This window comes from Marmota flaviventris, chromosome 8, assembly GCF_047511675.1.
Source record: "Marmota flaviventris isolate mMarFla1 chromosome 8, mMarFla1.hap1, whole genome shotgun sequence".
Lineage (NCBI taxonomy): Eukaryota > Metazoa > Chordata > Mammalia > Rodentia > Sciuridae > Marmota > Marmota flaviventris.
Genome location: NC_092505.1, coordinates 38,129,767 through 38,273,945, shown reverse-complemented (window position 1 = coordinate 38,273,945; position 144,179 = coordinate 38,129,767). Strand labels below are relative to the sequence as shown.

General features: G+C 34.1%; 3 protein-coding genes, 1 long non-coding RNA gene and 1 other non-coding gene across 7 annotated transcripts; 3 read left to right on the top strand and 2 right to left on the bottom strand.

Moving 5' to 3' along the window:
• Positions 1 to 27,292: 27,292 nt before the first annotated feature.
• On the bottom strand, positions 27,293 to 40,352 carry C8H3orf38 (chromosome 8 C3orf38 homolog). The gene is made up of 3 exons (XM_027929073.2): positions 40,135 to 40,352; positions 37,699 to 37,940; positions 27,293 to 35,731 (listed from the first exon to the last, which is right to left on the bottom strand). The coding sequence occupies exons 1-3, from the start codon at positions 40,259 to 40,261 to the stop codon at positions 35,066 to 35,068; spliced, it is 1,035 nt and encodes a 344-aa protein (XP_027784874.2). The 5' UTR covers positions 40,262 to 40,352; the 3' UTR covers positions 27,293 to 35,065.
• Positions 40,353 to 40,546: 194 nt separating this feature from the next.
• Positions 40,547 to 56,862, top strand: LOC139706701 (uncharacterized). 2 transcript variants are annotated; one of them, XR_011708311.1, is made up of 3 exons: positions 40,547 to 40,625; positions 43,753 to 43,873; positions 56,631 to 56,862. It is a non-coding gene; the product is annotated as an uncharacterized lncRNA (long non-coding RNA). The 2 variants fall into 2 exon arrangements; XR_011708310.1 differs by lacking the exon at positions 40,547 to 40,625 and adding an exon at positions 40,693 to 40,767.
• On the bottom strand, positions 52,946 to 131,617 carry Znf654 (zinc finger protein 654). Its single transcript, XM_027929072.2, has 9 exons — positions 131,348 to 131,617; positions 106,507 to 106,652; positions 84,565 to 84,646; positions 72,621 to 72,756; positions 69,830 to 70,032; positions 69,125 to 69,264; positions 62,555 to 62,696; positions 56,661 to 59,007; positions 52,946 to 56,070 (listed from the first exon to the last, which is right to left on the bottom strand). The coding sequence occupies exons 1-9, from the start codon at positions 131,537 to 131,539 to the stop codon at positions 56,063 to 56,065; spliced, it is 3,396 nt and encodes a 1,131-aa protein (XP_027784873.2). The 5' UTR covers positions 131,540 to 131,617; the 3' UTR covers positions 52,946 to 56,062.
• On the top strand, positions 63,457 to 63,590 carry LOC114087850 (small nucleolar RNA SNORA70). Its single transcript, XR_003581908.1, has one exon. It is a non-coding gene; the product is annotated as a small nucleolar RNA SNORA70 (small nucleolar RNA).
• Positions 131,618 to 131,950: 333 nt separating the features above from the next.
• Cggbp1 (CGG triplet repeat binding protein 1) lies at positions 131,951 to 139,007 on the top strand. 2 transcript variants are annotated; one of them, XM_027929131.2, is made up of 3 exons: positions 131,951 to 132,040; positions 132,640 to 132,844; positions 135,092 to 139,007. In XM_027929131.2, exon 3 carries the CDS (start codon positions 135,110 to 135,112, stop codon positions 135,611 to 135,613), a length of 504 nt encoding a protein of 167 aa, XP_027784932.1. In that variant the 5' UTR covers positions 131,951 to 132,040; positions 132,640 to 132,844; positions 135,092 to 135,109; the 3' UTR covers positions 135,614 to 139,007. The 2 variants fall into 2 exon arrangements, with proteins under 2 accessions (XP_027784932.1, XP_027784933.1); XM_027929132.2 differs by lacking the exon at positions 131,951 to 132,040 and adding an exon at positions 132,172 to 132,457.
• Positions 139,008 to 144,179: the final 5,172 nt, after the last annotated feature.

Genomic DNA, 144,179 nt, shown 5'->3' with positions numbered 1-144,179 from the left:
CAATGTTAAGGGTCTGGGGATACAGCTCAGTTGGTAGAGTGCTTGCCTCACATGCACAAGGCCCTGGGTTCAATCCCCAGCACCACCAAAAAAAAAAAAAAAAAAAAAGATTCAAGGTTAACAAATTCCAAGCAAAATGGAAAGAAAGAAAGCTGGGAGGTGGGGGTAGGGAACTAAACGGGGAGTATTATAATTAAATTGCTGAAATGATTAAGAAAATCTTCAAACCAGTTAGAGTTCAGGGAAAGACATTATGCACAGAAGGCAAAGAAAAGAATAACTCCAAATATCTCTTTGTCAGAAATAACAGAATGGAGCCACATCTTTAAAATGCTAGGAAAAAATAATAATCAAACTAGAATTGTGGACCTAGAGAAAACACATTTAGAACTGAGTGAAATAAAGAACTTAAAAAAAAAAAACTGATGCAATTCATAGTCAGTGGACCTGGACTAGGGGGAAAAAAATGCTAAAAGAAGTTCTTGTAAAAGCAGAAGAAAAATGGTCCAGATGAAAACTACAATCTACACTAAGGAAAAAAGAGCATCAAAAACAGCAAGTATTGAGTATATACAAAACATCCTTATCTCAAATTTAATCTCTTCAAAATATAATTCCAAAAAATATTAAGCAAATGAATCTTCCAAACCTGTTTAATTTTTAAACAAATTTTCTATGCACCTGTTTCTGTTAACTGTTCACTTTCTCCCCTGAGGGTAGACTGAAAACAGAGTTTGAGAGAACACCATATCTTCATTTCATCTGTCATTAACATCTACTCTGCATCTTTCCCCTTTTTCCTTTATGTTGCAGCTTTAGAATCGATGAATATAGATGATATTTAATTCATTAGAAATCACACAATTTTGATGCACCCCCAGTCACTTCAGAATATATCAGCCACTCTCCTGGACACGCCATTCAGTAAGGAAGGTGCTGGAATTCTCAGAGCGAGCAAAAAATGCACAGAGAGAAATGGCAAGTTCCGTTGACAGAACAGGACCAAGGCTTTCTCAGTGAAATACTGTTCAGCCTTATGGACCTACATTCTCTCCAATTATGCACTGAGCACAATATTTGAGATTTTTTTCTCCTTAAAAATAAAGATAATAAACATTAGTGAAATATAATTTGAGTTCAATAGTACAATTTTTTTCAAGTAACAGTTAATTCCTCTCAACTATCATTACACAAATCCATTTCTGAATGGAGAATTACCTTGTGATACAAAAGTAAAATATAATCACCATAATCAAACATATTTTCAAAGAAAATATTTTTTGGTGTCTTGTTATTGTTGTTACTGTTGCTATAGTTATTGTTTGTTTATTTTGTTTCTTGTGTTTACCCCCAAAGCTCAATATCTTAAATTTCACAAATCTCACATCCAAGTTTTTTTCTGGGAGAGGAAATACAAAACCAAAGGGGCGGCAGGGGGACCTATTTTTAAATCCTTAAAGTTTTTAATGTTTAGGATTAAAATTTATATAGCTAGCAGAAAGGAATATCTTCTTGCTCTCCCTCTCACAAACCCCCCAACAGCTTTTCACAGAGCTTGGAAAACTTCAGGAAAGGAGAGTTGGGAAATGTACAGCAACCAATAATAGGTTATGGTTACAGGTAGATAGGAATAGGAAGTTCTGTGTGCAGATGCACAGTAGTGGGACTATAGGTAACAATAATGACCTGTACACTTTAAAAAATTAGGGCAAAGAATATTTAAAGTTCTCACCATAAAACAGGACAAATGTTTGAGGAGACTGATGAAGCCAATCTAAACATTACACAATGTATATACATATTGAAACATCATGTTACCCCAGTAATGTGTACAACTTTTTTGTTTTTATCCATCAGTTAAAAATAAATTAAATTTTTCTCTCCACATATCCAGGAAGAGTAGGCATATTCATACTTGGGAAATGAATGAACAGCTAGATTTGCAGGTAACTCATGAATGCTATTTACAAGGAGTGTCATTTGATTCTTGAATGAAAGCCATGAGCTGTAGTGGTATTTGCTATTATTTTATATGCTCTAGTGGCTCTTTCAAGAGCACTACATTTTGAAATTGGTTTATTTAGCATCATATGGACTCTTAGTTGTTGTATGGAGAATGAGACAGTTAAAAGCATCATGTTACATGTGGACATAGAGGGGTTCCAGATGCATAAACATTCTAAAGTTCCCTATCAAAAGAAAGTGTGCCACACACATGTATGAACTTATACCAGGAAAGAAAACACTAGTTTATGATAAGATATTATAGAATTGTAAGGAAAATCAGTGCAGGCAGAGGAAATCCATGTTCCAATATGAGAACTCTGCATTCTTTGCTCACGGCAAGGTGAATTTATGTTGCAACATCTCCACACTGTGGCCAGACCAAGAATCGTTTACTACTCTGGGTGAATTCATGCTTTTCAGGTCATAAGGGTAATGCTCCTGAGCATTGATTCAATTCAAAATGAAACTGATTTTAAGAGTCTCTTGAAAATTAAAATTAGTCCAAAAATTTTAGTGCCCCTTAATCATCCTTGCTTAGTACAATGTTAGCAAAGTTTACTGTGGCTTCTTTGTCATGGTCTATAACGGTCTTTCATCCCACATACATCCAAAAACTATTTTTAAAAATTCAAATACAAAAAAAAATTCAAATACATTATTAAGGAAAAAAAAATTTAAAGAACTATGATAAATCTCTCTGCCTCAATTCTAGCAGTACTTCCTTTATTAACCATTATGTGTTAATGATTAATAATGTTAACCAAAATGTGTCTATCTGATCTTCAATAACCTGAGATGCAAACCTGATTTATGCTTAAATTATATGATAATTTTCAAAACTTCTGCCATTAATTTAGATAATCTAAGACCTACTGTTTTCATGTCTTCAAAATGCCTTTGTGCATAACACTTTTTCTGGTATTGAATGAAGAGTAGCTTAATGAAGGACAAAGAGAAAAAAATCCAGCTGTATTTCCCAATCCTCCTATGTCAAGCCTTTTTGACAACCTGACTATTTTGTTTGAAGTGAACTCACAAAGCATCTGACACTTGATAACAGGTTTGATTGCTTTGGTTAAAAACCTAATTCTACTTGTGTCTGGTGCTGGAAATTGAACCCAGGGCTTTGCATATTTTGGGCAAGTGTTCTACTACTAAATTACATCCTTAGCCCCTAAAAAAATATTAATCTTTAAAATCCCTTGATTAGTGTATCTGTTACTAATTTTACCACATAATAGAGAAAAGGCATCATTAACTAAAGTCATTCATTCTTCTTTCATCCAACATTGACAACTTTTTATATTAGTCTCTACAGATAGTCCAGCAATGATTATTCCCTAAATATGCACCACTTGGAGGGCAAGAACAAAGTCAATGTCTGCAGATGTTTCCTCATCAGTTCCTAATATAGTTTGGTGTCCGTAATGAAAGTCCAATAATATTTAGAATGACTGAAATAAGCAAGTAATTTTTAAACATTATATTTTGTATGTTTTCATTGTTTAACACTGCATCATAGGTAATGGGTTAACATGCACGTGATTTTACCTTGTCCCCTAATTTTTCTAGGATTCTCATTTCTCATACATCAGATGATTAAGAAGAAATGACTTTTAATGTCTCTTCCAGATTTGAGACTCTATGATGACTCTGCATGTAAAAACAATAATTGAACAAATATAATTTTTAAAACCCAATGTCAAACATTTAGAATTTACTATCATTTTTTAGAGAAATACCTCAAGTAGAAAGCAACTATGAATCCGTAAAGATATGAATTAGACCATATGATTGTTGCAGAGAAAGAACTTGAATATGTGGACTATCAAAACGATGCCATTGTATCTAAGGGAGAGGCTTTGTCATGTGCTTGACAGATTGATAACTTTAGTTAGAAATAAAATCATAAATTAATTCCATTATTTCAAAAGATGTAGCTAAAATAGGTAAACATTATCACTAAAATCATTGGAGCAAGTCATTTTTAAAACCTTGGGGGATTGGAAGTAAAAGTTAATTCCTTTCAAATAAATAGGGGAAAAAATGAAGCTAGACTGTTTGACTGCACTTCGTTAGTCTTGTAAATATTTCTGGAAACTATTGTTTGGTAAATGCCCAGGAGGTGAGAAAGTCTCTAGAAGAATGATGAATAGGAAGGGAAGTAAGACAATCAACTAATTGGAACCAAATGTCACAATTAAGTAAAATAGCATTAGAAATGTTATATGTTTAAAAACTAAGTTACAACTAGAACTTCATTACAGACTTTAACAATGCATTGCATTTTTTAGACACTCTATTAAAACCAGTCTTTCAATAGGTACTGGCGATCTATGAATTATTAAATTCTGTTCTACTTCATCCATATGACTTCAGCATGATTTTGTGACCACCTACTTGGTCCCTTTCTTAGAACTGTTTATGTGACTCTGGTTCTCTTCCAGCATCCTAATAATTGTCATTCCAGAAGATTCTCTTCCACAAATATTTTCTTCACTTGTTCTCTTTGCATGGAATCACAACTACATGGTGTCTAGTATCACCAATGAGAAGACACATGGGTCTCAGGAGCCTTCTCAACATCTCCCTAGGGAATATACCAAATTCAAAGTGTAAAACGGAACTCATTATCTTTGTTTTCAAAACCACTGTATATTGATATTGGTTTCTATGAATTCTATAAGTGTTTTGCCATCTAGCTTCAAAAATTGGAATTATCTATGAAACTTACATGGCTTCCCTGCCCCTGTGCTCAATCAGACGCTGATCCTTCTCATTCTCACCTCAGTAATGCTTCCATCCGTTTTCTTTCCCTCTTTCAGTGCTACCATCTTAGCCACAGATGCAGCTCCCTCATCTATTACTGGAAATATTGAATATAGTTCCCTGAGGACATCTCACATACAATTCATCATTTTTACATGCTAAGGCTTGACTTATTTTGTACCATTTTGATATTTCTAAATTCCAGACCAAATCTGTTAATTTTCTACAAAAAAATCCTAAATATGTTTCCATTTCATATAAAACAAAATAGAAAACACTGATGGTCAAAGCTTTTCCTAGAGCATCCTAAATTCTCATGTTCTCTGCCTGTCTCCATGTTCCAGTGAACCACTCCCATGTTCTCTCAGTTTGCTCCTGGTTTTAGTGAAGAAGCTCATGCATCTTCTGATCGGGCATGATGCTCTCTTCACTCTCATCTGTGCTTTCACTTCTTTTGCACCCTTGCCAGCTAAATCAATATCTTCCTCCAGCCAAAGTTGATCTTGTCTCTCACCTCAAATCTTATTATGTTGGAATATTTCTCATTGCAATATTACTCACAATGGGCAGAATATGTGAACAAAAGGAGTGTCCGTTGATGAGTCAATGGGTAAGGAAAATGTGGCATACAGCTTCTCCTTGACTTACAATGGGGCTGCGTCCTAATAAACCCATAGTAAGTCAAAAACAATGTATGTTTAAAATGCATTTAATGCACCTAACCTACTGAGCACCGTAGCTTAATACCACCTATACTGTAGAGCATCCATTGTTTATCCATAGTATCTCATGAATGAATGGGAGCTGCAGCTCTCTGTTGCTGCCAAGAGGCAAAAGGGTACTGAACCTCATGTTGCTAGCCCAGGAATAAATTAATCAAAATTCACAGTACAGTTTCTACTGAAAAATATAAGTTATACCATGGTTAGTTGTGGACATCTGTATGAGAACAATAGAAGATTACTCAGCATTCAAAACAAAGGAGGTCCTACCATTTGCAATAACAGGAATGGACCTAGAGAATGTTATGCTAAGGAAAACAGGCTAAACACAGAAAATAATGCATGATTTCACATTTATTAAGAAACTTACATGGCTTCCCTGCCCCTGTGCTCAATCTGATGTAGAATCTAGGTTACACGTGGAATCTGAAGAAAAACCAAAGTTGATACACAAAGATAGACTTGCCAGGGAGGCAGAAGAGATTAGGGGTAAGGAGATGGAGATCAAGGGATACAAGGTAACAAAAGTAGGGTGAACAAGTTTTGAGATCTACATTATAATGTGTGCACTATATTTTAAAATCCTGTGTTTAGTATCTTTTGCTAAAAGTGTAGATATTTCTCTCTCTCTCTCTCTCTCTCTCTCTCTCTCTCTCTCTCACACACACACACACACACACACACACAAGTATTATGATTTAGACATGAACCCCAAAAGCTCATGTGTTAAGACTAATGCAAGAATGTTCAGAGGTGAAATGATTAGATTATGAGAGGTGCAATCTAATAGATGGATTTATCCACTGATATGGATTAACTGGGTAATAACTGTAGGCAAATAGGGTATGACTGGAGGAAGTAGGTCACTGGGAGTATGCCTTTGGGATTTATATTTGGTCCCTGGTGACCAGAGCTCACTCTGATTTTTTGCTGCCATGTCCTGAGCTGCTTTCCTCTCCCAAGCTCTTCTGCCCTGATGTTCTGCCTTACTTCAGACCCAGAGCTATGGAGTCTGCCGACCATGGACTGACCCTTTAAAACCCTGAATCAAAATTAGTTGTTCTTGTCAGGTCTATGGTCACAGCGACAAATAAACTAAAGCAATAAGTAATTTTGAAATGACAAATACGTTAAATTGTTTCTTTAAAGTAACCATTTTACTGTTTATGTATATTTCAAAACATCATGTTGCACTCCTTTCTTATATACATTTATAATAAATAAGTAAATGTAAATAAACATCTTTCAAACTTACAAAAAGAAATATATGGAAATATGTAAGAGGATAATGAGGAGTCTATAAGTAACAGAATTTAAAACATAAAGAACTCAGTGTATCCTTCCCCAAAAGAATTCCCTCTCTCTCACACACACACAGAACAAACCATAACCATAATCTTGGCATATTCCAAAGTGCATGCTTTATAACTTTGCCATATATAGTTTTTTTTTTCATTTTTAAATATATTGATTTTATGTTGTATACCTTTTTTCCCAGTATTGAATAGAATACAAAGGTGCTTCACCACTAAACTACATCCCCAGTCCTTTTCTTAACATTTATTTTTTTATTGGTGCATCATAATTATACATAATATTGGGATTTTGCCATATTCATACATGCACATAATTTGATCAATCTCTTTCCACTTCTCTTTCCCCCTTATCTGCTTGCTCTCCTCTACTGATGTCCTTTCTCTTTTAATTATATATAAAAGCAGGATTCATTGTGATATATTCTTTCACAGACACAGCATAATTTGGTAGATTTCATTCCCCAGTGCTGTCCTATGCTCTCCCCTTCTCCCTCCTCTCCATCTCCTTTAGAAAACATTCAACCCTGGACTTTCTGAGTTTGGCTTATTTCACTTAGCATAATGTTATCCAGCTCCATCCATTTATCAGCAAATTACATAATTTTATGCCATCTCCTTTAAGCTACCCAGGTGTAATTATCTACTAATTCTAATTTCCCCCTGTATGATCCATTTTCACCTTTCCTAATTTATTTGTATTAGCAAACACAAAAGGATGACTTTTCAATCCTCATAATAAAGGGAAGCTCATTTTTTCTCCAGCTCCAGCTATTACTCATTTTGTTTACTTATTACCCGTTTATGAAAGTTGTTGTACTCAAAATCATTCTCATTGGTGTATTGTAATTATACATAATGTAGGGATCATTATGCCATGTTCATGCACATAATTTGTTCAATCTCATTCCCCAATTTCTTCTCTTTCCCTCCCTCTCATCAGATTGCTCTACTCTACTCTCTACTGATTTCCATTATTTATACGTGTGTACTTCCCAATGCCCTTTTCTCCTCCCTCCCTATCTCCTTCTACTCTATTTGACTTCTACCTATTTTTGTAAATCTCTCTTTCTTTATTCCTTTTTCCTCCCTCTCTCTTTCTCTAGCTTCCACATATGAGAGAAAATATTCAACCCTTGAATTTCTGAGCCTGACATTTCATTTAGCATGATGATCTCCAGTTTCATCCATTTATCAGTAAATGACATAATTTAAGTCTTATTCATGGCTAAGTAAAACTCCATTATGTGTACATGTCACATATTCTTTATCTATGTGTCTGTTGATGGGCATCTGAGCTGATTCTATAACTTGGCTATTGTGAGTTGTGCTGCTATAAACACTGATGTGACAATATCACTATTATATGCTGATTTTAGTTCTTTTGGATAAATAGCTGAGTCAATAAGGTGGCTCCTTTCCTAGTCATTTAGAAATCACCATCCTGCTTTCCAAAGTAATTTTGTTCTAATTTGCAGTCCCAAGAACAATATAAAAGTGTACATTTTTCCATGCATCCATTAGCAATTGTTATTCGTTTTCTTAATGATTACCATCCTAACTGAAATGAGATGAAATCTCAGTGTAGTTTTGATTTGCATTTTTCTGATTTCTAAGGATATTTAACATTTTTTCTTTTTTTTTTTTTTTTTTTTTTTTTGTGGTGCTGGGGATTGAACTAAGGGCCTTGTGTATGGTAGACAAGCATTCTACCTCTGAGTCACATCCCCAGTCCTTGAATTTCTTCTTTGGAGAAATATCTGTTTAGATCACTTGCCCACTTTGATTGTGTTAATTTTTTTTTTGGGGGGGGGGGTGTTAAGCATTTAAATTTTTAAATATTCTGGATACTAATCCTCTGTCAGCTGGCAAAGATTTTCTCCCATTCTGTATGTTTTCTCTTCACTCTCTTAATAGTTTCCTTTGAACTGCAGATGATTTTTAATATGATGCCATCCCATTTATTGATTCTTGGTTTTATTTTTTGAGCTTTAGGAGTTGATGCCTGCACCAATATGTCAGAGTGTTAGCAGTTGCAGTGTTTCTGGTCTAATTCCTAGTCTTTGATCTTCTTTGAGTTGGATTTTTGTACAAGGCAAGAGAGAAGAATCTGGTTTCATTTTTCCACATTTAAATATCCCAATTTTCTCAGCACTGTTTGTTTTAAAAAAAACTTCTCCACTGTATGTTTTTGGCACCTTTGTCAAGGATCAGATGACTATATCTATGTGGATTTTTCTGTCTTCTAATCTATTCTACTGGTCTTTGGGTCTGTATTTATGCCAATACTATATTGCTTTTAGCTCTGTAGTATAATTTGAAATCCAGTACTATGATGCTTTCAGCATCACTTTTATTGCCATCCCCAACTCTTTTTATATTTTGTTTAGGGATAGGGTCTCACCATGTTGCAGAGGCTGGCCTCAAACTTGAGATCCTCTCAGTTCAGCCTCCTGAGTATAACAGGCACGCACCCCTAAGTGCACCTTACCCTATAATTTAGGAGGATTCAGTGCAGCCGATGGGGCAGGAACATGATTAGGTAAACATTCAGCCTTGCTGACATATATAATCCCAATTCATTTATTTTTACTAGTATATTCAGCTGCAATCATGTACAATTTATTCATTGTCAATGATGAAAACATTTAAATTTCTTTTACATCTTTTATTAAGAACAATGTTGCTAAAATCACTTCCTTGTGCATGTATTCCAGGGGTTTTATTCCTCCATTTATATACATAGATATTAAATTACTGAGTTGCAGGATTTCTTCCGAAGTCAATGCCGTAGATGACCTAAGGACCTCCCACCAGGCACCACTTCTCATAGGTCCACACCATCACCGAAATGAGATGAAATCTCACCGAGGGAAGCAAGCTTTCAACACGTGGACCTTTAGGTGACACCCAAACCATATTTAAGTCATAGCACCCAAATTCTAAAATTTATCAACATATCTACATTTCTCCTGAAAAAAATTAAAGGATCTTAAATATCCAATTGGTCCTATTTCCAGAAAAGAATTCTAAATAGTATGTTTTCTTATAGCATGTAACTTAAACTTCCTAATAGTAAGGTTATTTGCATATTATTCAAGGTATTATTAATTTCTTTTTTTTAATTTATTTTTTTTATTGGTTGTTCAAAACATTATAAAGCTCTTGACATATCATATTTCATACATTAGATTCAAGTTGGTTATGAACTCCCAATTTTACCCCAAATACAGATTGCAGAATCACATCGGTTACACATCCACATTTTTACATAATGCCCTATTAGTAACTGTTGTATTCTGCTACCTTTCCTATCCTCTACTATCCCCGCTCCCTCCCCTCCCATCTTCTCTCTCTACCCCATCCACTGTAATTCATTTCTCTCCTTGTTTATTTTCCCATTCCCCTCACAACCTCTTATATGTAATTTTGTATAACAATGAGGGTCTCCCTCCATTACCATGCAATTTCCCTTTTCTCTCCCTTTCCATCCCACCTCATGTATCTGTTTAATGTTAATCTTTTCTTCCTGCTCTGTTCTTAGTTGCTCTCATTATATCAAAGAAGACATTTGGTATTTGTTTTTTAGGGATTGGCTAGCTTCACTAAGCATAATCTGCTCTAGTGCCATCCATTTCAGGTATTATTAATTTCATCTAGGGTACACATACTTCCTCCTCATTTTCTCTCCCATAGAAGGTTTTTAAAGAATACTTGCATAAAGAAAAGATACAAAATATATTTGCAGTTTTAAACTCAAGACTGGCTGTCCTAATTTCTATTGAAGAATGGCAAATCTTTAATATGCCAGTCTTTAAAAGTGATAAAAAATAAAACATATTAAGCAGATTAGACTATTGTCATTACTTACCAGAGTTACCTTAGAGTCAAAGAAGTAGATTATGGTAAGATTGTAAAACTTAGTTTTATTGTGTTACTGATACTTCTCCTGTATGAAGCTTCTGTTTGCTCCTCAGATTGGCCAAACCTGACTTTTGTTGGGAAAATAAGTTCATATCTTTTCCACTTATTTAAAAATATAATACACTGTACCTCAATAAAGTTAATTCTAAAATTATAAAAAAAGGAAGTAGGGTGTCATGAACTTCAGAGGAACGAAAAGTTTTGAGGAAATTTACCAACCCTACCAAGTCACCAAAAATATGTAGGAAGATAAAATTTTTCTAACTTTATTTTTTTGTAGTTAAATTAATCATTGATGACCTTGTTGAGAGGTGTATCAGTGGAATCATTCAAAGTGAAGCTAGATTGCCCTAGGTTGAAAAGTAAATGGGAAGTAATAAAAATAAAAAATACTAGTACATATACAGAAGTGTATATCAAAAGAACAAAAAGAAATAAGAAGGCAGAACTGAGAATGTCTGATAGCTTTGTTTTCACATATTTATAAATTTTGAGTTCAGTAACCAGAACCTTTTTTTTATTTTTCTAATTAGTTATACATGACAACAGAATGCATTTTAACTCATTGTACACAAATGGAGCACACTTCTCATATTTTTGGCCTTACAGGAGGCAGAGTCTCACCGTTAGCACAATCATACATGTACATAGACTAATAATGTCTGTCTCATTCTGCCTTCCTTCTCACCGTCACAGCTCCTCTCCTCACTCCCTCTGCTGAATCCAAAATTCCTCCACTTTTCTCTAGCCTCCTCCCCGCTGCCCTCACTTTATGAATCAGCATCTGCAGATCAGAGAAGACATTTGGACTTTGGTGGGTTTTTTTGTGATTGCTTTATTGCTTTATTTCACTTAGTATGATATTCTCCAACTCCATTCATTTACCTGCAAATACCGTAATTTCAGTCTTCTTTAAGGCTGAGTAATATTCCTAATATATATCACATTTTCTTTATCCATTCATCTGCTGAAGGGCATCCTGGTTGTTTCTATAGTTTAGCTATTGTAAATTGAGCTGCTATAAACACTGATGTTACTGTGTCACTTTAGTATGCTGATTTTAAGTCCTTTGAGTATAAACCAAGGAATGGGATAGCTGGGTCAAATAAATGAAGAGAAAGCCTACAGAATGGGAGAAAATCTTTACCACATGCACATCAGATAGAGCATTAGTCTCCAGGATATATTAAAAACTCAAAAAAAAAAAAACTCCACCAAATAAACAAATAATCCAGTCAATAAATGGGTTAAGAAACTGAACAGAAGAAGATATATAATTGATCAACAAATATGTGAAAAAATGTTCAACATCTCTAGCAATGAGAGAAATGCCAATCAAAACTACTCTAAGATTTCATCTCACTCCAGTCAGAATGGCAGCTATTAAGAATATAAGCAACAATAAATGTTGGCAAGGATGTGGAGGAAAAGGTACACTCAAACATTTCTGGTAGGACTGCAAATTGGTGCAAACACTCTGGAAAGCAGTATGGAGATTCCTTAGAAAACTTGGAATGGAACCAGCAATGTGGAGCTCTTTGAGCATGGAAGATAATTTGAAGTTATTTATGCACACATTAAATCTTGTTTTCTAGTATCATGAAAACAAGATTTGTATTTCTTTATCTTTGCACACTCCATACACCTGACACAGTATCTTATATGTAAACAATGCTCATACAGATTTGATGAGGATATCAAAGTATCCTCAAAATATTCTTATTTGGGGGCTGGGATTGTGGCTCAGCGGTAGAGCGCTCACCTAGCACAGGTGGGACTCAGGTTCGATCCTCGGCACCACATAAAAATAAAGTCATTGTGTTGTGTCCATCTACACCTAAAAAAATAAATATATTTTTTTAAAATATTCTTATTTGGAATGATTACAAAGCTGGGTTGCCAATTATCAGTAAAGGCAGTTCTTTCAGTCTTCTGATCTGCAGCTACTATACAAGGAAAGAAAACCTTTGTGTAATAGGAAAGTGAAAATTTCACATATAATTTCTAATTTGTATTTTCATTCATACTTTTCAGGACAGGAAATGAGTTTCTAGAACCAAAAGCATATTGCACATATTACAGGCACTGCAGTGATACCTGTACTTAAAGAAATGCCAGTCTTATCAATCCAGGAGGATTTTACTACCCCAACACAATTACTTATCTATCCCACCTAAATCAAGATCAAAATCGTTGGATTTTTCTATGCCAATAATACTATTTTCAGCTTTCATTTAACACAGCAAGAATCTCATCCTCACATATGGAAGATATACTTACTTCTGAGTTTGTGTATTAAGCTTTCTTCTCAAAGCTTGATTCATGTGTACAGGTTGTATGTGAAAATCCTGTAGATCTATATATGGAAATGCAGACGGATGCATGAGAACATGAAATAGAAGCTGACTTACTACCCATTTCTTATTTACCCGCCTTGTGCCCTAATATTTCCTACCCCTTGTGGTCCTCAGTAATTATATCTTTGGGTACTGAGTCATGGTCTTGGCTCAAACAGAACTTACATGGGCCAGTGATTTTCAAAGTGAGTCCCCAGACAGCAGCATCAGCACCATCATGGAAATGAGAATTGCAAATTTCTTGGAGGGGAGCAGTAGTAGGAATCTCTATTACAGCAAGACTTTCAGGTGATCTTTATGCACGTTAAAATTCTACTAGATGTAAGATTGTTTTGTATGTTCTTCTGGCTATCTCTAGAAATACTTTTATAAAACATTTATCAGAAAAATTTTCAAGCATTCAAAAGCAGATAGTGTAATGTTTCACATCACCACTGACCTGGCTAAACAATCATAATTTTAAAAAATCATTTCATCTTTTCCCACTTTTTAATGTTGTTTAGTTGTCACATGGTATAATTGTTTTGCTAGCAAATCTGTCAAAAAAAACTTGCTAAAATATTTAAGGGTGAAATAACATGATATCTGGGATTTGCATTATAAAGAAACATATTCTATTAATTATAGTTGCCCCCAAATTATGGGAATAGTGGCTTCTCTCTTACCCAGTGTGCTATAAATTTTGGTGACTGTGATGGTTAATTTAATGTGTCAACTTGAGCGTACCATAGGGTGTTCAGATCATTGTTTCTGGGTCTGGTCTATCTGTGTTTCTGAATGAGATTAGTGTTTCAATCAATAGACTTGATGTAGTAAATGGCCCTCCCTAATGTGGGTGGGCAACCTTCAATCTTTTGAAGGCCTGAATAGAACATAGGCCAGAAAGAGGAAAAATTCTCTCCTTTTTTCCTGCTTTACTGTTTGGGACATCTTATCTCATTTTCTCATCTTACTCTGCCATTAGACAGTATTTTTCAACTTGTTTTTGAAGTTCCAACTTGTAGGTGGTAGATCATGGGACTTCTCAGCCTCCAGAATCATCTGAGCCAATTCCTCATAATGATTCTCCTCTTAGTTCTGTTTCTCTGGAGAACGTGGACGCCACTAAATATGGTGACCACTGCAAGAAATGCTATGCGAGGAATTATGCATTACTTTTGGGGAGGAACAGATAATCTTTATGATCTCCACTAACTCTAAACCATATAATTACATGATGAAATGCATTATTTGTATTAAATGGTATTTTTAATTAAAAATATTTAAATTACTAAGATAAGTTCCTCTCTGAAATCATAAGAATAATCAAATATATATTCATATGTAAATTTTAGACATAAATAATGTCACTGACATAAAAAGTCTGTTTATATGTTGTAATTATGATATTAGAAATACAGGTTTCAAATCACTGAAATAAAACTTATACATAATCACTATAATCATCATGGAGGATTTGCTGTATATTAATCATCTCCCCAAACCAGAGAAGCATTAAATAAATATATCTACACTAAAAAGTACTGAAAGATATAGTCCACATTCATGGAATAAATAAAATCCATAGCTGGAATATAAAATAAATGTTATTAAATAACTGACCATATTTTAAAAAATGGCAATTTGTAGTCCAAGAATATGGCCTCCTTTGAAGAACATAACAAGGGGATTATATTTCTCTGAAGCACAGAAGACATCTAGACCTGAGATGATGGTTGGATTTGCCCTCTTTCTAATGCCAACTAATTAGGAATAGTGCCTAGATAAAAGTATTCAAGAATGTGTGGTCCCCTTTGAGCTCAGTGGGAAAGAATGATAAGATTGATTATCCCTGCCTGCAAAGAGTTTGGGGTGAAGGAGGGAGGAGGAGTTTTAGAGTCAAGTATTTACCAACTCTACAGTTGATCAGTAAACATTTACATTCTACTATGTCCACCCCATCACCTCTACCACCTTGTCTAGTTATAAATCATTCATATTTAAATTGTTAGCAGTTCCTCCAAAATACCTCCTCTTGCAGCAAAATAATGGTTATTTTTAGTGGGCAAATCACTTTTTTTTTTTCAAATTTGCAAAAGACCAAGTAGAATTCCAGAACTTCGTTACAGCAGACAGTCTTCATCCATCATCATATTATAATAATAATGAAGAGGGATGGTTAGGCCAACCCAGAGAACATCAATTTGGAAAAGAGAAACTAGAATGGTGTGGATCACAAGAGTGTTAAAAAAAATAAAAAGGCTCCTTCAGTGTCCCTTCCCCTATTTGGACCTACTGGCACCCCTTGACTCCTCCTGAGTGGTGATTAAAATTCCCCTTGCTGCAGCCATCAGCACAGCTGTTAACTCTCACTGCTGGCATCTGCCCCAGTACTTCTCTGGTTCTCACATAGCCAGACTGCCCTGGCTTAGAAGATTCATCACAATCATAGTTGTTGCTTGTGGTGGACCTGTCATTCAACAAAGAACATGAGGAAATGTAACTAAGAAAGACACAGTACTTCCTGGGAAAATTTGCCATGGTATGTCTTTAAATAATGGGATACTCTATTATACTTAAGTACATTTTATTTTATTTACTAAAATTATAATTATATGCAATTCCCAGGAACTCACATGCTGATAAAAGAGAAATGTGCCAATTCTTTAAAACATCCTGAAAGCAAGGCCAAGACTGTCCAAGTGAAAGTTAAACAAATCTTCAAAGCCAGTAAAGCTTTGTATCCTTGGGTTAATAGAGAATATTTCTTTGTAAATGCCTCTTTTGTGTATGTTTTCTGTTAACCTTCTTGCTTAGGATGCAACTTGAGGATTGAGCTCCTCTGCAGCCTCTTCAAGTACAAGTTATTTTCTTTCCCATGCTACTACGTCTTTATGAAGATGACCATTCCTTCCTAAAATTTCTCAGCTCAGAATCCACCATTCATCTATGTCAAACACCCTCCTCTTGTTATCATTTACAGTTACTTGGTCACTTTCCATCTTTAAGACTTTTATTTATTATCTATAATAAATGTGATTTTGATGAAATTCCAATAAGCAATAACTGTGCAATTCCTCCTGATCCTTTTCTATTCCTTTTCTCCAATTCTCTCCTCCTTCCCACTTGCCATTGACTGAAATCATATTCTTGAAACATTTATATGTTCAAGCCCTAACTTTCAGTGTGCTGATATTTGGAGATGTAATAAGATGTAGGGAATGCTGATAGGAGTAGATAATATTGAACCAAAAATATGAACCCAAAAAGATGAACAGGGAAGAAGTAACTTTTAAACATCTAACTTTGAAATTTCTGTTCAACACCCCCAGTGGGTACAAAATGTTGCTAAGAAACTCTACTGCATTTTCCTAATTCGGGGACATTTCCACTCTCCTAAGCAACTATGTTATATCTCTTCCCCTTTTCCAAAATAAATAGATAGTACAGATAGATCTTATTATATCTTACTACATTTGGCCTTTAGGAGATAATTGGGTTAGATGAGGTCACAAGTGTGGGGCTCCTTATAAGAAAGGATAATGGAGAGCTTCCATCTCCTCTTCCATTCCTCTCCTCACCAGCAAGCACCAAAGAAAGGCTATGTGAGGAGGACACAGCAAGAAGGCAGTCACTTGAAGCCCAAGAATGGAGCTCTTACTAGCCACTGATCCTGAAGATTTCTTGATCTTGAACTTCCAGTATCCAGAAATATGAGTAATAAATTCCTGTTATTTAAGCTACCCATTCTATGGTATTTTATTATGGCATCCATGATGACTAAAACACTATCTACTCTATCAGCATACCCTATATCTTTTTTTTTTTTATTGGTTGTTCAAAACATTACAAAGCTCTTGACATATCATCTTTCATACATTTGATTCAAGTGTGTTATGAACTCCCATTTTTATTTATTACATGCAACTGCAGCCTCTTCCATTTTACTTATTTATTTGTTCATTTGTTCATTAGAGACAAGGTCTTGCTGTTTTTTTCCAGGCTGAATTTGTGATCTAAAATGACCATCCCATTTCAGCCTCCCAAGAAGCTAGGACTACAGGTGTAGACCATCATACTTGGCTATAGCTCCTTTTAAAATCAATTTCAGGTATACTGTTTTCTATTCACTACCTCTTAAATTTCTTAGTGACTTTTATTTTTAAGAGAGAGGAGAGAAGAGAGATGGGGTGGGGGAGAGAGAGAGAATTTTTTTAATATTTATTTTTCAGTGGACACGACATCTTTATTTTATTTTTATGTGCTGAGGATCGAACCCAGCGCCCCATGCCAGGCGAGTGTGTTACCGCTTGAGCCACATCCCCAGCCCTTAGTGACTCTTTTTAATGCCATGATTCCAAAAATTTGTAGACCTATAGTCCACTACTCATAATATTTTCAATGTCCCATATGGCTTTTGATCCTTCAGTCCCTTTTTTGCACTATCCAGGCACCACTGTCTATCATCATCTCTCATGCATAGACCTTCAAATTTTTTTTTCTTTCATTGCACTCATCTAGAAAAACCCCAAACTCTCATTAAATTCAACTCCATACTTACTCCTTGATGCACCCAAAAAGATGAACATGGAAGAAGTGAGTTTCAAACATTTAACTGAAATTTCTGTTTACCACCCCAATGGGTACAAAATGTTGCTAAGAAACTCTACTGCTTTCCTAATTCAGGCACATTTCCACTCTCCTAAGCAACTATGTTATATCTCTTCCCCTTTTCCAAAATAAATAAATAAATAAATAAATAGACCCTCACTCCTCTCCTTATTCCTTAATAATGCCCTTACTCCCAATTTTAGTAATAAGTAAAAACACTCAGAAAAAAAATCCCCTCATTCTGTCTCCATCGCTCTTCTGCACCTGTGCTGTGCTCTTCTATTGCCGTTGACACTTACTGCTAATGGTCATTCATGCAGCTGTTTAGGGCATGCAAATGCCTGAAGCTGCAGGATGCTCAGTAGGTTTAAGGGGCATCAAGGAGCTTTTTACTAGAAATGGTTCTAAGCATTTTAAGTCGTAAGTGACACATATCAACCCAATGAAACAGGAACTGCTTTTCATCCTCACTTGAAAAATGAGAGATCAGAGGCACAGAAGTAAATTAATGTGTTCCCTGGTCACACAGTTAGTGAATTGACAAACTTGTTCCCTTAACTTCTTCCTGTGTCGTCTTCTGCTATGTTGCATTTATATGAATGAACTCTGCTATCTCACACCATTCCCACCCATTGTGCCCTAAATCCCATTGCCACTTGATTATCATTCCAGTAATTCTATCCCCTTACAGTGTCTTTGGTTTGTGTCTGCAGAATCATTCCCATTAGGGTACACATTTTTTCTCATCTTTAAAACCCTCCCATATCTTCCATGTCCCTGAAATTGCTACTTCATCTCTGTTTTCCTTTAGAAAAAAACCCTTATAACGAGTGCTAATTACTCCAATACCTTTCCCTCTATTCCCTCTCATAAACTTCTGACATCCTCCCTCTGTCACTGCACAAAGTCACTCTTGCCAAGGTCACCAGTGACTGATCAAGTAAAACAGTTGCTCATTCTCTTCTTGAAAACATTTTCTTCAGGAGATCTCTGTGTGACTGCCCTCTTGTGGTTTTCTTATTATCTATCTGGGCACTGTTTTCTATTTCCCTTATGGACAACCTTTCATTTCCCTGACTTTCTCATTTCTCCTTCCAGAAATGAGAAATGAATCCAGAACTCAGTCCTCAGACCATCATCTAAATTCATACCTTGACGGTCTCAGCTATTCTCACTGTGTTCAGTTACATCTTTGTGCTAATGATTTCCAAATTTATACCTTTGGTTGGAATCAATTTTCCAATACATGCTTTGGGTCTTCTTAGCAGTGTTTGAATGCTACTTAAGAAAATTGACAAAGGTGTAATTATTTTGTCATCAATCACAAACTTGACACCTCTACTTACATAGCTATAAAATTAACATGTTCAAAAACAAATACATCACTCCTACCCAATTCTGCTCCTCCTGCAATTTCTTCATCCTAGTACATTACAACTCCATCTTTCCAGGTTTTCAGGCCAGAGCTTTGGAGTCACTGTTGCCTCTTCCCTCTCTGCCCCATTGTTTCAGTTCTCCTTTAAACTTATATTTTAAATGTGAATAGTTCTCACAACCTCCACTGCAAACACCCTGATCTGATCTAAGATCATGTCTTACCTAGTTTACTGCAAACATCTTCCTAAAGGGTCCTACTGTTTCCACCTATCTTTGGTCATACTTGTTCTCATCACCAGAATCCTTTTGAAATACCAGAGGATATCACTTTTCTGCTTTAAATGCTTCAGTGGCTTCTCTGTGTTTGTGGAAGAAGCCCACGTTCTCCTGCTGACCTGTTAAGGCCCTGGCATTGTGTCCCTGCTACTTCTCATTTCCCAGTGTTCTTCCCTTTGTTCTTATCCATGGTGGCCACACTGGTCTCCCTGATGCTCCTCAAGCCTGCTCAGCACCCTCCCACTCCAGGCTTTTGTACTCACTGACCTCTCTGCCTGAACAGCTACATGATCATTCCTTTACCACTTTCAGCTTTGCTTGAATATTGCTGTCTTAGGGAAGTTCACCTTCACCACTGTATGTGACAAATAACCCCTCTTCAAAATTTTTCTCTGCTTTCTTTTTTTCCTAATAGCATTTATCACCCTAGCTTTGTATGACATGTTTATTGTCTTTCTTCCCCTACTAGAATGTAAACTCCATGAGAACTGAAGGCATTTTTGTGTCTTTTGCACCCTTTCTTTCATTTACCACCAAGAAGGTGTTTAGAACATAGTAGGCACAGAATAAATTCTTAAAACCAAATAAATGCTTTTATAATTGACTAAGTTGGCCAATTGGTTGGTTTAAAATTTAGAGCGGCATCTTATTTTCATGTTTCTATAGAAGAAATTTGAATCAAATCATGTTTAGTAACTTCAGATATAATCTACCTTAAGGTCTTTAAAATGATGTTGCTATTTATTGTTAACAAAAATATTGTTAATACTTTTATGTCTCCTTTATTTATTTATATTCCCCACTGAGCACCATGCTCCAGATACATGTAGCTTCAGATGTATACCATTGCCATAATCTGCTAACTTGCTTCTCCACCCTAGCTGTTAATATGGTATTCTATTCTATTTTACATGCTGCCACCAAATTACTCTTTATAGAGAGCAATATGGAAATCACTCCTTGGTTCAGAAAACTGTTGTGAAATCTCAATGCCTAAATGTAAAGTTCCAACTCTCTCTGGCCCTAGTTCACCTCTTGACATTTTGTCTACTACTTACCTTCCTCACTGTACTCCTGCCACCTGCCTGTCACCTCTCCTGCTGCAAAGTTTCTCCTCTACAAAAGAAAGAAGCAAATCTTTTCATTAAAGATCAGATCATAAATATTTGAGGCTTTATAGGGCATGAAGTCTATCACAATTACTCAAGCCTGACCTATTCAGAGAGAAACAATTATTCCAAGAAATAAATGAATGAACATAGATGTGTTAGAATAAAATCTGAATTTCCCACATTTTTCATATGGTACCAAATATTATTAATTTTAATCATTCAAACATATTAAAAACCATTCTTAGCATAAAATTTCATAAAGAAAAAAAATTTTAAAAGTGTTGTAACGGCTTTGGTCCATGGGCCATAGTTTGCCAACCTCCTTTCTATATATTATTTTACCTAAGTCCTGCTCTTCTTTCATAGTTCAATCTATTCTGTGAATGTCACCAAATTTGTTAGTACCAAGGGTTCTATCTTCTCCTTATTAAATTTCATTCTGTTTATATAAAAATTTTACCATATTGTATACCTCTGTCCATTACTATATAAAGCCAATCCTACGATATAGACATAGAACACTCTGAGAAAAATCTTGGCCACAAGATGTCACTAAATTTCCATGTTCTTGTTTTAAGATATTATTATAAGTATCTTTCCTTCAAAGTAATCATCAGCAGCATTTAAGTTCTGAACAAAAGGAGGATAAAGTGCTTTGATTCTTTCTTAATTTCTTAATTTTAAAAGAAAAAAAATGACTAGGAAAGAAGGCATGAGAGAAAGACAAAATCATTTTGCTGTATCATCTTAGTTGTTATGAGCCTTTACAAATTTATAAAATTTAATAGTAAAATGTAATACAACAAACATTTAAATGGAACTAAAATTTAATAATTTTAAATTGTATGGTAAAATGCAAAATCTATTGCAAAAATTAATTTATCAAAATCTTCAGAAAATCAGTAACTTTTGTTTATATGAACAAATCTACACATTAGAGCAAATTTACCTTAGCAAATCAAATGTTTATTCAACAGAGCTCTATGTAGCCCTAAGACTTTTTTATTACTCAAGTAAACTTAGTCTTGAAAAAATTACCTTTGCTAAGTCATTCAATATTTATAGTATTCACTACACTGTATGTATCTTGAAGAGTTGTTTATTGTAATGATGCATCTTTTATGGGTAAAAGTTAAATTTATACAGATTAATAATAGTTAAAAGAACTGAAATTTCTCAACATTCTGGATATTCAAGATATGCAGTCTAACTCAAATTGGACATCAAGTTATGAATATTAACTATTTCTTCAATTTTCATAGCATTTTTTAATGAAATGTTTTAAACCACATTATTATGTATTCTAAGAACATTTTAAGTAATCATTCTAACTCTGGCATAAGTAGACACAAATTAAGGTCAAACTAAAAAAAAATCTGGCAATTCCTGATGGTAAAATATCATTTTACCTGAAACTTAAACTAAACAAAAATTTTTGTTTCTATTATTCTAATGTTTTACTAAAAAAAAAAATTTCAAACATAATGGAAAGTTGAAAGAATTATAAATGAGTCCCTGTATATTAATAAGATTTTACTATGCACATTTCAGTGTACTGACTTCATCATGTCTATCCATTTTATCCGTCCTTGAACCCATTAATTCATCTTATTTGTATAAACATGTCAGAGTAAATTGCAGATATCAGCATATCAGCATACTTCCTGATTCATGTACCCTAAATACATCAACATGCAAATTATTAAAAGAATTAACTGGGAGGTTATTAGATGAAGGTGGTTCTGGTGCCCTAGATTCTTATGCAAACATACCAAAGTCCAAAACACATAAATGGTCCTATCCTACGAAAACAAAATTTGAGCTGAACCAATCAGAAACTTCCAACTAACATGTAACTAGATACACTGGTAATCAGAAACTGTCAATTAACCTCTGGCTAGAAAATTTACCAGTGAGAATCTCCCAACCAATCTTAACTAAGGCCTTTAAAGCTACTTTCACACTTTAAGCAATCAAATATTTTCTGTCTTGCTTCTATGAATACCTTGTTTACCCTTGACCCTGAGCCCCTTCAGTGGAGCCCAAAATACTTATAGTTTCATGTTGCCCGACTTATATCTGCTAAAATAAGCTTTTAAAAATTTTAACATCGCCTAATTTTAACAATATCATCAACTAGAGTTTAATACTTCTTTGTGTTTTTACATAAAATTTACATACACTACAATCCACAACTCAAATGTGTACTTGCTGAGTTTTCAAGAAATACATATACCTACACACAATAAAACCTTATCAAAATGTAGAACATGATGGTTATGATTTTGATTTGGAATGTCCTTCAAAGGTTCATATGTTGAAGAATTATCCCCAATGCAGAAGTGTTCAGAGGTGGGCTTCTGGAACATGATTGGATCATGAGAGGTCTAACCTCATCAAAGAATTAATTCATTGATAGGACTCATAATTGAATGAACTATTGGAAGGTGGTAGAAACTATTGGAGGTGGGACCCAGCTGAAGGGAGTTGTCATTGGGAGTGTTCTCTTGAGGACAATACTTCTCCCTGACTCCTTACCCCCATGCCTTTCTCTCTCTCTCCTTCCTAGCCACCATGAGGAGAGCCATTTTGCTTCACCACACTCTTCTGCCATGTTCTGTCTAAACTCAGGCCCAAAGCAATGTAACCAGATGACCATGGATTGAAGCCTCGTAAAATAAACTTTTCCTGGGGCTGGAGTTGTGGCTTGTGGCTCAGTGGTAGAGTGCTTGCCTAATGTGTGAGTCACTGGGTTTGATTCTCAGCACCACCACAATAAATAATCAAAAAAAAAAGTCCATTGACAACTAAAAAAATCTTAAAAAAAAAAATAAACTTTCCTCCCTTTGAGTTGTTTTTCTCAGTTATATCGTCACAGAAACAAAAAGCTAACACAACCACTATTGCCTAATGAAGTTTAAGTGATCACAATTTTTTACTCACACATTTAAATTTCACACTGCCATCAAATTTCTTTTTATTTACTGTTCTATTTGCTTTAGACCTTCTTCCTAAATAGTCTTGATTTTATTTTCAAACTGGTGCTTTGTGTTAACCTGCCATAAGGCCCACTGGCCTTGGAATCCTAATTTAGAGCAGTTTCATCTCTTGACTATTAGGGATATTGTTGTAAAAGATCCTTTTTTTTTTCCTATTTAAAATTTATGCCAATGAGAAAATTTCCCATTTTTGATGAGCAATTTTTTCTCTTAAACACAAAGGAATATGAGTGTGTGCAAGTACAAATACAAAAGGGAAAAAATATTCACCATTTTAATGGTTATGGGCTGTTACCTGCTAAATCATTCCTTCCTGCAATTTCATATATTTTACCAGTACCTCAGAATGTGATTGCATTTGGAGTAAGACTTTCAAGAGGTAAGTAAGATTAGAGGAGGTATTTAGGGTGGGGCTCTAATCCAATGTGATTGCTGTTCTTATAGAAAGAGTATAGGACACTCTCCCTAAACCCCTGAATCCCTTCCTCTATCTTAAACCAAGAGATTAGGCATTTCCAACTTCCTCATGGTATGCTATCTTTAGCTCTGTGTTTCATCCAACCAAAGAAACTCTTAGAGCCCTTTCCAACACTATAAGCACCAACATTAATGCAGAATCTCTGCTTTGTGGGCTTGTATCAGTAAATTACACAATTATATTTTCAGAATAACATCGTTTATCAGTGAATGATCTTTCCTCTAGAAGTATGTAGTGTAAGGACATATTTTTGCAAAATTTGTTTTGATCTGATTCAACTTTATGTTCCTTCCATCATAGCACATCTTTTAGAGTCATTCCCCATACACATTACTCAGATTTCTGTTCATATAAATTAGAAAACTTACATATGATAAATTTATACATTCACTAATTATAACAGTTAATAAAGCTTTATTTTGGTAAGGAAATAACAAAGAATATAAAAATTATCTGATGAAAATCTCCCCTATCCTCGAAAACAAATTTTGCAAAAATATGTCCTTACGCTACATACTTCTAGAAGAAAGATCATTCACTGATAAACAATGTCATTCTGAAAATATAATTGTGTAATTCATAGAATTTGAAGCGCTCTCTCTCTCTCTCTCTCTCTCTCTCTCTCACACACACACACACACACAGCAAGCAAGCTCTACCAATGAGTAACACCCCCAGCAGAAAATATGTTTTTAAGTTTTCTCACTTCTGTACTGAAAATATTTCAAACTGAGCCTTGATTGGATGGAAAGTAAAAGCAGAAAGTGAAGTGGAAACTAAATCGCCAAACACTAAGGTTATGAAAGGACAGAAAAAAGGGACCTTGAATGGCTGCTAAAATGCAATTGACAATTTCAGTTCAATTATTTATATAAAAAAAACAGATTACTGATTTTTAAAAAAATACATAGAGTCAGGTCAGCAGAGGCATATAACTTGTTGAAACTTGATAAGAATGATGTATATATTACTACTATATCCTTATAGCAATAGGAAGCTTGTCACTCTTCTGCAAACATGCTGAGAGGAGATGTGATTTAGAAAGTTTCTTTATTTTTGTGTGGTACTGGGAGTGAACCCAGAGCCTCATGCATCCTGGGCAAGTGCTCCACCCTGAGCCAAATCCTCTGCCTCAATTGTGTGTGTGTTCATTTCCATTTTGAGACAGGGTCTCAGTAATTTACCAACTCTGGCCTCAAATTTGCTATCTTCCTGCCTAAGCCTCCAGAGTAGCTGAAATTATAGGCATTTGCCACCTTGTCAGGCTGATTTACAAAGCTTACTATTTTTCTTACTAATTGACCTATGTAATTCTTTTTCAGCCGCATACTTTCTCTCACAATAATCCTTATGCCTACTATCACAAAAAGAAAAATCCACCTGTAGATAATGTTAAATGCATTCTCAATCTGTCCTTTGTATTTACCTCACAGAAGTATTCTTTCATGTTCCCTGCAGTATTTAGATGTGGTTTTGAATAAGCCTCAAAATGTATTGTTTCTGAAGCAAGTGGAAACATTGAAACGGTAGGGAGAAAAATGAACCTCTGCAGAACTGAGCCATTCCCATCTTAAATTAATCCTATCTCCTTGTCATTAAAATTCACATTATGAACCTGAAGGAATGGCTCTTCAAGACAATGGATTGGTTGAAATGTCACTTGAGCAAGGTACCTAATACCAAGGGAAAGGCCATTACTAATATATCAGAGAAATATTTTTTAATTTCATCCCTTATCTCAAAACCTCATGTGAGCACTTTTCCTCTAAGCAGTCACTATCAGAAGAGAAAAACAATGTTGTAACATCCTGCCCAGTTTTTCCCAAAGTATTATAAAAACAATGCAGATTTAAGCAATCAAAACTGATTATATTTCTACTCCCTCCAACAATGCATTACCATCTTGATGGTATTTTATTACACTTCTTTTAAGAAAGAGGGGTGTCATTGGTTTTTGTATAGTCCTTTTACCCAACAAATATCTTCAGGGCTGCCCAAGTAGCTGGTGCTCCATCATTAAAGTAATGATCTAATCAGTCTAGTCCCAAGGACTTAAGTTTTATGTCTCAGGATAGTCTATAATGGGTTAGGGTTCCAGGGATAAATGGAACAAAAAATTAAGAACTCCTCATATATTTAATACACATGTCAAATAATGACTTCACTTCACATCAGTGGTTTTGTCTGAAAAATGAAATATCTTTTCTAGTACACAACAGGAATTGCTCTTCCATGTTGTCACCAAATTATACTATATCCTTTTGATAGAACTCTTCTAAAATCTTGTTTTATTATATTTGTTTTTAATGTTGAGACAGTTTTTACAAGCTTCTCAGCAAGTGTCTTATGCTTGACTTTAAGGATATTCTGGATGATGTGTCTACAATTTTTGACTCATTTATCTTACATGACAAATTTGAAACCGGAATGTTATTATTTAACACTTGCTCAGGAAATAAATTGTCTTAATAAATTCACTTACCAGAGAAATCAATGTGTTTTCAAAATAATGTGAACACTGATTGATGACATATAAATATTTGACAGACAATATGATCAGCTGATCCATAGTGATTGGGTTGCAGACCAAAGACAATTTCATAATAGTCATCATAATCTTCCTTGTTTGTTTCAGCTATTATGAAACATCAGTCACACAAAATCTGCACAGCACATACTAGTTTTCATACTAGTTTTTTCTACTATCTACATTGTGGTATTGTTATGAATAGTTGTATTCACTGCAATTTTTATCATTTTTCAATAAGTGAATTTAGTGAATCAGAGATGTAACGGTGTCATCTATGAAATGCAAACTTACCAAGCATTCAAATTATAGGAAAGATCATTAATGATGGTGATGATGAACACCCTGCCAACTTCATGTTGGCTGACGTTAAACTGACCAACACAGTGATCTACAACCAACCAACCATGCACCTATATATTTTACTTTTAAATTTTATTTAAAAAAAAAAAAAAAAAATTTTTTTTTTTTCCTGGTACTAGGGATTGAACACAGTGCCTCACACAGGCTAGACAAACATTCTACCACTCAGCTACATCCCCATCTCTTAAAACACTGTTAAACTTAATGGAATTTTCATGAAAATAATCTTCCATTTAAAACTTTAAAAAATATATAACTTATTTACCCAAGATTTGTAAAATATATATGAATTATGTGGGAACCTACTTTTTGTGCTTTTGTCCCCCTCTCTGAAACTGCCAAACTATTAAATGTATACTGCCAAGGACAATTCTTTTAGCAGCACTGATCTAATCAAGAGGGTAGGATTGTACTATCTAAATAAACATAAAAAGATGACAATAGTAGAAAAGCATCAACAAAAGATTACAAAGAAGCATTTCATAATAAAATAAACTCTTTAATAAACAGTAAAAATTAAACAAAATGAGAATTGTATAGGAAACCAGAAGAAACAAACAATATACCAAATGCCTCCTGTTAAAAATACGTGGCACATATATAAAGTACTCAATAAATGTTTACCAACAAGAATGTTAATAGTAAGAATGCTTAAAGCATGAAAGCATTCTTCCCTACCCCTACTCTTTTCTTGGTATTGAGGATTGAACCCAGGGGCATTATAACAATGAGCTCCCCAGCTCTTTTTATCTTCTATTTTAAGACTCAGTCTCACTAAATTGCACAGGTATTGAATTTGTGATCCTTCTTCCTCAGCCTCCCACATAGCTGGGATTATGGGTGGGCACTGCCAAACCCAGCCATTGATGCATTCTTTAAAATCAACTTTCTCTATCCTAAACTCTTGCTCTAGCATAAGCTGCTCATAAAAGGCCTCTTGTATAATTTCTTCTAATTCCTAGGAGCTTAATGATGTCCAGTGATTTAATATTTACTCTACTGACAGTTCCAGCATTAAAATCCTTGGTATGTTTATATTCTGTTGTTTATTCTTGTTTCTGTACTCTGGGTTCTATCATAAATCTGACTATTCCATTTAGTGCACTAAGTGTTGCAAAACCTTCTGTTTTAATAAGCAAATGTTTTATTAAACTTCTTGAAATAACTTTAAATGATTTTATGAGCAGCACCATCCAAGGGCCATGCTTCCTACAGAAAAAGTAGGAAAAATCTGCCACTTGTGTCCAATGTCAATCTTAAATATTCACCAACTTCTATGTTAGTCTCTTAAAAGGAATTAACTATATTGGATCATTTTCTTAATATCTTTATTTTCCTCAAGTTATAGCAAAGGAGTTACATCTGGATAGACCCAGTATAAATTGAAAATATCTGAAGTCAGAAATGCATTTAATATACCTAATCGACTGAAAACAGCTTGACCTAGCCTACTCTAATCATCAGATGATTAGAACACTTACAATAGCCCCCAATAGGGCAAAATCATCTAACACCAGCCTATTTTATAATAAAGTGTTAAATATTGAATGCTGTGTGGAAAGTGAAAAACAGAATGAGTTATTCTATGTAAGCCTGGGAAAAGATCAAAATTCAAAATTTGAAGTATAGTAACAATTGAATGTGTATTGCTTTCACACAATCAAGTTGAAAGCTTAAGTCAAACCATCATAAGTTGGGGACCATCTGTACTGGCAGTCTTTAATTTGGCTTTCTGTCAAATCATTTTGCACTTTTCTTGACTAAAACATGGAAATATTGTCAACACATGCAATAAGGCAGAAAAGTTTTAACAAAACTAGTTTCAAACAGCTTTGAAATTTCTAGTGATGAGAAAATTTTAAAAAATTTAAATGTCATACCTTTTCATTTTCTATATATGATATAGAATATCTTTTATTTCATTTTGTTTCTTCCTTCCTATGGTCAAAATATACATATTACCCACATATATACATAAAATGTATTCATGTATATTTAAGGAACACAAAAGTTTTTTAATGAGCATTACTGATGAGGAAGCCAGATAATAATTAATTTCTTCAACAATAGTCTACATATTCTTTTAAAGTAACATTCAATTTCCGAGGTGGTATACAATCACAAACCATGTCACTTTAAAATCATACCAGACCTCAGAAGTCATTTAATTTAGATGGATCATTTTTACATATGATGAAATCGAGGATGAGTTTAAATTAGACTGGAAACAAAGTACAAGAAAGAACATTAGCTTTGCAGTTTAAAAATATGATGAATTAAAAAAAAAAAAAAGCCAAGATATACGATTCTCACAATAAAACTGTGTGAAGTTCAGTATGCTACTTAACATCAGTTTTTTCATCTTTTACAACAGCATATTAAGACCTTGATAATTCTATTACAGTGTTGGTCATGTTAGAGCTCACATGTCATCATTCAGGAAGATAATTCTGTCTTTATTCATTAAAGAAATATTCACTGAGCACCTAATACATACATATGCTAGGCATTGTCTTTGACAGGGAAAAGTCTAGAATTATACAGGGCTATGAATAGAAAGCAGCACTGTTTTTTTCAGTGTTGGGGATTAAACTCAGGACTTCATGCAAGGTAAACAAGGACTCTATCACTCACTGAACTACATTTCCAGCCATTTATTTCCTTAATCTGTCTTTTAATATCTTTTGAATACCTACTTTCCGTGCAAGTAATGAAAATATAACCATTACAGTCCCTGATCTCGTTTTAAAATCTAACAGAAAATATAATTTTGTAAATTGGCAAATAATATCTAAAGTGTTAACAATAAACTAAACAAGATGCTCTGGTAAACAGTAACTGAGGATTTACTTAAGAAAAAACATTTAAACAAAAAGTCCTTAAAGATGAAAATGAAGCAATCATGTAAAAAGTTTGGGAAACAATATTCTAGGTAGACATTATACTCAGAACTCCTACAGAGAAAACATGCCTGACTTATTGAAGAAATAGTATTTAGATAAACAATATAGGTCAAAGGCATTGTTGTTTTGGAAAGAAGACAACAAACCAGCAAAGGACTATCTTCATACTGAAGATAATGAGTAAAAAGGGTCCATCAAAACCTTATATATAATTTGAAGTCTGGGTATAAATCTAGGCTGTAACATTATCTATGACAGTTTAGAAGTCACTCAGTCTTGTTTTCCAATAAAAGACGGATAATAGTATCCACCGCCTACAGCTGTCTGCAGGATTGAATGAGTTAAGACACTCAATATACATAGACAAGTAACTGACATATAACTGGCATATAAAAAAATCACTTCAAATTTAGCTATTACTCATCCTATGCAAGACACTTGGGAAGAGAAGCTTGAAAATAACAATCACCAGTTCTTAATATCTACAACTTATGAAGACAAAAGTAACCTATATGTAACTATCTGAGAACAACTAAGCATAATACCAATATTTGCACAGTAAACGATGAGAGATGGAAAAGATTAATGTAAATTTATAGGCTAAATGCTTCAATGATAAGGATTTCCTCAGTAGTTATCTTTTCGAAAACACTGAATCAGAAAAGTAACACAGTTGGCAGTGGGTGATCTTTCTTTCACTTCTTAAGTATAATAATTCAAATGTAACTAATTTCATACTTGAGATTTAGAGTATCTACACAGTGCAGATGAAAATTACTAACCAACATTTCACTGAATGACTCATTAAAAATAGTAATGAGGAGATTTAGCAGTACTAAGAACAGACAATTCTAGTCCAACAATTTCATGACTAACACAAATGGTTCTAGAGTAAATATCACATATAATTTAACATTTTTCTGAAAGAATGTTGGGGAGGCTCATGCCAGAAAAAAATAAAGCTAAATGCATTTAGCACATTCTGCTACAGTATGAAAACTTTTTCCTTCCAACTCTTAAGTGATCTGTCAAAATACACTGTATTCTGTATTGACAATCTACATGTATTAGGGCAGGCAGGGTGGCACACTGTAATCTCAGTTACTGGGAAGACTGGGACAGGAGGTTGGCATATTTGAAGCCAGTTTGGGTGATAAATATTGAGACCTGTCTACAAATGAAAAGGGCTGGGGATGTATCTCAGTGGTAGAGGGCTCCTGGACTCAATCCCCAGAATTGGGAAGCGGAGGAAAGGTCTACATGGCTATTTGTAGCCATAGAGCTATTTGTATTTTCAGTTTTCTTCTTTCTGATCAAATAAAAGGAACTATCTGAAGCCTACAAAGAGACTAACGAACCTCTCACCATAAAAACCACCCAAACTCAGAGGTTGAGATTTGAATTCAACATAAATTTGAGCAAATGGCCTATTTAAGTATTATTTTGTCTTACATTGATTTAGTGACTTAGAAATAGCTATTTAATGAATATATATCAAATAAACTTGAAAGACCCCAGATTCAGAAAGCCTTATTTCCTAGCATTGCAACTACACTGTCTGTATCACTGTAGTTAAATGAGGAAGGTGAGAGATATATAGTAAGATCATATATATAAACTATGCATCAGCAATGTTCATATTTTAGAAATCCTTCATGAGAATTACCAATATGCATCGATCCTCAGCACCACATACAAACATCATCTTAGGATAGTTTTGATAAAGATCTTGAAAGTATTACATTTTTCACACTTTATCACTTTCTCCAAGGCATGTTCAATATTTGACACTAAATTATCTTGTCAAAATAAAATAAATCTGAATATTTTTATGCTCCACTCAACAGCATTTTGACAGGTTTTATCTTCATAACTAACATCTTTGGAAAAGCAAAAATCATGTGAGACTACTGTAAACTAACAGATTTCCTAAAGATTATCCTTTTATCCTGAATACAGTCCTCTAGCTTATGGACTTAAGACAATGCCAAAAATTTTTACTTCTGAACATGTTAAAGCAGTAATCTGAAGAAACATAACAGTGAAAATTTTTTTAACATGGAGAATAATGTCTATACTCAATGTACTTTAGAAAAGCCCATAAACTTACTGAAATATTCAAAAAATTTAATACTATGTGCTAACATATTTCTTCTGGGAAGAAACAATATATCTTTCATTTTATTTTTCATAGGACTTATTACCACCCCCTACAACCAACTTAAGAACCAAGGGCACAGTTGAGTGGTAGAGTGTGTGTTAAGCATGTACAAGGTCCTCAATTCAATCCTCAGCACCAAAGAACAGTGAAGAAAGTCATCTAAATATGTGAAAACAGAGATCCTGTTCAATCTTTTTTTTTTTTTAAAGAGAGAGAGAGAGAATTTTTTTTAATTTTTTTTTTTTTTTTTTTTTCAGTTTTCAGCAGACAGGACATCTTTGTTTGTATGTGTTGCTGTGGATCGAACCCCAGGCCGCATGCATGCCAGGCGAGCGTGCTACCGCTTGAGCCACATCCCCAGCCCCCCTGTTCAATCTTATCACCTATTAAACTAAAAAAAAAATTTGTGAAAAATGGTTTCTTAAAAAAAAAATTTAAAATTTTTTTTCTTTATACCAGTTCTTTACATTCTTTTCTGGTGCTTTTATAACTTCTCAATGGGACTAGGTAATTAGCTTTCTTTCAGAAAAAAAATGTCACCATTTGATAACAGTGGAGTATTTTCCTGACCTGCCAGTGTTTGCCATTTGCAAGTAGATGGCTTTTTCCTATAGTTTGGTATTTTAGCAAGACATATGAAATATGTATTTGGCATTTTAGGTGCTTGTATGACATCCTAATATAACCACTGCTTACAATTTAGTTTTAAAAGATTTTAAAACATTATCTAGTAAATTATTTTTAATTCTAACAAAAAAAGGTATTTAGCCATATATGCCCTGTTATTAGGCTATGGCAAACCAGCTTGAAGAAAATAAAAGTTCAAATAATCCCCAACTTTGACTCACCAATTATCAGGCATTATGTGTAGTGTTGCATTCTATACTATCTGACTGCAGACTTTCCAAATGCTATTTGGATATAACAAACCAACACAGACTTAAAACTAGTACCTCTGCCATCCCCAAACATAAACAGACTAATGTGGTGGCAGTAAAAGAAGATTTCAAAGGACACTTTTAGCCATTATTGAGGACTAAATCAAGCTCCATATTTCATGAACAGATTTTAATTCCTCCCAACATTTTCTTCCCAGTACTGCTTCTTCATATATTTCCCTTGTACCTTCTGTAGCATTAGTGCTCTTAAACATATCCCAATCACCTTGAGCTTTCAAGGTCAGTAGTTCTCCTCTCAAATCTGTTAGTTAGGGGCCCAGAAGTTTCTGTGTATCCACATATAAAATTCAAACAGATTATATGACCAAAAAAACAACACTGACAAGAACAAAACGTAAATTATTTTTTCCCCTAGTATGTAGGCTTTTTTTGGCTCACACATTTAACTATTCCCTTCAACATGAGGCTCTACTATGTTCTCAGATGTGGGGATTCACCTCCTGGAAAAAAAAACAAAAAAAATCCCAATCCACTTAAATCTAGATTTCAATTTTTAAGGCTGATTAAAAATGTGAAGAAACTGCAGCGTTCCTTGGACTTTCTACAAATTCAAATATGCAATCCTGAAGACAGCTAAAGGAAATCTCTGCCCACCTGAGCATCTATAGTAATATTTCTGCACTACCTGACATCAATAGCAAAAGAGATGAAGTGTTTTGAATTTTATCATTTATTTAGAATATTTATATTTTATAATGGTACTTCAAACCTAAGAAATAAGATAAAACTCATTTTTAAACCCAAGCAGTTATAGGATAGGTAAAGATGGACTTATGACCTGATTGTCTAGCTTATAAAAGTATGAGATAATTACTTTTCAGATGGCTGTTTTCATTATTACTAATTATATTATACCAGTAGTGTAACTAGCAGCAAATTTGTTTTATTTCAGCTCAATGTCTAAAATTTTATCTAAGAGCAAGACAAATGTAAAGTAAATCTAAACAATACACTATTCTTACACAGACAAAAGGGATTTTCCTCCTTTATTCTTATTTTTATGACATATCAATTTGTATTCCTCTAAGAAGCATATCATTAAAAAAAAAGTGTTTTCCTCCTGCTTCCAATATTCATCTGTCTCCCCTAGATAATCATGTGCAGAGTTAAATGTAAAAACTTAACACATATAAAACATCATTATATTATCCCATTAAATTTTTTCCTAAATGGTACTTTTATAAATCACAATTCCTAACTAAACCCAGTATCAGCAAATAGTTGTTGGGTGATGAGAAACTTAAACTTTAAAGCAACTATATAGTTGCTTTAAATCTGGCAACTCAAACTTATAAGTCAAATCTTGTAACACAAATTAGAGGTGAAAAACTAAGTTTAAATTATAGTGGGGATATATTATGCATTTGCATATATGCATGCCCATGTTCTAAGTTTTTGTTTTTTTTGGGGGGGGGTCACCTCTATCAAGATCAATCAGGAGGAAACAGTAATTCATTTTTTTAAGTTGGAACTAAGCACACCTTAAAAATTTCAACAGTTACTTTCTTTTATATGGTGCTACAATAAATGCTCTATAAAACTGTTGGCTGAAGCCTTGGTAAGAATAAAGTCTGTTTTGAGGATAGCATTTATCATTCCCCCCAAAAGTTCAGAAAACAGTGCATATTAAAAGAAACTTTTAGCTTGGATCAGAGCAGCCAACTTTGAGAAATGGTTCTATACTTATATTTTTCTCCCTCTGCTAAATTTTTGGTCTTTTGAATGTTATTTGAGTTTTCTAAAATGACAATACTGAGTTGACATTAACCATCTCTAAAATATCTAAGATTTTTTAAAACAATACTGTACTGAGATGCATTTGGAAAATATTCAATATCCAGACCTTGATCAAAGTAAATGAAAAACTTAAAGAGGATAGCGTAGAACACTACTAATCCTTTGCTGTATGGAAAATACAGATACCAATAATACTAAGTGAAAATTAAGATCTTATTACCTGGATTCTAAGGCACACAGTTATATACAACATCTAAAGTGGGATTTATTTGATAAACTGCAGCAAGCTCTCCAGAACATTTGATGAAACTCAGGTAGAAATAGGCCAAGTATTCACATAATGTGTCAGTCTGTAGTCCAGAAAGCATTTGAACTAAAATATGTCAATCCTTACATCTGAAATCACTTAGAAATTACTGATGCAGTATTTGAAAAGTTTCCACGTGGAAGACTTTTTAAGCTGATATAACAGTGCTCAATGCTCTAGAGGGTTAGGTAAACTCAATTCTCTTTTTTTCTAACAATGTCTCATTTCCACTACATAAAGCTTGGTCTCCAGTCCCACTATCCACAGTCTGCCTTACAGTAAGTTTTAGTTCGTTGTCACCACACAAAGTGATTACATTATAAAAGGCCTCTAGGTCACTCTGTTCAAATTTAACAGCTGGTTTCAATGTTGTTCCAGGAGCAAGGGAACTTTCTCCAACAATTCTCAGATTGATAAATTTGATTTTCCAAGTATTTTCCACAAAAGGGCAGCGGATAAGTCCAAAAATTTGTTCAAAAATGCCCATACAAGTGTTCCCTCGGTGAACAGTGCCCGCAACACCAACCATAACTAACCCATGTGCAGAAGAAGCACATTTTAGTCCACGGGAATCTAGGTTGGGGCTGAGAAAAAGAAATTCTTCTTTTACTAGTGACAATAAACGAAGGCTTACAATTTCTGCTCCATAGTAGTCTATCACATTTTGTTCTGAAGTATTGTAATAAAACCTAAGCTTGACATCATGCCAGAAGTGTTGTGGTCCCCATTCACCTTGAGGTGGGCCCAGAAAAGGATTCTGAGAATTAAGAAGTTCAAAGAACCAACGGCAGAATTCTTCTCCTAGGCGACGAAAATCAACTTTTTCAGCATTTTTTCCTTCTTTTGCCTGCTGATTGAAAAAAAATAAAAATAAAAATAAGATTTACCTCTTATAACAACTTTTCTATTTAGTTAATGTATTGATTACAAGAAAGGAAAATGAACTACATGTGAACTGCATAAAAAGTAATTTTCCAAAAAGGAGAAAAAAATTTTCAGAAATTTCCAGCTTAACCAGCTGAAAACTCAGTAAGTAAAGTTTAATGAAGGCTAGCTGGCCTCACTGGCATGCCCTTGTGGTTTCAGCCACTGGGGAGCTTGAGGTAAGAGGATCTCCTGAGCCCAAGAGTTGTTTGAGCCCAGTCTGGGCAACATCCTGTAGCCTGTTCTTTTTTTTTTTCCCCCTCCCATGGAAAGATATATTTAAAAAAAAAAAAGATATGACAGCGGAATGCATTACAATTCTTATTACACATATAGAGCACATTTTTTTTTCATATCTCTGGTTGTATACATAGTATATTAATGATGGTAGAATAAGTATACACACGTATGAATGATAAGGGAACACCATGTTCAATGCCCATGAATTTGAAGTTTTAGATGAAATGGACAAATCCCTTGAAAAATGTCATAAACTAACAGGGCCCTTCAACATCAGCATGAACAGTCAATAATAATGACTTATACAAGCTTTTTTTTTTTTTTTTCCCAGTTTCGGCAGTGCTTTCACAGGTGTAGATTTGTCAAAGCCTTCAAGCTGTATGTTTCAAATAGATGCACTTTGTCATGTATAAATCACATTCAATAAAGGTGATAATAAGCATTTTTATGTCTTTAAACAGATACTCTAAGCTGATTGAAATAAGTCATTGTTTTTCTATGACTGGAGCTAATTTTATATTATTATTTATTTACAAAGGAAATATTACTCCAAAATTATACTTGATATACCTGCTAGTCTTGATCTCGTTCTCCTATGTATTCCACACATCAAATTACCTCACTGAGATGGTAAAAAAGCCTATGCTTACTGAACGTCTGCTATCTAATATGCTAGATACAAAGCCTGGCACTTAAGTATTATTCCTCCCATCTTCACAATATGCCTTAACACAGATATTACTATAATTTTTTTTGTGTGTGCATGCTGGGAATTAAACACAGGTCCTTATACTTGCTAATTTTACACTATAAACACACCCAGAACTAACCCCATCCAGCCCTGTTATAACCATTTTATAGATGAAGAAAACAAGGCTCAGAAGGATCAAGTTATTTGCCTAAGCTCATGACCTATTACATGCCAGACCTTAATATTAAGTTACATGTGCATGATTTCAAAATCCATTCTCTTTTTAGTATGTTAAGTAAAAAAGTCTTTAGAAGATTCCTAATGTGAAAGCAAAGGAATCACCTACAATTCACTCAATAAGTATTTAAATACTCTCTATAAAATGCTCAGTGGATACACAAGAAATAGGAATAGCCAATGTCAGCTGAAGAAAATCACCACAGGACTTTTTCTAGTCAAAAACTCTAAATTTCTTTCATTTTGCATTGATATCAAACTCTTAAAAATGAAAAAGAATTTGCCAAGCCCAGTGATATATACCTGTAATCTAAGCAATATGGGAGGCTGAGGCAGGAGGATCACAAATTCAAAGCCAGCCTAGTAACTTAGTGAAGGCCTAAGAAACTCAGTGAGACCCTGCTTCAAAATAAAAAATAAAAAGGGCTGGAAATGTAGCTCAGTGGTAAAGAAACCCTGGTTTCAATTCCCAGTAACAAAAAAAAAAAAAAAGGATTTATAATGGGTTTCTTTAAAAAAAGAAAAATATTAAAGAACTAGAGTCAAAATTCAAATTAAATGAAACTTAGTTTATACTCTGAAAGTCTATTAGTCCTCATTGATAATAAATGAAGAAAACATTTTTTTTTCTCTAATAAGTCAATAGACTATTATACAAGGGATTATCTACATAGTTTCAAAAGAAAAAAAAAAGGTTCAGAATGTAACCACAATATCTGATTTACCTGCTGAAAAAGTCCGAGGTCCTCTGTCTTTGTAACTGGCTCCTGTGTTTCCTTCAGTTTCAGTTGCAATTGCTTTTCCCAGTAATCTTTTGTATGCTGAATTAGATTGTGTTTTTCAGTAGTTGGAGGTATAACCACCCCCTGTGTTGCCAAGTACTTAAATATGACTTCTCGGTGGACTTTTTTACGTTTAAGAAGCTCTTCTACACTTTGACTATACACTAATATTGCGCGAATAGCATCTAGAAGAAAATTGCAATGATTAACAGAAAATCATGAAGTACTTGTAAATGTGACTAATGTCAGCAGAAATTCTATCAAAAAAACATTTAAGCTCTTGTCATGTTATTTGCTTTTGCATGAGATAGCTATTGTTTTTAAAATATAGGAAGTGGATTGTCATTTTTGTTTTTTTAAATTAATTTATGCTTTAAACTTCCCTTACCCCTCAAAAAATATCATTGCTTACTATTGTTTCCCATACGTAAAATACTCAGATTATTTTAAAAATTCGTCTTTTAAGAAAAAATTGAGCCAGAAAAATTTTTTCAATAAAGCCAAGAGATATAAATTAATATCAACCTCGAAAAATCAGTAAAATTACAGTATTTTAGGTGTCAAATAATTTTAGTTCAATCTCCTTATTCCACAAACAAAACTGAAGACAGGAGGTATCAATAACCATATTTCTAAGATATGGCAGATTCAGGACTTCTTTTTTAATTTAAAAAAAACTGCATATAAAACAAACCAAAGAATATTTGTGATGTGTGAGGTATACAGAAAGGCAATATACCAAACTCCCAAATACATACCTTATAAAGCTCTTGAGACAGGATATTACAAGTATTTTTAAGGCCCTACCTCACCCCTCCCTGATGCTACTACTCTCTCTTCTCACCCATCTCAAAGTAGCTACTATCTTAGATATTTTCATTTCCTGCTGTTTTCTATATAATTGTATAGAATATGTATTCCTAAACAATATATTTACAATATTTTTAAATGTTATAAATTCAATCCATTAATAGATGTAGTTTTCTATAATCATCTTTTCACTTAATGCTTTTTAAAATTAATCTGTGGACACATGTAGCTCTACTTAATTCATTTTCACTGCTTTATTATAGCTAATTATGATTATACTACAAGGTTTCTATTCTTGTTTAGAGACTTTACTGTGCCTGTCCTATACAAACACTGCAACTTTGAACATTCTCATACATATCTCCCACTACAGAGAGGGATTAAGTAATCTCTGGGAGCTTGCTAGAAATGCAGAATTTAGAGCGTACTCCAAAATTACTGAATCAAAAACCTACATTTTAATAAAATCCCAGAGGAATGGTACATTTAAAAATTTGAGAAGCCCAGGTTTAGAGGATGTCTCTCATCTTTCATTTTAAGAGATAATGTCAAACTCGTTTTCCAAAGTCATATTCTAATTTACATTCCTCCATTACTTGTCAAAGAGTTGCTGCACCTGGCACCAACACTTGTGATTTGTATTGTTAATGTTTTGTCAACCTGGTACACAGAAAAGACACACTGTGTTTTCGACTTTTATTATTTTGTTTTTTTACAGAAGTTGAATGTTTTTCTTTCCTGGAATGTCTTCAAATCATGCAAACAATTTTGAACAGGGACATTTTTATTTTTTTACTTATTTGCTTTAGATCCACTACCAATTATATCTAGAATTTTAATCTATTACAATTTTAAAATTAAAACTCACCATGATTGTTAAGAAGGCGATTAACAGGCAAATATAAACGATGAAGAAGTATGTTAGTCTAAAACTATTTTCAGTCTAAATTCTTAGGTGTATTCCTTTAACGTTAAACCTCGAAATATCTACCAAAATGTGTACTACCTAGCTCTGAAAGTAATTCTTAGTATACAAAATATTCTCGAGAAAATTTTGGCTCCTGATAGACAGGCATTCAAACCATTTTCCTTTTCATTACAGTGACTTGTTTTACGTAAAAGAAGAATCCAAAGCGTTTATAATACCGGACCCACTCCCGGAAAGCTTGAAGGAAAAAAAGCCTGAGAAATGGCAGCTGCCTCCTCAGGAAATCGAAACTGAGAATAGAAAACAGTCTGGCTCCCCGGAAACGTGAAAAATGATTACTGCCATGCTCCGAATCCTCGAACCAACAAGCATTTGCTCACAACATCAAGGATGAAAACCTGCAAGCTGTACCATTGCCAGCGCCACCACATACCTCCAGGACCAGGCGGCCGGGGTCTGTGTGTGGTTCCAGAGCCGCTGAGGAGCGGCCGTGACCCGGATCCGCAGAATTCCGCCCAAGCATGACTAGAGGACCAATACCAGGCGGGCTAGGCTTCCAATCTCTTCCACTCCCACGCTCCCGCAAGCTTGGAGTCTGGGTGAGGTCTGGGCCTCCCTCGGGGAGAAGGGTCTGTCCTTACCTTGGCGGTCCTCAGGGTACACTAGGCGGTTGGTGACGGTGTCGCATAGGGCCATGATCTCGTCGTTGTCCAGTAAGCCGAGCAGGTGACGACAGCCCTCCATCTCTAAACGGCTAAGACCCGACATCTCGACCCCCGGGAAGGGGGGAGAGGACGACGCCAATACTGTTGTCTCTACCGCCCACCGGGCCCGCGCCTTAGCAACAGAAACCGGAAGTGCCTTGCCCGTCGTTCGCCGCCGAAGGGTCTCAGGTATTCCAGGCCCCTGGGCGGAAGTGATCGCTAAAGAGGTCAATTAGGAAACGCTGTGCTCCCGACTTGTTGTTCCGGGCTGTCTGGGAGTAAAGTTCCACCTATCCCGTTTAAGAGAAGCTCAGCGTTTCCACGAAGAACATCGACCTTCCATAAGAGAGCTGGGTGCAAAAAGAATCCCTGAATGCGTCAGGAATCCTTCCTCTGAAAGAGCGCCTAGGAGGGCTACGCAGGTGCAGGTGCGTGGAAAGCCGGAGGCTGCCAGGCGCAGGGCGAGCTCCCGTGATGCCGTGGGGCGGTCCAATGGAGGCGGCTCCTCCCCGCCCACGGGCCCGGCCCCCGGGAGCGCTTGAATGTCTTCTGTGGCCACTTCAGAGCTGGGTGAGCCGGTAGTTTAATATTCTTAAGTTACATAAATTAAAATAATCGTTAACATTATACTGTGAAAAGTTGAAAAAAAAATGAGTCACCTGTCGAATCCCACGTCTGACCACTTCCCAGATGACTCCCCTTTGCAGCTGGCTGGGATCTAATACTGCCTTCATTCCACTAGTCGCCGGCTCCATCCTAGGCAATTTAAGGTTAGGAGTTCTGGAAGGCTGGTTGCCAGGTTTTATTTCGCCGTTTACTTAATTGATTGTGAGCTAGCTCCTTAAACTTTGTGACCCCCAGTTTCCTGTCTCTAAATGAATCTAGTAGAGATACAGTGTCTGGCTCCCAATAGAAGCTTAGTATATGTATATTAGCTGTTAGTAGTAGTAGTATGACAACCCACATATACCCAGAGAGAAACAGCCATGCTCTGCTAGATTCAGGAATCACACTTAAACACACTCCTTGCTTCTGCCTTCTGGATTTTATCTATACTTTAGGTGAGTTAACGTTTAGCGTATTCTCATTTAGTAGATGAAATGTGCAGCTTCTAAATGCCAATATGTGAGGATCCAGGTGAGCAAATGTTAGCACTTTTAAACAATAGCTAAATGTCATAAAATACACCGTATGGTCTTTAAAACAAGGCACGGTTAAATTACCAATGGATGTTATTTGGTGTACCATTTACCCAGTATACACCAATTCGGCTTTTTATTAAGCATTGATGAATTTCTATTTTACTACTTACGTAAGATTGTGAAAAATCAATCTCTCTCTCTCTCTCTCTCTCTCTCTCTCTCTCTCTCTCTCTCTCTTTCTCTCTCTCAGAGCTTTCAGGAGTTTTTCTAGCAAAGACCTGTAGCCAGGCATCCTGTCACAGGACTGTAATCCCAGCAACCCAGGAGCTGAGGCAGGAGAATCAAAATTTTGAGGCCAGCCTGGGCACCTTAGAGAGTCCCTGGATTCAATTCCCAGTAAATAAGGGGGAAAAGAGAGATAAAATTAAGCGCTTATTTCTACTGGTGTGGGACCTCACGGAAGTCATGCATGATTGTCTTTTTATTCATTCATTACTTCATTTTAAAATAATATTTATTATGCAGCCAAATGTCAATTTGCCAGGTATTGTTCTTTGTACTGAGGATAAGCACAAGGCCTTTGGAGATTGCATTCCAGTGGAAGGAAACAGAATATAGACATGTAAGAGACTGTATACTCTGCTGGTAGAGGTTATGAAGAAAAATAAATCAAGAAGTTGTAAGGAAAGGCTTCTCAAAGTGACATTGAAAGAAATGTCAGAAGGAAGTGAGAACATGACCCACAGAGGAATGATCTAGGAAAAAGAAATAGTACAGATTTTGTAGATGAAGGGATGTTCTTGGCACAAAGGAAGGAGGTATACGAGGCTGGAGTAGCTCAATCCTTAAGGAAGACAGTGATTTTATATTTATTTTGATTTTTATCAATGGTTTGTAAATCCCTCCCCAGAGCAGGCCATGGAAACTAGAATTTTTCTTCCCCAACATGGATCATAAAACCTCTAATCTTCTGCCTCTCTGTCTTAGAACTGGTCATAAAGATAGTCTTTGACCTACCCTTGTCTGAAAGTTGGTGGTAAGACCTTCCTCATTCAAAAGGGGTCTTGTCCCATACCCTGGAGGAAGGAGTGCTGCACAGAGTGGCCAAGAAGAATGCTTAGCAGACAAACCAACCCCACTCCATCTGTTAGCATTAGATCACACCTATTTTGTTGAGTTACATTTTGATGTGGTTGTTTATGCTTCAGTCATGTTTGTGCAGTGAAGTCTCCAAAAAACAAGTCTCCATAAAGAGTACACATTCCATAGAGCTTGTGACTAGCTGAACAAATGAAACTTCCTGGAGGTTGGCACATCTGGAGAGGACATGGAAGCTCTGAGCCTCTTCTCCCAAAGTTAGACCTTTGCAATTGTTCATCTGTATCCTTTGTATATCCTTTGTAATATCCTTTGTAATCAACTAGTAAATTTAAGTGTTTCCCTGAGTTCTGCAAACTACTAGAGCAAATTAATCAAACACAGGAAGAGGTTATGAGAACCTGATTTATAGCTCATCAGTCTGAAGCAAAGATAAAACTGGGGCTTCAGACTGGTGTCTAAAGTGGATCAGGGAGCGTATAATCTTGGAACTGAGCTTCAACCTGTGGGACCTGATTCTATCTCTAGGTATAAGGTATTAGCATTGAATAGAGGACACCCAGCTGGTGTCTGCCACTACAAAATTAATTGATTGGTTGTCACAGGGGTCTGGGGAAGGATCTACTGTTGAAAGTAATCTGTATTGTGAATATATTAGGAGAAATAGTTTGAATTAGACTTTATTTTTCCTGAATATAGCACTATTGACATATCTTGGGAAGGATAATTTTTTGTCATAGGAATTGACTAGTGCATTGTAGGATGCTTTTGAGCATCCCTACCTTCTATCAACAAGGTGTTAGTAACCACCTCCTTTTAGTTGAGATAATCAAAAATACCTCTATTGTTGCCATATGTTCCCTTGGAGACAGCAAAATCACCCCCAGTTGAGAACCTCTGATATAAAATAACCTGTCAAAGTGCTATCTGAGATAAAGAAAATGTTCTGTGTATGTACTGCCAAATAATAGTAGTCATCAGCTACTGATAGCTGTTGAGATCTTATAATGTGGCTAGTACAACTGAAGAACAGAACTTAAAGTCTTATTTGAATTTCAGTTAAATCATGATAGCCACATGTGGCTAGTGGCTATTGTATTGGATGATACTTATACTGTATCGTTTGTTGACACCAGTAGAAGATGAGTTCTGTGAAGCAAGGATGTTTGTTTGTTTTGTTCCAAAGACCGATGTTTGTTTGTTTTGTTCCACATAGTAGGTATGCAATGAATATTTGTTAAATAAATGAGTGAGTTGTAAAGTCACTTTAGGGTTTTAAGCTGAGGCATGGAATAATCTGACTTATTTCAAACAGGATCACACTTTGGTGGCGTGAAGAATAGACTGAAGGAAGGCAAGAGTGGAAGAGCCAAGCCCAGTGGCCCATACTATTCCAGCTATTCAGGAAGCTGAGACAGGAAGATCATAAATTCAAGGTACACCTGGACAACTTAGTGAATTATAAAAAAAAAAATAAAACAAAAAGGTCTAGGGATGTAGCTCAGTTACTGAACAACTGGGTTCAATCTCTAATACCACAATTAAAAAAAAAGTAGAGGATAAGGGTCCTCCAACTAGGACACTACCATAGTAGTCCAGGTGAGAGAAGATGGTGGCTTGGGTGGAAGATGTCATAGGAATGATTACAAGATTTTAATTGGTTTGTACCACAAGCTCAAACCATTTACTGAGAGAAGGAACACTGGAGAAAGTATATTTTAATAGGAATACAGAGTAATCAAGGTCAGGCTTCTGGAGCAATGGTGATGCCTAAGAAAGATTGAATTAGTAAAGGTGGTGCAGGAGGAGGCTGAAGAATTACCTGCGAGGGAGAGCAGTAGTGAAAAATGCATAGAACAAAATGGCATGATGAGGACAGTTGCCGCTGTCAACATGACTGGAGCCAAAATTGGGACAGTAACCATAACAAGAGAAATTTAGCAAAATCATGACAAAAATCAGCACCATACCCCTAACAGACTTAATTCTTATAACCTTGCAATTCTTATATCTACTTTTATAGATAAGGAAGTCTGATTTCAGTGGACTATCCTTAATTCCTTAGGTTTATACTATCATAAAACTATCATGCTAGAATTTTAGTACAACAGATCTTCATGCCTGTTTGACTGTTTTCAGTAAACATTACACTGAATTCTTTCTTGAACAGAAATAAAAAATATTCTCCAAGTTTGAGCAGTTTGAGTTATTAGGTCTTACTAATTAAATATCTATTCACCCAACTGTAGTTATTTAAGTACCAACTAATGGGAAAATGTAAATGTCTTAGAAACAGTTCCTGAGAAGGATCTATTAATTTAAGAGGAAACTGATTACTTTCTGGTGAAATAAAATTAACTATATTACTCTAGATCTGTGGTTTTCAAACCTTAGCTTACACAGGAATTACCTGAAGACTTACTTGTTAAATGTCAGATTGGTTCCCAACCTGACCAATATTTAGCATTTCTTACAATTTCACCAGTGATGCTGATTCTGCTGCTCCAGGGTCCACACTTTTACGAATCACTGCTAGTAGAAGATAATGAAATATCAGTCAGGCAATGAAATATCTGTATCAGACTTTATCCTGTCTCTGAAATTACTGATCCTCAGGCCATGCTAGCCCTTTCTATTTGCATTTATTAGATTCACTCATATTCTGTATTTGTAGGGGAAACTCACATGGCAGAATGGAAATATGGTTTTAGGACACTTATGATTTTCATTCCCACCTCTCCATTTATTAACTGTGTGATTTTAGTTGGTCTTTGAGTCTTGGTGTCTGAAAAGCAGTGTTTATGTTTATGCTTGAGTTAACAAGCATAAATTATAGAGGTACTACATAGAAAGTAGCTGATACACAGTAATTTAGTAGAATAAAAGAATTTCTTCCCAATTTAGAGGACCTATCAAAAAAGAATGAACCTCTTTTTTTTTAAATTTTTATTCCATATAATATTGGATTGACTCCACTTAAAATTGATATATAGCCCCAACCTCTGCTGCTGTTATTCACTGAGTATTGAAATCAATAAAAATCTGATATTATGCTAGGTGCTTTGGTATTGATATGATTTGATTGTGTCCCCCAAATGCTCATACCAACACCAAAGCATCTAGCATAATATAAGATTTATATTGATTTCAAAATCAGTGGATAACAGCAATAGGGGGGAAAAAAGTTCCATCCTTGGTTTAATGATACCAAGGTAGTTGAACTCTTACGAAATGATCAGCTCATGGGTGTACCACTTTTGGAAGGAATCAATGTAATTCTCAAAGGAGTTGGTTGGCTTCTGAGATACATTTATTATAAGAGTGAGCCTGGGCCCCCTCCCCTCTCTTTTGCTTCCTTGCTGGCATATATGCCTCCTTTACACACTGGTTCCATTTCTGCCTCTCCACATGTTGTGATATATCCAGGTGTGGCACCATGCTGTTTAGTGCTTCCAACCACCAGAATTGTGAACCAAATAAACCTCTTTTAGACTTTATCCAGTGTCAGATATTCTATTAAAACAACACAAAATAGACTAAGACACAGTGAAAAGCAACTTAATTGGGTTATCGTTAAAGCATACTTAGTAACTAGAATTCTTCAATTATAGAAACTTGGAAGTTTCTGGAAACTTCAAGAAAGTTATATAAATTCCAATAATTTGCCTAAATATCTTAGTACATTCATTGTTCAAAAATAGTTCACATTTAGTCTAAGATTATATGAATGTAATTATGTCACATTTTATTTTATATGACACAATTTTTCTCCACATTTTTTATTGGTACATTACAGTTATATATACTGGTGGCTTGTTGTTACTTATTTGTACATTCACACAATACATAATATAATAATATAATTTGCCCAATATCACCAGCACTTTCCCCCTTCCTTACCACCTCCCACCTCTTGGTTCCTTCCCTCTTTTGATATCCCTTTGATTTTCATGAGAATTGCATCCATTTTTCTTTTTCTTTTTCCCTTCTAGCTTTCTCATGAGAGAAAACATACAGCTCTTAACCTTCTGAGTTTGACTTATTTCACTTAATAGTCCCTAGTTCCGGCCATTTGCCTGGAAATGACATAATTTCATTTTTATTTATGGCTGAATAAAACTCCATTGTGTATATATACCAGATTTTCTTTATCCATTCATCTGTTGATGGACACCTAGGTTGACTGTGCTGCAGTAAACATGGGTATGCATGTATCACTGTAGTATGATGATTTTAATTCTTCAGCATAAATACCAAGGAGTGGTATAGCTGAGTCATATGGTGGTTCCATACCTAGTGTTTTGAAGAACCTCCATATTAAATACCAAGGAGTGGCATAGCTGAGTCGTATGGTGGTTCCATGCCTAGTGTTTTGAAGAACCTCCATACTGATTTCCATAGTGGTTATTTTCATTTACAATCCCATCAACAATGAAAAAGTGTTCCTTTTTCTCCACATCCTTTCTAGCATTTATTATTATTTGTATTCTTGATGACCGCTATTCTGACTGGTGTGAGATGAAATCTCAGTGTAGTTTTGATTTGCACTTCCCTAATTGCTAAAGTTATTGAACATATTTATGGGGAAGCAACCAGCACCTTGCCAGGGGCTCCTTTATCCTTCCCAAGAAGATATAAGCCACCAGAGAAAATAAGTCAGAAATAATTAAAGTTTTCAAGTAGAGCACCTGATAGATCCAGCCTACACAGGAGCTGGAGCTGGACAAATAAAAAATGGCCCCTGTAGTTTATTTAACAGAGTACATCAAAGGCAGAGATAAGGTTTCAGGGGTGGAGTTGGAGTCTTGCTTCTTGATGTCTTGCAGTCAACAGGTCGATTGGCATCTTGGCAAGTCACATCCATCTCTGAGAGGCTATGTGGCTGCAGCAGGTCACCCCCATCTCCGTTGCTGTGTGGGACCTCAGAAAGAGGTTGGATAGGGCTCATAATATGTCTGAGTGGTCTTGGCCAGAGGAAATTTCCACTGGAAGTTCCCAGATGCCAGATTCTCCTATTCACTAGGTTGTGATGCTGAGATAGTTCTCTCTTCACATTCCTAATTATTTCCTTTGCTGTGCAGAAGCATATTAATTTGATGCCATCCCATGTATTAACACATGGCACTATTTCCTGAGCTTTAGGGGTCCTATTGAGAAGATGTTGCCTGTGCCTCTATGTTGGAATGTTGACCCTGTATTTTCTTCTAGGAGTTTCATAATTTCTGGTTTAATTCCTAGGTCTCTGATCCATTTTGACTTGATTTTGGTGCAAGGTGAGAGATAAAGGTGTAGTTTCATTCTTCTACATGTGCATAACCATTTTTTCCTGGCCCAATTTTTTAAAAGGCTGTCTTTTTACCAATATATGTTTTTGACATCTTTGTCACGGATCAGAGGACTATAGATGTGTGGGTTTGTCTCTCTATATATATTCTATTCTGTAACTTTGGTCTATACGTCTGTTGTTATGTCAGTAGCATGCAGTATTTGTTTTTGTAGCTCTGTAGTATAAATTGAAGTCAGGTATTGTGACTGTAGCTTTTTTCTTTTTTTTGGCTTAGAATTGCTTTGGGTATTCTGGGCCTTTTAAATTTGTCCAAATGAATTTTAGGAATTTTTTTCTAGTTCTGTGAAGAATGTCATTGATATTTTGATGGGGATTGCATCAAATCTGTATATTGCTTTTTGTAGTAAGGCCGTTATAACAATATTAATTCTGCCTATTTACAAACATGGGAGGTCTTTCCTTGTTCTCAGGTTTTCTTCAACTTCTTTCTTCCTTCAGTGTTCTATAGTTTTCATTGTAGAGGTCTTTCACTTTCTTGGCTAGATTTTATTTATTTATTTATTGGCTATTGTGAATGCAATTGTTTTTCTGATTTTTTTGCATAAATAGATTTATGTGATGAATTACATTTATTGGTTTGTATATATTAAACCATCCTTGTGTCTTTGTAATAAAACCAACTTGGTTTTTTTGTACAGTCTTCTTAATATTGAACATGACTTGCTAGTATTTTACAAAGTACTTTTGCATCTAAAGTTCATCAGGGATATTTGTCTATAATAGTTTTCTTGTATTGATGTGTCCTTATCTGGTTTTGGTATGAGTGTGATATTGGCTTTATAGAATGAATTTCGAGCCTGTAGGATGTGACTTTTACAAACAATTTACAGTTGGGTCTCATTTTTTAATCCATTCTGCCAGCCTATGGCTTCTCATTAGAGTTGAGACCACTTACATTACTACAGAGAGATGTTTATTAATTCCTGGCATTTTGGTTTACTTATAATGAGCTAGATTCTTATTTGTTTAGCTACTCTTCAAATGAAAGTTGTTCATCTGTGAACTCTTTTGAGTTTGTTTTTGATTTCTACTGTATGGAGTATTTCACTAAGTAAATTTTGTAGTGCTTGTTTAGTTGCTATGAATTCTTTTAATCTCTGTTTATCTTGGAAATTTTATATTTCTCTTCAATTTTGAAGGCTAACCTTGGCTGGATATAGCAGCCTTGGTTGAGTTATTTTCTTTTGGGACTTGGAATATATCATTACAAGCCCTACTGCCTTTGAGAGTTTGTACTCAGAAATCAGAAATGATTCTGATTGGCTTGCCTCTAAATGTGACCTGATCTTTTTGTCTTGAGGCTTTTAAAATTCTATTTTTGTTCTGTATATTAGGCATTTTAATTATAATGTGTCATGAAAAGGTTTTTATTTTGATCTTGGGGTTCTGAATGCCTTCTGTATCTGGAAGTCCATCTCATTCTGAAGGTTCAGAACATTTTCTGTTGTTATTTTCCTGAAGATATTAATTTATTCCATTGGCCAACATCTCAAAACCCTCCTCAATTTCAGTGATTCTTAAATTTGCTTTCTTAATGTTGCCCCAGAGTTCTTATATATTCTGATCATGGTCACTTTTTTCCTTTAATAATGACTGACTGTTCAAGGCTGCCACATTGTCCTCCAGCTCTGAGATTCAATCTTTAACATGGCCTACTATAGTAGAGAAACTTTCAACTGAACATTTTATTTGATTTATTGTGTCTTTCATTTCCAAGATTTCTGGGGGGTTTCCCCTAATATTTCTATCTCCTTACTGAATTTCTTATTCATATCCTGTACTTACTTCCTTAATTCATAAAGTTGTTATTCTGCGTTCTCTTGATCACTTTTTAAATGATTCTTTGAATTCTTTATCTGATATTTCATCCACATCACTATCTTTGGGTCAGTTACTGGTGAATTATGAACTCTAGGAAGTGTCATATAACATTGTGTGCTCATGTTTCTTGTATTTCTGTTTTGTGAATATGTTGGGAGGCATTTCTCTTCTGCTCTTATGTATGGGCCTTTTTAGGGCACAGTCTTCACTTGCCAAAATGTCCTAGAATAATCTAGATTGAGACTCCCCTTGTAAGTGTGGTATCCGTAGCCTTGGTATTAATTCTGTTTTTGTTGTCAGTGGATGCCTGTAGGTGGGACCTGGGGACCTACCCCTGTCTGTTTCTACTTGGGGTCTGGTCACTAGTTTGGGTTTTCATCTTTTGTATTCTTTGTATTAAAGGGTAGCTAAAGATTGAGTATCATTAATTTGAGTGTGCAGCAAGGTACACTACCAAAAGGTTAAGTTTAGTCCAACAGCAGAGTCTCTACCCTTTGAACTTACAGTATCCATGTAGGTTCCCAGAACCTCACAGAATAGGGCAAAACAAATAATAGAAACAACCAATGCAAACTATATATAGCATTAAAATAAATACCCAGTTCCTATTATGACATGTATGATATTATTGCCAACAAAAACAGGAATGTGAGGTCAGCAATTGTCAGTAGTAAAAACAATAGCCATGAACCAAATCTGGCTTTAAAGCATACTATATCATCTATATCAACTATATCATCCACAGCACTACTAATTTCATCATCAATAATGATAGGGGCAGGAGTTACATAAATCAATTTTAAAAGATAATCAAGATACAGTTAAGAGAAAATAAAAAATTGAACAAAGACTGCAGAAGAGATGTAGCATGTGATGGTAATAAAGAAGGAAGAGAACAAATACCAGAAACAAAGGAGAGAAAAAGAGAGAATAATAGAATTTGGCTGTTAATAGAAAAAATACAATGAAAACATACAAACCAAAGAATCCTCTCAAAAGATAAAGCAAGGAAAAATAACTACAGTAAAAATTAAAAATGCGAAAATTGAAGAAAAAAAGAAACAAATATATATGTATATGTCTCTGAACCAATCAAGCACACACACACACACACCCGGGTTGGGGGCGGGGAGACCTTAGTCTCCACGAATGGTGGTCAGAATAGTCACCAAAGATGTATGGGCATTGACTATGCCCACCTGTCTTTCCATGTCTTCTTGAGCTATGTCCTGAAAGCAAAAGCAAGGGTTGTTAAACCCTTACTCTTTATATTGCTCTCTGAGCTGCCAGTTGTAGTAGCTAAAGTCTGAATCTCATTCAGATAATTCTCAGCTTTCCTTCTCAGCAGTGTAAGGTAGAATGGAGTGGAATATACTGTCAGTTGGAATTTTGTCAACACAGACCAGATCAGTGCACTCCTAGGGTGCAGCTGCTTCAGAGTTAAGGGAGTGGACTTCTGAGGGGTGGGGCTTTGGTCTAATCAGGCCTCAGGAACTTTTTTGAGTGGTATCTGCTCTAGAGAAATTTGATCAACACACCCTTAGGGCCTGAAAGTTGCTCCTATCTTTTGGGGTTCTGGATCTAAGGAGCATCCCAAGAATGGGAGCCAGTTCTCCACACATGATGGTACCCAGAACATAGCCTTCCCAGAATTAATCCCTAAGTGTAATTCACACTCCCATTCATATTTCTGGTCTGCTTCTGCTGGTCACAGGAGCTTCCAGACTAAAAGAGAAGTGAGCTGGACTCCCCCTTCCTTTTTCAACATGAATCCTCCTAGTTACAATCTTCTCTATGCCTGTTTCACTCATGTTCTTCTAGGTACACCTTACGCCGCACAGTAAGTGCTTGCGGATAGAATTTGGCTGTTAACAGAAGAAAATAAATATAAACAAATACACTGAAAAATATACAAATCAAAGAATCCTAACTCTCAAAAGAGAAGGCAAGGAAAATAACTATATTAAAAATGCTAAAATTGATGATACCCTAGCTCTGCAACAACAGCCGCAGCATGACCACTTCAAGATGGCTCTGCCTCAGTTCTCTGAGGCCAGTTGGGAAACAGCCCTTTTCTTTTCAAACACTAGTGCTTACGGCAGCCTCGGGATCAGTTAAGTTCAGGGCTCTTTTCTGATCTCAGGTTTTTATGTACCAAATCTATTTCTGTATTCTCCCTTCCTCTGTGGTGAACCAGTGCCATTACAGCTGTCACTGTCATAACTGGCTTAGCTCCAAGGTACTCTGTCATCTTTGGTTAATATACCCAAATTTGATTATGACATTCTAATTGTCCAGTATTGAATTTTAGTGAAATCTCTTTCACCCATCTTACTGAGGAGCAGTACTGGCTGCTTGAATCCCATGCTGCAGAGCAGCTAAGAATATAGCCTTCCTCTAAACTGCTGTCTTGAATCCCCAATCAGAATTTTACACCTCAGAACTATACTGTTTCAACAACTTTCTCATTTGTGTAATATGTGCAAATCATGATAAATCATTATCTATTCTTTCACTTGCAGTTCTATCTCATTGCATTAAAAGTGGTTATTTTTCTACACAAAGCCTCATTTTTCCCATTTAAGTGTTATGGCCAACAACATCATTTTTGGTTACACATTAATTGACCTAAACATTTCCCCACTGAAATACTTTTGTAGGAATGTATTTCATTGTGATTTATATTTTAATATTTGTATGTGCTGGGGATTAAAACAAGAGCTTCACACATGCTAAGCATGTGCCCTACCACTGAGCTACACATCTAGATCTCCCTGTATAAGAGATTGAGTCTCCCCATTTCTCAGGCTTGCTCCAAACTCCTGTGCTCAAATGGTCCTTCTGCTGGGACTACAGGCCTGTGCCACCATGCCCAGGATATCCTAATATTTTAACATGACTTCAGTCTACTTTTTTTTTATTTTTTAGCTCACCCACAAGTTCATCTTTGTAGAATTACAAATACAGACATATCCATTCACTAGACAGTGAATGAATGGGTAAGCCTTTGGTGGAGAGTTCTGGTATTTCTTTACCCCCACTAAGCAGAGTTCTTTATCACACTGAAACCACTTACCTGAAGTGTCTTTAATGATAGAATTCTATCATCTGTTGTTCCTGCATATGGACATTTGTTAAAATAATGTTTAAAAATGTCTATTTTGTGTAAACTGTTAGATTTTTCTGTATTATAATGTTTATAAAAAAATCATACAATAATCTGTCGTAATGACAGTAACTGAAATACCCCATTCCTTTAATGATGAGACATAAAATATTTTACCTTAAATAAGCCTAATTCCTTTTGAAAGCATGTACTACATAAAACTGAACACTTGCATTATCAACAAGGACAATGTTTTATTGAACAAATCTATGTACAGTACAAAAAATTTCTTGAAATGAGACACTATTGTTGATTTATTGCAGTTCAATGGCTCAGTTTTAATTTGTACTCTTATAAAATGCAAAGTAAAATAATTTAATGTTCAACAAGGAAGCACAAATTTCCTTTCTTGCTGAATCGGTAATATCTTTCACATATTACAATTCCAAAATGCGTATGCAGCATTTACTCATTCCAAAAAGGTGTTTTACAGTACCAAATAAATTAAAAAATAAACACTATCATCCCTTTTAGGTTTTTTCACCCATACAATAGTATTAAACCAAACGTGAAAGGAATACGGCTGAACCTTCTGTGTGATTTGAAAAGAATCACAAGTTCAATAATATAAATTATGTATGCGTTATATAGTTGGTGGTTTTTTAAAAAAAGGAATATGGCTAAAGCCCAAAGTACCAGTGTCCTTGTCCACGGAGATTCCCCTTTTCAGTATAGTCTATGGTGAGCAGCAAAAATTCAGACTTGCTCTTTTCTTGACCTCGCTGACACAGCAGAAAGTTAATATTTAATTTTTTGAAGGAAATTTTTATTCAAAACAAAGATTTGAAACTTGATTCATGTAAGATGTCATATCCTCAAAAGAGAAGTAGAAAAGAAGAAAATGAAAATAATCTGAGGAGTAAAAAGACATTTTCCTTTTTTTCTGAATCCCAAATTAAAACTGTTAGAAATGGACTCCATAAAAGCAAAAAGATGTAGGTTTACATTTTAGAAGACAGAAGAAAATACATTCTTTCAATAGGCGTTATTTGAGAAGTGTATAAATAAAAAGAACAATGTAGTTAAGTAGAACTTCATGACATTTCTTGATTTTTATCAACCAATTTGATCTCTTGCAGAAAATTTTCTAACACAAAAGTAGGAGTAAAACTTTGGAGTAAAAACAGAATAATATCACGTGGAATACATTTGAAACATCTTAGCATGAACTTTAAAATCAGTGAAAATATTAACACTTTGTGGGCATATATTTGTGTCAATGATTACAACTTATAAAAAAATTAAAAGTAAAAAAAAATGTGGCAAAATTCTATTTTAAACTTCTGGAATGTACAAAGCAGAAATTTTATTTCAAAAAAACTTCATTGTCCAGATGAACCAGTTTCCAAACAAAATTTTTATTACAAGATGTATTTTTAGAATGAAATGAAATAAAACTCAATTATTACATTTTCAGTATTACGAAGTATGGAAAACATTGTCCTTTAAAGAAAGGATTTAAAAACTTGATTAGGAGTTGTTTTTATTTATTTGTTATCTACATGTAAATTCCACAGCCTAATGTAGGCTACATAACAAAACAAACTTAAATTTCATTGGAATGGACGTAACGACCATCATTGCATAGTAGTGAATGCCCATGATAAATAAACTAATATAACTGAGACGTAGTTTTTAGATTATCTGATCTAATATGACCTGGAAATCAAATTTAATAAAAGTTTGGATGCTACCCTGGAAGAAATGTCCCATTTTTTCCTAATAATCTTACTCAAGAAGTTCCAGTATTCCTAAAATTTGTAGTAGTAGGATCTGATGAGATTATCTGCCTTGAAAAAAAAAAATTTAACAGCTGAAATAATTGGAATAGTTGGCTGACATCTGTATATTATGGGTCAGTTTTTAAAGAATTTGCCTTTGCATTTTACCTTTTTACTCCTGTTTTACTTTAACATACTATTAGGTAAAAGATCTTTAAGCATCCTCCTTTCAACAATGGGACAAATGGAAAACATCTGAGAGGGTATTTTAAAAAATTTTAAAATGTATGTTTTAATAATTTATTAAGTTAAATCTTCCTTAGGAAAATTACTGGTCACCAAGGAAAATAATGCATTAATATATCTCTTACTATGTTCCTGCTGTGCAAATTTTTGTGTAAATACTTACTTTTATATATAAACATTACTATGCAGACCAAATTCATCACTAATGAATAAAAAACTTAAGTAGTATGGCTTATTTTGGAATTAATTCTAACTGAATAAAATGAATGAATTCTCAACCTGATTCTTAGCTGACATTTTTTAAGCCAGTTATTTTCATAGGACTGTACTTAGATAACTCACACTAATGTCTAAAGGACCTTACTATGAATCATCAAGCAATGTCCTAACATTATATACAAATAAAATATCCCAGTGTGCTTTTACCATTATTCACATTGAAGAATTTGCAATTCAGTGTTTTCCTTCAACTACGTAGCCTGTAATGGTCTTAGATTCCTCCCATAATACCCCCAAATTTCCGATGGTACTTTTCCATTTAATTGACACTGATGTGTTTTAAAATATAACCAATTTATATTACAAAAGCGGAAAGTGGAAGGTTCTATCAAGAGCTCATTAGCAAAGCATTGTTTTTTTATTGTTTTTTAATTTTAAATGCTGGTATCATCATTCATTGAGGTTTGGCCTGTCTAATCAATCTGGAAACAGTTACAATCTTTAATAGATAGCATGGTGATAAAGCAAGCTTTTTTCTATGTATCAGCTACTAAATTATATCACAAACCAAATAGCAGTGGTTCCTTAAAACGGTTGACCAGAAAGAAGGACATAATCTGATTATGTATGACAAAAAAACAAATTCCATTTGTAGAATGATTTACATTGTTTATTATTTCAAACCAGCTCTCCCTCCACCTCCTTTTTTTTACTGGGTTAACTTTTCCTTTTCTGTAAGGCCATAGCTGGGTTTTTTTTCCCCCTCCGATTTGTTGCCCAAACATGTTTTCACATAAGCAAAACTGAACATGCTGCTATTAATCATCATAAAGTTTTTGAAAATGTGGTTTTCTGGATAACTGGTACTTTGGGAGTTTTATAATAACCCTTTTGGAGTCTAAAACCAGCACATCTCCTCTGCAAGTTCATTCTAGAAAATGTGCTTTGTCTTTTATCTTTAGTAATCCGAGACCACTCTAAAATTAAGGCCATCAGGGAAATAGCAAACTGATGATGCGTTTTCTTGAAGTAGTGTTTTTTTTTTTTTTGTTTTGTTTTTTTTCACACTACTGCTTGATCGACAGATCTTTCTGAAACATTTTTATCAGGCACCTGTAAAACAGAACATGTCTATTAATTCAAATTTTATATATGTTCAAAAGGAATTCTAAGTCAGATTCCCATTTAACTCATACCCTTAGTCAAGGATATTGCATTAATAGAAAGGCAATCTCTTTTTTTACTCCTTTTTGTTTTCTTTCAACTATTTTCTTACTTCTATTTTTTATAATACTCAACTTTACTTGATTTATATTCTGGCATGCAGCTGAAAAAGCATTTCCATAAAAATTATTTTGTTTCTAAAACTTTTATTACATGAAATTTTAATGAAGAAAAGCCTGTGATATAGTGGAAAAAGTAGGATAAAATATACAAAACTTTTATTCAAGTCCTGGCTTCCCCAAATTACTTTCCTATGCCTATGCAAAACTTGTGAATTTCAGTTATGTGATCTATAAAACAGGAATAGAAATATCACCTAACAGTGCTTGTGAATTAAAGGAAGTAATGTGTGGGGTGGTGCTTTATTACATATGTTGTGCAAATGTTAATTATTTTAGCCCCATAAAGATGTATTATACCTATATTTATGGAACTTCATATTTCTACAGATACATCTAATGAGAACATAGAAGACTTACTTTCATCATCTGAATCAAATCCAAAGAGTGTCTGACATTTCTTTTGTGCAAGGTGAGCCTCAAGTGCTTCTGCATTACAGTAGGTGGTCAGGCATTTGCCACATCTTAATCTTTTCACTGATTTTTTATAAATGTTATCTTGATCAGAACAGGCATCTACTCTATCAGTCAGAAATTTTCTGCGTTTTGGCATACTAAGGTACCGTTCATCAAGGTAACTAGGAGGCAATGGTCTAACATATGGCTTTGTTAAAATTAAGCCATATGAAGTATGTTCACTTGCAAGATTTGGTTTGGATGGTGCCTGAGATACTGGCAGGGTATTATGTTCTTGTGGTACAACAGAGGGTAAAATAGAACCATTTTCTGTCCTGATTCTGTTTCCATCAGTTTTCAAAGCAGGATCTGATGAAACTAGAGGTGCTTGCTCTATTTCACTGTGTCCATTGACTAAATCACTAATACTACAACTATTTTCTGAATTTGGCTCTATGTCAGGCATCTTTTGGTCTATCAAGCTTATATTTGAAACAGTGTCATCAGAATGTTCATTTCCATTCTGGACTAAACTGTCTGATTTGTTTTCCATACTTTCTATACATGTCTTTGGTTCTGTAGAATCTCTCCTTGATTTGCTAGTAGGAACTGGCAGACTAACAGTTTGTTTCTCATTACTAGATGAGTCTTTCTCCTGATGAATAGAATTTGAATCTGTATGAACATCCAAAAGAACTGCTTCACTTGGTTGTACAGACGATTCTGGTGTTTTACTTAAATAATGCTGAGCCTCATGTTCATATAGCAGAGGAAGATCTTCAAAAAGCTCATGGCATTCTGGAAAACTACACTGAGCTTGAAATATCCTGTGACTTTTCGTATGCTGGGCAAGTTGGAATGGCAACTTAAACGACTCGTTGCAATTAAAATGCAAACAAAAGTACACATTTGGATAGCTGTGTCTATTAAGGTGATCTATAAAATGTTGAGAATCTTCAAACTGCCTTTGACAAAATTTGCACTTTCCTTTGCTCCACTTCATTACTGTTTGTCGCACATTTAAGTCAGTTGGATGTACAGTCCTTGCATGTGTGTTTAGAAATCCAATTCTCTTAAATATTCTGACACAGCCAAGAGCAGGACACTTAAAATTTCCTTCTTGATCTGTAGCATATATGTCTTTTGGATGGCACACAGTTCCATTGATTTTATGAAGTACTGAAGTTTCTTGATTCAGGTCATAATCATCATCTTCATAATCACCTTCTTCATCTTCTTCCTCCCCGTAGTCATCCTCACATTGAGGTAAAGGCTCTGAAACATTATTTAAAGAAGTATCAGGATTGCCATTTTCAATAATGTTTTCAATCACATCTTCTGGTACACTTAGGGGAATTTCAATGAATTCAGCCACATGCTCAGGAATGACTTCTTTGTTTCCATCACTGGAAGCAGTCAGAGTTCCTACTTCCAAATCCTTGTTATCAGAATTTCCATTTTCAAATGAAATGGAAGGACTGGAATAATTTATTTCTTCCAAAGCAGTGATTTCCTGATCATCTTGTTGAGCTGCAGCAATTTGCTGTCTCTGTATCTTCTTAACATGATTCTTTAAATGCTTCTGCATAAGTCCTCTGTTTCTAAATTTCCTACCACATATTACACATGAAAAACTGCCTTTCTTCTGATGAGCCTGGGCATGCCTTACAATATGACCACCAAGAAATTCCTTGTTGCATAGCATACACCGATGTCTAGGAACATTGTGATCCACTTTGGAAGTGTTAAGAGCTGTAAGGTTTTTCTTTGTATTAACATGACCTCTAGGTTGCACTCCAGATAGATCATCAGCATCAGTCTCTCCAGTGCTCTGATCTGTAGGAGAGTCAAGCCCTTCATCTAAACTTTGCTGTTCCACTGTCTTTTTTAGATTACCTGTAGAATTTTCCAGTGTACTTTCATTTAGAAATCTAACTGCTGATTTATCATTCAGTAATGCCACACAGTTCTTCTTAATCATTACAAAGTTCCAAAATTCAGGATCAAAAAACAATCCCTTTTTCAAAATTGGAAGTAATTCAAAACGAACACGATTTTGAACACTACTTGTGCCTTCATTATATTCTTCATCTGGACGTTTGTAAAGCTCTTCAACAGTATGATAAGCTTCTAAGGAGCGCTCTAGAAAAAATATTGAAAGCGCACAAATCCTGAGGATCTCCAAATCATTTGGCAAAAAATGTGCAATTGTTTTATAAATTAGACATTTAGTCTTAGGATCATCATGAAGGTCAAGTTGTAGAGCACAACCACAAATTTCAACACAAATTTGCAAGCCTTCTTCTTCAACCTGTAAAAAGAAAAATATTACTACTAAATAACTTTTTTTAAAAAGTGATTATAGCAACTTTTTTTAAAAAAATACAATTATGAAGGGGAACCTTTTAGCACACAGTATTTCAAGGTGCAATTTTCCTTAACTGGTAGCTTTAACTCCTGTTTATTATTATCTTTCTTTTTTTAAAACAAGAAATCTGAAATAGATAGGACATTAGTTTTCACTTTAATTTTCAAGTTTAACAAACTCAGTAACCACAACAAAATATTTCATAAGTTTCAGTTATTACAACGGCTTACAAATGCAAGATTGATCACTTTATTACTTTAAATACCACTCTTACATTCTTTGACAGAAGGGTTAACTTGGAAATAGTGTTAAGAAATAATTTTATGCCAGTCATGCCTGTAATTCCGGTGACTGGGGATACTGAGGCAGGAGGAACACAAGTTCCAGGCCATCCTCAGGAACTTAGCAAGCTTTGTCTCAAAATTTAAAAGTAAAAAGAAATGGTGAGTACTTTAGTGGTAAAGAACCCCTAGGTTCAATCTACAGTTCCAAAACCAAAAAACAAAACTATTATGGAAATTTTTATAATGGTATACTAAACATTATGTATTTTACTGTTAATATTATTTATTTTCAATGCTAGGAATCAAAGCTAGGGCTTCGTGCATGCTCAAGTCCTCTATTACTGAACTACCACCCCACCCCAAGAAATGTTTATCCAAATAAAGGGGAAATGCAGTGTACATGAACAGAGTAGTTATCATTTGGCAATCTAACAGAATATCAGAATACTAAGCCTACTGGAAAATATCTAAAAATAATTTAAACTTTAAAACTTTTATTAATTACTCAAAGACAAATGTAACAGCCTTTATTTAGGAATCTGTTGTTGATCCATCTTAAGTTATAAATAATTCCTCTAACAATTTGAAAGAATCTATAAATACTTAAAATCATACACACACACACACACACACACACACATATACAATGTACATACATATATGGTGCATATGTTACATAGTCATACTGCCTGCATATGATTATAGATGACAGGAAAGAGTACTATCTTGCCAGCCTCGTGCCCTCTTAATTCCTTACATGATGTCAAACCCTGCTTAACTAATTACAGTTCCAAAAACAGGCCTTAACTTCAGAGACTGTTCCCACTTTATCCGGGTGATAAATTCCTACTGATCTATTCATTATTTTAGTATCAATTCTACTCTGTAATCAGTTCTCTCCATCCATCTTGGCTCCTGCCCTAAGGTAATCACTATTCTTTCCACTAAGAAAGACTTAACAATTTATATCTAAGAGGCATTTACATATTGTTTTAGAATTATCTACATATATGCCTACCTTTGAATTCCTAAATCACAGGCACAGTATCTCATTTTTTGTATTTTCCTATGGTTAGCAGAGAAGTTTGGTACATAGTGACCACTGAATAAATGTTTGCACAATGAATGGGAATCAAATTTATTCTACTGTCTTTGGATTGCTCCTATAAATCCATCATCTCGGGCTTGAAATACTTTCTGAATTAAAAATTTTTAAGTCTATTACAATTAATTTTCCCACCTACATTTTCCAAGTATAACAAATTCAAGATCCACTAGTTTAAAACATAATTCCTTCTCTACCTTTCTCTTAAGTTCTGTATACATCCTCTGTCTTGACTTGTAAGATTATAAAGTATTCAAATGCACACGTTTTTTAAAATTTTAAGATCATCAGAAAAGTAAATAGGCTATTTCCTTACCTGAAATCCTTTAGTGGTTTCAGAATTATAAACTGAAGTTACAATGTTTAGTGAAGCATTCAAGTCCCTTTAGGAATAACCCCTAACCCCTAAAATCTCAATTCTCATCCACTTCACCATGTTTCTTGTTCCCGTATTAATGCCACCAGACAGTTGTGAAAAATAAATAATAAAATGAGGAAGAAGTGTTCTGTAAACTACAAAATTTTCTACAAATGTTAGTACTGTCCTCATCTGTTAAAACCCAAGCTAAAGCATCTTCCCTTCTTTATGAAGCCTTGGCAGATACACTATTTGTGATACCTTCTTCCGAATTCACTGTTAACTATGCCTTTTCTCATAGCACTGAAACACTTGAATGATCTCTATCAGATAAAAGCTTTTTTAGTAGGGCATAAACCATTAAGCATCATATTTTTGATGTTTATTTTATCTTTGAATTTTTCCTCAGTATTGTGTATTCTTAGGTTAACCAGACACACGAAAGTAAGAAAGCTCTATAAATAATCAGAAAAATCAACATAATATAAACTTTCTATAACACAGGCTCTCAACTTTTGGTACAAATGAGAACTATATGTAAACACAGAGATAAATAGATGCATATGGATACATCTTGATTTTTTAAAATGAAGTCTTATCAGTGGACTCAGATACACATCATATGTTAAGTGTTCTATACCATAGTTTGTTTCTATACAGGAGAGGTAACTCTGACAATACATTTGAATAATAGTTAACTATTCAGTAAGGACACTATAAATGCAATTTAAAAATTAGAAATAAAAAAGCAAAGCAAAAACCAAACAATGCTGCCAACTTTATATATCATGGGAACACAATTACTATATGGTCACACATCTAATGAGTGATGTGATAATGTGATAAATACATAAATAAGAAAAAAATCAAAATATATTATTGAACAGCTGTCTCCTTACATATTTAAGAGTAACTTACATAAATACTGAATTAAGTGGAGCTAGAAAATGGAGGATAGCTTTATCTTTCCTGACTTTGTATTGAAAGTCTTGTTAGTATTTCGAGTGAAAGTCATTAAAAAAAAACAACATCATATTATTTAATTGATGCCTCTTTATGTATTTAAAAGTAACCCACAAAAAGTCAATTAAATGGAGCTACAAAATAAAGGGTGGCCTTATCTTCCCTATCTTTGTATTCAAGATCTTGTTAATAAAATTTGAAGGGAAAAGTACAGAATTCACTTTCATGACTATGTAAAATTCATATATAGAATTAATCATTTGCAAGTGGCCCAAGAAAAACTTGATTCAGGACTATTTTTAAAACCAGGCAATGAGTTTTTATAATTACTTTAGATAAATACTTTAAATATTGTCCTTAAGTTTCAAAACATGCCAGAATTCATTGTTCCTTTTGATATAAACACCAGTGTTAAACTATAAACTAAGCTTTTCTGTGACAGTGAACGGGTGTTCCCTATAGACGTGTAAAGGTCATTTGCAAATTAATATTTTACAGTTGGAATTTAGAATAATGTCAAAAGTGACAACATATTTAGTCATAAGAGATAATAGCTTCTTATTGAAGCAACTGTTCCCAAATTTTTAGTAAACTGACTTTTTTTCCACATTGGGAGTTTGGAGTTAGGGGAGAGGAGGATGTAATATATGGAGAATGAAGTCTTAAAATCCTCCTTATTTTTAATTTTATAGTCAAATAAATTTTATAAGAGATTCGAGTTTCAGTGAATTGTCATTTAAATTTATTTTAAAATTCAAGGGATAAATATATCCTATTTACCTCATCTTTAATGATTTTCATGAAAGGAAATATGACTCTCACATTAGTTGCTGTTCTTAAAAGCTGGTAGCATTGATCTACAAAAACTTGTTTTGAAGGATTAGATTTAAGCTGTAGTTTACTCCATATGAAAATCAACTCCCTGTAAATGAGAAAAAAAAGAGAAATATCAAAAATACAGTTTATTCAAATACAGACATTAGCTATCTTTCCCTGATTCTACAATGCCAATGCCCTGGCAAAGATATGCACGAAGTGGGTGTAAATGTGTATGCTGACCCCCAAGCTACTTCTGCTATCTAAGACTAACAGAAGCTAAGACAAAAAGAGACCAAAAGGTACAGTTTTGTAATGAAGGAATGAATTCCAATCATATGTTGGCATATTAGAATTAGATCAAAAGAGAAATTGTAATCCCAATGTACCAATACTGATATAATTTCAAAAAGCCATAAACTTTGGTTTATCCTACTTATAAATTTAGAAACCAATGTTGTAGACTATCTTAATCTATTAAGGTACCAAAAGTAATATACATTAAAATTCTGAATAATCGTATTGATTCTGAAATTGTTTTCTATGTTTTAAATCATTCTTTTTTTAGGTTCTAATACTTTAAGCAGATAAGCTATGTACCATTTAAAGTATTTCAGAGGTAGATTCCTTTCTAAAATATAGCCAAGCTTACAGGATAAATAAGGCTAGAAACAGTGGGTTTTGAGGCAAAGGTAGAAGATATAATTGATATATTTGATTATCTAATTTTAACAAATTAGAAATTTTTAAAACTTGTCATAAAAGTTAGGCAAAGCATCATAATCTAACTGATAAAATTTTTTTGAGTGATTTAACTGAATATGTACTTTAAGCCGAGCACATATAGGTATTCAATCTGTGGAAATTTGCAGCCATTTAAGCTGACTGGGCATCTTTCTTCTTGGGGCCCCAGGGTGCAATACTTGCAAACAGCAGCATCCTCAGTGATAACTCAAGTGTTGCTTGTTTAGATTACCCTAAGGGTCCTTTGAAAACAGGATCCAATGGACCTTCCTGTCTCCTAGGCTGTTCATAATCGAGGGCTCCAGACAGGTATTTGAAATGCTTTTGGAAGTCCCCAGGGCACAGTGATCAGAGATTATACTGACCAAATCATCACGTCCATCTGCACCAAGTTGCAGAACAAGGAGCATGATGTGATTAAGGTCTTAGCCAGGGCTCAAGTTCAAATTCCCTGGTCACAGAAGATTCACATCTTAAAGAAGTAGGGCTTTACTAAGTTTAATGCAGATGAATTTGAAGACATGGTGGCTGAGAAGTGGTTCATCTTGAATGGCTATGGGTCTTATTCATACTTATTCATGGTCCCTGGACAAGTGGCGAGCCCTGCACTTGTGAGGGCTTCCCCTGTGCTTCCTGTCCCCTCTTTAGTCATGCCCACCAATAAATCCTACTTCCTACCCCTCTCCCCAAATCTAAGGACACTTTGATTACCATATAGTCTACTTAAGAGACAAAATACAGAAAACACAACACAGAAAATAATAGCAGGTAAAGAAGTAAAACCAAAATTCCATCTCTATTTCATACTAGCTGTGTGGATGCTCTTAAGTTTCAGTTCACCACAAATCCTCCTTTAGAACATTCACCAGGTTTCACACCTTCCTTCCAAATCTCTAGCTCTCAATTCTTTCCAAATTTTCATGCCTGTGTATTTCAACTTAGATTTCTACCACAATAACCCAGTTAGAATTAATCATATTCCTGGCAAGTTGTTGATCTTTTTCTAGATCATTGACACTAAATATTCCTCAACCCTGCAGGTCCTAACTTGTTTATTTTCTAGCACATTTACATTTCAATTATATTTTTGCTCTCAGCTCTATCCTTCTTTCTCAGTGCTATCTTAGGCCCTTTAAGTTTACAGATGTACTACTACAGTGGTTGCTAACCTGATTTGTTTCCAGCCTCCCTGATCATTATGCTTGGTGCTTATTCAATATGATACTCAGTGTTAACAGCAACAGAAACATGGGTGAGTGAAAAGGATCAATACTTGAGCCTTAGGTAGTCTTCTAGGGTGGTCTCCTCATTGTTGGTAAAACTGCTTCATTTATTTTCACTATTGTTTTGCTGTTTATCCTGATTGTACTCCTCATTTCAAAGATCAGCCATCTTTCAAAGTTTCTCTTCATGAATACCCCAAACTAAAGTGAAAACTATTTCAGAATAGATCTCATCCCTCTTACCTTTTATTCCCTTCATACCTTTCATATGCTTCCTTGTATATGTTTTATAGGTTGCATTTCCCCACTTTTAATACATTATAAATCACCTCAGTGACATGTTGTACAGTGGTAATAGTGGCAAGAACACGTAATTGGGGATGAAACCCCTAAATTTTAATATCACATTAAATACTAATTGGAGGTAACAGTGAGCCATAAGTTTCTGGGAATGGCTCTAATATTATAAGGGTGAAACTCCCATGGTCATGTCTCCTATGTGACCTCTCTTCCCACTTATTCAGGAGTGGGAAACTGACCCCAATCAAGCCAGAGTCCCTGGGGTATTAACTCTAAATTATGAAACTTGGGGACTCTTGGTGTTCTGCTATCAAGAGCAGGACACACTGAAGCAAAATGACAGAGAAAACAAATTTTTAAGTCCTTTCAGTGGCTGTGTCCTTAAGTGGATGAATGGATATAAAAAATGTGGCATTTATATACAATAGAATACTACTCAGCAATAAAAAAAAAAAAAACAAAATCATGGCATTTGCAGGTAAATGGATGGCATTAGAGAAGATTATGCTAAGTGAAGTTAGCCAATCCAAAAAAAAATAAATGCCAAATGCCGAATGTTTTCTCTGATATAAGGGGGGTGACTCAAAGTGGGGTAGGGAAGGAGAGCATGGGAGGATGATTATTTCTAGATAGGGAAGAGGGGTGGGAGGGAAAAGGAGGGGGAAGGGGATTAGCAAGGATGTAGGAATGTGATGGTCATCATTATACAAAATGTATGTTATGAAGATTTGAATTTGGTGTCAATATACCTTATATACAGAGATATGAAAAACTGGTATATATGTGTATTAAGAATTGTAATGCAAAAAAAAAAGAGTACACGTATAATGGCATAATTTTGGCGTGAACATACATTATATACAGAGTTACGAAAAACTGTGCTGTAAATGGATAATAATGAGTGTAAGGCATTCCACTATTGTCATGTATGTAAAAAATAAATAAATAAATAAATTGGAGGGGGGGAGAAAACAAATTTTTTAAGAACACTAGCAATCTCCCTGTCCCTGATAGCAGTTATCTTGAGGACTGACTGTATTTCTGCTCTTCTTGTGTCTCATGTCACATTCCAGTATGCTTTCAATAAATATTATCTTTCCTCTATGCTAGTGAAACACATCTCTTACTTCCAGACTAGTTAAATTGTGTAAATTACAACTCCATTTTTTATTAGCTTTGTTTCTTTTATCTCTTTCAGCTACAGCTTCCTTATACATAAAAACTGAGATTATTACTATTCAACATTTAAAAAATTTTTTTTAAATATTATTTTAGTGTTTGAAAAGAAAGACTGAAGATATATTAATTTCATTAAATGCTTTGGTTTCAGAAGTTATCAAAAGGGACATCAGATGTAGTAACTGAAATTTCAAAAATAAGATTAAAAACCCAATGCTCACGTAACTTTTATTCAGTATTTTTATTAAAAGAATTAAGGGAGATAAATGAAACACATAGATGAAATGTCTAGCATATATTGACATTTAATCGCTAATTTCTTATGTTCATTTCTTGTCTTTGTAATTTTATAGGGCCAAGCACTAAGATTTAGTCAACAAATATTTTTACGTTGATAATCTGGTAATCTGTGTATGTGTAAGGGGCGTGGGGGATTGGGAACTGAATCAGGGCCTCACACATGATAACATGAGGCAAGTACACTACCACTGAGCTATACCCCTAGCCTGATAATATGGCAACTATTATATTCCTAAATGCTGAAACCTCTTGAAGGACTGACTATAGTAAGAAAAACTACACATGGCATGAGATAAGAGATGATGGTGGACATTACAAATAAGAAGTGTTTTATGAAAAGACGGATATGAATGAAGGGAAACAGATCAACTATATTTAAAAAGACATACCATAGCTCTTTAACAAATTTTAAAACAAAATGACAGTTGAAAATCAAGGGAGAGATATTCTACTCAATATCATACAAATGAATGTTTGACATATTGGAAATGTATATTTTTTTACTTTACAGCTTGTTTAAGAAAATAATTTGAGGTCCTTACAGACAGTCTTAGGGCACAAAATGAAGGGAATTTTTTTTCTTTTTGTTTTATGACAAAAATCTTTATTTCCCTTTTATTTCATTAAGTCATAATTAAGTCATAAGAAAACTTGATAAACAAAATAAATATTCTAAGATCCTAATAAGTTTGCCAGAATGGGTTACCAGATGGATTTTAGTTGTGTAACAGGCAAAGCAGAAATCTTAGCATGAGGTTGTAAAACTCCATTTTGAATGAATTTATGAGATCTTATTTTTACTTGTATGTTGGATTTTGAGGGAAAACAAGAAAAAAACACCTTGAAAATCACCAATAGTCCTCATTTAGAAATCCATAAAGTCAAGTTAATAAAGCTCAGTTTTCCTTTAATCAGAGGGTACATTCAGTATACAAACACTTCCCAGGTAGCTTATAAAGAGCCCTATTAACTACTAATATAATCATCAAGTTACCTAATTTCTAAGAGAAAGCTATAACAGAGTCTACAGTCACCCTAACAACATGGGGTTTTTTCCTTAATTTGATGCTTATTTAGTAGGTAATGTTTAACAGCACAAGCTGTTGTGTGAAACTGCCTAGGTTTGAATCCTGGCTTTACTTCCAAACTGAATGGCTTGAACATAGTCTACTCCATAAGACTGTGGATTAAATGAGATAATGCATATATCAAATATAAAATATAAGAAGCACTCACTAAATGTTGGACATTTTTGTTATTGTTGTTATTATTAATGACAATGAAAAAGAAATGGGGGTAGTAGCTTGCCCTGTTAGCTTGAAATAGAATAAAACTAGATTGTGGACCAGACACAGCAGGGTACATCTGTAATCCCAGCCATTCAGGGGGCTGAAATGATGCAAGAGGATGGCAAGTTTGAGGCCAGCCTCAACAACTTACTAATGTTCTAAGCAACTTAGCAAGATCCTGTCTCGAAATTAAAAATAAAAAGGAATGGGAATATAGCTCAGTGGTAAAGCATTCTTGGGTTCAATCCTTGGTACCAAAAAAAAAAAAAAAAACTTTAGGTTTTTCAGAAAGAAGGGTCAAAAAGAAAGACTCTTTGCTGGTTAGAAAGCAGGAGTCACACACACACACTGCTTCTATTCTTTTTTTTTTTTTTTTTTAAAGAGAGAGAAGGAGAGAGAAGGAAAGAGAGAGAGAATTTTAATATTTATTAATAATAAATTTTTAATATTTATTTTTTAGTATTTGGTGGACACAACATCATTGTTTGTATGTGGTGCTGAGGATCGAACCCGGGCCACACACATGCCAGGCGAGCGTGCTACCGCTTGAGCCACATCCCCAGCCCCTGCTTCTATTCTTAAGAGGCTGTCTGTGGCCAGGAGTTGGAAGATAGGCATTATTCCATTTTAAGTTCCCTCTTTAAAGAATAAAAATTTAACAAAGAAAAGAACAAAATAAAGCAGATCTTTCTGTTTGTTTGTTTACACTTGATTCCATTCACTTCTGAATAAATTAAAAGACTAAAGATACCCTATTTAAATAGTTTGCTAGAGCTAAGGGCAGAGAACATTCTTATCCCCATCGGAAAAGATCTACTATTATCAGTCATGACTATATTCCATTTCAGAATACAAAACATGATAATACTTTTAAAACTACTTAGAAGTTCACGTGTCTCACCACCATCTCCTTATTCTCTTCCACTATTTGCAATTCCAGTTGACATGGTCAATTTTTCAAATAAAAATAAAAATTTAACTAAGAAAAGTATACTACTCGCCTAGAAGACAAGTGCACTTCTTCCTAGGTCCCCTTCTCTAAGCTATATGAAAATTTTAATCTATAAAACAAAAATGTTCAAATATGATTTGGAACTATATGCCTTCAAGATATTGTTTTAAAGAACTTAAAAATTGAAAGCACTTTTTAAAAATCCTACTTAAAACTTTTAAATAGTTTTCAAGTGTTTTTTTAAAAATTCATGCTCCAAAACTTAATTTCAAACGTTGTTTCACTATAACACATACCTTGAAAATTTACACTTGATCTTAGCCAAAAGGCTGAGAAGCGATTTCCTTGAAAATTTAAACAATGAGTTACATATGATTATTTTCTTTTTAAGATATTTAATTCTTATACTGTTGTTCTTTGCACAAAATTTTTAAAATAGTTTAATATTTTCACACAATATTAAAATAGCTATGAAGTCCAAACTGCTAATCATTTCTCCCTCTGGTACCCATCTTACCATTTTAATTTCTGTATTAGGAATACTTACCATATACAGTACATATCACCATTCTGGAGCTGTGGAATAAGAAAGGATTCACAAAGTTGCAAAGCTAACATAGTCTTGCCTTCTTTTTCAGTGTTACAGATGATATCAATTCCACTCTTACAGTCTGTTTTCAATAAATGCTGTGAGAAAGGAAAAATCAGTTCATCTCATTAAAAATGTCTAAAAAGCTAATTTCATTAAGTATTTAAACAGAAGAAACTACTGGCAATGATGAATTATAGAGAAATACTTTAATGTTTCTTATTTTTACTGCATAGCACCTTCATTTTATAATGAGTGCTTGTAATCTCATTAATGCCTAGAACCTGCAGGCAAGTAGGTTCCATATTAGGAAAAGATTCATTCTTTAATCTTGAAAAAATAAATAAATATGAGCATTTAGCATTTTACTACGTTAGGTAAAAGGCAAAATCACAGTGTTTTTTGCTTTTTATTTGACCCTTTCTGTTACACCAAAAGTTCAAGTAATGTTTATTAGAGAATATATTTTATTAATTTCATTATTTGTTAATATCAGATTCTAATTCAACATGCATTTAAAGAATGGTGCCAAAAGAGAACACATCTAGATAATGTGATCTTTAAATCATTGGTATAATGAAAAAAATAATTCAACAATAATGAGCTACCCCGCCCCTCTTTGGTAAGGTTAAAATGGTAACTGGCAAAAATCTCAAACAGTACCTCACGGAATAGCTGGTCTTCCACAGGTGACATAAACAGACATGTGAAGAATGCTTGATGGAAGTACAAGTCTTTACTGATTTCTGGGTGATTTATACAAGATTTAATAAGAGCCATTGCTTCAGGTATGCGTTCACAAGCAATTAGGTATCTGGCACGTAGTTCAAAGAACAGTGGATTTTCAGAACTTAAATATTTGTTCACTATATTAAAAAGAAACACTCTGTTACCCTCAAGAAAAGATTCTCTGAAACTTTGTTTGAAACTTTACCACTAAAATATGATATCTAATGAGATTAACAAGTTATTTAACTAACATTTTCTTTAGTAAACTTTATTTATGAAAAGAATTTTCAATTATATGGTTGGAATAATGAAAATAAGAGCAATACCAAAACAGCACTCAAGAAATATTTGCTGATTTCTTCTCAGTCTAAAAAGTAAAAAAAAAAAAACCTGAAATTTAAGAAAGGGAAAAAATTAAATTTTCCTCTTTAGTTTGATAATATGTTTCAAAGGGTACTGGCTATGATGCCTTTCTAGTCTCAGATTACATAGTTTCTCTTCCTACAGCCCATTATTTTAATTACTATAAGATTAAAAAGCTGAATCCTACGTTATCACATTAAACCACACTAAATCAGATTAATTAGAAAAGCAATATGTTAGTGAAAAAACAATAATGAGATATATTTTATTTTAAAATAAAATTTATCCAAAATAGTGCCAAATAGAACTGCTTATTAAAATGCTCATGTATTACATAAGGATAATTACTAATTTATACCTATATTCACAAAGTTTGAAATATATAAGCACTCTTAACTACACAAGTTTATTTAGACCTAACAACAACCTTATGACAGGTCTTATGATATTTGTGTTATAGGTGACATTTCTTGAGTCTCAGAGAGGTCAAATAACTTGCCCAAGGAAAAAGAATTTTTAAGTGGCAGGATCAAAACTGGAACCTTTATTTTATGACTTTGAATCCAAAACTGTTTGATTACTTACATATGTTTAATCAATGAAGGGCTTATAAGTAATGTTTTATTTTGGCTTAAACATTAGCCTTGTAATTCTGGTTATGATATTATGGGCAAACACTGATTTGTAGTTAATACATAAATAAACTTCACCCTAATCTTTACTGTAATGATCACTAACTAAAGAAAAGTTTTCCATATTAATGAGGCTCTAGAGCAGCTTTTCCCGAAGCTTGCTAGTGTAGTTATGAAAGGAATATTTATTATTCTAATGTGATATGCAGTCTAAAGGGTCATTATCCCTTAGAACAACCAACAATAGGTTTGCTTTAGCTTCTACTCAGAGGCTAAAAATTCCTGTAGAAGTCTAAACTTTCTTCTCCCTTTTCCTCCCTCCTAAGCTTTTGTCTATCTCCTATCTCCTCTGGCCACATTTCCCAGTAAACTTTGCCTTTCCTATATTAGACTCTTTATACTTTTCCTAAATAATCTAACTCTTTCTCCTCAGCTTCAACTGTCTCCCTCTCCTATTTTCTCTTTTAATCCCTTTCCAAGATCCACACACATCTCTTTTGTATCCACTGGGTTCTCTACCACTGTCATATATACCTTAGTCCTTTTCTTAAAGTCTTATATCAAATACCCCACTTTGTACTTATTCTCCTGGTTTTCTCTCTTCATCTTCTCTCACTCTCATAGTTCTACATTTGTATCTGCAGGTGGTTTATTCTTAAATATGAGAATCACAGCCTCCTCCCTCCTTCAGCTCCACTTACAACCTACCCCACACTTAACCTGGCGTAAATGGAAATATCCTAACCTGCTCAGCATAATCTAGGGTATAAAGTATCTTTCTCACCAGACAAGGACTAACTGGTTCCAGGGTTGTGAGCTCTTTTTTCTCTGGCTTTCCTATAACTTCGCTTTATAGGCTCCCTCCCCACTTTCAAATGTTTCCTACATCTTTGTGCTTATATTCACAGCTTCCAAACAAACATTCTATGTTTGGTGACACAAAATATTCTTAAGTTCAGAACAGTTTAATAATAGGAGACCCACACACACCAAAAAAAAAAAAAAAAAAAAAGGATTAAGTAGGTGACAGACCCTCCTGACTCAAAAAGAAATTTTGGCCCACAAGGGTCACAGGAGGATTACTATTTGACAGGAGGTGATGTCAAAGAAGGATATAGGTAGTAAGGGAATGAAATAAAACTGAACTTCTATTAGTAGATGAAGTTTAGAGAAATACTGCTCTATGGTATTTGGAATTAGTATTAAAATGTATTTATTCATTTAGTTAGTCATTCATTCATTGTGTGGTCATTCATTCATTCAACAAATACTTATATTAAATAGTTACTCTACACCAGGCACTGGACTAATTGTAGAATATACAGTGTTGGTGAGAATAAATTCAGAGTTCCAGCCTTTATGGAGTTTCCTGTAAGGGAGATCCCATGTGGTTTCATGAAGTTTTTGTTTTTACTTTTATAAATAAGGATATTCTTTCTTAAACAGATTTTAAAACTATAACTGAAGTGATAAACTCCCTATAAATAAGTAATATTCAGTAAATACATTCTCAATTCCCATTACTTGAAATAAATATACCTAATCTAATGTCAAAAATCAGTCTGGGCCAGATCAGAATAACAATTTAAACATTCTTCATTTGAAAATAAATTACTCCATTATTCAGTATTATAAAATAAAGAGAAATGACTACTGCTGCTCTAATAAGGAAACAAAATTGTGTTTGCTTCTCACAAATGTTGGTTTTGATTTTGAATCTCCTGAAGTACCTATCTCCTGAGATGCTGGCTGGGCTTTAAGAACAGCTTGCAACACTGGATCTTCCCATGGGCCACCATCTCTAATGATTCGCGTCACCAGTTCCAGATTCACATTTCCATATCTGCGGAGGTGATTCTGGCATTCCTAGGAAAGAAAAATCATTTTGGCTTTGTGAATTTAAAGGGATAAAAACTAAACTTGATTATCACTGCCAGTAAAAATCATTAATGGCCAAATGAGATAGCTATTAAATTATAAAAGAGAAAGGGGTACTACTGTAACATGTAGGGTGACAAAATCCCATTAGTACACAAACTGGCCTTAATGCCAAAAGTTACACAGAATGTACATAACTGGACTTGGAAAATCCCATTAAAACAAAGATGAAGTGTAACCCAAGGGAAAAACTTACAGAATGCATCATTTCTAGGAAAAGAACCAGATTGGAAAGAAACTGAAAATTAAATGTTTGGTTAAAATTGTATTAGTACTCAAAACTTCAAATGGCAGACAAGAGCCGAACAAGAAGATGTAGACTAAGCCCTGCTCAGTATGCACACTCTGGTTTGCAGGTAGACATAGGTCCCCTGACCTGCCCTGAATTTATGCCAGATAATCTAAGTTGTGGTAGAAAGCTGGAAGATGGAGAGTTCTATTCTGTCTTGTTCAGTAATTAGATATGTAGTTTTGGGATGAAGAAATGACAAGTTGAAGAAAATCCAACCTATAATGTGAAAAATTTGTATGAGGTTTAAGATATATGTTGGAAAAAAGATACATATTGAAAAAGTGAATAATAACGGATAATTTGTCTACATATCTGTTTTCTTAAGGATATGTAAAATGCTTTGGAGAATCATTATAATATGGAATTTGCAATAGAAGTTACATTTGTAAGCAACATTAATATTTAAGAGAACCTGGTTTACTGAACTTGATTCTAATAAATTTAATTAGATTGAAATTTACAAGATTTGTTTGGCTGATTGTGCTTTTAGAATCATTATACTGTACTGTTAACTATTGTTTTGTAAGATGTTTCAGGAAATTTAGTCTGATAATTTCAAGATTAATTGAAGTCCTAGTGAAAGTATTATTTTTTAAAATACTGAGCTTGACACCTTAAGAAAAAAAAAAAGACAACTGACAAGTTAAATTTTTAAATATTAACTGTGTATCAATTAAAATACAGGCAATTGCCTGAATTTTTTTCTATGCTCACAAATACCTCAGACATTAAAAACTTAGTAAGGTTATAAAGCAAAGATTCATTATCAGATGAACTATCAAGCTACATATTCAAAGTGACTATAAATATTTTACTTGTATTAAATTGTCAGATTCTATCATTTGAACATTCCATATTAGACTAAAAAGTGATTTCTGTATGCCACCTTAACTTCCTGGCTAAAAAAGGAGGTTTCATTTGTTTCAAAAGAAAACATGATAGAAGAAATCAAATTTTAAGCAAATGAAGTCAAAGGATCGTTAAGTCTAAACATCATGAAATAAATCTTAAGTGTTACTTAAGGATGTCCCCAAATTAAAATAAGCAGGCAAACAAAAAATCTTATAAACAGTGGGCAAGTTACTTAAGCTCTGTGTGCTCCATCATTAATCAACAGCACCTACTTCATATGATTGTTGTGGGGATTAAATAATATATGGTATTAAAAAAGTGTTTGAGACAGTGCTTCATTATTAAGCATTCAATGAATGTTAACTTTTAGTCTTTTAGTGTTTTTTAACATTTTGAAAAGGTATTTTATTTCACAACACCCAGTCACCTTAACATTAAAAAAAAAAGACTTCGCTATTTCCACATGTGAGAGAATACATAAAAAATAAGTATAAAGTTATTGATCAGCATAACAGTTGTGAAACATAATAATGATCTATGGCAGAAGTTTCATGGTTAAAAATAATCATGAATTTTAAGCCACACACACACACACACACACACACACACTATTGCCCTTAAACTATTAGGAAGCTGGCCTTTGGTCCAATCAAAGCAAGAAATAAGGTAAACTGGACACTACCCCCTAAGTCACTGGTTAGCCTAGTTCTGCTGCTGAACCCTCAGACAGTCCATTTTTCTAGCTATCTAATGGTAATTGAGGCACAAATTATACAACTATTAGTGCTGAACTTAGAACTGAACTTAGGCCCAAGTCAAGGTGTACTGCCTATTTCCTAAACTTGGCTAAAAAAAAGAAATGTTTGGAGGTTTTATTTAAAATATTCTGGATCCCAATTTAAACCACTGAATCAGAATGTGTAGGGGAAAGCCGTGACAATCTACTTATTTAATAATTCCCACTTAAAGGAAACTTTGGGATAGTTGGATTTTGGAGTCTTTTTAGAGATAGGATCTCACTGTGTTACAAAGGCTGGCCCCAAACTCTGGATCCAAGAAATCCTCCTGCTTCAGCCTCTTCGGTTACTGGGACTATGGACACATGAAACCATGACAGTTGCATTTGTTTTTGATGCCTACATTTAATGTACACTGCATAAATGTTGTTATAAATTATATACTATCAGTCCTTCTAATAAAAGTTAGTAAATTAGCTTGTATTCAAGTTTTCTAAAATAAAATAAATAAATTCTATATTGTAGCTTTGTTTTGTTTTTTGTGTACATACTTTTTCTTTCTTTCTTTCTTTTTTTTTTTTTTTTTTTTTTTTTGAGACCAGGTCTTGCTCAGTTACTGAGGCTAGCTTCGAACTTGCGAACCTCCTGCCTCAGCCCCTGCGTCACTGGGACAGTATGCATCACCATGCCCAACCTCATATAAGTACTTCTTACATCAATATACCATTATTTTGGAAACCACTCCTATGGAAATAGCTCTTAATAGGAAACAGGAATGAAATAAAGATTTCATTATGGTTTATTTAAATGGACACGATAAAAGAGAACAAGTAAATTTGAAAATGTTTTTTGATTCCTTCTTCCTTAAATAGTATGTTGGCTCTTTTTGTATGGTACTCAACACCTCCAAAGTGAATGAGAAAGAACTTAAGTCACTGTAGAATTCAGTTTATTCTCTCCTGGGATATATATGCAAATTAATGTTTACTTAAATAATGAATTGGGCATGTAATATTGACTTGATCTTTTTTAAGTCATCTATCATTGTTATTACCTGCTACACTATGCTAAATATAATCTCCTCAGATATTTCCAATCAACCTAGTGTCTTTACCAATGTAGAAAGAAAACACAACTCTTTACCTTACTCTTCTTTTAGAATCGACTGTGGGATGGGATTTCTATTTTATTCCAGAAGTAAGACTTTTCTTCCCTGAACTGGCTGCCATTGTAATATGGCAACATGCATCTGTAAAGCTGTAGATTGATGTTAGATCCTTCAGAATGTTGTCTTGAACCCTTATCACAGAATGAAATTCTTAATACTTTCAGCTCATATAAAAGACCTCCAAGTACCTACTCATTCACCTATTACACATCACAAATCCTTTTCTCCAACCTGGTATCTGCCCTGTATCCAGATTCAACTTGTATTTTCTTGCCTATGCCTTTTTCTTGTGTCATTCTCTCCTACAACATCTATAAACCTCTCTAAACCCTATCTTTCCATAGTCCCACTTCCCCTGAGAAGCCTACATTACTTCAGCTCATAATAAATTAATTGTTCTCCTGAAGCAAAGTGTGTACCAGTCCACTTTCTGGTACCTCTCTTATATGAGAGCCATGAATCATTATCCTAAGTGTTAACATCTTATTTTCTTAGGTTGTTAAAAAAAAATTTCAGTCAGGAAATGTGCCAAAGATACCTTCTTAATAAATTTTTCATGAAAAGAGTGTTTTGTGGAAATCTGTGTGAAATGGAAGCATTATGGAACACCTATGTTATTTTGAATTAAATACAGATTCCAAAGTTGCAGAATACCACATTTATCAAATTCATCAGTGAGTTACTGTAGCAAATAGAAGCAAAAATGTTAAAAGGTCTTCAATAGAGTTAATTTTATGAAAGGCAGACTTTAAATTAAAGCAAAATCTTGATAAAGCTTTGAAATGAAATGAGAATGATCATATCATCTTTCATTATTATACTTTCACTGGTTATTTTATGGCAAAGCACTTCAAAAAGTTGTAAAATTTGGACTGGGGATGTAGCTCAGTGGTAGAACACTTGCCTGTAATACCCAAAAGCTGCAACCCCCTCAAAAAAAAAAAGTTGTAAAACTTAAGGACGTTGTCATTTTTTCAAAGGAACAATTATTATTAATTTTCTGTTCTTTTCTATGATGAATTCCTGAGGAATATTTACCTGATTTTTTTTGGGGAAAAAAAAAAGTTCTGAGTTTGCCCACATAAAATAAAGGGAAGAATTAACAATGAAAAAGTTATTTGTTTTTCCAAAGAAAGCTGTTATGGAGAAAATTAGTTTAAAATTAATATTTGAAAGTATTTGTATCATTACATGATCACTGTTGCCAAAAACCATTATGTCACGTATAAAAACTTAAAATCTTTCATTTGGAACATTTTAATGAGTTTTTAATTCATTTTTAAAAATTGATAAGTATTAGATTGGAAGTATGTATAGCTCAATGGTAGACAGCTTGCCTAGCATGAGGCATTGGGTTCAATCCCCAGCATGTGAGAAAAAGTGAGAAAGTTAGTATTCAAACCACTTATTTCAGGAATAGATAGACATATCCTAGTCAAATTTCAATAAAACTTGTTGAATTACTGGCAAAAGGTATTTTAAACTGAGTATTATGATTTAGAGTAGAACATATCCTCATTCTCTTCACCTGTGAGAGCAGTTTAAAATCAACCATCAACCCAGAGGCTCGGGAAGCTGAGGAAGGAGGATTGCAAGTTCAAAGCCAGAGTCAGCAAAAGCAAGGCACTAAGCAACTCAGTGAGACCCTGTCTCTAAATAAAATACAAAATAGGGATGGGGATGTGGCTCCGTGGTTAAGCACCCCTGAGTTCAATCCCTGGTACCCACCCCTCCACACACCAAAAAAAAAAATCAACCACCAAAGTAAACTGAACCTAAAAATCACTATATGAAACAAAAAGACATAACACCTAGCAGAAAAAGCACTGGAGTCTACCTAGAGAACAGGTCTCATTGCTATCTATGCTAAAAATTAGGCAACTTACTTAATCTATAAATTTTATAAAATGTATGAATCTTTCTGGTCATTTGTTTCACTATTTAAAAATGAGACTGGACTTGGTACCTCCTGCATTCTTTACTGCTTAAATTTTCTATGGTATATTTGATCTGGATAAACAAAAACTGCTTCAAGCACTAATATGCTGAGAATTCTCCTTATTTGTGTTAGGACACTCTTACACAATCTGCTTTCGGTGAATACTGAATTCTTGATATGTTGTCAGAGCTAGTTTCAAAGTGTTAACCATATCACTGATTTTGAAGGCAATTTACATACCTACTCCTAACAACACTAGACTATAAGAAGCTAATAATATAAAATCTCCCTTTATGATTGGATATTATATGTGAATAACTATCACTGCACAGTGCTTAATATCCTTTTTTGAGATGACTGCTGTTTTCTGTGTCAGGGTATACTGGCCTTTCCTATAATAAATACAACCTACTAATGCTGGTAGGTTATATTTATTGTAGGAAATATATTTTGGGAGGCTTGCTCTTGGCTCCTTGAGCATACCTATCTCAAATTTATTTACTCTAAATTTCATCCCTGAAGTAATTCTGCCTCTTGTACCTCCTCAAATTATACCTGTTTAACAGTTGAAGATGTTTTTTTTTTTTTTTCAAATAGATTATTTTTTAAAATACACAAAGTGTAAAGATTTCTGAGGTGTGATATACAATTATTACAGAAGCAGGATTAACTATGCCAATGAAAAAATACCAAACTTTACCCATTCAAACAAAGTTTATCCAAAGAATAGAATCTTAAAATGATTTGAGAATTAAAACCTTTTTTTGGAATGGGTGGGGCAGTACTGGGAATCAGATCCAAGATCTCACACATGCTAGGCAAGTGCTTTGCCACTGAGCTACATACATCCCCAGCCACTTAAAATGTAAACAATTTTATCATCAGTCCTTTTCATTTCTAGTGCTAACTGTATGGTGCACTAATCAAATATGTTTCTTTCATAGACAGTGAAATCCTTTCCCTATACTTTTCTCATAATTAAGCATATTTCAATTTCCCTTTTTCTTACACATTGTCAAAGTAGATTCTAAGTAAATATTTGATATTTTTATCCAACAACCTTGATTGATCTGTCCCATTTTAGTGTACATGGTGGTAACCAATGGACTAAAATAGTTTCAAACAGTATACCTAATTGTTTTATGTTTACTTTTGCTCAGTAAGGATGATCTCTAAAAGGGGGTTAGTTTTTGTTTTTCTTTTTAAAGAAAGGAATGAGTAGACATCAGAAATAACTGTGAACATATTTATTGTTTGTTTTGGCAAACATTCGTATCAGGACTAAGGGATTAAGACTACTAAGTATTGGTATGAAAGGGATGAAAGTCAGTCTCTGCCTACCAGAGAGAGAATATAAGTGGATTAGTACTTTGGTAATGGTAGAAAAAAAAAAAAAAAGAAGGGGAAAAGTCATATGTAGTCAAGATGGATTTGAGCAGAGACAGATAAGAACTTCTATTTAAGAAAATATAAATTTCAAATATAAATATTTGAAACTGCTCTTTCCAAATGCCTTGCTATAAAGCTAATATGATTATATTCTTTTAATCAGCACTATAAGGTTTTGCTTTGAATACCAAGAATAGGCCTTTGCCAAATTAAATCTTCAAGAAACTTTTTCCACATACTCCAGAAAGGGGTCATAGTCTACTTTTTAGTGGCAAGTCTGTAGTTCTATGAGAGATAAGTACTAAACTCTTTTGCACAAACCTTTGATTATATTTTGCTCTTACAATGCTATTACAATAAGATAGCCTTGGGCCTACTCCTGCTTGGAAGATGGCATCTCACCTTTCACTCACCCAAAGGACACAAAGATAAAAATGCTATGAAGTTACAAGAAAGAAAAGAAAGCTTAACTAAGGCCTAATTCTAGTTTGGGGAAAAACAAAAACAAAAACAAACAAAAAAAAGATCTCTGACTTTGACTTATACAATAACCCCAAAGTAAGGGGGATAATGTTTTCTCAAAGATTAGGGCAGGCTCATTTGCAGAGCTGGATCAGTAAGACTTTTAGATTACTGTTTTGGTTAACATTTTAGTCACTATCTGAGTCTTTTAATTTTTAATTAATTTTAAAAATCCTAACATCTGTTTTTCTCTTGCTTAAAAAAAGTAATATATGTTCTTGGTTTTAAAAAAAATTAGGAAAATGCAAACAGAATCATGAGTTTAACCATTTATTTGTCATTAATACTTGGATGTTCCAGTGATATTTAATAAAGCAAGTCAGGAATGGGACTTATATCCTTCTATAGCCTATTTGTATCTGTATAATCACTGCCCACTTAGCAAAGGATACCACTTTACGCGGTTACTTCAGCTTAGCTTTCCCCAGAATATACCTGATCCTTCCCTATCTTTCTTATCCCCATTTAGTCAATACTATAATCTGAGACTTTAGTTTCAGATTATTGTGGGTTTTTTTTTAACAATTTATATTTTTTTTCCAGAATCAGTTGGCATTAATACAATCTTCACGATAGTCATAATAATAGTTTACAAACTCTTACTTATTTCCTCAGGTTAGTCCCATTTCTTTTATTGTGTAAGGATCCTAACTGTAAATTCTTTGTTTAATCATATAGGATGCTTCTTTGTTATCCTGATAGAAGTCCTGTAGACACTTTGTTTTCCAATTATTTAACTATATATTTTTGTTGACCTCTCTCATAAACTATAGGACTTGGCAGCTGTATTATTAAATGTTTTTTTTCCTTCGAAAATCTCCACAGATATTATTTATTTATTCTGGCATTTGTTACCATATGAGTTTATTGCCAGCTTATTTGTCCCCCTTTGTGGAAATCCTGTGGGAACTTTTCTTTATTTTGAAAACTGCAAACTATAAAAACATATGCCTGAATAAAAATTATAAATTTTTTAAAAAGTAATTTTCACAGATTATTTCACAGCACTTTCAATTTACTAGTTTTATCTCCATGCAATATTTCATGTTCATAAAACTTCATGGAAGATAATTTGAACTTAACCTCAGCAAGAACATAACAGATCCTTTTTAAAATTTTTACCATTTTATCTTACAATGTAACTGATGAAAGTGGTATTTATTCTCTTTAATCATCTCTGTGTGTATATATGTATGTACTACTGGAGTTTAACCCAGGGTTGCTCTCCCACTGAGTTTCTCCCCCTTCCCTTTTTTAAAAATGTTTTTTATTTTGAGAAGGGTCTTGCTATGTTGCCAAGTCTGGCCTTCAACTTGCAGATTCCCTGCATCAGTCTTCAAGTCACTGGGATTACAAGCCTACACCACCACACTCAACTCTTTGGTGATGTTTATCTAGAACTTTTAGAACAGAGAGGTGTTTTACTAGTGGACAAATAATGTCTGTATTAATTTCTTCAGATCCAAAAAAAGAGAAAAAAGCAAGGTTTGTATACACAACAGTAATTTTGTTAATTCAGTGGCATATAAGGGAGTAAGCAGAAAGCTTCAGTGGGAGTTCACCACATCTCCTCTCCATAAGACTATCTCTCAGTATTAGAACAGGCAGAGTTTCATTTGGGTCATACTCTCATTTTCTCAATGGTAAGAAGTCTTTTAGGCAGACCCATACATTCCGTTTTTAATGTGGGTATAACAGTTACACTAGGATTTCCTGCTTCTGGGTCTCTACTATATTCCTGATACACTTTTCAGAAACACTAACAAAGATGAGATTGGCCATATACCATATCCCCAGGATCTGCTATTTCATCCAGTCCCGGTTACATGCTAATTGTAGGGGATGGGATCACTGGATACCCCTGAAAGCTTTTTCTTTTTTTCTCTTTCTCATATACTTCCCTATTTTATCATATTCAGTCAACAAAATATTGTTTGAACCATCACTCAATATGATTTTCAAGTCTGAGTACTTTACAAAAGGCCTTTATCCTAGTTTCCAAAATTCACAATGATTTTTCCCCTCATTTTTGCAATGTAATTTTGCTGGGTATCTAGAAGATTTTTTTAATGATAATGATGCGTGAGGCAGGTTCACCATTTGAGAAGTGTGTCATCTTATGTTGAGATAAAGAAACTTATTAGAAATCAAAGCTAAAAAGAAACTTAGAAGTCAAGAAATGGAATATCTGGCTATAAGAATGAAAGTTCATCTTGCAATAGTGCAAACAAAAATTTCAAAGAGAAATTAAAAATTCTTAACTGTACAACTCAGATTTTAGGAGATCCGAAATTGATAAAATAATAGAATAAGTTTAAGAGTTAGGTTTTGGTTTTACTGTAAAATCTGAAATTAAGGCATTAAGACTTGAGAATCTACATCCTGCATCAGACAGACCTTCAGAACAGTGACATGGTCTTTTGCATGGAATGCTATCAAGCACTTTACTAACTATTCAATGACACTATGCATGAAGTACAATTATCATCACCAATTTACAAATAAGGAAAATATTACAGAAATTACGTAACTCACAAAACGACAGAGTAGTGAAGCTGGAATATTCACAATTGAAATACGGGAGGAAAAAACAAGAAAGTATATTCAAATCTTGTAAAGAATATTAATATACTGTAACTCCGTATGGTCCAGGAATGGCACCAGCAATATCACATGGGAGCTTGTTAGAATGCACACTATCAGGTCTTACCTCACATTATACCTTTCCTATTTGATTATAATCTGAATTTTAACAAAATCCTAAAGTGATCTAATATACATTAAAGTATCAACAACAGGTGTTTGCCCCATTTATGGAAGACAAAGAAGAACTCCATCTTAATCTGGTATAATTCTACAAACAATGGATAGGAATCACTTAGAAAAATAAGACTTACACAAGTACAGTACATAAAAATATTTCAGCCGGGCGCAGTGGCGCATGCCTTTTATCCCAGTGGCTCGGGAAGCTGAGACAGGAGGATCACAAGTTCAAAGCCATCCTCAGCACAAAACATCAAGGCGCTAAGCAACTCAGACCCTGTCTCTAAATAAAATACAAAATAGGACTGGGGATGTGGCTCAGTGTTTGAGTGCCCCTGAGTTCAATCCCTGGTATCAAAAAAAAAAGAATTTTTTTCAAAAGGTGACAGACATTAGGATTTGCATTGCCTTTTCAAAGATCAAACAAAAGACTGGATAATTTTCAAGCTTAGCAATACAAAGTTTTAGGGAGGTATACATGGATTACATGTTGACCTTTGCTAGATTTCCAGAGTTGGAGGCCTAGGAAGCAACAATGGCAGTAAACTCAATTTAGAAAATGAAGCATGATTCCCTAAGAAATGGGAAGAAAAGGTGAAACCTCTCCTAGGTGGTAGGAGTTAGAAAACTCAAAAGAAATTCACAGTAGGAAGAAGTCACAACCACAAAAGGGGCAGAGATTTTTTTTAAAGCAGTAGGTTAGGTTTTAGTCTTTAGAATTCAGCTGGGATTAGAGCAAGAAATAAAAAATGTGGAAAACCACAAATTCTCCCTTGAGGGATTATTTTAATAACAGAATGGAAACCCTGCTTCTAAGAGAATAAGGATGTTCCCTTTGTAAATGTTATGTTTTTGTACTTTTAAAATAGAAATACTGTCTCTCAATAACTCCAATACACTTAGGTGGTTCCCATTATCAGTGCTCAGTTGACACCTCCATGAGGTATTTCCTGATCACACCATTTAAAACATTTCATTTGTGTTTTCCCCAATATTGCCAGGTCAATGCTCTCTTAATTACCTTAATTGTTCTTTTCTAAAATACTCTTCATTTACAAAGATTTGTGTTACTGTCTTTCCCTATATTAGAATTAAACTCTATAATGGAGAGTCTTTCTATTTTGTTTACTACTGGTTTCCCCAGAGCTTAGTGTCTGGCACATTATGGTGAAACAATACATATCTGAGTAAAAGTTCAAGAATGGGTTGCCAAGAACACAAGTGTCAAAGGAAAAGTGGAATGGAAAATTACAAAGTGCCAGACACTAGAATATACACTCTAATTAGATCTTGAGTTCCATGAGAACAGATATATTGATCTTCTACTATGGTAAGAATGGATGAAGTAGAAATACCAAAATGATTTATATAATACAGCAATATTCCTGTATACCATAAGCTTTTATTTTAACACCACAGTAATATATACACAATATGTTGGAGACTGCCACTGATGAAGTTCAAAACATATTTTCCTTTATTCCAGCCAGGAGAAGTACTGTCAAGATAAAGGACACATGAGTGAGCCAGCGAACTAGTTTGTTGCTACCCAGGTAGATGATAAAAAAGATCAAATATTCTTTTCGTCTACAGGAGGGATCTTGAAATATTCTGTCATTTTTATCTGGATTTATTCTCTCCTACACCAGATGCATAAAAAAAAAAAGCGAAAAGCTTTGCTAGGAAGGTTATTTTGAGATGAGAAAATCAAGGTATAGCTAAAGGAAAAGGGCATATAACAATCAGTACTTTACTTCTATTCCAGCCAAAAATGCTTTTCACCATGGTTAAGTTCTATATATTGCAGCAATAAAAAGTGAGATATATGCCCAAATGTGCATCAGAATCTACAAGGACAGTAGCAGCTCTGATCTAGCAAATGTGGAACTGGAATCTTGGCTATGAACTGCTTTGGAAAACAGTTAAAAATTAATTTTAAGATCTTTCTTTATCTGTCAGTAGTCTTAAACACCATCAACTAAGTGATCATAAAAACTTGCAAGCAATAAATAACCAATAAACCATTTTTAGGCTAGAATAAATGTGTACTAAATGTAGACAAAATATGTTTTACCTGGAATGATCCAAGAATATCTTTTAGGGGCTCTTCATAAAACTCATCTCTTCCAAAGAACAGCAGCAACTCAAAGAAACTCCTAGAAAGAATAAATGAATGATAACTTTCATTGCTTGAGTTTTTGATCCAATTTAGATGAATATCAAGTGATAATAGTTGTCTAATGCTAAGCATTTTATTTTAAACCATCTGGTTTTAGAAAAAACTATCATTTATAATTCAAATTATGTTTTCAGTTATATTTTAAAAGAGGTAGCCTAAAAAAATATACAAAAAAAAAATACTAAAGCTGCTATAGAATGGAACAATTACAATATTACTTATGCCCACCAATATCCACAACTGCAATCAAATTTAATGGAATAGAGGGAGGTAAAAATGATGACCATGCATGGCAGGGCAATCCAAAATAGGCATAAAAGTTCAGCTCTACTCTAGTATAATGGGCCCTAAGAAAAAATTCAAAATTTTTCAGAAGGATACAAGGGATGGGTAAAACTGACACAACAGCATAAAGCAAGAGTCACCCTGAAGTTCTCAGCCAACATTTATATTAGAGAATATATATTACCAACTATATCAAGTAAATAGCACTTTTCCTCAGACTCTCGGCTTACCTGGATTATCCAGCTTATAGCAGAACTGCTCAAATACTGTTACTAAATACTTTATGTCTTTTTAAAAATTCATGATGTCATAAAGAAAAAAATATGCACTATTTAGGAATCATGAACATAGAAGATTATAAAATTACTTAATATTTTTGACAATCCTAAAGTAATGCATACAAATGATTGGCCTTTCCAAATCATAGATTCTAATTCATTTACCATATACTCAACTAGAAATATCTAAGATGTTATTATTATAAATGTTTGCCTTTAATAAAAATAAATCTTTAATAAAGACTGAAACTTTAAAGTGGAGCTGTAACTATGAGAATAGTTTTAAATTAAAAACAGTTAAAAGTAAAAATGATACAGAAAGAAATAATCTTTGCTGATTTTCCTAATAAAACGCTTCAATAAACCATTTTTTTTTTAAAGTCAGCACACTAGAAAATTGGGAGAGAAAATTATTTCACAGAAAATACAGGCAAGTAGACTTTTTTCCAAATATGTAAAAATGCTCTCTTATTCACAATTAAATGAAAAAAAAAACTAAAAAGACAAAAATCCATTTTTCCTATTCTGTTTATAAAAATAAAACTGTCAATGTCTTCTATGATGGCTCCAGTATACAGAAGCACACTGTGATACCTTGTGGAAGAGAAAGTAAATGGTACTACCGCTTTTAAAAGAAATGCATTAAAATCATCAGAATTTAAAACACAAACATACCATTTAATCTAGCAGTTTCACTTAGGAGTTTCATTCTCCGAATATACAACACATAAATTCAATGATATATTGTTGTGGTTTAAATCTGAAATATCCCCCAAAGTTTCATGTGTTGAAGGTTTAGTCCTCAATGCAACAAGTTCATAAGAAGGGTTTTGGGAAATGGATTGGATCTTGATGTTTCCAAAGTCATCAATGATTAATCTATTGAGGGATTCATAACTGGATAGCATTAATGGTAGGTAGTGGAAAGTAAAAGAAGAGGCCTACTTAGAAGAGGCAGGTCACTGGAGCAGCATCTTGGAAGGGCATTTCTGCTCCTAGGCTCCTTCCTAGATTGCTCTCTGCTTCCTGGCTGCCATGAGGTGAGCAGCTTTCCTATGCCATGTGTTTCTACCATGATGTTTCGTCTTACCTCAGGCCCAAAGCAAAGGAGACAGCTGACCATGGACTAAAATCTGGAACTGTGAGCCAAAACAAATCTTTCATCCTCTAAGTTACTTTTCTCAGGTACTTGTCCCAGCAACAGAAAACTGACTAACACACATACATACAAGGATATACATCAAATATGCCTTTTTGTAAAAAGAGACTAGAAATCTCTTCAATATCCACAATAGGGGCTTGAATAAATCAAATATAACCATATCTATACAATGAAATACAATCTAAATGGTAGTGAGAATACGTTACTTTTATATGAATAAAGAAAAATTCCTAAGATATATTGCTAAACAAAGATGCAGACATATATTCATTAAAATAGTACCTTTTATCACAATTTTGCTTTCTACGATCAACTATAGTCCAAAATATTAAATGGAAAATCCCAGAAACAAACCATTTAAGTTTTAAATTATGTACCACAATCTGTTATGGTTTGGATACACAGTGAACCCAAAAAACTCAGAATATTTAGAGGTGAAATGATTAGATTAAGAGATGGACTCAGCCACTTGAATGGATTAACAGGGCTGTAACAGTAGGCAGGCAGGTTGTGGTTGGAAAAATAGGTAACTGGGGGCATGCTTTTGAGGTTTATATTTTGTCCCAGGTGAGCAGAGCTCACTCTCTGCCTCTTGGTTGCCATGTTCTGAGCTGCTTTTTCCCTGCCACACCATTCCATCATAATATTCTGTCTCATCTTGAGTCCAGAGCTATGGAATCAGCCAACCATGGACTGAACCTCTGAAACCGTAAACCAAAATAAACATTTCCTTCTCTAAGTTGTTCTTTAAGTCACAGTGATGCAAAAGTCGACTAAAACAAGTAGCATGATGAAATCTTACACTGTCTCATTCTGTCCCAAATAGGACATGAATCATCCATCCTTTTATCCCCTATATCCATACTGTATATGCTATCTGCACCTTAGTCACTTAATAGTTGGTTATCAGATCATCTGTCAAGTTACTGCAATACTTGTGTTCAAGTAACCCTTATTTTACTTAATTGCCCCCAAAGCACAAAAGTACTGATGCAAAGAGGTACCTGGAGACAAAATAGAAAGACCAAATACCTCTGATATTATATGACAACACTGTAGGACATGCAGACATATTTTTTTTAAAAAAAAAAGTATGTATGAGGTTTGTTACTATCCAAGGTTTCAGGTGTATACTGGGTGTCTTGGATGTACCCCTCAGAGAAAGGGGTCAACTGTGCATTATTTTTGTGCAGGAACATTCACACTAACACATATAGATTAAACACTGTCAGATTACCTTCAGATGTACCCTACAACCTAGTAAAACCAGTTGCCTCTACATAGGGTGAACAAAGATTAGGGATAAGGGATGAAAACGAGAACTATTTTTCATTACTGATCAATTTGTATTTATTTTACTATTAGTATGTATGGGAGGAACCTTATCTATTCCCATTATAATAAAGTACTACTAATAATTCACATCTCTCTCATCTTTAAAGTTCTATTGTACCCGTCTCCACTCCAGCTATTCCACACTTGCCCAAAATCCATGTTCAACACAGCTACCATTGTTATCACCCTAAAACATGAAAATGATTCCACTACTTAAGAGATTACAAACTACTGTTTAAACTGTACCATCTAACGCATGGAGCTTCACAGGACACACTGGTTTTGTATGGATAATGCATTTGAAAAGCATTTTAACTGGTTGTCAATATTTTTAAATTGTGATATTTCTAATCAACCTAGATTTCTCTTGAGTTTTTGAAAAACAGAAACCTTAAAACACAAGACTTGTATTTTTCTAGGAGAGTAAGCTGAGAAGCAACGGCGAACAGGGCATGAACACGCCCCTTCAATTTGTCAGTCTCCATCCACCTCTCTTACTTCTTTAATACACTGTCTATTTAACTTCTTACTTACTTTCTCTTCCTGTTCTAGTTAGGATTTGAGATCACTGATCTACAAAAAATCCATATTTCTTATCACAATATCAGAACCTTTTTGTGCCAAATCTGTCCTTATACACTAAGTTTTTACCATAATGTTTATGATCTCCAACCATAAGAAACTTCTCTCCATTTCTTTAAAAAATACTTACGTACTTTCAGATCTTCCAATCTATAACTTCCTCGAGATCATGCTTACATGATTTCACCTAGGAACATGACAAACTCCCTCTCTTCAAACATACACCTATAGAAGATGTCTCTTCTGTACATCTATTCTCCTTGCATGTATCTCTATAATACCATGTCAAAATATGAGGAAGTTGTTTGTACTAAACAGAATACAGTGAGATTATATCATAATATTGAGTAAATCATATTAACTGATGAACCAATTTATTACAAAGGAGAAAGCTATATAAAGGTTATTAGTGGAAATGATATGTTTAGTGATAAGCAGTAAATTTAGAAATTAGTATGAAGATCAATATGACCTTATAAATAATCAAAATATGGAGGAGAATGTATCAGTCTTTTTGTTAATATAACAAAACACCCGAGGCAGGCTAATTTATAAGGAAAAGGGGTTTATTTTGGCTCATGATTCTTAGGTTGCAAGGTCTAAGGGCCACATGTGGTGAAGGTCACCAAGGGTATTTTGTTTTGGAGGAATGTCCCCAAAGTTTGATGTTGAAAGTATGGTCCCCAGGGCTTGGGTTGTGGCTCAGTGCTAGAGTGCTTGCCTAGCATGTGTGAGGCACCGGGTTCAATTCTCAGCACTGCATATAAATAAATAAAAGGTCCATTGACAATTAAAAAAAAAAAAAAAAGAAAGTATGATCCCCAATATTCAGAAGAGAGGCTTTGGGGATGTGTTTAGCTCATGAGGGCTCTGATCTCAACCCTGTGTTAACTCACTGAGTGATTCACAGCTGGATGGCTCTACTGGGAATTAGTAAAAACTACAGACCCTAGGGCATGGTTGGAGGAAGTAGGTCCCTGGTGGTGTTTCCTGAAGGATATTTCTTCTCTCATAAGAAATCTTCTTCTCCTCTGGCCCTCATCCTCCCTTTTATCCTTCCTCCCTCCCTCTTTCCCCCTCTCTCTCTGCTTGCCATCTGCTATAAGATGAAGAGCTTTGCCCTACCACACCTTTCCACATTATATATCAGTCCACCATGGACTGAAACTTCTGAAACTGTTGAGCCAAAATACAACTTTCAAAAGTTGATTTTTCTCAGGCATTTGTCTCACAACAGCAGAAAGCTGACTAAATCACAGGACATCATATGGCAAGACAGAGGGAGAATGCATGGTTGGTGTGTGTCTGTATTGTCTCTCTCCATTTTTATAAAGCTGTCTAGATTCAATTATAGAGACTCTACTTTAATGACCTTATCTAATCCAAATCACTTTCCAAAGGCCCCACCCCTAAGAATCATAGTTAATTAAATTTCCACCCTCTTAAGTCCTCATAATGGGAATTAAATTTCAATACACAAAGACTCGGGGGACACTCCAACTAAATCTGAACCATGGCAAAAATGTAGAATTATTGTTTGCATTATGTGAAGATGAATGTGGACCTGTGTATGCTCCACCACTAGCTACTTCAATAATAAACCCCAACTCAACTATAATATTTAAATGTGAAAAATACACATGGTAAATAAATAAGAGTAAATAAAGGCAAAACAAAATGGTCTAGCTATTTCTGCATGAGGGAAAGATTCAGGAAACTCATGAAGCATTTGGGGAAAAGGCCAAAATCATCAAAGGAAAACTCTAGATTATATGTAGAAGTAGAAATGTCATGTTTCAATGTCATTTACTAACTCACGCAAAGCATGAAATAAATGTTTAGGGATAAACTTATCTAGTCCTCATGGAAGAAAACTTCACAGGCACAGGTATTTTCAAAAGTCAGAAAAACATTTTATGACAAGTAAATATTACTTGAAATTCAGATAAATAAGGTATTAATGGGACATGGTCACATCCATTTGTTTACATACTGACTATGAGTGCTTTCACACTACAAAGGCAGAATTAAGTTGTGGCAATAGAGACATTATGGGTGAGAACCTAAAATATTTACTCTCTTTACACTTTCATGGTCTAGAGGGTGTAGAATCACATCATATGAATTTGAATCTTAGCTCCAACATTTATTTACTTGATGTGTAATCCTGGGAAAATTACTTAGTATTTCAATACCTCAGTTTTAGCTACAATATAAAAACAATAATAATAGCTGCCTCTTGAAAGAAAAGCACTTGAAACAATCCCTGGAATTTAGTCCTAAAGATGTTTGCTGACAATAGTACAGGCATAGATAGGAAATGATTAAATTCAAAATAAAACAAATCATAAAATAAAGCCAGTCACACAATATTTTGGTTTCCTCATACATATGAAAGTTATGTTTATACTATACTCAGTGTGGTGTGTGATAGCAGTATTCTAAAAATCAATGTACAGGGTTTGGTATATAGTTCAGTTGGTAGAGTGCTTGCCTCCCATGCACAAGGCCCTATGTTCAAATCCCAGCATTACAGAAACAAACAAACAAAAAATCAATGTACATACCTTAATGAAAAAATATTTCTTTTTTTTAAATATTTATTTTTTATGTGTAGATGGACACAACATAATGCCTTTATTTTTTTAATGTGGTGCTGAGGATCGAACCTGGGTCCCGCCCATGCTAGGCGAGCGCTCTACTGCTGAGCCACAATCCCAGCCCACGAAAAAATATTTCTATTGCTAAAAATTTTTAATGATAATCTTAGACTTCAGTGATTCATTCTTTTTGCTGATGTGAGGGTCATGACTCAATGTTGAAGGTTTTTGGACAGATCAGATCAGTAGTTGCAGAGGTAAGGTGGCTATGGCAATTTTTAAACATAAGACCATAATGAAGTTTGCCACATCAAGTGGCTCTCCTTTTCATTCAGAAAAGAGGTCATTGTAGCATGTAATGTTGCTTGATAGCATTTTACCTATCAAAATATATCACATGGTATAACACGAAGTAGAATTGTTGTCAATATTGGAATTAATTCCCTCAAACCTAGCTTTATCAACTACATTTACATAACATTTAAAATTCTTTGTTGTCATTTCAAATATGGCAGCAGCATTATAACAAGAATAGATTCCATCTCAAAAAATCACTCTTTGGGGGCTGGGGTTGTGGCTCAGTGGCAGAGTGCTTGCCTAGCATATGTGAGGCACTGTGTTTGATTCTCAGTACTGCATATAAATAAATAAAATAAAGGTCCATTGACAACTAAAAAAAATTTTTTTATTAAAAAAAAAACAAAAAAACAGCATTCTTTCCTTTCCTTTTATTTTCCCCCTCCTCCTTCAAGACAGGGTCTTCCTATGCTGCCCAGGATGACTTTGAAATTCTGGACTCAAGCAATCCTCCTACCTCAACTTCTACAACCTGACTAGAAACCACTTTATTTATTCATAAGAAGCAACTCTCCGTTCATTAAAATTTTACCATGAGATTGTACCAATGTAGTCATATCTTCAGGTTCCAAGTTTAATTCTAGTTCTCTTGTTCTTTCCACAACATCTGCAGTTACTTCCACTACTGAAGTACTGAACCTTTCAAATTCATTCATAAGTTAGATTCAGCCTGTTCAAAACTCCTATTAATGTTGCTATTTTGACCTCCTCCCATTTATTGCAAATGTTTTTAATGGCATCTAGAATGCTAAATCCTTTTTAGAAGGTTTTCAATTTACTTTGTTTGTCCAGATTCATCAGAGGAACCACTGCCTACAGCAGAAAGCCTTATAAAATATATTTCTTGAATGATAAGACTTTAAAGTTAAAATTACTCCTTGAATGATGGGCTACAGAATGGTTGTTATGTTAGCAAGCATGAAAACATTAATCTCATCATATGGTTCTCTACCAAAGCTCTTGGGTAAATGAGTACAATTAATGAGCAGTGATTTTAAAAGGAATATTTTTTACCAGGCAGTGGTTCTCAAGAGAGGGCTTAAAATATTCAGTAAACCTTGTTGTAAGTAGACATGCTGTCATCCATTGTTGTTACACTGATAAAGCAAGAAGAGTAGATTGAGTATAATTCTTAAGGGCCCTTGGACTTTCAAAATGGTAAATGATCTTCAACTGAAACTCACCAGCCAAATTAGCCCTAACAATATTAAATCTGTGCTTTGAAGCCTGGTTCTTCTCTTCCCTAAGAGTTCAAGATAGCATCTTCTTTCATTACAAAGTTGATTCATCTACATTGGAAATCTGTTCTTTGGTATAGCCAGTGTTGTAGTTTTTAACTTAAGTGTCCCACAAAGGCTTGTATGTTAAAGGTTTGGCCTCCAGCCTATAGCAATATTGGGAGGTGTTAGAACTTTTAAAAAGGAGGCTGATTCATAGTGGGGTAGGGAGGGGGAGCATGGGAGGAACAGATAAACTCTACATAGGGAAGAGGGGTGGGAAGGGAAGGGAGAGGGCAGGGGGTTAGCAAGGATGGTGGAATGTGATGGACATGAATTGGTGTGAATATACTTTATATACAACCAGATACGAAAAATTGTGCTATATATGTGTAATAAGAATTGTAATGCATTCCGTTGTCATTTTTTTAAAAAATCAATTAAAAATTAAAATAAAATAAATAAATGAATTAATAAAATAAAGGTTCAACAACAACTAGAGAAAAAAAAAAAAAGTGGCACCTAGTGGGAAGTCTTAGCCACTGAGGGTGTGTCCTTGAATGGGATTATGGAACACTATTCTCTTACTTTTCCTTTATTTCCTGGCCACCATGAAGTGAACAGCTTCTTCCTATGCCATGTACTCCTGCAATAATGTTACTGCCTTGTCACAGCCTCAAAGCAACAGGAACAACTGACCATGGACTGAAACCTCTAAAACTGTGAGTCAAAGTAAACCTTCCCTCTTTTAAATTTGATTATTTTAGGTATTCTGTTTCAGGAATAGAAAACTAACTAACACAATCACCTTCTAGATAACTTGCTATAGCTTCTATATCACCACTTACTGTTTCACCTTGCACTTCTGTTATTAGGACAGCTTCTTTCCTGAAACCTCGTCAACCAACCTCTATTAGCCTCAATCTTTCTTCTGAAGCTTCCTTACTCAATTTTGAATCTTAGTTCCAACATTAGTCCTAGTCTTCCTTACTTAAGCCTTTCAGAGAACTGAACTGATGAGAGTCTTCCTCCAGATTCGCCTTTGGTGTAAGGGAATGTTGTAGCTGTTTTGATTTTCTATCCAGACCACTAAAAATTTCTCCTCATGAGCGCCTGTGTGTTAACTGCAATAGCATTTTTAATTTCCTTCAAGAACTTTTCCTTTGCATTTACAACTTGGTAAACTAGAACAAGAATCCTAGCTTTGGGCCTATCTCAGCTTCCTTTACTACTATTAATTGACATTATTATCCAAGTTTCCTTCAAAAAACTATTTAAGTTACTCTGAGATTTGTTCTTCTCCACTATACATGTCAGTTTTGTTGAAATATTACATCAATTTTGCTTCTTAAATTATGAAGATTTTTTTTAAATATCTGGATACTTTTCAAAATTTCCAAAATACTATTATCACTAATATTTATATCAGCCTTTATTGTTATTTAATAATTTGTTCCTCTAACATGTTTAACATAATGTTTAATATGTTAGTAGTCTATACATTAATTAATTGTACTCTTGAGCAAAATCATAGCTTACCTAGAGTCATTTACTTTAATTAAGAATTATCCAAGATGAAATTACCTAAACAAAATGAACAAAAATGATTTGTAGTAGGACAAATACTTATAAATGGTGTGCTTTTTGAACTAAAAAATAGATATCCCATACATAACCATAGAACCATTTACAACTTAATTTCCTGTCATCAATCAGTATATTCTTATTAGCAATGCAAGCTTAACTATGTTACTGAAATCCTTATTGAAAATACTAACTATAATCTGTCTTTTGTATGCTCAGAATTTAGGCCATACTTTTCCATATCTTACAAATATGGTATCAGACTTCCTTAAATTTATAGACAAACACAAAGTATTTGGTAATTACAACCAGAACTACTCTTTCTTTCTGGATCTCTATAGTCCATCAGTAATTTCCACATAAAAGTACAAGAATGAGGATTTGCACATTTACCTACCATAGGAAATTCCATTAAATCATAATACATAATTATTCAAATATAAGATATCAATTTTCCAATTTAAGTCAAAGAAAATTAGGTCTAAATAAGTCAATAATAGAATAAAATTTCACTATCCATGCTTTATTACACTCAATACTTAAGAATCTCTTCTATATGTATTAACTCTAAACCATTGCTATCTTATAGATATTTCTACTCAGTGCTACTTAACATGAACAAAGAGCATTTAATTTGACATATTCAACCTTCCATCTTTAACATATTTTCACATGTTTACTGGGGAAGGAAAAGATTCTAGGTTCTATTAATGATTATACCCCTAAGAATAATTTAAAAACTAAATAAAATAGTGGCCTTTGGCTTGACTAAAAATTCAAATATATTCAATATACTCTTCTCACCGCATTTCTAGACTAGGGAAAATGGCCTGTCTGTTCTTGGAGTTTATGTGGTGTGAAAATTCTCAAGCCAGGAATTTAGTTAATACTGGTCCTGAGCTAGTAATATCCCCTCAGAACCCGGTTTAAAATAAAAAAGCAAACCCTTTCTGTAGAGCTCTTGTTCAATCCAGGCTTCAATTACTAACATATTCACTAAAAAAGTACACATTCACCTTGTCAATAAAAATAGCAACAACAAAACCCACAAAATATAAGGAAACACAGCACCGTTAGCAAGTGTCAATAGAGAAAAGTTAATTTACAAGGACTTAATTTATTAAAATCAGAGAATATAAAATTTGAGTATCACAAAGTTTAAGAAATAAAAGCCAGGCACAGTGGACAACAACTGTAATCCCACGTAATCAATCCCAGCAACTTGGTACACTTAGCCCAGAGGATGGCAAGTTCAAGGCTAGCCTCAGCAAATTAGGAAGGCCCTAGCAACTTAGTGAGACCCTGTCTCAAAATTAAAAACTAAAAGGACTGGGGATATAACTCAGTGGTGTGAAGCAGCCCTAGGTTCAATCCCCCATTACAAAAACAAAAAAGAAACAAAACAAAAAACCTGTGGTGAGATCAGAGGCAAACAAAGCCCATTTTCTGAGTGAAATTTAGATGCATAATCCTATACCATGGATTATAAATGGCATAATTTATACCAGTGGAATAAACACTGGGAATACTTAGCAAAATTACAACCTGCTCATCCTTTTGCCCAGATTCTTACCAATCTAATGACAGAAAAAGCAAAAGGATATATGCAAAAAGATATTAATCATAGCACTATTTACAGTAGGAGAAGGATGGAAAATACCCAAATACTTCAGTAAAGGACAAGCTGAATACAGTATGATACATCTACACAAAATGGTATGAACTACAAAAATGAATTTTGAATAGTCTGTGTCGTTATAATATCCAACATATAATAAGTGTAAAAGAGCAGGAGAAAGTATATACATGTGTTTATCCAAAAGGACACAGAAATAGTTTTATAATTTTTAAGTTGGATCTTATTTTTCCATCCAACTAATTTGTCTTTTTAATAGGAATTTATATCATTTATATTTTATGTAATTTGTGATATGTTTAAATTTCAAACTTAATGTTTTGTCTGTCTTATCTGTTCATATGAATCTACAGACACATTCATTTTGACTTTTTCTTTCACCTTCTTTTACACTTAGTAATTTTATTCCATTTTTTCCTCCTTTTTGGCTTAATATATCCACTAGTCCAGGTTAATGTAGCATAGGTTTTACAAATATGTATCTTTTAAAATCCCAGCCTGCCCACAAATAATACCATGCTATTTTAGGTACAATAATCCATGTGCTACTTTTATCATTTATTTAAGTATGCTATAAACTAACAATCCTTCACTACAATTTTGCTTCATTTCCAGCATTTATAAACATGTTCTAGGGCTAGAGTTGTGGCTCAGCGATAGAGCTCTTGCCTAGTATGTGTGAGACCATGGGTTTGATCCTTAGCACCACATGAAAATAAATAAATCAAATAAAAGGTGTCCAACTACAACTAAAAAATAAATATTAAAGAAAAAAGAAAACATATTCTGTAGGCTGACCTTAAGTTTTGTAAAATTTGCCAGGTGCATACCTGTGTAATCCCAGCCACTTGGAAAAGCTAAGGCAGGAGGATCACAAATTAAAGGCCAGTCTTAGCAACTTAGCAAGACTCTGTCTCAAAATAAAAAAGAGCTTGGGATGAAGTTCAGCAGTATAGTGCCCCTGGGTTCAATCCCTAGTACCCTCAAAAGAAGGAATTTTTATAAAACTTATACGGGAATATATACCCATTCATTTATATATTTTCTGTGAATACTTTTGTGCAAAACAGAGTTTAAAACAGAGATCTTATGGGTCATGAGTCTAATATTTGTTTTCCTAAAAGATTTTTTTCCTTCATCATTCCTCTTTGGAAAGTTGTTACTTCATTGTATTCTGACTTGTATAGTTTTTAAGGAAATATCTGCAATACTTCTTTAGTTTGAATATGATGCCTCTAGATGATTTAGTGCTAAGTCCTTAAGTGTATGATAGGGGGGAGGGTTTTTAAAATGATCCTGCATGGTGTTCTCTGAATTCCTGGATCTGTGAATTGATTTCCCTCCTTATTTTAGAAAATTCACAGATATTATTTTGTTAGTCTTGCTTCTGCCTCATTTTCTCTTTTCCTTATGGGATTCTTTAGTAGACATAGTTAACAGTTTTGTATTTTCCCAAAGTTCCTAGTAGCTATGTTCTGGTTTCTTTTCTCTTTGCCTTTTAGTTTGGATAATTAATCCACATTCAAGATTCATTTTTTCCTCCACTGTATCATATCTACTAATGAACCAGGAGATTCATCTATTGCTGGTTTGTTTGTTTTTTTTCCAGCATTTCCATTTAAATCTTTCCTATATGCTTAAATCCCCAATCTGTTCAAGCACACTGACCATCATTTCCACCAGAGTCCTTACAGCTGAATCTGGTTCTATTAATTGCTTTGTCTCTTGATAGTTGGATAAGATGGTAGAGAATGAGATACATACTATTTGTGCTGAGAAACAGGAGTATCTTTTCTTCTCCTGTGCCTTTTATTGTGAAACATTTGAGTTAAACTAGTCATGAGTTTAACTGGCTTCACATTGCTGTTTTATTGTTTTTAGAGTGGAGATTAGGTTGCCAGATAGTATTTTTTTAGGCTCATCCCACAGGCCACAGTTTGTCAACCCCTAAGGTAAAGATGAATGATATTAAGTAAAGAAAAGGAATGTATAAAATATCTCAAACTTTTATACATAAGAAATACAATGTCTAAGATACAAAGTATACTACAAGGGACTAACAGCAGATTAAAAACAGAAGATACTATTCATGAAAGCAAGACAGGGAAATAGAAACTTTTAAATAAAACACAAAAAAGAAAAATAAAACTAAAAAAAAAAAAAAAAGCCATCAATAAGCTATAGGAAAAGTGCTAGTTCCCGTCAAATGGTATTTCTGAAGAAAGTATAGTAGTAGTTTCTAAAAAGTGGATTTTGAAGAAATTTTGAAGTTGAAAAATACTATAACCTCACAGAACAAAGAAGCTTAAGATCAGGAAAAAATAAGGAAAAACTACATAAGACACTTTAGAGATTCCTTAAAATCAGCAATAAACTTCAAACACCAACAAGAACATGAAAATGCCTGCTGCATGATGGTAAAAATATTTATATTATCACAGACATGATAAAAAAAAATATAATAGAAGACAGCACATAAAAAGATGCTTAGCATGAATAGCACTGAGGTAATACAAACTGAAACCAAAAGAAAAAGATAAATAATAAATGTTAGTGTAGGTGTGGAGAAACTAGACCTTCCATAAGTATTCGGTTAGAATTTTAACCAGTACAGTCACTTTGAATAGAGTTTAGCAATTTTATAAATGTTAAACATAAACTTACACATCTAACAATTCCATTTCTAGCTATCTAAGAGAAATGATCTGTTGACACAAGACATATATATAAATGCTTATAACCAAAAATATCCAAATAGCCATCAATTGGTTAATGCATAAATAATAGATACCTATTCAAAAGAATATTACTTAGGACAAATAGGAATGAACTATTGATATATGTTACAACATGGGTAAGCCTCAAAGAACTTTCTGTGGCAGAAGATCTAGCTCAAGGATAGAACAATTGCCCAGGATGTGAAAGCCTTGGGTCCCATCCCAGCATCACACACGTTATTCTAAGTGAAAGCAGTCATATTAGACAGCTTTACAAAACTCTCCCAAATATTTTCACTTGTGCATAAAAGCACATTATATGAAAAGAAGAGAAACAGCAACTCTAGAGAAAGAAAGTAACTGTGATTTCCTTGAGCTGGATAGGCACTGGTGACTGCAGATGAACATGAGGGAGCTTTGGAGGTTCATAAAAATGTGGTAAAACTAGATTGTGTTGATGGCTGCACAACTCCATAGATTTACAACTATATCATAAAATTATATACTTACAATGGAAAAAATTAAGTATATGAAAATTACATTACTTAGTAAAATTAGGAATAAAGTGATAACTAGTAAGAGGTAAGGAGTAGGGAGGCGTAATCAAAACAAGATTGGAAGTATACTGCTAATTGCTGAAGCTGGGTGAGAGGAAAGGGTGGTTCTTTATATTGTTCCTTCTACTTTGGCGTATGTTTGAAAATAATCATAATAAAGTTTTGTTTTAAGACACTATATTGACAAAGGTGTGAGGAAATGGGTGATCTCTTAAATTGCTGGCAACAATATAAATTAGAAATTTACTCAACCTTTAAAGAGGAAACTTGGCAATATTTACAAAAATGACAAATCTCATCTCTGATCTCGCATTTCACTCCTAGGCTAGGCAAATGAATAATAATTCATTAAAGGATAATTAATTATAGCAAAAGATTGGAACAAAACTAAATATCCATTAGTTAGGGACTAGTTATAAGACAGACACTCTATAGCCAATTTAATGACTGATGAAGCTCTTTCTACACCTATAGGGAACAATATCCAAGTCTTAAAAACAGGTTCAAAATAAAATGCATAGTATATCAATATCTGCCTCTAATGATGAAAAGAATATTATGAACACTTTTCTTCTGTAAGCATACAGTATCTCTGGAAGGAAATGAAAATAATTACATCAGTTTACTACTATAATGGAAACTCACATAAATGTAAATGGCAAGGATTATCACTGCATATTAAGCACTCTTCTTGAATTATAAACAGATATTATCTACACAAAATTTAAATAAAAAGTAACAGAAATAATATGTCAAGCCTATCAAACTAAATTTGAGACTCTGATTTACTTCTAGAGTAGTCAATCTGATCTCTGATATTTCTCATGCTTTAGTTAATTTTAGCTTTTCACTTGTATGCCCCTGGTTGTACTATTTGAGATTAAAGAGCTACATGGAGAATAAAAGTGCAAGAGCAGAATCGTTAATGAAAGGGAAAAAAAAAAGCAATAGAAAATCTTTAAAGCAGCCACCTCAAAATACCACATATCGTGTACATGGAAACAGCCAAAAATGACAGCTGATAGTTCATCCAAAAAAAAAAAAAAATATGCAAACTAAAAAGACAGTAAATGGACATCTTTAAAGTCCTGGAAGAAAAACAAAACCAAAACAAAACTGTCAAACTAGAATGCAATAATCAGTGGAATGTCTTTTTGAAAAAAAAAGGTTTGAAATCAGTGTACTTTGATGATTGGTAAAGGAAGGTCATAGCAGAAAATTGGAAATCAGGAGGAAGGGAGAAATGAGAGTCTTTCTTGTTTTTTCCCTTATTCTCATTTCTCCCTTACCCCTATGTTTCAGGATTCCCTTATATCTCTTCATAGATTATATCTCTTCATAGATTCCCTTTCATACAAATTGGTGCTGCTTCTCCTCCTCAACCATCTCCTGGTCTCTAGGGTCTCCTAACTTCTCTTTGTCCTCCTATTCAAGAGCTAAAGCAATTTGAATAGTTGCTAATATCTAGGTTCATCACCCTCTGTCTCTAGATCTTCTAATACCTTTAAAACTGGTTCTAAGAATTTAATTCCCTCTACTGAATCACCTTGCACTGGCATATCTTACATTTTCCTAACTAGGAATTTACTGAAATCTTAATTTTAAAAAAATGAAACAGAAAACAAAAATGAACAAGGAGGAAGTAGTTTCTTTGCCCAATTGTATAACTAAAATGAAAACCTTTTTCAAGATATCAAGGCTTAAGAAAACTGTAGCCTATAGACTTCAACCAGCACTTAAACATTAAAAGCATACATAAATTTGATGACTTGATCAAGATGGAATGCCTTGAAACATTTCTGTATAAGCAATGATGAGCAAAATCTTATCATTTATTAATAATCACAAAAGCATTTCTTTTTTTCTTTTTTATTTGTCTTACTTCCTTCTACAGTGAAAGCTAATAGTATCTCATTCTAGTTCTAGAAACCAAAAAATATTAGTGGAAAAGAAGACTGTACTTTTTTAGTAATCTGAGTTAGCACAAGATTAAGGCATTCAAATATCAGAAAAATTCAGAAATAGATTCATACCCTTATAACTATATACATCATCCTCTAAAGAATAATTGTTCTTCCTAATAGCAATAGCTTTTAGCCTACTTTTTTGCTGTTATTATTTTGTATCTACACTGACCAACAGAATTGTCAAACTTTTCTTCCTTTAGTTATAGCAGAAAAAACAATAAATATCATTTTTCCAAAACTGTACATGTACATTCCTCTAGATTTTGACGTACATATATCCTGTTCCTATCCATATTTAGTATATTTCATCACATGATCATTTTCCATCCCTGCCAACACAAATTTACCACTAGATTATCCCCATCTCTGTGCCCATAAAAATGACTACAGTCTCAACTACTTAGAAAAGTTAACAGAAGAGGCAAATAAATAAATAAATACAGAAATAAAGATGTTTGTTACAACTAGTACTAATTGCAATTTTGAGCTTCTAAACATGACCAATACAAATAAATGTACATAGGTTTATCTAATATTAACTTAAGCTATAATACATCCTGAAAACAAAATATCAATGTAGTAGTAAAGAACAAAACAATAAGATTTTGTAAAAATAATAATAATAATAATAATTAAGGTCACCTAAATAAGTAGTCCTAAATAAAAGAAAAATATCTTTCTTCTCAAACAAAAACAGGCTACATAATCTGTATTTCTCTCAAAAAAAAAAAAAAAAAAACCACCTGCCACAAATAATCAGTAAAGATAATGGATGCAAATTAAAAAAGATGTTGAATAGAAGTTGGTCAATATAATTAAAAAGAGTCAAGAAGCATTAAGAATATTCTATGTTGTGAAGAAGGGATATAGTGATTAGTACCTACCTCACCCACCCAACTCCACACCCCACACTCAAACAAATATACCTATAAAACTAGTTCTTCTCCCTTTAATTTCTAGGCTATTTCCTAAATTGGTTGAAGCCTAGATCTAAGTTGTATATGCAAATAAAACTTCATTGCAGTATAGCAGAAACTAAAGTTATGCAAAAATGCTAGGTTCGAAATAAGTACAATTAAGCAGTATAATAAGAAAAGATTAATGATCTACCATTACATGCATGGAGTAGCCCAAAAATGCTAAGAGATTAAATATACCTCCTTACTTCCGTGAAAGAGAAAGGTCTTTGGTCTTCTAAGCACATGATACATCAGGACATGAACTTTTTTGTCTTTGCCACTGCACATACAAATGCTACTAGCTGAACTAGTTTCCTCATTCAGTGATGCTTGTAGACTAATGGCTTTCAGGCAAATATCTACTGTTCCATCACTCATCTCTGCCTGGAATGTTGAAATCTGTGAACATTTACTTTCCTTTGGGCAAAAGAAAGCTAGGAAAAGAGCATTAAAATTTGCTTTTATTTTATATAAAATGAGTAAGCTCTATGGTCTCTGCCTAAGGGTCCACAGGTTCAAAATGTTTGGCTTCCTTTTACCTGTGAAACTTACAGTACTCAATCAATCTAAAACAAAAAGAAAGAAAAAAAAAGAATTTAATTAACTCACTTTTGCAAAAGTAGCCCAATTTCTCAAACCTCCCTTTCTTGTCTATAAAGATGAATCTTTATTTCTTTAGAAAATACAGCTTACAAAGAACCAGAAAGTTAGACAATTACACTTAAAGAGAATTCTCTACATGACTATTCATTCCAAATTATTAGAAAAAAACCACTCTGATAATAAATAAAAATATAATCCACTTTCCTTCCCTGTAAAGAACACCTTAATAGAAACTTTGTTTTTAAAGTCTTGTAGCCTACAGAAGGAAGATCTTCATATAAATGTAATTACAAACTGGGCAAAGGATTTTATGAAAGTGGGGCAAAATACAATAACTTGCATATTTTACATACAACAGGTATTTATATGTATAAAATAATTACATAAGACAGAAACTTAAGATATTATGTAATAAGTTAATTCCTTGGCACACTTATATACTTCTACTATAAAGTATATAAAAATTTTGAATATAATGATGCAAATTATAAAAAAGAATTCTACAAACACATTCTAAATTTAATAAATTGTTAACATTTGACTTCCTGGTCCAGGTGCCTTGAATGCTGAATGTGATTCTTCAGCTCCTTCATCTAAGTTATTCCTATCATTCCTTCAGAGCTCAGCAAGTGTTCATTCACCCAGAAAATTTTCCCTGACATCCCAGACCAGATCAAGTTCTTTGTTTTGTTCTCTGATTACTGAAAGTATATCAAAATTGCAATTACATAACATAACTGCTGATTTACTATTCTGTAGCTCTTTAAAGTCTTTCAGGAAAAAGACCTGTCTATCTTATTTCCTATTTTATCACTTGAACCAAGCACAGAGTTTTAGAGAAAATAAATGAATGAGTAATTATGGAATAATTGTTAAATAAATCTTTGACCAGAAAATTCATCTATATAAAATCTGCCATTACAAACTTACTACTCTTTTAATACAACCAGCATTTAGCTAATTCTCCATCTTTCTTCTGACATAGAAAATATAGTTTACAATACAGAACATTTTCCTTTTAAGAAACATTACTACTGCTAGGTGTGGTGGCACATGCCTGTAATCCTAGTGGCTCTTGGGAGGCTGAGACAGGAGAATTATGAGTTCAAAACCAGCCTCAGCAATTTAGCAAGGCCCTAAGCAATTCAGTGAAACCCTGTCATGTGACTCAGAAGTTAAGCACCCCCTGGGTTCAATCCTCAGTACCAAATAAAATAAAATTACTACTTAGTAATCCAGATTACTAATTTCTTTCACCAAGCATTCTCCATCTTAAGTAAAATTTGATTCTGCTTAATATTACTTATTACATGAGCAGTAGTAAATAATCTAGCAATAAAACAGAAGTCAGTACATGATATTTTAAATAAAAGTGAACTTTTGAAAGGTCTAAAAGCATTTTTACATTACAACACTATAACAAAGATAAGGGGGGAATCCTAATGGGCACTGAAAAAACAGAATAATAATAATTGCTTAAAAATAATTTATTTCTTTTATACTTATTTTCCTCAAAAATCAGTAGAGAATAAATGGAACTATTTTAGTAGCCTATATAAGAACATATAAAAATGTTCTTTGAACATCTATTTTTGTCTACCTAGCCAACCTTCTTTTACACGGCCTCCCATACTTCTTGAGGAAACTGCTTATTTCTCTAACATCTCTGTGGTTGGGGGCTACCAATGTAGTATCCTTGTTTTCCCCAACCATGGGGTGGACTTGTCATTAGAACAAGCCAAAAATTTTACCGCTTCTTAACTGAGTGATTACTCCAAGTGGTGGACACATAATACAGGTTGGGCCAGGTATTGTCCCAAGATATTTGATTGGAAGTAGTGGGGTAAAGGAATTTCTTCTCCCTTGTTTAATAAACTAAGCTTAATCTTCTTTTGTTGTTGTTTGTTCATTATATCAGAGCACTTAAACCACTAAGCCATATCCTTACCACTTTTTGTTTATTTTGAGACAGGGTCTTGCTAAGTTGCTTAGGGCCTCTCTAAGTTACTAAGGCTGACTTCAAATTTGTGATCCTCCTGCCACAGCCTCCTATACCACTGGGGATTACAGACGTGTACCACCATGCCTAGCAAAGTTAAACCTAGAAGTGTCAGCAGCTCTGAAAAAATTAAGCCAAAAGAGCAAAGCTGAAAAAGGAAAAAAGAGTTCTAAATGATATTTTATTTCCTAAACTCATAAGATCCTGAAATGAGTTCTAGTTCTTACTTTTCCATGGTTTAGTAATCTAATAAATCATTTTTTTTTACTTGCTTAGTTAGTTTGAGTAAGGTTTTTCAGTTACAATCACAAAGTCCTAATATAGTCCCATATTCCTTTAGGCATCACAAAATGAATACAAAGAAAACAAATTTTAAGTGATTTTTTTTTAAATACTGTCTCAATTTTAAAAATGTAAGCAATGTTATACTCTAAATTCTTCCCTTTTACAATTTTAAATACATACAGGTCAATTAAACATGTACTGTTAAATTTTGTTTGTTTTATATTCTTGATTATGTATTATTTCTTTATATCTTTATTTCTTCCAACCTTAAATGTTAACCATATTTTCTTAATTTCAGTCTCATTTTTGCCATCTCATTATTCCTTTCACATAGCACAATGTTGTTTTAATGTTTTTATATATATACATATATATGTATCTTCTCAAATCTCTTAAAATGTTAATTATAGATTTTATATTTCATTTTAATATTTTAGTTTTTGAAGCATTAACACTATTCTTCCAAACTCTTTTTGGTTTGCCTTCATTGTATTTTTTTTCATGTTATTCTTCAAATGTCTGATGATTCCTGAATATCCATTAATATTTAAAAATAGGGCCATAAGCAAGTAATTAGAAGCCTTGTGAGCATGTCTAGGTTCCTTGACTAATAATTTTTTCCTTTGGGGTTTTAAGTAATTAGTTATTTCAATGAAGTATACTTAAATGCCAGAATGTACAGGTTTATGCTCCAGTATCATTTAATTTCTTTAGGAGAAAAGAAAAGTAATAAATACAGTTCCCTACCCTACCCTGGCCCTAAAGCCTAGTGACTGAGCTAAATGAAAAACCTGCAATTCCTTTATCTGCATACTCCTGAAATATCTCATTCTCCATAAAATTTTATACCCACCATGTTCCAATTCCACCCCTGTTGGTGGAAGGAGGAAAGACGGAAAGGCTTCCTACTTACAAAACAGGGAAATCTTATTTTAACTGATACACATAGTTTTAAAAAAAAAAATGTTTTACAAATAACCAATATCTACATACAAAAAAATAAATAAAAATTAATACTAATCCTATAAGACATTCCCTGATATTTTCTATTGCCTAAGTAATGGAGATAAATACTTTCACTATTATTGTGTGAGTAAAACTTAAAGCTAAATAAATATAAACAAATAAAAGTTGTAATTTGTTTCCGTGGTTTCAATTCTCTCTCCTCTATCTGCTTTCTGAACTTAAGAAAATTGTGGTTATCTTTCATTTGATAATGATCCTTATCTATTCTATTTACACTCTTTCTCTTTTACTTCTTTACGATAATTTCAACGGACACCTGGGAGGACAAAGAGGAGAAATTCAAGTGCCCAGTTTGTAATCTTCAATTCACTATTCCCACAGACATTTTTTAAAAAACATTTTCCTAACCTGTTTCTGGCATACCTTAGGTCCCTCTGCTAATTACCATGGCCTCAATTGCTGGGACTTACTATTTGATTGCAAAGGCAATCTGGGGAATTAAAAAGCAAATCCGAGTGCTTATAGTGATCAGAAGAATCTATGTGTCAAAATTCCATTTAACTCTAACACTAAAGTAAATTTTTGTTTAAATATTCAAAATTAAACCTAAATACTTCAGTGAAGAAATGAAAAAAAAATTTAGGGCGCACTTAAGGAAAATTTTCTTCAGAAGAAGAAATAATCAAAATCAATCTCTCAAATACATCAATAAAAATAATGTACTTATATGAAATAAAAGAGTACTTACACAGCAAGACTACTCAAAACATATTGTACGTGCTCACATTCATCTGGGAATGATGCACTGGCGGACGTAAAACAACAAAGTGCTGTCTGAAGAACCTGAAGTTGCGGCAATGGGACCTGCCATCTTCCAGCATAATCTTCAACCACCTGAAAGGGAAATAATCCAAAAAGTACGTTACTGTAGAAAATGTTCTCAACTTTTCAAGTTTAAAGATATGAAGAAAATTTACTGGATAAAGTAAAACTTTAGTTCAGTATGAACACAGATGACCTGAAGGATGGGGGAAAGTCCTGTACTACTTATTTTCATGGCATACATCTGAAAATAAAATCAATTACTAATTTTAAAAACGTGTAAACAAAACAGCATATGAATGACTACTATTCAACTGTAAAACTTTACCAAATTTCTAACAAATGCTCTTCATGTCCTATATCCAGCTATTTAATAACATCCAGCTATTTAATAATTGGTTAAACACTAATTATTAAACGTTAAAATAGCTACAATATAGTAATAAAGAAAATGAGGAGTGTGTGTTATTACCATCATTATTATTTATAAGGCTCTAAGCATTCTGTCAACAAATGAAGGTTATACATTGATTGTGAATATTTAACAGATATCCTATTATTAGGAAGAGTCCAGAATACAGTCATTTGTTTTTTTCTTTTGCATTTTAATTTTCCTTTATTATATTTATAATTTACTGTGGATGACTAATACTTATTAATATTCTTTCTGTTGCCATCAACACTGAAAGCTGCTTTGTGTCTGGGTCTTCCCAAACCATGAAATAATTCTTTAAGTTCAACTGAATTTGGAGATATTGAAATTCTGATTTATTTCCCATTTATCTTATACAGAAACCTGATCTGTATGAGGTATTAGGGAAATGAAAATTAATTTTTAGAATCACAATACATATAAATCATCTAACCAAGCTCTCCAGGCCAGATGGCTTTTATGTATTTATTCATTTATTCTAATTAGGTATATATGACAGAAGAATGCATTTTGATACAATGCACACAATTGCAGAACAACTTTTCATTTCTATGATTGTACAGAATGTAGCATCCACCATATGTGCAGTCATACATGTACCTAGGGTAATGATATCCATCTTACTCCACCATCTTTCCTGTCCCCAGGCTCCCTCCCCACTCCTCCCTTCCCTTTGCCAATCAAAGTTTCTCCATTTTTCCCATGCCCCTCCCCTGTTATGGATCAGCATCCACTTATCAGAGAGAACATTTGGCCTTTGTGTTTTGGGGAGATTGGCTTACTTTGCTTACCATGATATTCTCCAACTCCATCCATTTACCTGCAAATGCCATTATTTTATTTTCTTTTAATGTTGTGTAATATTCCATTCCTCTACTGAAGGGCTTCTAGGTTGGTTCCACAGTTTAGCTATTGTGAATTGAGCTGCTATAAATATTGATGTGGCTGCGTTACTATAGTATGCTGATTTTAAGTGTTTTGGGTATAGACCGAGGAGTGAGATAGTTGAATCAAATGGTGGTTCCATTCCAAGTTTTCTAAGGAATTTCCATACTGTTTTCCAGATTGGTTGCACCGATTTGCAATCCCATTTGCAATGTATGAGAGTGTGCCTTTTCCCCCACATCCATGCCAACATTTACTGTTGTTTGTATTCTTGATAACTGCCATTCTGACTAGAGTGAGATGAAATCTTAGAGTAGGGTGATTTGCATTTCTCTAATTACTAGGGAAGTTGAACATTTTTTCATATATTTATTGATCAATTGTATATCTTCTGAGAAGTGTCTGTTCAGCTCCTTAGCCCATTTATTGATTGGGTCGTTTTTTTGTTTTTTTTTTTGGTGTTAAGTTTTTTTGAGTTCTTCATATATCCTAGAGATTAGTGCTCTGACGTGCGTGTGGCAAAAATTTGCTCCCAAAATGTAGGCTCTCTTGTCACTTTATTGATTGTTTCTTTTGCTGAGAAGAAGCTTTTTAGTTTGAATTCATCCAATTTGTTGATTCCTGATTTTATTTCTTGTGCTTTAGGAGTCTTGTTAAGGAAGTTGGGGCCTAAGCTGAAGTGATAAAGATGTGGGCCCACTTTTTCCTCTATTAGGCGCAGCGTCTCTGTTCTAATTCCTAGGTCCTTGATCCACTTTGAGTTGAGTTTTGTGCATCGTGAGAGATAGGGGTTTAGTTTCATTTTGATGCATATGGTTTTCCAGTTTTCCCAGCACCATTTGTTGAAGAGGCTATCTTTTCTCCATGTTTTTGGCACCTTTGTCTATGAGATAACTATATTTTTGTGGGTTTATCTCTGTGTCTTCTCTTCTGTACCACTGGTCTATTTTGGTGCCAATACCATGCCACTTTTATTACTATAGCTTTATAGTATAGTTCAAGGTCTGGTATTGTGATGCCTCCAGTCTTGGCTCTGTCAATTAATTTCATGAAGTTCTTTTCAAAATTATTCATCTTTTCAAAGACACATGTAGGGAACAACCTTGAAAATAAGAGATGATGTTTCCCTCCAGAGCAGTAAGCCTCAACTGTCCAGAATAAAAAGTCAGACTGTTCTGCTGAGGCAAGGTCAGAAGACATGCTTACAGAACATTATATAAGATTAGGGTTCCTTAAGTTTGAGGTTCCTCAGATGAATGGAAACCTACTCAATTCATTATCCATCTAGGCCACTCACATCAACCACATGAGACTTAAAGGGCAAGAGCAACCATCATAAACATGAAGATCAAGCTGTTTGCTGGGCCATGATTAATAAGAGTCCTTTTTTTCTGAGCAAATGTTTTAAGTCTTCTGCCAGATTTCATGAAATTGTGGAAGGCTTACCTAGATAAAATCTCAGAATCTTTATAATTTTCAACAATTCTAAATGGTAATACCTGGTACCTTGAACATTTTCTACAATTATCTGGGAACATATTCGGATAAAAAGTAAAGCTAGAGGGGATTATTTCTGAAAATTTGTATCTCTTCTGGATCTTGTGATTCTCACTAGCTAAGAAAAAATAAAAAGTACTCCTAGCTATGCCTGCCCCAAGTAGGATCTTTCCAAACCATTAAAGTCCAGTAAAGAATGAATGTCAAATAAACAATATGACCTTGTTTCCAAATTTTCTCTTCACTAGGATCTCTGGCTAACTTTATTGTCTCTTTCAGGCCACCATACCACTTTGGTGCCACATTAAAAAAAAAAAAAAAAAAAGATTTTGACAACCTCACAACTTTCTATCTCCAATCTCAAATAGTTTCCCCTAATTTATGTCTACTTACACCTTATTCATTTCCAATTTATGGACTTCATTTCTCCCTTAGAAAATTTCTATTTTCTCAGGTTATGTTTCTCATTATAGCTACCTTTATTTACCACTACCTTGCCTGATCTAGCTGAACCCAAACCTAACATTAAAAGAAAAAGTCCTGGTGAGCAACATCTCCAACAGGTTTGCTACAATATCCTTGAAGAGGCATAAAAAAAAAATTAAGTGACATTTCAATGTATTTTTACACTAATGTCATGCAGTGCTAATTCACTGTAACACTATCTCTCTTTGAAATATTTTCCTTAAAATATATAAACAATTACACTGCCCTATTACTCGGAAACTTTTCTCCTACTTTGAGTGCTACCATAAGCTTTCAGCAAATGGGAGCTGATACTATGACATCAGAATGTGAATGTGCTTTACCAGGCCACAGTGCAGAGAACAACATATCTTCCAATTTCTTTTTCACATTTTAATAACTAACAGTCTTAACATAATGATAGATAAGAATAATGCTGAAGTTGCTACAAACAATAGGAATGATATTTACCTAGATCTTAAAAATCTATCCTTACTACAGTTCTCGATTCTTAAAGAAAATGGTGTTTAAAAGTGGAAAATCAAAGTCAGCAGTCCTTTAGGGATTGGAAGAAACCCTTTCCTCAGCCAGGAATGGTACTGCACACCTAAACACAGTGACATAGGATGGATATGTAAGAGGATGGCAAGTTTGAGGCCAGCCTCAGCAATTTATCAAGACACTATTCTCAAAATTTAAAAAGGAGTATGGATGTAGCTCATTCATTCAAACCCCAGTCGTCCGCCCCCAACACACACACAAAAGAAACAAACATTTTTGTGGTATTTTTGGAGACCATATGAACACTTTAGAAAGAACTTACAGCTAAGGGTAGAAGCAAACCATGATATAAGGGGCAATGAAGAGAAGGGCAAAGCTTCTTCCAAAAAAAGATGCTGGAATAGTCAAGTAGTATTGCAGTGCTTTCTCAGCATTCCCATTTACAGGCATATATACACCTCCCCCCCAAAAGTGATACAATGTGTACTATATAGTGTCACATCTTAATTTACCCCCATAAATTTAATGTAAGAATGAGCACAGACTCATTCTGTCAAAATAGTCAAAATACTGATTTAATGTAAACTTTTTAGAAAGTAAAAATTATATTACTAATTTAACATCACTAAAATATACCATATAGGGACTGGCGTTGGGGCTCAGTGGTGGAATGCTTGCCTGGCATGTGTGAGGCACTGGGTTCAATCTTCAGCACCACATAAAAATAAATAAATAAAATAAAGGCATCGTGTCCATCTACAACTAATATATTTTAAAAAGCAAGGCTATTTAAACTGTTATGGACTAAATTGTGTCCATCTAAAATCCCATATGATGAAGCCCTAATCTCCCATGTGACTGTGTTTAGACATAGTTTTAGGAAGTAATTAAGGTTAAATGAGGTCATGTGGAAATTTATTATGATAGGATTAGTAGTCTTAGAAAAAAGAGATGGAAAAGAGATCTCTTTTCTACAAGCATGCACCAAGGAAAAGTCACATCACAGCCAGAAGGATACCATCTACAAATCAAGAAGACATTTCTCACAAGGACCTGACCATGCTGGTACCCTGATCTGGAACTTCTAGCCTTCAGAACTATTAAACAACAAATTTTTGTTGTTTAAGATACCCAGTTTAAGGCATTTTGTTGTGGCAGCCTAAGCTAATTCACGCATGTACAAAAATATGGAAATGTAATAGTTCAGAAACAACCAAAAAAATCACTTAATGTGATCAACTGAAACATGGTTATCTATTTAAGTGGGCTCTCCTTTTTTTAATCTTATATAACAAGGAAGGACACCAAATATTAGTTTGTCATTGAGCAAACAATGATCCTGATGTCTAAACTCAGGTAATGATTAATAGACTAGATCATTAACAATTTTATTTCTCTTAGTTCGCAAAGCTGTCATTCTCCTTGAAATCTCGATTGTCATCAGCCTTCATTATTTTGAATAGTTCACAGTCAAGGTGTTCACTAATATTAATTTCACCACTTGTTTACAATGAAATCATTCAGAAGACATGTTGCAATTATCTTCCATTCTAAAAGCTTCAAAGAATGGCTCTAACACATATCTCTATTTGTTCAACACAGATCACTACCATCTATGCATTTATAAGCTGCTATTTTTTGAGTATAGGCTTTGGAATCATACAGACCTAGTTTGAGTTCCAGCTCTCATTTATCGGCTGTGTAATCTAACAAATATAAAAACTCTTCAGTAAAATGAATTTAATATTGCCTTAATCACAGGCCTACTAAAGAACTAAGATTTTAGTGACTATATTATAGCAAAGTTATGGCATGGTTAATTATTTGTTTCCAAACATGATTAAGTACAATAAACTTTAAACTTTTAGCAAGGAAACAGGTCACTCTCAAAATCTACTCAAAAACCACTGATGAGTTTCAACTATTTAGTTCTATATTTATCTAACAAATGAAGCATATTCTAGATAAAGCAAAACAAATAAAATGTCTCATGCCTGAAATATACCTAAGTATTCATTGTTTTTACAATTTACAATGGTGAATGAAGATTAAAAAAGAAGAAAGAAAGAAAGAAAAAACTCTACAATCAAAAATAAATTGGGTGGCTCAGCGGTGGCTCAGCAGTAGAACGCTTGCCTAGAACATACAAGGCCCTGGGTTTGAGCCTCAGCACCACATATAAATAAATAAAATAAAGGTACTGGCAACTACAACTAAAAAAAAAATGTTTTTTGTCATTTTGGCTTGTTCTATCAGGATAACTCTGTAAACAAAAATCTAAAAAATCATATTTTAAAAACTATCAAAATGGTTTAGAAATACATTCTTTATAAAGTAAAAGTTGTTTAGATCTGTGGTAGCAAACAACCTAAAACCTAGTACTTTCCAATGCTTAATAAAGGACGTTTTTTGTTTTTTTAAGAACTTTATATATTCATTTCTATGTGGTGCTGAGGATGGAACCCAGTGCCTTACACATGCCAGGCAAGCACTCCACCACTGAGCCACAACCCCAGCCCTAAAGGAGCATTCTTTATTCTTTACTCCTTAAGTTTATATTTCTAAAACATGAAGGTCTTTAAAAGGTTCTATGCATGTGGTAAAACTAAACCTTTACTAATTGGAAGATGGAGTAAGTGTCCTTAAATCTTAATAATCCTTACAATCTTACTGTTAAAAAGTATATAGAAGATTTTCTAGTCCAACCTACCAATCAAAGCATGAAAACCCATTATTATATCACTCTTAGAGGGGTAAACAATATTAATACTGCTATTAATGGATAATTCATTTCCTCAAAAGACAAATGTACTCGATTTAACAGATTAGACTCATTTATTGGAAAATTTTTTATTATTAAGTAAAAGCTATGGACATCCTTTAGTTCTAGTTTAAAGTTCTAAAATTATATAAACAAAGAGAACACTGTGTCAAACATTATAAACCAGCCATCACTCACATTTTCAGACTCTTCTCTCTCTTCTCTAAATTAAACACATGCTTTCAACCATTTCAAATATTTCCCAATAGTCTCCAAAATTTTCACAGTTCTCACTAGTATATCCTGCTTATGCTCCAAATTGTCATCCATGTTCCTTTTAAATATAGTTCCCAGAATGGAACATAAGACTCTAGACAATTCAATCAGAATCAGTGGGCTTATTGCATCCCTGTTTTTGACCCTATGATTATATTTATACAGTTTGAGAATAGGTTTTACTGACTTTGAGTCAACAAAAATGCTATATATTTTCCATAAAGATTACTATTAAATCAGTTCTTCTATATCCCATAACTTTCATTTTTCCCTTTCCTGGCCAAACCTTCAGTCCTACCTACATATCTAGCTAATACATTAGCTTTTACTCCTAGTTTGTGTTGCCAGTCACACAAACTCTGAAAAGGAGATTTTTATTATCTTGTCACATCAAGGTTGTATATAAAAAAATAATTCACACATAATAGAGCCAAATTCAGATCCTTCAGTATATATTAAGGATAATTAACAAATATGTTTTTAGCAAGAGTGGTCAATTACTAACACTAATCCACCTCCTCATATCTCCTTCTTTCCATAAGAATGTCCTGAAAAACTTTTGTAAAAAAAAAAAACTGATGAAATCTATATATCCCAAGGCTGTCACATCTCCTATATCTTTTACCAGTAATCCTATTTTTTTTAAAGAGAGAGGAGAGAGAGAATTTTAATATATATATATATATATATATATATATATATATATTTTTTTTTTTTTTTTTTAGTTTTCGGCGGACACAACATCTTTGTATGTGGTGCTGAGGATCGAACCCGGGCTGCAGCTTGCGAGGCAAGCACGCTACCGCTTGAGCCACATCCCCAGCCCAGTAATCCTATTTTTTAAGAAGTAGAAATAAAAACTTTCAATGATCTGATTTAATGATCCTGAAATGACCAGCAATAAAAAAAAAAAACCTTTTCTAAGTACTGACTTCCTTTTATTTAATAAACTTCAGTATTCTACTGCATGTTATACTACTTTTAATAGTCTTTGTCATTCCCAAAACCACCTTTTAAAAAAGCAGAGTATTTACCCATATCTAGATTTATGACATCTCTTCAGTTTTCTCTTTCTTCAAACACTACTATAATTTTATACAAAATGTTCCTTGTTCCCCACAGTACACTAAGTTGTCATTTACCTGAGAGATTTACACTTATTTTGAAACTCATACCAGATTTACTTACATATTTTGGTCTTTAATTCTTTTAGCCACGGTTAGTCCCTAACTTGAAAATCATTCACCTTGTGAGAAAACATATTTTTAAAATGAAGTAGTTATATTTTTCTACCCAAAGCATTCATATTCATTGATTTAACAGAAGATAATGAACACATACAGGAAAGAACAAAATTCAATAAAGTCATACCAAAGGAACTCATTCCATCCAAGAGGAAAGAAAATATATATCAAAATCCTACTAAATTAGTTTAGCACAGAAATCAATCAAATATACATAAAAGTTTAAAACAAAGGGTATTATACTTGCTAATACAAGAATTCTAGATTTAGCATTACCATATTAAATACAAGTTCACTTAATAAAATAATTCAGCCTATGAAGTAGTTTTTACTGTCACAATATCCACCTAAAATTCAATACATAAACAAAATAAATGGTTTCTGGTAAGTCATGAAAAAAATACAGTACAATTATATGCTATAAAGAATTACCTCCACATTAAAAATCAACCTTGGCTTTACAGCAGACTGCCATTAAACACACTGTAAATAAGACTATGAACAAAGATATTTAGTATTAGTATTTAAAACTAATTGTGACTTCTGTTTTTCCAATATTCTGCTAAGCTGTAGTTTTGCCAGTCTGTACTTGAACAATATATAGCATTTTTCATTTATTTTTCATCCGTGTTATTTCAATAAAGAAAAGGTATCTCTATCCCAGAAGCAGTGTATTTTTATATTATTCTCACAATGGGAAGTTTTTGTATACTTCATGAATAAAATGAGGGGCAATGATTTCCCATAAAACATTAAGTACATAACTTTTCCTTCTTATTGTGCCCATGAACTTCATCTATAAGCCAAGGCAAAGAATTAGAAAGCAGAATTCCTATACTGGTAAGTGAAAGAGAGATGAGAAGGGACCGGTAAACCACAAAAACCCATTAAGTATTCTTCTCCTCTATCTCAATTCTTCTTTTTTTAATCCTCTTCCTAAATTCTGGATATTTAGGAAACTATTTCTCTTTTTTTTCTCTACACTCTCACATTCATATAAAATAAGAACTTAATACTTTCTCAAAAGTTATCACTGTGAGAACAAATTTCATCCTCCCCTAAAATTCCCTTACTATGATCATATAAGTAAAACAAAGTCAACAATACTAGTGAAAACCCACTAGCTCCAGGACAAGGTTAATGTACAGGTTTTATTTGTCTTTTTCTTGAGTTTTCTGCATTCGCTGCATGTGAGGCAGCTTAAGACCTACACATGGTAGCCTGGGAATCTGTTTGAAAATTTGACTTTCCTCTTATGAATACATCATTTTAAAGGCTTTAAATAAACTTTGACCCCTGTCAATTATGTGAATTCCCATTTGTTTTGAAAATAGAGGGGAGAGTATATAGTAGTTAATGTTTTCTTCATAAACATTATAATTGGTACATGAATAAGGAAATCTAAGAATACATACATAAGGAGAAAGGGATGATCGAATTAAAATGACAGGTGAACAAACACTAAGTACCAGGTTTGCTCAGTCTCAAGATGAACTAAATCTGTTTAAAAAATAAAAGATATACTTACATTAAAATAACAGAAAAAATAAAGAAAAATAAGATTAAGGTGGGGAAAGGTAGGAATTTCCTTAGGAATATGAGTTCGCTCAAAAGCTACATTAGAAAGATACCAAAAGAGAAAAATGAGTTATATACCAAACTAACTCGTGTTAAAAATGGAACAGGGAGGAAAAGAAACATTATAGTTGTTACTTATAAGAAAGGAAGAATAATTGGTTCCGATGGTACCTAACTGAGAGACAGAAGTTAATTGTAGGATGGAAATATCAAGATTGAACCAGACCAGAAATCTAAGTGTGGTAAATGCTCTTTTAATGACAGATGGAAAAAATGATAATAAGAGAAAGCAAAAAAACTGCACCTTGAAAACTGAGACTACCATACAAGGTAACACAAAATCTGAACAGCTTTGAGAAGTAAAAAAGAAGGGAGAGGGCTGGGGCTGTAGCTCAGTTGCAAAGAGCTTGCTTAGCATGTGTGAGGCATTGGGTTCAATTAACAAATAAAATAAAGGCATTCTGTCCATCTACAACTACAAAAAAATTTTAAAGGGAGGGAGATTATCTTAAAATACTGAACCATTTCAGGTACATTTCTTGTTAACAATTATTGCAAATGGCAACATCATACAGCAAGGTACTATAAAGGAAAGTGCACCAGAAAGTTAGGTCTCAGGAGTGAACAGGAAAGGCAAATGTTAAAGAGAAACAAAGAGGTCAGTCCTAGGTTTAATGTTTGGGCTACCAAGATTTTCTAAAGTAAGGAAGATGACAGTGGGCAAAAGTTTTTGATACTGAAAGCTTTTGGATGAATTGAGGACTCCTGGACTTTCATCTCTGTATTATGGAAGATACTGTAAGAGACTGAAAGAGCAAAAAGAAAAGAGAAAGGAAAAGAAAGAGGCCAGCCAGACTTAAGAATAGCCAAAAATGTAAACAAAAATAAAAACCAGCTATGTTTATCTAAAATGACATGACATATCCTACTACTGCTGAAAGCAATTTGATAAAAAGAAATGTTTACACTGCCAATAAAGTTTAACAAATTATGAAAGACCTAGAGCAATTAAAAGCAGAGTTTTTAAAAAGGACTAAGGAAAAAAAAAGACCAGATATTATCTTCACTGGGCTCTAAAAAGCATAAACTTCAGAAACAATAACAGGTAACTGTTGATAGTTATTACCCAAAAAATCCAAATATGAGACATAAAAAGAGCACTTTTATGATTTTGTTCAATTTCAGGGGGAATGGCAACAGCTCATATAACAGGACTAAATATGTCTTGGCACAAACAGATAAAGAAGCAAACAAGGACAGAACACTGGGGCAGGGGAGAATGCAGAACAATGCTGTGCGGAGCCTTACACATTACAAGGAAGTGATATATACTACTACATACACTATATACACTCCTATACATTATACACCCTGGAGGCACAGTAGAAGCTGTGCCATTATGCAGATTCCACACTTATTTCAGCACTGGAGCACAAGGACAACACAAAAGAAACAAAGCTTTTAAAATGAAGGAAATCAAAAGCAATACATATCAATTAAGATCTAGTACCATTCATGGAAATTTTCAAACTTTGCAAAACCACAAATTTAGATACAACTTTCAGGAACAAAGAAATGTTTGAATATAAGAGCTCTTGACTCTCCCAAAATATGATAAATACACAGTGGCATAAAGCAACCGCTTGAGTTTTACTGGTAAAATTAAGGTACAAGTTACGATGTCTGGAAGGTGGTACAAAAGATTGGCACCATGCTGAGGTTGAAGAGAAAAACTGACTAGTTACCCTATTTCCAGGGTATTCTCCTTCTTCCCTCCAATATCATTAAATCATACTGGCAAAAGTAATGAGAGTCAACTGTAATATATACTAAATTCAGGGAATTACTAGTGTTTCTAGATTTAATGAGTATTGGACTGCATTCAATAATAAATATTTCACCTACTGACCTTCTGAACTCTTAAAAAACAAAAAGATTGGCATTTAAATAATTATCCTTTAGTGAGGTGAAGGAAGCCACTCAAAGCAAAGGAAGACAACCTAAGCTACAGCTTGAAAAATCCCCACCTCTAAACTACAGAGGCACACAAGAGACCCTTTGGTTTAGATGAGGCAACATTCTAGAAAGGAAGGAATTTGAGATTTTAATCTTTGGACTCTAGATTTTCTTCTTGTAAAATAGGAGACATTCACTCAATCAAATTTGATATACTGCCTTTCAATTGACTAAATATGATACATTTAGTCCCCTGTACCAAAGCTGCTTACATCCCCAAATTACAACTTAAAAGAAAACTTTAAACTTAAAAACTATCATGAGGAAGAGATGTGGCTCATTAGTAGAGCACATACTAAACATACAAGGGGCCCTGGATTTAATCCCCAGCACTGAAGGAACAAAAAAACAAAACAAAAAAAATCATACCTAAATTAACTAAAACAGAAAAGCAGCCTCTATTCAAAGTCCATTTAAGTTTTATATTTCAATAAACTTAATTATCAGTTACCTTAAAATTAATTGTTCTAAATGGGAAAGATATCCTCAAGATTAATTAATGTACATTATGGCTAATGATTAACAAATTCTGTTATTCCTTTCTTTTTTTAAGAAACTTACTAACTTTTCTAATCCAATAGAATGAAAATCATAGTGTTAATTTAGATATCTTAATTGTTCCCTCTACCATCTACTATTTATTGCTAATATTACTACCATATGCCGATATTCAGATAAAAAACTCAATGCAATTTAATAGAAATCTTAGAATTTCATAGAATTCTTTTGTATTGTTTTTACAATTAACAAGATTCAGCTAAATTCTTTATTTCCACTGTATTTCTTGAAACCATTCCTGCCACTCCATTTTCACTGCAATCATTCACCCAGGCCCTTAGTCACTCCTTTTCTAAATAATTAATAAAGTTTCCTTTCTTTGTGTAGGTAGTTCATTCTTTAACTCCTCTAGTCTATCTTAAAACATTTTAAGATTAATTAATGATGACACTGCTTTGCTCTACAAAATTTAAAACCCTAAGCCAAGATCCAGACCAATACTTTTTCCCCAATCTAATACCTACCAAAAATTTCTATGTTCTAGTTCAGTGGATCTTAAACTTTAGTATGCATTAGAATTAGTATCAGAACCTGGAAGGCTTGTGTAAAACATAAATTGCTGGACCCTCACCCCAGGGCTTCAAATCATCTGCCATTGTGGGAAACAAAAATTGCATATACACTCTATATAAACACAGCATAACATGTAGAAAATCAAATAAATTAAATAGCATCTTGACATATTTCCCTTTCCTAGCTACATGTTTTGGGAGTAGGTACTTAACCTGAGTCTCAGCTGCATCATTCATAAAATGAAGATAAAAATAGTACTTATAAAATGGTTGCAAAGAATAAATGAGAATCTAGGACAGGAATTGACATATTTTTTCTTAAAGAACCAGAAAATAGCTTATGGGTCATACATCCTTCACCCCAATTACTCAATCCAGCTATATCATGAAAGCAGTCACTGAAAAATATAGAAATGAATGGGCAAATTCCAATGAAGCTTACTTGCAAAAATAGGCAGCGCTACCTATGGATTACAGCAAAGGTTTACAACTTTTAGTGTGTCTGGATTGTTGTTGCCTTATTTGTTTGTATGGCAAGTTTTAAAATTAAGAGAATCATAAAAAATCTTGGACTAGCTCACAAAAGAAAAATGGAAATTAAGTTTTTACAAGTAATTTGAGAAGGTTCAAGACTTCCTGAAGTATGCAAATGGCTCTTATGGATTATCATCAAGAAATCCTGTTCTAATGAAATAATTCATCTGATTTTTCTTCAAAACACTTTTCCTCTAAATTTGGGATGTGACTATGCTGGGAATGGATTGAACCGTAGTCAAATTATAGAATTCCTATTACAAACAAATTTTTACTCTAGTTCTTTGTGTTTTTTGTAGTTACCATTATATTTTTCTAGATCATCACACAGTTACTAAAAACAGTTTTATGGCTGAATAATATTTTAGTTTTTGGAAGTTAAAAATATACTCAATTATTTTAAAGATTCTGGTTGCTTTCCCATTTTTAACTCATTATTTCATTAATTATAATTAATCTTTATTTCCAAATTTATATTTTCTAATATAAAATTCTATAAGAAAATACACATTAATATAACATAATATATAATATATAGTTTGATAAGAATGATTATGTCAAAAGGTATAAATTATTATTCAGATTTCTAATATACTGTGATGAACTGTAGCACAAAAGGTTGTGATTTTTTTTTTACTCCCCCAACTGATAATGAGATAAGCATTTTTTACCACACCTTCATAAGCATGGAATATACAAATTTTAAACTTTACTAATTCTATAATCTGGGAGAGCTCTGGGAAGTTTTTCAAAGGATGGTAATAGAACAAATTAAATAAAATCCAAAAATGTATATCCATTTTGATTTTGTAGGATTACTCAATGTTAAATCTAAAATATGGGAAAGTAAAAATTTAATCATTTATAAACATTTAAAACGTATCCCATACCCTCCTGCATTCAAAACACAAATAACTTCTACTGTTTGTAATCAGAGCTTTAATCAGAGAATAACTGCTATAGTAAGTCACTGCTTCTAAGCATATCCCATTTAAATGGATTAAGGAGGAATATTCAAAGAACTGAGAATCACTTCCTGCCAGAAACTTCTAATATCTTAATTTTTTTTTATCTTTCTTTCATGTTCATGAACATCTTCAGTTTTTGCTGCTATGGGTCTTTTTTACTGTTTAACCAATATCCATTCCACTACTTCAGCTCAATCAATATTAATATGCTACAGTATCAAATAGATATGCACAGATACTATAATACATACCAAGTAGATATTCCCAGGTATAATACAATGTATATGTGTATTGTACTAGGGAAGTGCACAGGCTGACTCTTGGCAGACTGGCCAGGTTCCAGTCTGATTATCACATACTAGCTACATGACTTAGTCAAGCCACTTAATTTCTTATCTTAGTTTTTTATCTGTAAAGTGAGAATAATGTCATATTCCATATGGGTATGTGGCAGATTAAATGAGATTAAAAAAAAAAAAGGCTAAGTACTTTTCATACTTTCCAAGGCATAGAAAACACTGAAACTATGAGTTATAGTTTTATGTTTGTATATATATAAAACATCCCAATGTAATTTCCAGATATTAAAAAGATAATATACACACATCAATCATCAGTGCTATAGTTTGAATATTTCCCCCACAATTTCATATGTTGAAAACTTAATCCCCAAACCCATGTATTGATGGTATTTGGAGACAGTGCTTTTGGGAAGTATAAGATCACAAGGATAAGACATCATTATGGAATTAGGAGCTTTTATAAAAAGAGAAAAACATAAGGATACACCCATCATTGCTCTTGCGATGTGACGCTTTCCATCTTGTTTTACCTCAGCAAGAAGGCCCACACCAAAAGCAGCCCATCAATACTGGACTCCTAGCCTCCAGAACTGACAGAAATGTTTCTTTCCTTTTTAAATTACCAAGTCTATAGTATTCTATTTTAAAAACAGAAAATCGTCTCAGACAATTATCAGTAGTGAGTAGTAAGAATTTAGAACACTGAAACTTTAGAGTAGCAAAAATACTGGTAATGTCATTTAATTCTAATTGTAGAAATATGTTAATAAACTGACTACACATATTTTTGGGATAGTACATACATACGTATAAATACATATTTTCACATTACACACATCAGTGCTTTGACCTGTCTGCTAATATCTACTCATATAACGACTTTTCCTTCTGTCTTTTCTCCTTTCACTTCTCTGTGCTGTTTGGCCACAATGGGGCCAGAAAATTATTCTCTTTTTTTCCTCAAAGTTAATTAACCAATTAATTGCAGCGTATCACTCAACCCTGAATGAATGAGTCATGTTCTCCATGTCTTCACCTAGTAAGCACTGATAAACAAAGGTACAAACTAGTGGTCACTCTACAATCATAATTACCAAACTCTAATAGTGCTGAGGTCAGTTCAATCTACTTCTCAAAGAAGTTATCATCTTAGACCTCCATTCTCTTTAATCTCCAACCACCTAATGCACTCTTAAAGGATGAACTATTTTCTGTAAAGCTCATGTAAAAGCAATCCCTCCAGGTATGTTTTGAAACTTGTACTTCCTTCCTTTCAGGAATTCTCTATTATTATCACTTCTTTCTTCTCCTCCTTTCAAATGGCTCATTCTAAAGGTGTTAAAGGAACCCAATTTATTTAGTTTAAATTTCTTCCATTCAATCCACAATCCTTCTCATTACTACCCATATCCTTCCTTCTCCTTTACACATTATCTATATATACTGCCTCTATTTCTTCATCTCCCATTCCTCAAACTACTCCAGCATGACTCCTGAACCTACCACGAAGTCCTTTCTTGGAGCTGCGAAAGATTCCATGTTAATATAACTGAATCTCAACAGCTTCTGATGCAGGTTACCACTCACTCTATCCTGATACATTGTCTCACCTTGCCTTCAGTGAAACTATAGTTCCCTGCTTTTCTCTAATCTCTTCAATCCTTCTCAAACTTCATTTGAAGCTTCATCCACTCCTACTAGGCCATTTAATTTTGGAGTTCCTCAAGCTTCAGTATTAATTCCTCTTATTTCCCTACTTGATTGTTTTTGTCCCTTGTGAGTGCATTCACACATCTGGCTTCAGATAACAATCATACAGCTCAAACCTCCCTTATGAGCTGTAATTTCTGTAAGTCCAACTATCTTTAAAATCTCCTTGTTCAAAGCAAAAGTACTTTAAATTCAACATGTTCAAACTAAACCAAAGAATCTCAGCAGAGCTCAACTTGTCCAAGTATCCACATTAGCATATCTACTATGTATCCCCAAAGTCTTATATAAGTGACAAGCCTCAACCCTCACATCAATGATTTTATTACTGCTCAGATAAAGAGTTTTGGTTATTTTCATATTCACTGCTGCTTTTGAGAGTTGAAGGTATAGAGTCTTAATGTGCTAGACTTTAGGAATAGGAACACAAATCACTCTCCTTTCATATTTAGGTTGCTACCTTCACTAGCCCTAAAATCCTGGCGAATACATATTAATATACATTAAAATGGCATTCAATCAAACAGATTTTTATGATCAAATTCTTTCAAATACTTCACCAGACACATATTTTATCATAAATTTCTTGAATTTAAAGTTCTTTCTTGTTGTAACTGTTAAGGTACAGTTTAGCACATTCTGGCAGGGAAAAAAAAATCAGTGCCAACATTAACAGTACAACTGGTGCCTTACTTCTTTTTGGCAGAACCACAAAATGATGGTATCATTAAAAATCTTAAAAGTAACAAACTCCACTTAAAATATTTTCTTCTACCATTTTATCTACAAAATTAAAACTGGGGATAGGGCCTTATACATACTAGGCAAGCACTTTACCACAGAGCTACACCCTTAGCCTGAGTGGTTTTGTTTTGAGTTTTTTGTCTTGTTTTTTAGTACCAGGTTTTAAATCCAGGGGCACCCTACCCTTGTGCTACCTCCCCAGTTCTATTTTTTTTATTTTGAGATAGGGTCTCGCTAAGCTGCTGAAGCTGGCCTCTATCTTGATCCTCTTGCCTTAGTCTCCCAAAGGGCTGAGAATACAGGCATGTACCCCCACCCTTGGCCTGGGACAGATTTTTTTAAGAAATGCAATGAATAGTTATTTAGAATGGTAGATATATATCTAATGCAAGTTTTTGTATAAATAAGTTATTTACGTTTAGGATCTAATTAGTCAACCTAGAATGACATTTATTAAGTTCACTTAACCAATTCTTTAATTTTAAAAAAAAAGGCAGTTCACATATTTGGGGGAAATGACAAAATTTCATCATACTCAAAATAACTGAAATGTAGAAAATAATCTGTGAAGCAGGAAAAGAAAAAATATTATTTTTATACCTTATTTTTCCTTTGATTATAACAGAAGTAGGTTTAATCAAAAAAATCTAAAGAAATAAACAGGTATAAGAAAATATATGGTATAAGAAAAATAATGATCTAGGGATGTAGCTCAGTAGAAAAGCAGTTGATATACAGGGCCCTGGATTCAATCCCCAGGACCACAAAGAAAAATATTTTAAAAGCAAGAAAAATAAAATTCAGTAATAAATGTACCATTAAGAAGTCACCCACTGCTAACAATTAGGCATAATGTTTTTCAGTCTTTTTTATTAACAAAACTTAAATCATCTGTGTCCTGTCTTTGCAGAAATTAAAATGACATTCAATCAAACTAGAGGTTGAACATCCTTAAATCAAAAATTCAAAATCCAGTGCTCCAAAACCTGAAACTTTCTAAGTGCCAAATGGTACCACAAGTCAAAAATTCAACATCTGACCTCAGGTGACAGATCAAAATCAAAAATGCAAGATGCACCAAAAATATCAAATAAAATTACCTTCAGTCTACATATATGAAGTATATATAAAACACGAATGAAGTTTATATTGGGTGTTGGGTCCCCCCAAGATATCTTATTATGTACATGCAAATATTCCAAAATCTAAAAAATTATAAAATCCAAAATACTTTTGGTAACAAGCATTTCAGATAAAGGACATTCAACCTGTATAAAAAATTTCCCATATGAAAAAATATTATTTGTCTTTGGGGGTGGGGAACACAGAATTCCATTATATGTAAAGCTCTTCTACCATTTCTCATTGAGATTTTTTTTTTCAATGATTTGTTATTATAAATAATATCATTGTGAACAGTTAGAATTCAACCTGAAAAGCACTAAAAAACAATAATACTTAGTTCCCCAAATATACTCATCATGACCTAAGGTTCATTTAAATTTTTTTCCTAATAAAAAAGTTAATGGTTTTCCATGAAATTCACCTTTTATGAACTGGAAGTATCCAAATGTGCCAAATTTTGAAAACAATTTTTTAAAAAGCACTTTAAAAAAAAAGCTAAAAATTTTACTTTGCAATTTAGAAATAAAAATAAAATAACTCTGCCAAAGGAATACATAAAGTAAATGGATGCAATGAAATTATTTCTAGCTCTGAATACAGAACAGGTCAAGAACACTCTTACAAAAGTAATAAATCACTGTAGTTACTTTTAATATTTTTCTTTTCATCATCTTTCGTGTCTATTACTCTTTACTGAGCTAGAAAACTAATTTGAGACTTCTAGTTAAGTATGGCAGATTGAACACACATTTACTTCTGTTCCCACTTGCAAACTCCACTAAAATAACAGTAAAATATTTTTGTTTTAAAAGACCTAAATCCACAAGGACAAAAGGAATGAAAAAGGAGATGACTATATTTGGGTAGCTAAAAATTAGATGGATGGGTGGTAACTGGCTAAACAGACCTAAGAAACTGAAACCCATTCCATGAGTGGAGAGAATTTAGGAATTGATTTGTGCCTCAAGAGCCTCAGAACCCCAGAAAATCTCAGGAATTTGAGGCACCACATACCTCTAAAAATGGAAATAAAAGCAAAATGAAAGAGAGAGAGATCAATTTAAAATGTTCCCAAGATTCCCTTCATAGCAAAACAATGGAAACTACCTCCTAATTCTCTAGGGAGGCTGAAAACTAATTTTCTGGAGAGAAAGAAATGAAGTGCAGAGGGAAGTTTGAAAGAAAGGAAGTATGGAGAAAACAGGATAAAATCAAAGTGTACACACTGAATATTCTGAAAATCAAAATGGTCATGTAGTCCCTACCTTCCTCAATTAAGTTTACTGATCAAATGCACAATTAAAGAAAAAACAGTCAGGTGTGGTGGGGCACACCTGTAATCCCAGCCACTTAGGAAGCTGAGACAGGGAGGATCCTAAGTTGAAGGCCAGCCTCAATAACTTGGAGAGGCCCTCAGCAACTTAATTGAGACCCTGTCTAAAAATAAAAATTGAAAAGACTGGGAATGTAGGTCAATAGTAAAGTGCCTCTGGGTTAAATCCCTCCTTTTTAAATAAAGAAAAATATTTATAAACATGGAGGTAAATACTAAAAGAACTAAGAATTATAAGGATTGCCTTTGAAAAGTAAGAAGTAGAGAAGGAAAGAGAGCATGACTGCTAGTTTTTGTAAGCTATGACCCTTCCCACCATGAAAAGTTAGCTACATCTATAATTCCTATTCTTATTTTCTTTCTTCCCTACTAGCAAAATCATACACATGGACTGATCAGGAAAACACAAAAATTTGAACAAAAAATTTCCTATCATTTTTTTCAGATGGGGATAGTTAAACAACCTGGAAGAAATCAATAAGTAGGATTTGAGGCAAATGATTTTTTTGTTTATTCCACAGAGATGCCTATTCCTACCACTTGGAAGTCATATGTGATGGCCTGAATTTCAGCAACAATTTTGGGTCAAGAGACAAACTCAGGCTAGGAAGGCAAGGATGACTGATATGTGTAAATGACAATACAATAATGATAAGACTACTATACCATCCCTCTACTTTCTATGTAAGACTTTTTACATAAGAAATAAATGCCTACCTTGTTTAAGCTACTTAAGTCAGATTTTTATTAGCAGAAAAATGCAAGTCCTGATATTTGGCCTAGTATTTTTTAAATAATGTACATGGATAAAACTAAAGATACATTAAAAGATAATTTCAATTAATAGCAAAAATTGGTAAAAACTTATTGTACAACTTAAGAACTACTTCCAAACTAGAAGTATTATGTAAATTCTATACAAAAACTAAGAGGTTTTTCCCCCCAACTAATATCTCTAAAGAGACATACAAGTTATTTTATAGAAATAATAAAATTTTTTCTGTTAAGTATGTGTTACAGTGCCTACAAGGGTTCATCAAAATTTTTTTAAAGAATCATTAATTACCCTTTGCCACATGGAGCATTAAACATATAAAATATCCACTAAGCGTCTCAAAATAAAAGTATAGCAGAATTTCTCCACATAAGCATTATTAATATTTTAGACCAAATTATTATTTGTTGGGTGGGACTCTTCTGTGCATTATAGGACATTCTCTGACCTCTACTTACTTGCTGCCAATAATGACAATCAAAAATATTTCAAGGTTCACCATATGTAGTGGTGCACATCTGTAATCTCAGCAACTTGGGAGGCTGAGGCAGGAGAATAGCAAATTAAAAGCCAACCTCAGCAGCTTAGCAAGACCCTATCTCAAAATAAAAAATAGAAAGGGCTGGGGATGTAGCTCAATGGTAAAGCACCTCCAGGGTTCAACCACCAGTACCCAAAGATAGACAGGTAGATAGGTAGGTAGGTAGGTAGGTAGGTAGATTTGAATTCAACCATTCAAATGCCCACCCCCCAAGATGCAAAATTTCTAACATAGAGAAAATGTAGTTGTTCTGCAAATCATTGGTTTCACCAGGAGCATCTGGTTACAAACAGAAATAGAACAGAATTTAAGAATTGTAACATTTCTAAATTTTCTCTTAAGTGTATTGTAGGATACAAACTATAAACTACCTTCATATTAGATTATCTCTAATGCCCCTTTTAAACTCTCAGTTGATTTCACATGACAGAAATATTAATAGCTTCTATTTAAGCCTATTTATGTACTAAGTATTGTACTTAGCACTTTATGTGCACTGACTCATTTTATACTCATGACATCCTCATGGGATGCCTAATAAGACAACTGTAGTACAAAATAAATTTAAGGTCCACTTTAATTAACATTTAAATGTGTTTCCAGAAATATTTATTATTCACTGTATTCATTCTGCCACCTAAGAAGAAAGTACCTTAACTTCTTTAGTTTACAATTTTTTAATATATCTGGTAACAAAATAAGTTTAATTATTATAACCTTCAGGAATTCAGGAAATGTTCATAGAACCTAACAAGTCAGAGAAACAATAATGATCTGTTTCTTTAAATATTTTTTTCCCATTATGGCATAATGAAACAATACTTTTTAAACTTTTTATCCATGATTCCTTGAGTACTTGCAGGAACATTTTTTTCTTCCCTTTGTACCAACCTGCCAAAAATAATTTTTTTCACTTTATAATTACTTGAAGATTATCTGTAATTTTAATCTGCTTTTCAGTATATACTAATGACTAGGTTCAAATCCCATCTTGCCCACCCCCTGGAACCTACACAAGTTAACTTGTTCAAGCCTAAATTTCAACTAAAGACTAAGAGTTAATTATCTTTAAAAAAAAAAAGTTACTTTCCATTACCTTTCATCATCAAAGCAAATTAAGTATTAGTTAAGAGCCTATTTTATGTAAACATTTGTTTAGAATCTATTCATAAAGGCAAAAGGGAGTATGTGATAGGGCAGTTAGTTCAAAGTGACAGATATCTTCTGTTTGAATTCTCATTACGATGACAGACATAGGACCTCTCTTCAAAAGAAATGTTCCTTCCTCTCTCCCTTCACCCACAAAACTAACTGCCAAGCATTTTGATTCATATTTCCCTCTAAAAGGAGAAAGATAAATTGGAGCTTTTCTTCTCAATACCATGGGGCTGTGAGGATATTTCATATATTGAGTTAACTGACACCTACCAAGTGCATGTTATCCATTTTAAAGATTACCCGTGATTAAGTCATTTTCTAATGAATACATATTATTTAATATTACTCTCAGTAAATAGTAGAAATCCACATCTTCAAAAAGAAACAATTTAGGAAATTTGGTTATATAATCCAGTTTTCCTTACTGATAAAACAGAAGTCCTAAAGTAGAACTTTATTAATCAGTAGACAAAATCCAACTTAATACAGGTGATTCTCTTTATTCCATCTACTAGTCTGAATATAAAAAAATAATTTCACAAAACTCACCTGCAAGGTAGAACCAAAACAGAAATTCAAGAACAGACTCTATTGGTAATCTAGAGTATTATAAAATAAGTACTTTGATTTCAGATAAAAATTGTTAATATGAAAGTATGTCATTATAACATTCACAATTTAACAGAACAGAAGCCCATTAGGTTCTTCCCACTTAGTTTTATCTTCTAGGATATTCAGCAGATAGTAGAATTTTATAAAATAGTCAACTGTGTTCTTAACATTTTTACTGTCAATGATCTGCCAGTTTCTCACACGCTAAATTTGTTCATTTGTTCTTAAAATTGATTTTAAGAAACAAAATAAGAGTAGTTAGAAGTTCTCCAAAATACTGATACAGTTTCAAATTCTTCAACAATTAAGGGTTATTTGATCAAGTAAATAATAACAATAATATGAGCAAAACTGTGCTGTAGCTCAGTGGTAGAGCTCAGACCCTAAGTTCAATATTCAGCGTTTAGTGTGCATGCGCGCGCGCACACACACACACAGAGGCACACAAGGCCAAGTTGCTTTTTAATGACATAAAAAGCAAAATAGAAAAAATTGGAGCGACTTTTTTGCCCCTGAATACATTAACAACATCAACTGTACACTAATTTTCAAAAGTTTAAAATTCCTGCTGATAAAGTCTACCATTAATATGGTTTCTAGAGGTAAAACAAGTGCTCTGAAAATAAGACACTGAACTTCTAAATCCAGTGACTGTCAATTATCAAAATAAAAATACATTTTCAAGAAAATCACTAAACACAGAACAATGCCAAAAAAATTTGACACACCCTTTATACCAAGACAATTTCAATCTTCAAATTATCAATTACACTAAAGGCCAAAAAAAAAGACAACTTAAACAACTTAAACTCAAGCATTAAAAACTTACCTGAATATGCCAACTTCATCCTTTTTCTTTCAATGTTTAGAGGGGTATAAAAATCAAATGTAAGTAAAAATGATGTCCACTTGTTAGCTTTATTTCATGCTCATTACTAGAAAGAGATTAAATTATCTGATCCAAACCCTTACATATTTACTCATTTAACCACTATCCCTAATTGACATAGGAGGAAACTGAAGCACAGAGGGGTTAAGAAAGTTACACAAGGCAAAACAGCTAAGAAGTGGTGGAGCAAGGATCTGAACCCTGCGCATCCAAGATATAAATTTTAAAAGGAGTAGGATGAACAAGGAATATTTTTTTTTCAAAGTAGTTTGCAAAATAACAGTATTGTAAATGAGAACAAAACATTTAAATAATGAATGTATGAAGGTAAGACTACAGATTATCCAAACTTTACTCGTGAACAAGTAGGTTAATACTAATATATATATATATATATATATATATATATATATATATATATATATATGTATGTATATATATTTTTTTTTCTTTTTTTTTTTTTTTTTTTTTACAGTCAAATACTAAACTACATCCAGTTCTAATGGCAGTCGACTTGAGTAAAGGAAATAATTTACTGTCACTGTTTGGACACTGAATTTTATAGGCTAAACGAAATACACCGTAATTTAAAGGACGATGGGGATGGTGATGGTGATGTAACTAGAGCAATAGTTTAAGGAAAACGACTTTCTCCATGAGCAGTTCATTAGTAAATAGTGCGTGTGTCAAGAGAGGGAGGTAAGAAAAGGAACGATGACAATCACACTCCCTTAACGCCCCCCACCCCGGGGGTGGGTGGGGGGGGGACTAAATCACTGAGGGTCAGATCCAAAACAAACTGGATGACTGACCCAGCGGGATCTAGGGAAGGGATGACAGGGAGACCCCCAACAGAGGGGGAGGGGTGGCGGTGACAGGAGAGGCAAGAGAGAAATGACATGCCTCCTAGCCCCCTAAAAGAGGAGTACACAGAAGGCAAAGGGCGGAGAGGGAAGACAAAATGTTACCCGAGGTTCCAATGAAGTGAGAAGGAACAGGGTAGAAAACAAGAAAGGCGGGACCCTCGGGCAGGAAGGGGGTCTGTTTGGGGCAGAGAAGGCACGTCAGAACAGAGCTTTCCGTCCAGCTAACCCTCCTTCTCCCCAGTCTCTTCTCACCCCCAAAACTCTCACTTTCCCAACAACCATAAACCCACAGGTCACTCTTCTCCCCGTCCCCCACCCAGAGCCTGATAGGTACAGGCGGGGGAGGGGGGGTCACCCTCACCCTCCTTGCTGGACTGCAGAAGCGAGTACCCAACATAGCGCAGTTTGGTGGACCAGAAGGCCACGAGACGTGGAGAGGCCCAGAACCCGGGTGACAAGTCCGGGCGGCCGACGGGCGCCTCACCTGACAGAAGCGTCGGCAATAATCCCGACTGCTGATCCCGACGCCGTCGCCGCCGCCACAGCTGCTGCCACCAGCGCCACCTCTGCCGTCGCCCACAGCTCTAAGCCCTATGGGGCCCGGCGGCGACTCCACAATGGCCACGAGCTCTTCTCCGAGGCGCTCGGCCTCCTGGTCGCTCTCTTCCTCCGCCATGAGGCTCTCGCCGCCCAGCGCGTACCAGCCCCTGCGCCGCCGCCGCTGTAGCTGCCTCGGCTAACCTCCTCCTCCTTTAGTTCCCTCCCCCTTCCCTCCGCCCCAGCCGGACAGGGGCCACTCGGATGGGCTCTACTTCCGGCTCCGCCCACCCACGCCCCCAGTTGTCATTGGAGAAATATAACCGCCAATCATACTCATGCCCGCCCTTCCACTACTATTGGTTAAGTCAGCCGTCTGTTTGATACAGCCGTGGTCTGTTGGTCAATGCTGCTCGGCGGTTGCTGGGGACCGCCTACGGGCTCTGCCATAGGCGGTGCAGGAGGACGGGGCGCGGCGGGGGACACGGCGGCCGCCGCGGGGCTCGAGCGGGGAACGGCGTCGGCGGCGACGGGTCCTCCTCCTCTTCCTCCTCCCTCACCCCCTTGCACCTCCTTTTCTTCCTCTTTCCTTTCCGGCCGGATCTCGTCCACTTCCCCTAACAGCGGCCCGGCTCTTACGGTACCGTAAGCTTCGGAGGCCAAGGGTGGGCCCGGCCGTTGGTGTGGGCTGTGGGCCCGGGGCCTTGGGTCCCGAAGCGGGAGCCGGGGGCGGGGCCGGGGTGCCGTTGTCGGCGGGAGGAAGAGGGAGGAGACGGGAAGCCTGACAGCGGCCGCCTCCGCCAGGCGACTACCGCCTCCTCCCCTGAGACTGCCGCCAACTCGGCTGTCGAGTTCCTGGGCCCACAGCCGGCAGCTGAGACACGGCCCTATCCAGCTAGCGGGTGGGCGCGGTGGGGCGCCAGTGTGCTGAGCTCGGCGCGGGAGAACTGAGTCTAGACGCCAGGAACGTCCCGCGCCCCGCCTCTCCCCACCCCCGCCGGAACCCAGGGGCCTGGGGAGCGCGAGGAGATGTAGAGCGGGACGGAAAACCTAGAAGGTATGGGGCTGAGAAGTGTGAGGGTAAACGTGAGGATCGAGTTGGTGGCGTGGAATTAACTAAACAGAGGTTTTAGAGACACCTGCGTTGTAGCCGTTGATTTTCTTTTTCATATTTTTATCCACCTTTCTTTCTTTCCCCTCCCCCATTTTTCTTTTCCATTTGTTTTCCGTGTTTTACAGTAAAGGCATGACTTCCCGGCACCTCAGGGAAAATAGGGTGCAAGCCCAGAAACTATTTCCCCACCACCACTTGTTGAAAAACTGATTTGAAGGCGTCTCCGGGTGTGAACAAACGGAAAGTGCCAGGATTTGATGTGTCTCAGGTTTTGCGCTGGAGACCCTTCACTACTAAGTATCAAGAAAAAAAAAACTGGAAACTAATCCGGTAAACATTTAAACTTGAAAACTTCTAATGAGCTTCATTTTGATCTAGTAAATTGGTTGCTGTTTTTCTTTTGTTAGCTAATTTCTACTGTCAACTTTTTAAACTTCATCGTTTGTTTAAAATATCCTTATCTTCTATTAAATACATTTGTTGTTTGGGTCTGTCAACTGGAGCATCCTCTGCTGGGTGAATAGCTGCCTCTGCAGTAACAGAAACAGACTTTTTAAAAGTTCCAGGACGTTGGAAAGTGTAGGCCTTTCACCTTAGCACAAGTGATTGAACACTTTATACTGCAAACAATTGCATGTTTGTGTATTGTTTCAAAATTTGAAATCAAATATTTAAAGGTAGAAGACTTTTCACATAGAAAATAGAATTTAAAACATAACTGGGTACAGATATTTAACGTTTTTCATGACTACCTTAAAGACATTGATCATAATCAGAATTAGTTTGTTATAGGAGTGTAAAATACATACCATTAACTTAAGGTATAAGCATGTAATGATAACTTAGTAAATACTGAGCAGGAATCTTATCTGTCTTCTTTGCCATTACAAACCTATAACCTAACACTGTACCTGACAAATGAAAGTTTTACACTAAAACTTTTCATTGCAAAAAAAATACAATTTAAACCTATTAAAACCTAGATTTTATCATAATTTTCAGAATTTCTGCAAAATGTTAAGTCCTCTGGATTGTGTCCAGAGATGTCCAACACACTGACAGTTTAAAGTTCTTTGGAGTGAAAATTCATGTTGCTCAGCTATTAATTCTGTACTGTGGAGTAATACAATGTACTAGTACATTGTTTGTGATTATTCTTATAAAACATAATTCTTCAGAATATACTTGGGAATCTTTTTCTTAACATAGTTATACAGAACAGAGTTCCAATTCAGTTTTCTCAAATTTATTTTAATATCTTATAAACAGGGAAAAAATAAGACTTAGCTAATCATTTTTCACCAACTAAAGTATATTGGTTATCTCAGGTCATCAATGCCTTTAATTTATGTTTTTAACATTTAGTCCAATGGTCATAAAAGTTTATATTTAGGATAAGTTGATAAATTATTAAGCTGCTTCTAAAATTGAGTAACTATTTGGACAAATAGTTAAGATGCTCATTTGATTTTTTTTCCCCTCTCCTTTTTGGGGGGTTAAGAATTAAACACAGGTCTTCACTCCTGCTAGGCAAGTGCTCTACCATGGAGCTACATCCCTAGTCCTTCATTTACTTTTTCCATCATCCACTTTTGAATGATCATCTATCCTATTGGACACTATATTAAGTCTTTGATTTTATATAAAATTATTAGTTAATAGTGAAATAAATATTATCTAATACAGTTGTTCATGGCATAATGGCAAAAGGAAACCAAGCATGGAAAATAGAGCACTTTGCATATCTTGGATTATTATCTTTCAGAAAACTTAGTAGTTGTATACACGCATTAAAAAATAACTTACTTCAAGCTCTATATATTGACTTTAAAATTTAGTGTCATTGTTGCTGTTAGTTACATTTGGTTTATATTCGTTATTAGTTTTTACTTGTTCTTCTCCGAATAATTTTTGAGAGTACATCCCTCTTATATAGAGTTATACCAATTTAATGGCCCACATGTTAGAAGAAACTTTGTACACGGTTGAGTTCCTAAAATAATTTGCCTCAAAGTTCAACTTTTTATACTTGTCCCAGAAAGAAGCTCTTTTATTTTTTTTAATATTTTTTTAGTTGTAGATGGACATTATGCCTTTATTTGTTTTTATTTTTTTTATTTTTTCATGTGATTCTGGGGATCAAACCCAGTGCCTCACGCATGCTGGGCAAGCGCTCTACCACTGAGCCACAACCCCAGCCCAAGAAGCTCTTTTAAACTCGAACACATATCTAAATTGGATAAGATTAATATAATTAGAACTCGCAAAGTTTACTTTGATTAGGTTTTCCTGAAAGATAGTGACATATGGGATAGTTTGAGTTTTCCATAGTTCTAATTTATTCGAATATCATTAATAAACAAAGAATTATCCTAGTTGTTGGTGTAACTTTCTCTAGTTTTGCCTTTCTATAACGTTGAATGTTTAGTTAAGATTTAATGGAGTCTTTTGATTTAAGTTTTATAAAGTCTTTAATCTTAAAATGTTTATACTGAAATGTTTATACTTTGCCTTTTATTGTCAGTTACTTCTAAAATAACTTTGTCATATACTTATTTTTGTTTTTTGTCTTGAAAGAACTAATTCAAGATTAAAATGGAACGATTTGTAGTAACAGCACCACCTGCCCGAAACCGTTCTAAGACTGCTTTGTATGTGACACCCCTGGATCGTGTCACTGAGTTTGGAGGTGAGCTTCACGAAGATGGAGGAAAACTCTTCTGCACTTCTTGCAATGTGGTTCTGAATCATGTTCGCAAGTCTGCTATCAGTGACCACCTCAAGTCAAAGACCCATACCAAGAGGAAGGCAGAATTTGAAGAGCAGAATGTGAGAAAGAAGCAGAGGCCCCTAACTGCATCTCTTCAGTGCAACAGTACTGCGCAAACAGAGAAAGTCAGTGTTATCCAGGACTTTGTGAAAATGTGCCTGGAAGCCAACATCCCCCTTGAGAAGGCTGATCACCCAGCAGTCCGTGCTTTCCTGTCTCGCCATGTGAAGAATGGAGGCTCCATACCTAAGTCAGACCAGCTGAGGAGAGCATATCTGCCTGATGGATATGAGAATGAGAATCAGCTCCTCAACTCACAAGATTGTTGACAAGGAGGTTACCACCATTGTGATCAAGATAATAATGTGGAGTATTAAAGTTATGTGTTGATTGTGTGGTTCATTTTTATATTTATTTCATTTAAAATCATGTGATGCAGAATAGTTTTGCAATGTGTATATAGTTGCAGGCAAAAAAAAAGAAAAGAAAAAAAAACCTCACTGCAAAACTTACTATTAATTAATTTTAGTCACCAATGGTATAAAGCAAAACTTAGGTATAAGAGTGTGCTAGGATACCTGAAGTCTGATGGTTATCTTTAAAATTGATGGTTTTTCTCCTGAAATGTTCGTGCATGGAAGAACTGCCCTGCTTTTTTAACCCTGTTGCCATGTATGATTATTCCTTGTGAGATTACTTAATTATTTGGATTGAAGACTAGCCTAGGAAATTGAAGCTGCTGCCAGGCAACACCACTTACAGTAACTTAAAGAAATTATTTCTGATTAGAGGATCCTCTTCAAAATGGAAGAGATGGTAGGGAACTGTTCTTATATCTTCAGATCCCTAGTAGAAATGACTGTTTATTTTGAACAGTTTTATTTGTATATGAAATAGTTACCTAAGTACCCTTCAGTTCCTAATTCTTTTCTCCCCCTTTTTTCAGGCTTGTATTTAGTTAACAGCTTCTAGTGACCAAAAGACTAAAATGTTTCTTTTAATGTCAGTGCCAAAAAAATATTGGGGATTTTGCAGTGACAAGATTTTAGTCTCTTATTATAAACACAAACTTTTGAACCATAGCTTTCATTTTAAGCATCATCTTAAATTTGTCTTAGTGTCACTTCAGGACTGATGTTTTAATTTAAACTGATAGATATTTCATGGTTGAGTTTCCTCTTTTTATGGAGAATTTGTAGTAACTTTTTGGCTGACAGATAAATAATAAAGAAATTGCTTTCTACACTTTTAATTTTTCCATAAAATTTTATAAGAGTTTATTTAGGTAAATAGACTAGACTAGAAACAAGTTTACTTTCATTTTTATCTGCTTTGCCTCTGGTGGTATAAGGTTTTTAAACATGAATGGTAAACAATTGTCTAGAAAATCTGGTGAGATTTTTGTAGTGGAGATCTAGCAGTATCCTGCATAGCTGTTTGGGTGAGGAAATAATCAGTTCTGTTAAAGGTCAACCATGTTCAGAAAATGATCTCTTCCTGAACTTCACTGTCCTATACGGTTGTCAGAGTAGTGTAGCCCAGCTAAGTTCTCTCCATCAGAGATCCAAATTATAGTTTTTAAAAATTTAACAGCTGAAAACTTGAACCAGAGCTTTATTAAAAATTGTTAGTTGTTTGAAAACATTCAAGTTAAAAATATTGATAAAATTTATTTCTATTACAAAGCAGTGACAAATGATGCCCTATGTGACTTTTAGAGGGAGTTATCTTTGAGGTCATTTTTACCATATATCTTCATTTAAAAAAAGAAAAAACCAAAGTGAGTAAGAAAATACTAAACATCTTAAATGTCTTAAAAATTTAAGTTCCTAATTCAAATGGTCAGAGTGGCTATCTAATATTAAATTTTCCTTTTTCATTTTTAAAAGCCTGCTACCAAAATCACTTGTCAAAATTTGAACTTTTAATTTTTCTCATGTTTGGTTATGTTAAAGTAGCACAATAAATGCTTAGACTAGTGCTCTTATTGGTAAAGCACATGCAGGAGGAGACCAGCAGCAAAACAACCAAAATGTGTTTTGCTTTTACTTCTTGAAAAGAATTTGTAGGCAACCATGTTTAATTTGAATTTTTTAATATGGTAGAAGATCTAAGAAGCTAGGAAAATAATTGAGTTATCTAGAACATTTTCAGAATACAAAAATAAGTTTAGATATACAATCATTCCAATTTTTTGAAACTCCTTGTGATTTAGACTACTCCCTGTTGTTTGGGTATTATTTGCACTACTATTAACTATGTAGTGGAAAACCAAATTAGAACCCAGCAAACTGATTGATGTTACACTAGAAAAATCAGTAATTCACATTTGAGTTTCTAGCAGTTATTTCTTATTTGATGATAATTTAGGTCCTGTGTATTTTATTGTGTTCTTTCAGGCTCCTGACTGTTCCCACATTCTCTGTATCTAGGGACATAGTCCATTCTGTTAGGATTATATCGTGTCCTTAGAAGACTTTTCCATCCTAAAGTGGGGGGAAGGGGTAATATTAGTGTTTCTTTACTGATTATGAACCGTTCATTCCCTGAAACTGGTTAACTTTTGTCTTGTGGTTAAATAAGAATGATTGTTTTAGCCTGCTCAAACTGATAAAGATCCATGAAACCATGATTGGCATATGTTAGGTAACAAATGAGAATGTCCAAGAGGCATATGCTGCTTTGGAGGTAGAGTGAACATGTGTACAGAAGCTTTCAATCTTAACTATATAGTGTTAGTGTGATGCTATCCTATTGGGAAAATAGCAACTTTTTTCTATTTTATAAGTTGTATGCATAAACATAAGATTTGTAATGTTTCATTTATAAACTGTCTTCAACACATGCTTACATGTCAATAGTATTTTTCCAAAGTATGGTAGTATGTCTTCCAGAATCTCACTATATGCTTACAGTAAATAGTTCCTAGCTTGTTGAAATGTTGAACATTTAATTGGTGTCTTTTTGATTATATGGGGCATATAACAAACCTGAAGGACATTGTAATCATTTTTACAGGGTAAAAATTCAGAAAGATTTTGTATGAGAGCCTATATATATATATATATAGTTACTTTATCCATTATCATCTTTGATTAGGGCTTTTTTTTCCTCCCCCAAATGCTACTTCCAGTTAATGCATTTGACCTACCGAATTTTCAGGGACCAGCAAACCTTAAAAATGTTCTGCATCTTACCTGTTGTAATCACCTAAGTATCAGTTTGGGATTATTCTGAAGTATTAATTGCTTAAAAGCTATTTTAGGTACAGTTGGTAAGATCGCCACTCTGAAAGTTCCATGTTAAAACTTTTGCCTGAAAGAATTTGTGTGTGTATCTTAATGGAAAATACCTACAAGCAAAATAAAATTTAAGGTGGCCCAAAACAAAAGCCACAGTTTACCATTGATGCTTAGTCTTTGTAAGGGCTCTCTGTTTTGACTCTCTTCAACTGCCATTAAATGAGGGCAGATAACCTTTAAACATGTTAATTTAATTGATTTACGTGGAAGGTTAGTTCTGTAATTTCATTTAAAATATTACCTAAAATTGCTTTAGCTTCTGGTCAGCACTGATTAAAATGTGAATAGTCAAGTGGCTCTTTTAAACCTTGGTTTATATCAACCCTTACTATCATAGATTTCTGAGGTAAATACAGTTCTTATCTAGTGGTATTTTACTTGTATCCGGAATACTGTATTAATTAAAATTTTACTATGTTAATTTTTGTATTCCTGTGCTTATTTTTTGTTGTTGTTGTTTTGCTTATGCATGTATCCTTAGTATAAATGTATTGCTTTTTAATGAGGTTTTGTCTTTGTGACTTTTAGAAATAAATTTCAAAAACTTGTTTCAGAAGGTTTTGGAAGCACATTTTATTTTGCAAGCCAATGATAAATATAGTTCATAATTTCAAAAAATCAACAGATTTTATTAATTGACTTATTTTTCTCCCAGTTAAATCTTCCTTTTTTAGTTTTAGTCCTTATATTTATTGTGTCAAACCACACATCATAGCTACAGACCTTTTTTACCCAAAATAATACAGGTAATATTTAAAATTAACCATTGCTTTAGTAGGAAACATTTCAATTCTCTTTTTAGGAATGGTAATTAGGAAACAAAGGGCTTCATTTGCATCTTAGATTTTTTTTTTTTTTTTTTTTTTTGATTTTTGAAAGAATTGCTTTATTTTGACCACTTGAATTAGGAAATTTTTCAAAAAAAAATTTGAGGGGGTAGTGGGTGTTACCAGGGGTTGAACTCAGAGGCAGTCAACCACTGAGCCATATTCCCAGCCCTATTTTGTATTTAAACAGAGACAGGGTCTCACTGAATTGCTTAGTGCCTTGCTTTTGCTGAGGCTGGTTTTGAAGTCAAGAATTCTCCTGCCTCAGCCTCCCTAGCCCTGCTGGAATTATAGGCATGCACCACTACACCAGGCAGACAAATTGTTTTTTAATAGTTTTAATACCTCTGCCACTTAGATTTCTCATGAAAATAATAAATTTTTTAACTAATTTTTTCCTGGAATCGGTGGTAAAAAAAAAAAAAAATTACTTCTACATCTGGTTTAATATCACTAAACCATCCTGATCTTTATTTTTCCTAAGGAATTTCGTCACAACTACCCTGATCTTTATTTTTCCTAAGGAATTTTGTCACAACTACTAATAAATGTGAAACAATTGAATGTGTATGTCTCCGGGTCACATACTGTTTTTACTTTTCTTTGTGTAAGTTGAGTTGCATCATGTGTCTGTACTATTGCATGTCATTCTGCAAGAGTCTCTGTTTCACTGAGAAAGCTAAAACTAGAAAGGAATCGTGTGAAATTTATCATATGTATGACATGACTCACATCTAATTACTCCTTCACTGTGTTACTTGAATTCAGTGGTTGAATATCCATATTATTGAGAGTGAATGCTCCTAGCTCACTTTTTTAAAAAGTGTTTTTTTGTTTTTTTTTTTTAAACATGACAGCACAATCCATTTTGATATAATTTACAAGCATGGAATCCCATTCTTTCAGATGTGTATGTGTCATTTTCATACATGTACATGAGAAAATATGTCAGATTCATTCCACTGTCTTTCCTTTTCTTGTACCCCCTCCCTTCCCTTCATTCCCCATTGTCTAATCTACTGCATTTCTATTCTTCCCTCACCCATTTCCCCTTATTATGGGTTAGCTTCCACATATTAGAGAAAACATTCAACCTTTGGTTTTGGGGGAATGGCTTTCTTCACTTAGCATGATAGTCCATCCATTGCAGACACATATTAATAAGTCATTCTTTAATTTATGGCCGATTAATACTCTGTTGTATATATATGCCACATTTTCTTATCCATTCATCGGTTGAATGGCACCTACCTTAGCTATTGTGAATTGAGCCACTATAAACATTGATGTGGCTGCTACACTGGTTTTAAATACTTTGGGTATATACCACAGAGTGGGATAAGTGGGTCAATGGTGGTTCCATTCCAAGTTTTCTGAGGAATCTGCATACTGCTTTCCGAGTTGGTTATGCCAATATGCAGTCCCACCAGCAATGTATGAATGTACCTTTCCCCCCCACATCCTCACCAACATTTGTTACTTATAATCTTGTTAATTGCCATGCCAACTGGAGTGAGATGGGATCTTGGTGTAGTTTCAATTTGCCTTTCTTTAATTGCTATAGATGTTGAATATTTTTTCATATATTTGTTGGCCATTTTTTTTTCTGTGAACTATGTACTCAGTTCCTTTGCCCACTTATTGATTGAGTTATTTGGGTGGGGGGTGTTTGTTTTGGTGTTAAGTTTTTTGAGATCTTTATATATCCTGGAAATTAATATTCTAAGGTGCAGGTGGCAAAGATTTTCTATCATTCTGTAGGCTCTCTTTCTCTTCACAGTCTTGATTATTTTCTTTGTAGTTGATGCTCTCCATCTATTGATTATTGATTTTACTTCTTATGCGTTAGGAGTCTTATTAAGGAAGTCAGTTCCTAAGTTGATATGTTGAAATGTTGGACCTACATTTTCTTCTAATATGTGCAGCAATTTTAGTCTAATTCTCAGGTTCTTGATCTACTTTGAGCAGAGTTTTGTGCAGTGTGAGAGCTAGGGATTAAATTTCATTCTACTACATATGGCTTTCCAGTTTCCCATTTTTTGAAGAGGCTATCTTTTCTCCAAAGTGTGTTATTGGACCTTTGTCTGGTATGAGGAAACTATTTTTGTGGGTTGTCTCTGTGTCTTCCATTTTGTTCCATTGGTCTTCATGTTTGTTTTGGTGCCAATACCATGCTATTTTTATTACTATAACTCTATAGTATAATTTTAGGTCTAGTATTGTGATGCCACCAGCTTCACTTTTCTCACTAAGGATTACTTTGGCTATTCTGGATCTCTTGTTTTTTCCAATTAAATTTCATGACTGCTTTTTCTATTTCCATGAAGAATGTCATTGGACTTTTGATGGAAACTGCATTGAATCTGCATACTATTTTTGGTAGTATGGCCATTTTTGACAATATAAATTCTACCTATCCAAGAACATGGGAGGTCTTTCTATCCTATAAGATCTTCCTCAATTTCTTTAGAGTTCTATAGTTTTCATTGTAGAAGTCTCAACTTTCTTGCCTCTTTTGTTAGATTTATTCCTGAATACTTTTTTTTTTTTTTGAGGCTATTGTAAATGGGATGGTTTTCCTAATTTCTCTTTCAGCTGATTCATCAGTGAAGTGTAGCAATGCAATTGATTTCTGGGTGCTAATTTTGTATCCTGCTAGTTTTCTGAATTTATTCATGAGTCCTAGAAGTTTTCTGGTGGAATTGATGGGGGCTTCTAAAGATCAAATCATATCTTCTAAAGATAGAATCAGCAAACAGAGCTAGTTTTATCTCTTCTTTTCCTATTCACATCCCTTTTATTTCATTCTCTTGTCTGATTACTCTGGCTAGAAACTTGAAGACTAGGTTGAATGGAAGTGGTGAAAGTGGGCATCCCTGTCTTGTTCCAGTTTTAGAGGGGATGTTTTTAATTCTTCATTTACAATTATGTTAGCCTTTGTTTTGTCATATATAGCTTTTATAATGTTGAGGTATGATCCTTTTATCCCTATTTCTTCTAGTGTTTTAATGATGCATGGACGTTGTATTTTGTCAAATGCTTTTTCTGTATCTGTTAGGATAATCATGTGATTCTTGACTTTAAAGTCTATTTATGTGATGTGTTATATATATTCATTTCCATATTTTGAACCAAGCTTGCCTCCCTGGAATGAAACCCACTTGGTCATGGTGCACTATCTTTTTAATGTGTTTTTATGTGTCGTTTGCCAGTATTTTATTGAGAATCTTTGCATCTATTGGTTTGATGTTTTCTTTCCTTGATGTGTCTGTCTGGTTTTGGTATCAGGGTGATATTGGCTTCATAGAATGAGTTTGGAAGAGTCTCATACACACCCCCCAAAGAATTCCAGGTCATATGTCTCCAGGAATTTATTAATGTCTTCAAGATTTTCCAACTTATTGAACTATATATTTTCAAAATAGCTTCTGATTATCCTCTGTATTTGAGAATGTCTCTGTTATCTCCATTTTCATCATGGATTTTAGTAATTTGCCTATTTTCTCTCTTTCTCTTGGTTAGCTTGGCTAAGAGTTTATCAATTTTGTTTATTTTCTCAAAGAACCAATTGATTTTTTGAATTTTTAAAAATTTTGATTTTATTTGTTTCAGCTCTGATTTTAATTTTAATTATTTAATTGTCCTCAGCTGATTTTGGTGTTAATTTGATTTTCTTGGGACTTAAGATGTAATGTTAGCTTATTTATTTGGCACCTTTCTATTTTGTTAACGTATGAGCCCAGTGCTATGAACTTACCTTTCAGAATAGCCTTTATAGTATCCCAGGGATTTTGATATGCTGTATCATTATTCTCATTATTTTCATTTATCTCTAAGTATTTTTTTCAATTTTATCCCTGATTTCTTCTGTTATCCATTCATCATTCAATAATGACTTAGTCTCCAGGTATTAAAGCAATTTCTATTTTCATCTTATCATTGATTTCTAATTTTATTCCATTAATATCAAATATAGTGCAGGGTATTATCTATATTTTTTTGTATTTGCTAAGAGTTGCTTTGTATCCTAAAATATGCTCTATTTTAGAAAATGTTCCATGTGTAGCTAAGAAGAAAGTGTATTCAGTTACTGATGGATGAAATAGTCTATATATGTCTGTTAAGTCTAAATTATTGTGTTTTTTAGTTCTTAGCTTTTTAATTTAGTTTTTCTTTGGATGATCTATCTATTCATGAAAGAGGCATGTTAAAGTCACCCAGTAGTATTGTGTTGTGGTCTGACTGATTCTTAATATTGAGAAGGGCTTCTTTGATGTATATTGATTCTCCATTGTTTGAAGCATAGATATTTACAACTCTTATTTCTTGTTGTTTTATAACTGCCTTAAGCAGTATAAAATGGCCTTCTTTGTCTCTTCTGATTAACTTTGGCTTAAAGCTCACTTTATCAGATATTAGAATATAAACCCTGCTTATTTATGAGATCCATGTGAATTATAGTTTTTTTCCCATCCTTTCACCTTTAGTCTGTTGATGTCTTTGCCTATGGGGTGAGTCTCCTGGAGGCAGCATATTGTTGGAGCATTTTTAAAAATCCTGTATGCCATCCTATGTCTTTTCATTGATGAATTGAGTTCATTAACATTCCAGGTTATTGTTGATACATGATTTTTATTTCCTGTCATTTTTATTTATTTCTAGTTAATAAGTTGGATTAGAGTCTCCTTTGGTATGCTATTCTTCTAGTATAGTTTTACCCTCATTTCTGTTCTCATTTCTTCCTTATGAAATATTTTGTTGAGTAT

Excerpts from the sequence above, each read along its gene's own strand:
- C8H3orf38 (XM_027929073.2), bottom strand. The coding sequence starts at position 40,261 with ATGTCGGGTCTTAGCCGTTTAGAGATGGAGGGCTGTCGTCACCTGCTC. Across the intron at positions 37,941-40,134 it reads GTACCCTGAGGACCGCCAAG|ATGCTATTCGCGCAATATTA; the intron begins GTAAGGACAGAC and ends ATTTTCTTCTAG. Across the intron at positions 35,732-37,698 it reads ACCTCGGACTTTTTCAGCAG|CAGGCAAAAGAAGGAAAAAA; the intron begins GTAAATCAGATA and ends TTTTTCAATCAG.
- Znf654 (XM_027929072.2), bottom strand. The coding sequence starts at position 131,539 with ATGGCGGAGGAAGAGAGCGACCAGGAGGCCGAGCGCCTCGGAGAAGAG. Across the intron at positions 84,647-106,506 it reads GTTTTGAGTAGTCTTGCTGT|GAGTTTCTTTGAGTTGCTGC; the intron begins GTAAGTACTCTT and ends TATTCTTTCTAG. Across the intron at positions 70,033-72,620 it reads GCCAGCATCTCAGGAGATAG|TGAACAAATATTTAAGTTCT; the intron begins GTACTTCAGGAG and ends TTTTTAATATAG.
- Cggbp1 (XM_027929131.2), top strand. The coding sequence starts at position 135,110 with ATGGAACGATTTGTAGTAACAGCACCACCTGCCCGAAACCGTTCTAAG.